The following is a 144,179-nucleotide window of genomic DNA, read 5'->3' on the forward strand; positions in this document are numbered from 1 at the left end:
GAGGAAAAGGGAGAAAGGAAAGTGGACTGATGGATGGAGTGAGGGAAAGAGAGTGAGGGAGTATGGGGAAATGGAGCAGGAGAAAGTGAATGGGAGTGATGCAGAGAGAGGAGAACATGAAGTAGGAGAAGAGGAGTAAGATTGAGTAAAGGGCAGTGATAGAGAGGGAAGGGATATGAGAGTAAGAAAAAAGCAGTAAGGAAAAAAGAAGCATATTAAAATAGAGGAAAAAGTAGTGAGTGAGAGAGAAGAATTTATAGAAAGACACTGGAAAAAAGGGTGATTTGTAGAGAGAGAGAGACACAAAGGGAGAGAGAGAAAGAGAGGGAGAGTGAGGGATTGTGAGGGAGTGAGGCACTTATAGTGACTGAGACACAGGAAGAGACTTAGAGACGAATGGAGGAAAGGGGAGTGAGGGAGGGTATAAAGGAAGGGGAGAGAGCAAAAGAGAGTGAAGGAGTGAGAGAAGGGGAGTGAGTCAAGGTGAATGAGAGATGATGTTATTCAAAGAGAGTAACCTGGTGAGTAAGAAGAGATTAAGCAATACAGCAACACAAGGGTAGTGATGAAGGAAGATAGGAAACAGAAATAAGAGACAGACAGGGGAAAGAGGAAGTTGAACAACGTGAGTGAGGGTGAAGAGAGAGTACTGATAGTGACAGAAAGAATATAAAAGTCAATGAAGGACAGTAATAACAATGAGAAAAGGAGACTAAGATGAGTAGAGCAAAAGGAGTGAGAGATTAAAGAATGGAAAAGAGAGAAAGACAAGAAATAGCATGAAGTAAAAGTATTTTCTTTTTGTCATACTTACCTTATAAATAATGACATAGATATAGTATCTGTGAAAGAAAAGAAAAGATTGAGTTATAATATATATTTCATAATACAAAAGTAAGTAGAACTGAAATAAACGGAAAGGGAAAGAAAAAAAGGATGAGGGACAAACACAGAGGGAGAGAGGGAGAGAGAAAATGAGACAGTAAGAGAGAAATGGATTGAAAGGAGTGAGACAATACGAAAAGGGATTGCAATCGATAGATGGAGTGAGCGAAAAAGTATGAGGGAGAGTGAGGGAATGGGTGCAGGAGAAATAGAATGAGAGTGATGCAGAGAGAGGAGAACATTAAATGGAGGAAGAGGACTCAAATTGAATGAAGGGCAGTGAAAGTGAGAAGAAGAGAGGGAGAGAAAAATGGAGTAAAGGGGAGTGGAAGAGTAAACGAATGTCAGTTAGCAAAAGTGAATGAGGAAAGTGAAGTAAGGGAAGAGTATTGATGGATGGAGTGAAGGAAAGAGAGTAAGGGGGAGTGAGAGAATAGAAACAGCTGAAAGAGAATAGGAGTGGTGTACAGAGATGAGAATATGAAGTAGGAGAAGATGAGTGAGAGTTAGTGAATGGCAGTGACAAGGAGGGAAAAAGAAGCATATTAAGAGAGAGTAAACAGTAGTGAGTGCAAGAGAAGGATTTATAGAGAGAGGAAATAAAAGAGTGATGAAGAGATAGGGAGACAGTAAGAGACACAAACAGAGGGAGAGTGAAGAAGTGTGAAGGAGTAAATAAGTTATACCGACTGAGACAGAGGAAGAGACTTAGAGACAGATGAAGGAAAGGAGAATGAGGGAGAAACTAAAGGAAGGGGAGTGAGCAAAGGGAGTGAAAGAGTGAGAGAAGTAGAGTGAGTGAAGGTCAGTGACGGATGATGTAATAAAAAGAGAGTAAGGGGGAGTGACAACAGATTGAGCAATATAGCAACACAAGGTAGTGATTGAAGAAGATAGGAAAGAGAAGTGAGAGACAGACAGTGGAAAGACAGAATTATACAACGTCAGTTATGGTGAGGGAAGAGTAGTTTTGGTGAGAAAAGGAATGTAGAGGTGAATGAAGGACAGTAATCACAATGAGAAAAGGTGAGTAAGATCAGTAAAGGAATGTTAATAAGAGAGAGATTAAAGAATGTGAAAGAGAGAAAGAAAAGTAAAAGAGTGTTGAAAAAGGATTTTTTTGTTTGTCAAACTTACCTTATAATTAATGACAACTTTATACTATATTTTTTTTCAAAAAATATACTATCTGTGGAAGAAAAGAAAAAATATAGTTATAATATATATTTCATGATACAAAAGAAAATAGGAGTGAAGGAAACAAAAAGAGAAAGAGAGGAAGGGTGAGGGAGTGAGAAAGAGAGAGAGAGAGAGAAACAGAAAGAGAGGGAGAACAACTGACTTACAGGAAATTAAGTGATTAGACTGAGTAAGACAAAGGGAGAGAGGGAGAGAGACATGAAGTGAAAAAAGTGAGAGACTAAAGGAATGGGAGTTAGCGAAAGTAAATGAGGAAAGAAAAGTAAGGGAAAGGGACTGATGGATGGAGTGAGGGAAAGAAAGTGAGACTGAGTGAGACAAAGGGAGTGAAGGAGAGAGAAATGGACTGAAAGGAGTGAGACACTAAAGGAATTACAGTAAACAAAAAGAGATTGAGGAAACTGAAATAAGAGAAATGGATTGACGAATGGAGTGAGCAAAAGAGATTGAGGGGGAGTGAGTGAATGGAAACAGGCCAAAAGGAATTAGAGTGATGCAGAGAAAGGACAACATGAAGTGGTGCAAAACAACTAAGATTACATGAAGCACACTGTCAGTGAGGGAAGGGATGTACGGGTGAGAGAAGAGATATGATGGAAAAAAAGCAAACTAAGAGAAAGTAAAAAGAAGTAAGTGATAGAGAAGCATTTATAGTAAGAGAGAAAAAAATAAAAGGAAGAATGGTAGAAAAAGAAGGAGACAGTAAAAGAGACAAGCAGATGGAGATTGAAGAACAGTGAGAGACTAAGACAGTTATAGTGACTTAGACAGAGGAATAGACGTAGAAATGGATGGAAGAAAGACAAATGAGGGAGGAAAAAAAGGAGAAAGGAAGTTAGCAAAAGGAAGTGAGGAAGTGAAAGGAGTGGAATAAGTGAAGGTGACTGAAGGATGATGTGAAAGAAAGAGAGTAAGATGACAATGCAGCAATACAAGGGTAGTGATAGACGAAGATAGAAAAGAGAAGTGAGGGACAGACAGAGAAAAGAGGGAATAAGGAGAATGAGAGAAGAGGAGTACATTGAGGAAAGGTAAAGGAGTAAAACCAAGAGTGAAAAAAAGAAAGAGAGAAAGAGAAGTAAGAGAGTGATGAAAAAGTATTTTTTCTTTCTCGGACTTACCTTATAAATATAATATCTGTAAAAGACAAGAAAGAATCGAGTTATAATCTATTTTTCATAATACAGAACAATTTGTACAATATGTTATATATTTTATTTTGCTGTTCTCAAAATATATTGAATTTCACTAAAAACAGTGAGTCCAATACTATTCATCATATGACAACCGGCCAAAAATAAAAACACAATCAAAAAGATTGTGTTTAAAAAACCCATACAACATTTCAATAAATAATGTAAATATTTGAAAAAAACATATCTTAAATGTTTTCTTTCAAGCAGCAATTTCTTTCATAAGTCCCCAATATCAACAACAACATTATTACTTCTTATTTATACTCTCTAAATAAAGTTATGTACAAATATATGCTAACAGCATTTACCCGAGATAGTCACTTTTGCTTTCAAATACCTTTCCACATGGCAAAATAGTATGTGTGACATCCTTAGTTTGGAAGTTACCTAATAGCACTCTTTTCTGTCCATTTTACAACCTTCGAAATCAAAAGCACCAACAACTTTTGTACCATCCAACAATGGCTAACAACATTTACCCGAAATAGTCACTTTTTCCTTCAAATACCTTTCCACATGGCCAAATAGTATGTGTGAAATACTTGGTTTGGAAGATACTTAATAGTACTCTTATCCATCTGTTTCCCAACTATCTAATAAAAAGCAACAACATCTTTTGTACAATCCAACAATGGTTATCCCTGTTTTTTTTTAAAACTTGATCACCCTTACTCACAAAGTTATTCTCAACAGCAGATTAATCTTTCTTAACAAGACTAAACTGCCTACATCAATTATTTCCTCTAAAATGTGGGTTTTAAAAACACTAGATAAGAATTTGGTAAGTCAAAAGGCAAACGTTGTTTAAAAGTCAATTGAGTATCATTACATTGTGTCCAGCCTTTTGGAGATTTTAAATAAACTGTGTAATGTCCTGATGTTGTAGAAGGCCCATCATGGAAAATAATAGCTACAGTTACAAAAGCTCTTCCTGAAATTGATAGTTGAGAAGCCACAATTTTTTTTTTAAAAGTTGTCAATTTTGTTCCATCAGGTCTACATCGTTGGAGCATTAAAATTACATACTGTCCATATCTTCGTATAAATAATGTTGATAACGTTTGTGAGTTACATTGGGTACAGACCATGTTTTGATTTGCTTCTCTAACTAGATTAATAAAAGACACTGATTTGCAGTCTGGTAACGTTAATTATATAAATCTTTCAGTGTCTATTTCTGTACTGCTTGAAAATGGACAATTGTCATAGTCATTTTGCCATTTATAAGAAAGACCAAAAAGATTTTCAATGTCTACACCTTCATCTTGCAATATAACAAGTATATACATTAAAAATTCCTGACAATCTTGCTGAATATTCTGTGAAAATTGATTTACACCAGAACATATGTCTAAAACATTTCGAATATCAGAATCACTTTCTATTTTACTTTTATCATTGCTACATTTCTCCAAGACAGAATTCAACAAACTACAAAATCTTTGGTCCCGATTTTCAACAATCTGTTCTTGTAAACTTTCAGGAAAAAAAACAACATTAACCATTACATTAGCATAGCAGTCGACACCAGAACTCTTTTCAAACTGAAATCCAACAACCTCTTCAATAGTATCCTTTTTCTTTTTGCTTACAATTACAGGTTCATCTAGTTTTCTTCTTTTCTCTACAAACTCACTACATATTTTCTCATATCTTCTTTTTCGATGTACCACAGGCTTTTCAAATAAAGGATATTGAGGTAAATTTGGAGCATATTCTCTTTTTAACTAATTATACTCTTTCACATAATTTTGATCTGCACTAATCTCTGTTTCATCAAAATCAATCAAGTATAATCCAGAAAATGTTCTGACTCGAGATAAAGCAACATATGCCATACCCTCTTTTAACACAGTGCTTCCAATATTCACCAAAGCACTATCTTCACTCAAACCTTGCGATTTATGAATAGTCACAGCATATGCCAAACAAACAGGAAACTGTTTTCGGTGGACATATAAATCTTTTGCTAGCAAAAATCGAGTCGAACAACGACTCAATTGTTCTACTTCTTCAATATCATCAAATTTGATTTTCAAAAATTCAATCTCATCTCTATTTGGGTAATTCACAAAATCAACAACATGTCCCATTGCTCCATTTACTAAACCTCTTTCCACATGTAAATTATGTCGTAAAATTATCCGACAATTTAAACATATATATAGATTTTTTTCTAAACCAGTTGTTTTAGATATTGATTTGCCTAAAGAATCCAATTTTGACTTTAACTTTTCTGACAAAATAATAGTAGCTCCTTCATGCTCTATTCTATCAATAGCTTCCAATTTTATAATTTCTTCATTTTCATACTTCAACATTTTTTCATTGAAGATTGCACATTCTTGCAGAGTTGGCATTAAGCATATCACTGATTTATTTTCAGCAATTTTTCTATATATATTCTCTGCACCAACATTTTCATTTGGAAACAAATTTGAAAGTAATCGTGCCTGTAAAGCTTCTTTTCCATGTTCACTCACTTTTCTAATTCTTATATCTTCAAGAATACTTTTATAATCAGCATCCTTTGCCTGTTGCATATTTTGAGTTAGTTCTGTATATTTGAAATATAACCATATATTAACATTTCCAGTGCTTCCCAGGCACTTTCTGGTATCTTCATGTGTAACGGTTTAAACACTGGTTGTCCTTTCACAGGAGTTAGCTGTAGTAGATCTCCAAAAAAGATGATGTGTTTCCCTCCAAATAACACATCATACTCTGTTTTAAGAATTTGTTGCATTCTTAAATGCACAGAGGCAAGCATTAAATTTGATACCATGCTTACCTCATCAATAATGAGAAGTTTCATTTTTTTCAGGACTCTGGAAACTTCACAACAAGCTTCTCCAGATAGATGGTGGTATTCTAATGTATTTTCGTGCTCTACTGGCAGCATCAATAAACAATGTAAAGTAATCCCTTTAATGTTATGTGCTGCCAACCCAGACTGATTTGCATATAGCCATGTCTGAACTGGGGTGGCAGAGTGGGCTAAAGAACGGTGATGGATTAAACCCAGATCTTTTGACTGGGTTTGAGTGTTTGATTGGTTCAGATGCTCATTCCAACACCCCCAACCCCCTTTTGTACCGCCAACCCAGTTGGAGCGGTAACAACACAAGAGAGTGATGATCCAGTTCTTTTCTGTAGATAAGTTGTAATTGCTTTAATTAGAAAACATTTTCCAGTTCCTGCTTCTCCACTCACGTACAGTCGGTCAGGTTTAAATGACGTACATGAGCACTCTTTTTTCTCATGACATAAACCATGCTCAATCTGCTCTGTCACTTCATCGTATGTTTGTTTTTGCTCAACATTTAACTGTTTTTTCCAATTCTTCTAAGTTTATTACATCCTCCTGAGATTGCTCCATTGCTCTTTCCACCTCATCCATGGCAGTGGCTGCTTCATTTTGGATAATTGGTCCTCCTAGTGGATCCTGACTCAACAAAGCAGAACTTTGACTGTCTTGAGAACTGTCTCTAGCAATCTCTGCTGCAATTGTAGCTTCTTGCTGTATTTCCTCGTTCAACATTTGGAGATAATTAGTAAAAACAGGACATTCTATAATATGTTTGATTGTGTTGAATGAATCTTCATAACTGAGAAAATCTCCAAGTAGTTCCTCTTCTGTACGCCATGGCTTAAAGAGTTGCAAAAGAGCTAAATAGTAAAATTCCCTTTTGTCAGGAGTTTCGCAACTCAATTGTCGATGATTAATCAAATGTCCTTTTCTTTGTTTCACCAGACATCCTTCAGATCCAATCACAGCATATACTCCTTTATTGATATCATCTGTAATGTTCTTCTTAAAAGTGTAGCTTTGCAGTACTTCATAGAGACAAACATTCTCAAGATGATTACTTCTATTTGGATAGTATGTATCCAACATATTTGTCTTAAAAATATCTGTACTCTTTGGTTCTCTCTCTCTTAAATACTCAATTTCTTGTACATATTTCAAAACTCAGTTTCGTGTTCTTGCAAGACCTAAACTCACCCAAATGATTGTTCTAGATTTGACATATAGACTTGCAGATGATAAGCGATCTGAACATTCATATGCTTCAATTTCTCGATGAGACATCTTCAAACTTTAGCTGTACAATTTCTTGCTTAGGCTCTTTTCATGAGAAATTTCTTCCCACATTTCCTTTAGTTCTGTCTTTTCAGATTTTGTAATGTAAGAAGTTACATATCGAGCCACAGACATGGAGTTGTCTGCAACATATTGAATATCCATGTTTGCATTCTACATGGACAAAATGACTGGGTTATAGTCATTTATATACTTTGACTCTTCATTTCTTATTAAGTTATAGGTATTTTTCGGTGATTTTCGTGTCACAGTATGTCGCAAAGATGATATAAAATTGTTCACTCTTCCTTTTGATGTTACTGGTCGTGAAAATCCAAAACGACATTTTGTGTAGAACTTGTCTTTTGATTTGTACTTTCGACGACAGTATTTTCCACAACGATGGGTTTGGAACCGCAACACTTGATGTTTTAAATTCTTTTCTTCTTTGTTTTTATTTACAGCACATGTAGAATACTGTTCAATAAAATTCATCACTATCTGCAGCATATGTATGTGAGGAGCACCTCTTGCTTGATACTCCTTTCTCCAAAAGAAATCCAGAACCTCTCCAAGAGGAGTATTTTTTTGGTTTGTGATAAAAGACATCATAGCTTCGAATCTATGATTGAAATACAGTAACAGTAACAGTAAAGTTTTATTTTTGTTACGGTACTCTTACGAGGACCACAAATAAAATATACATTTATACATTCCGTATTAATACATTTTCAATGAGATTTTCAAAAACTTAAAAATTCTGTAACAAACGAATTCATTAGGGGGGCTTTTACATAGTGATAAAAAGTCTTGTGAGCTAGTGATCCTGCAGGACCGGTAGATGGGCATAAGACATGTTGACCTTGCATTTACAATTTCTGCATTAGGGCATATAAAAAATAAGTGTTCCAAATTTTGGTTGCCTCCTTGACAAAGGGTACAAAGGGCAGAGCTGTCAGGCCTCCAAGAGGAAGTGAAGGTTTGTACAGGAAGTGTTCCAAGGCGCAACATCATGATTGCACGCCTTGCGCCATGTTGAAGAGTATACTCTAGGTAAGGCTGACGTTGTTTGTATTCCTGCGAGGCTACATAAAATTTATATGACGATAGACTATTACAATGAAAGTGATCAATCTCGTAGCTCAATTTGGGAGTGAAGTTTTTTAGAAAAAGTTTGAGTTGAGCTGGTGACCACGTAGACAAAATTTCCACATTGACTTTTGCAAGCTGTAGAGCCTCTCGCATATTTTTAATAAAGGTAGTATGAGTAGAGTTACTCTCGAATGTTTCTACTTTTAGCAATCTTCTTAAAGTACCTTCTTTTGAAAGAAGAAGATTATGGGCCCACCTTATGATGCTCGCTATAGCTGTAGCATATGCGCTCGTGATGGTGCATTCCAGTCTCAATGCCTGTACTGGGGTAGATGTTGAAATCTTCAGTAGTTTTTTCAATATTCTTCCTTCTGTTAAATCCATATATGACCATTGATTTAGAGGAATATATTCCGATGCATAGGACAGGACCGGTGTGATTTTAGCTCGATAGACTTGAATCAGTGCAGAGAAATGTCTATGTCCAGTGGCCGAATATAAGCGTGACAAGGCCCCAGCATGCAGATCACTTTTTCTTTTCAGGTGGTTGATTTGATTGATGTTACTCATGTTTTGTGAGAAAATTCTACCCAGATATGTATACTCCTTTACTTGTTCTAGTTTCTCACCTCCCAGCTTCCATTCGTACCGTACCCTTTTCTTCTGCTTTGAAAAGGCAACCACTTTTGTTTTGTTCGTATTTGGAATTAGGTAATTTTTCCTTGAGTACTTATATAAAATATCTAAAAGATTTTGTAATCCGAAAGGTGTTAGGTCAAACATGACTATGTCGTCTGCATACAGCAGGGAATGGATATATTCAGTGGCTATCTTAGGAGGAGTACATATCCCTTGCTGCAGTTGGGAAGGTAGGTCACTTAAATACAGTGAGAATAAAATTGGAGCCAAGAGGCACCCTTGTTTCAGGCCATTTGATGTTCGTATTACCTTCGATAGGCCCTTGTCACTTCCCATTTGGACGCGGCACCAGGTGTCACTGTGTAGATTCACTATCAGGTGTAATAGCTGCTCCGGGATCCCCATTATTCTCAATTTTAACCACAGGGTCGGTCTATCCACTCGATCGAAGGCTGTCGAGTAATCAATGAACGCTGCGTAAATAGTTTGTTTTTTCCCTGTTGCGTACTTATCTAAAATAGTTTGGAAGATTGCTACATTGTCAGTAACAGAATGGTGTGGGCGAAATCCGGACTGAAATTTAGGAATTAGACCTAATGAGAAAGCCCAATTTTTCAGCCTATCCAGGATTTCTGCTGCAAAAATCTTCCCAGCAGCGTCCATGAGGGCAATTTGCCTATAATTTCCCGGTGTGTTTCTTTTTCCTTTTTTGAAGATCGGGATTATGATACTTCCTTTCCAGGAATTTGGCATTTGACCACTGTCAAATACATAGTTAAATAGCGGCGAGAGCACCGTTCCCCACTCTTTATGGTCAATTTGGTAGACCTTGACAGGTATCTGATCGGGGCCAGATGCACCTGTGCTCCTTGCCTTCCTAATATTCATAGAGACTGACACTGCCGACGTTTTATTGATCTTAATATCTTTAGTTTCCACGTTTTCTCCTCCCACTTCTTCATTTTTAATATATTGATTCTGTTTGTATAGCTCGTGTAGGTATATGTCCCAGTTTTCTTCTGATACAGGTGTAGCCTCCAGCTTTTTTTTGGATCCTGTCATTGTTGCGATCAGTGACCAATATTTACGCTGGTTATTATGTTTAACTGCTAGCTGAATTTCAGTCCAATTAAAATCCTGCTTCAGTTTTTTTCCTTTAGTTTTTTCTCGTCGTATTTGATTCTTTAATCTATTGATTTCCTTTTTGTTTACTGACGAGAATTCCAGATACTGGGCACGTATCAGTCTATTGATTTGTTTTACGACTGGTTGATTCCAGTTTTTATTCTTGTTTTTCCATTTTCTTTTTGCTGGTCTGTGGTATTCTAGCTTACTTTGCAGAGCTTGTTTGAGATTATTCGTTAGATGTTCAAAGTTCTTTACAGGGTCATCTGAATATATGTTGGTCAATATATTGGTTTCAGTAATTAGTTGGCGCAGATATTCCAGATTTTCTGTCCCCCAGTAAATGCGACGCCTAGTTGTGTTTACTTCCGTTTTTTCTGTAAGAAATAATGGCAGGTTATAAAAAGAGGACGGTGCAATCCAGTGGGTTGAAAGGTTTAAAAAAGCATGATCACTTTCTGCAGTGAATATTATCGAAAGTTGACTCATTTGTTCTTTTCCTTCTGTTCCGCATATAAAGTAATCAATAGTTGAAGGAGATCCATTTCCTTGCCGTGTGTATGTTGCTGGTATATCACCATTGATGTTACCATTTAATATAATCCCATTAATGCCAGAGAGAAAAGCTAGTAGTGCGCGTCCCCTCTTATCCGATTTAGTTCCTTTTGGGAATTCAGGGAGTGATGGTTCCAGAGATTCCTCTTTGAGGAGACGAGCCCATTTCTTTATCTCGCAGTTAGAAATTTTAGCATTCAAGTCCCCCATTATGAGGTATGGCAAGTGAGATTGATCATCAATTATATGGGTGATAATTTCCATTAGGCGGTCAAACAGCAAATCATTATTATTACTGCTGGGAGGTGCGTAAATATTGAAGAGTAATATTTTTTCTAGTTTGGCTGAAGCATGGGTTCTAAGGGATACTTTTAAACATTGTAGATTGTCTGTGTTTGTGTTAATTATTTCCTGTGACCAAGAGTGATCTTCTTTTAATAATATTGCCAGACCACCCTTGGCGTGTCCCCTTCTTGATCTTTTTGCCAATGTTTCGTATACATAGTATCCTCTTTGAGTAAAGGTATTGATTAACCATGTTTCCTGGAGGGCGATGATATCAGGGGAATTTTTTATTGCATGTTTCATTTTTATATCAGTTTTCCCTGCCAGGTTCCAGGACAATAGCGTCAGACCTTTGCTAAACTTCGCGTTGTTGTGAATTTACCATTTTTTTGCTGTTTAAGGTTTCTGATAACCATGCCCATGATTTTATTAAGTTCTCATTGTTACTAAAGGTGGAATTCCGAGACCAGACTGACCTCTCTCCTTGAATTACTTGTATTTTAAGTAGATCTTTCCTCATAGTACTTGATGCTAGGTCTCCCCGATTAGAACTGTTGTTTTCTTTTCTTCTGTGGGTTTGTCCTAATATACCATTATTTGAGTTGTTGGTTTTAAAATCTTCCACCGAGATTACATCATAGCCATTTTTGTGAAGAATTTCCTTCTCTCTGATTATTATTCCAGGCAAAACCGGTGAATAAAAGGATACCTGTACTAGTTTGTTATTTTCTTTTATTGGAAACAGAACTAAGTCAATTTCATTGCTGGTCAGAGATTTCAAGGATGGAATTTCATGTAATAGATTAATGATTTTACCGCGATTAAACGGCTCCTTATCTGAAGGAAATAGCTCTTCAATAGTTATGTGTTTGGATGGATTTATTTCCCATGATTGGAAATTATTGTCATATGATTCTTTTATGACCATGTTATTTTGCGATGTAGGTCTATTTTCTATCGGAGGACAAAATTCATCTGCTTCAGGATTTAAGGGTTTTTCTACTGATGTTTTTTGAATTACTGGAGTGTTCACCAGATTTACAGGATGAAATTTTTGGAATTTGAGCCTATTCCCTTTTTTCCTCTGTATTCTCCTCATAGGTTGTCTCTTCTTCTTCCCCCTTACTTTTTCCCTAGTATTACTTTTTTCAGACTGTTCTCTTTGGTTGAAATCCTGTTCAGCAGTAACTCCTGTTAGCTCAGTTTTATTTTTTCCGATAATCTGATCGCGATTGTTATCGGATACTTTATTCGAAAAAATCGGATAGTGTTTGATATTGTTCTCAGCTTTGATTTCCAGTTCTTCTTTGAACAGTTTTTTAAGTGAATATGTGATAGGTGATTTTTCTTTGTTTTTTGATACGTTAGTTTTATTGTTGATTATTAGTACGTCGTTCGTTTGTGTGCTTGCTTCCTGTTGTTTTGGGGCGGCACTTCCATTTTTATGAAATTCATCTGTTTGTTGTGATTCGACTTCTCCAGTTTGTTTTGATGAGACTTTAGTTAGATCTTTTTTCTTTTTTTCTTCAACCAGGAATTTAAGTATTCCTATTTGTACGTCTAAAGTATCATCTGAGTTAGCTAAAATGTGTCCAAGATGTGTTAGTACTGAATCCAGAATTTCTTGCAGTGAGAAGAGTGCTTTTGATATGGGAGAGACAGTATTTCCAGAGTTTAGGTTTATAAAATTTGGGTTTATAAAATTTGGGTCTGATAGATTGGTCAGATTAGAAAAAAGGTTAGGTGATTTTTCTGGCGAACTGGTTTGGGGATGTCTTTGACTTAGCAATATTTCTTTATTTTCTTCTTCAGTCTTTGAGTTATGATTTGCGGATACGTCGAAAAATAAGTCATTGTCCTGATTTTTTATAGGTGTTATAGTTGTTATTTGAGACACAACCAGACGAGATTTTTGACATTCTTCCGAAGGAGAGTAATTTGCCAAATTACTCTCTATTGTTATTTGACCTTGTTTGTTGGATTTCTGGTCAGAAAAATGTAACGGATCAGGTTCAACCAACTTATTTTGATCATCATTAGAATTTGGGGAAAAAAACTTTTTCTTGGAGAGGGTAGAGAAGTATTCACTTATAGCAGGAGTGCTTGATATTTGTCCTGGTTTTAGTGACTTGTCTACAGAATTTCTTACAGCTGCGTCCGTCCCCATTCGCCTCATGTAAATTGTCCGTGAGCGTAGTTTTTTTAGCGCCCTCATACTTGGGGACAGAAATCTATTTTATAGATGTAATGTATAGTATTAATTGTATGCTGTGGCTTGTCTTAATCACACTATCTCAGTTGATCAGTTAAGGAATGAGGGTTTTTTACACGTATGAATCAAAAGTTTAGTTGAAGAGTTTCCTCTTATAGTGAGCGTTAGTGGGGTGGCCCGTCCCGTCCTCGGTCGTCCCCGGACGGCCACAGACGGCCCGCCCTTTTGCCCGGGCTTATCCCCGCGCTTAGTCCCGCGCGCGTCCCGCGTCGCGGGATGCGAGATGTTATCTATATACGTTTCGTTGGGGGCGTGTCCGTGGGCGGTTCGCCTGGGGGAAGAGGAACCAGGTGGTCTCCGCTAAGGATTCTGGTCCTCGCAGTCCCCCAGGCTAGGTGCTCTCGCTGTTTGCACCCTGGCCTCAACCCCTCTGACTCCAGCTGGGAGCGACAGGCAGAGCGTGCCGAGTGCAGCTCACGCTCACACCAGCGAGTCAGGGGGAGGCAGCGCCACGACACAGTGAGGAATCAGCGTCAGCTTCAGACAGCCAGCACAGGCTGCAGACGGTAGAACGAGTTCTCTTGCTCAGCTGAAGTAGAAACAGTAGATCAGCAACAGTGTTTAGCTCCTGTGAGTGGCGCCCGCGAAGCGGGTGTCACGAATCTTTAACCAGGTCGTTGGGGGCGTGTCCGTGGGCGGTTCGCCTGGGGGAAGAGGAACCAGGTGGTCTCCGCTAAGGATTCTGGTCCTCGCAGTCCCCCAGGCTAGGTGCTCTCGCTGTTTGCACCCTGGCCTCAACCCCTCTGACTCCAGCTGGGAGCGACAGGCAGAGCGTGCCGAGTGCAGCTCACGCTCACACCAGCGAGTCAGGGGGAGGCAGCGCCACGACACAGTGAGGAATCAGCGTCAGCTTCAGACAGCCAGCACAGGCTGCAGACGGTAGAACGAGTTCTCTTGCTCAGCTGAAGTAGAAACAGTAGATCAGCAACAGTGTTTAGCTCCTGTGAGTGGCGCCCGCGAAGCGGGTGTCACGAATCTTTAACCAGGTCGTTGGGGGCGTGTCCGTGGGCGGTTCGCCTGGGGGAAGAGGAACCAGGTGGTCTCGGCTAAGGATTCTGGTCCTCGCAGTCCCCCAGGCTAGGTGCTCTCGCTGTTTGCACCCTGGCCTCAACCCCTCTGACTCCAGCTGGGAGCGACAGGCAGAGCGTGCCGAGTGCAGCTCACGCTCACACCAGCGAGTCAGGGGGAGGCAGCGCCACGACACAGTGAGGAATCAGCGTCAGCTTCAGACAGCCAGCACAGGCTGCAGACGGTAGAACGAGTTCTCTTGCTCAGCTGAAGTAGAAACAGTAGATCAGCAACAGTGTTTAGCTCCTGTGAGTGGCGCCCGCGAAGCGGGTGTCACGAATCTTTAACCAGGTCGTTGGGGGCGTGTCCGTGGGCGGTTCGCCTGGGGGAAGAGGAACCAGGTGGTCTCCGCTAAGGATTCTGGTCCTCGCAGTCCCCCAGGCTAGGTGCTCTCGCTGTTTGCACCCTGGCCTCAACCCCTCTGACTCCAGCTGGGAGCGACAGGCAGAGCGTGCCGAGTGCAGCTCACGCTCACACCAGCGAGTCAGGGGGAGGCAGCGCCACGACACAGTGAGGAATCAGCGTCAGCTTCAGACAGCCAGCACAGGCTGCAGACGGTAGAACGAGTTCTCTTGCTCAGCTGAAGTAGAAACAGTAGATCAGCAACAGTGTTTAGCTCCTGTGAGTGGCGCCCGCGAAGCGGGTGTCACGAATCTTTAACCAGGTCGTTGGGGGCGTGTCCGTGGGCGGTTCGCCTGGGGGAAGAGGAACCAGGTGGTCTCCGCTAAGGATTCTGGTCCTCGCAGTCCCCCAGGCTAGGTGCTCTCGCTGTTTGCACCCTGGCCTCAACCCCTCTGACTCCAGCTGGGAGCGACAGGCAGAGCGTGCCGAGTGCAGCTCACGCTCACACCAGCGAGTCAGGGGGAGGCAGCGCCACGACACAGTGAGGAATCAGCGTCAGCTTCAGACAGCCAGCACAGGCTGCAGACGGTAGAACGAGTTCTCTTGCTCAGCTGAAGTAGAAACAGTAGATCAGCAACAGTGTTTAGCTCCTGTGAGTGGCCTGCATACATTAACTGGATCCAAAGAGCACAGTTCTCCAGGTGTCTTGAATTCTATATTTTCTATGTTTGCATTTGCCTCTCGAAGAAATTGAAGTAAGTCTTCCCAAGCATACTCTGCACAGCTTAGAGTAAGGAACCATGTAGGAGTTCCTAAGTTTCTTAGCATACATTTCAATTCCCCATGATGACGGTACCAATACTCGTTAGTACCACGCTGACATGTCATGAGATTAATTAGCTGAGATTCCAAAACAGTGTCTTTCTTTTGAACTTTATTCATAAAGTCCCTTGCCGAAACATTCTGCAGATGTACTCCACTTTTTAGTATGTGGTTCACAGCATAAGAAAGTCCAGACAAATCACTCTCAAACAGAAGATGAAACAAAATGGAATACATTGTCGAAATCTTGGATCTTCTGCATGCAATCTTGATGTCCGGTATTCAGATGCTGGTATCTTCACAGGTCGGTCATCATATCGTCCACCTCAACCTGTTGGAAATAACTGAGGAAAATAACAAGCTTCCAAGTTTTTTTCCCCATACAATAATAGGACTTCCTTTTGCTTCTTTCATTTGGAATAGCATTCCCCATTACTTCTTTTGAATGCAGTGGATGAAGACTGTAATGTTCATAAATTTGTTCACTTCTGGACACATCCACTTTTTCAATTTGTCCAGCTGACAAATCACTGTCTTCTTCAATAGTTGTTTCCTCTTCTCCTACATATACATTTTTGTAGTATTCATTGTTTTTTCATTTCATTTCATTTCACATGTTCCTCTTCCACATTTTCAACACCAATTGTTTCAATATTTTTCTTTAAATCTAGAAGCAAATATACAACTCTTCCTTTTAATCCTCTCTGTAAATCAGAAGGAGGCAATTTCCCTGTCTTTGGCTCCATACGAACAATAGCCTGAAATGGATGTACACATTGAATCAGAATAGACTCATAAATATTTAAATCCATCAGTTCACAAGGAATATTTACCAACTCAAGATTATTATGTACAGCTCTAGCTGGCATTTAATTTATTATAACAAAATTTACAAATACGTTGATCACAACTCAAATCAAAACAATCCTCTACCAACAAATACGTTGCAAATTCCTTCCACTCATTATTATTCTCCTTTTCACTTTTTAAATATAGATCAAGTAATCTGGTCTGAATTTTATAATGAGTTCTTCTACAACGAATACAAGATAAATTGGGCCTTTCTTCTGAAATGACCTTAAACCTAGTAATTTCTTGGTCAAAATGTTCTGCACTAAAATTTTGTACATTTTCTTCCACATTTCATTCTATTACTTTATCAGTTTCTGCACTATCCTCTTTTTCACAAAAGTAACTAACCTCAATTTCTTCACAAATATTCTTTACATCAAATACAGATGCATGTAAAAGAGCACAGTTTAACTGTTTTAGTTTAAGTGCTGGACTTTTTGCATAATACATCCTTCTCACTAATTTCCTCACTTCAGTATGATGCACTGCTAACATCCTAAAATGATGAAAAACACTCTGGCATACTTTTTTAGAAAGACAAGCCAAAGAATGACCTTACAAACCTGTTTTTTCTCTCACTTGGCAGGGATCTAATTCTTGCAACATCTTAATCGTCTGCTTAATACTTTTCTTAGTATACTTACGTAAGAAATTACGGAAAAAATCAATTGAATCCTGTCGTACACTACAAATACTACTACAATTTCAAGTGTACACTGGAGCCTTAGGACGTCTCTCTAAAACTTCATCAGCGAACACCTCTTCTGAATTCCTTGGGACAATTTTCTCTTTTTCAATTGGACAACCATCCTTCACCTCATATGCTCGACTACTGGTGTCAACTGCATGCAATAATTCATTAGTGTGAAAGTAAGCCTCTTCATTAAAAAATTGCCTAGAACTTGAACTATGCTTCCATTCTCCAGAAAAAAATTACAAAAATTTGTTCTATTAATTACTCTTTTCCACTTACTTTTTGCTTTCAAAAGATGATTTGCCTTGTCTAGTGTACGAAGTCTATTGATCACTAAAATGAACAATTTATGTTTTAATTCAAACACCTGATCAACAATAGTTTCTATTCTTTTTTTTTGCTTCTAAAACCTGTTTTCCTTTTAGAAGTCTTTCCACTTTTCAATAAATTTAATACTACTCTGTTATAAAACATTCTCTTACGAATTTCAACAAACTGATTTCTGCCTCTATTACTATAGCTATTTTCATCGCCAACACTTTTGAAACATTCTTTTTTAAGTCCTTCTTCTTTCCTCTTACAGTTCTATTGTTAATCTTTTCCACATTATCTAATTTTTTTTTTGCAGTTAATTTCCTTATAAAATCCTTTGTTGTCTTACCAGGAGCATTCTTCTTTTTCTCTGTACAATGTTGTTTATTTTAAAGTCTGTTTTTATTTCACCCCCCAAGAGGGAGTACGCATAAAAAAAAGGTGACATGTACACAGCGATAAGCCTACAACCCCCAAGGGGCCGGCCACGTCAGAAAAAATGCAATAACATACTGCGCCTGCATGGCCTGTGTTCTCATCAATCTTATACACAGCGTTCTGCCTACAACCCAATAGGGCCGGCCGCATCAAAGAATAGAGATAGCTTTCCACCATGCCTAGTAGTCACCGCCCATGGAGCCGAGCCCTTGTGGCCGGGCGTAAACCAGAGGCCAGAACCAAGAAAACTACCGGACCATAGCGGTCCAACTTACAACCAGGAGCCTAGAGGGAGGCATCAGAACAACAAGGATAGTGGAAGGAAAGAGTAGAGAAAGAGTCAGAGAAGAGAGAGTCGGGAAAGGGGGAGAGAAAGGACCCAGAGAGTAGCAACAGCAGGGGTAACCGTCACTAGGCACAGCGTGGGCTCTAGAGCTATCAAACTATGAGCCTGCGTGGAGTAAAGGGGAGCACAGCATCATCTACTAAACGCAGCGCCCTCAGCCTAGGGGGCATGTTTCTTACATGTTCGGTTTTGCACAGATAGGTCACCAGGGGCTGCCACACCTCCTTAAAGCGTGTATTGCGAGACTGCAGTCTCGCGGAGAGCAAATCCATAGTGATGACATGCCAGAGTCTCCCAAACCATGCAGCGATAGGGGGCGCCTCCGTCTCCTTCCAGTACAGGGCAATAAGTTGTCCGGCAGCGCCCAGCATTTGTAACGACATATTCCATTCACTTCGGGTCAGAGCTAGCAGATTCGCAGGTTTGATTTCCAGCAAAAATGTACTAGCGGCATCAGGCAAAGGAAACCCCAGGACTCCTCTTATGTGGCTCAGGACCTCCTTCCAGAAGACAGTGATCGAGGGGCAGGTCGACCAAATGTGTAGGAAATCCCCAGGCGCATCTTGGCACCTCCAGCAATTGGGAGAGGAGGTTGGAAACATTTTATGTAAGCGTTGAGGCGTGTAATACCATTGTGTCATCACTTTATACGCGTTTTCTTGTTGTGGTATACTGCGATACACTTTAGGGATATCTCTCTACAAACGAAGCCACTGCGCCGGTGTGATATCGGCCCCCAACGTCGCATGCCACCGTTGCTGATATGTCTGCGAAGGCTGCGCCTGAGGGTGTTGCAGTATCTGGTATATCTTGGAGATCAAGCCCTTCGTGTCGGCACAAGAACGGGCCAGGCGCTCGAGCGGAGTAAAGTCTCGGGTAGCCCCAGGGTATACCGCGTCCGTCAAGACCCAATGGCGCAGCTGGAGATATTGCAGCTCAGCCTCAGGCGGAAGCCGAAATTCCTCTCCACAGTGGGCAAAAGATTTAAGGGTGCCCCCATCGAAGAGATCCGTAAGGACTCTGCAGTCACCCTGAGGCCATCTACGAAACGCTCTAGTACGATAAGTCGGTGGAAACCACGGATTGCCCTCAATAGGGGTGTGCGGGGAGGGGAAAGTCGTGAGACCTCTACGTACTGCTATTCTGTCCCATATTTCCAATACTGTCTTTGTGGGCACCGCTAGATAGGCGCTCGGGGGCACCCCTGCTTTATGAGTCCACGCCAGGTCCCAGACGGTGTGACCAGTTACAGCCCTGTCCATGTGGAGCCACCCTTTTTCACTCTCTCTGGTGCCCCACTCAACCACGAACCGCAGATGAGCAGCCCAATCATAGTCCACCAAATTAGGACACGCTAGCCCTCCACGATCTCTCGGAGCCATAAGGAGTGTTTGGGAGAAGCGGGCCTCTTTCCCCCCCATATGAAGTTGGTGCAGTCCTTCTGCAAGGCTCGAATATTTTGTAAGGGTATAGGCGTAGGAAGACACTGAAACAGGTAAAGTAGTTTGGGCAGAATAGACATTTTTATTGCGTTGAGTCTTCCCAACCATGAACCAAGTGACTTCCATCGCCGTAGATCGTCAAGGATCGATCTGCGACAATCTTTCCAATTAAGTGACGACCAGCCATCTAGTGAGGGGGTCAGGTGTAGGCCAAGGTATCGAATGTGGCGATCGGTCCACTGGTATGGACATAACTGCTCCAGTGGGGGAACGTAAGGTGGAGGGATGGTAAGGTTGAGTACCCAGGACTTACTGTGGTTAATTTTCAGACCAGAGGCGCTTTCAAAGGTGCAGAGCGCGGTGTGGAGCGCTGGCAAAGACTGTCAGGGCTCACTGAGGGTGAGGATGAGATCGTCTGAGTAGAGCGCTACTTTATGGTCCTGCCCACCCATCGGGATGCCGTGAATGGCCGGATCACGATGAATCCTATCCGCCAGAGGCTCTATCGCTAGGGCAAACAGTAAGGGCGAGAGAGGGCAGCCCTGCCTAGTCCCTCTCCCTATGCTGATCGGGTCCGTTAACTGTCCATTCACGCGGATCCTAGCCCTTGGTGTAGCGTAAGGCGCCATGATCCTGGCGATCATCTTCGGACCAAGCCCCATCTTGCAAAGGACCGCCCGGAGGAATGACCAGTCAACCCGGTCAAACGCTTTTTCAGCGTCTAACGATAGGAGACAGGCCGGGATCTGCCAGTGATGTACCTTCCCCACCAGGTGTGCAATCTTTCGCACGTTATCAGCCCCTTGGCGGCCGCGGATGAAGCCCACCTGGTCCGAGTCGACCAGGTCAGCCATATGGGGGTCCAGTCGCTTAGCCAGAACCTTGGTGTAAATTTTAAAGTCGGCATTCAGTAGCGCTATGGGGCGGTACGACGAGCAAAGTGTGGGGTCTTTCCCAGGCTTCGGAATTAAGGCTATTTCCGCCATTCCCATATCCGGAGAGGGGCCTTGTTCGTCAGCAAAAGAATTAAAGAGCCGAAGAAGGTGGAGACCCAGCTGAGTCTGAAACAGGCGATAGAAGGAGAGAGGCAGTCCGTCGGGACCCGGCGTCTTCCCCAGACTGAGCTCACTAAAAACCGAGGCTATCTCTTCTTGCGTTATCGACTCCTCTAGGAGCCCAGCCGAGTGGGGGCTCAGCGTCAACCCACTGTACTGCTCCAGGACTTCCTCCAACAAGGCAGGAGTCGGCGGCTCCACAGTGTAGAGCGAAGCATAGTAATCCCGGAACGCCTGTAGTTTATCCTTAGCCGCCGCCGCCTTAGACCCATTAGGGAGCACCACAGTCGCTATATGGGACTTGGCTGCTTTGACCCTCAGTCTCCTTGCCAAGAGCTTCCCAACCTTTTCCCCTCCATCAAAATGTAACCGTTTCAGAGCCAAAAGGAAGCCTTCAGCCCTATTCGGACGCAGCAGTCGTAATTGGCCCCGAAGATTCGCCAGGCGGCGTCTCGTCTTTAAGGTAGAGCCGTCCTGATCCTGTGCCTCCGCTACCTTCAGGTCCCTCACCAAGCCGTCCTCCACAGCCCTCCCTTCTCGTGCCCTCGATATCACAAGAGACGTAATATGACCCCGTATTGTGGCCTTAAAGGCATCCCAGACCACTGGAAAAGGGTTCTCGGGCAGGTCGTTATGTTATGTTATGTTATGGGAATTTGTATAGCGCACGGCTGCCCCAGCCAAGGGGCGTCCCGGCGCTACGAACTGACCAGAATGCAGAATGAAGGTGCACAAAGAAAACAGATTATTGGAAAAGATGGGTTTTGATGGCCTTTCTAAAGGCTAAGAGATCATGCATCCCCCGTATGGTTACAGGCAAGCTGTTCCATAGCTTGGCAGCAAGGAGGCTGAAAGATCGGCCACCAACTCTGGCAAGTCTAGTGCGGGGAATGATCACTAGATGTTGTCCCTCTGAGCGGAGAGATCTGCTAGGTGTGTACTCAGACAAGAGGGGACTCAGCAGTGGGGGAGAGGCGGTTTTGAGGATCTTGAAGGCTAAACATAGAGCCTTGAACTGGATCCTTTTTCCCACCAGGAGCCAATGCAGTTTTCTTAAGGTTCCTGAGACTGAAGAATGGCGAGGGAGGCCGACCAGAGCCCTGGCAGCCGCATTCTGGACTCTCTGCAGTCTGGTGGTTTCGGCCAAGTTCGCTCCCAAAAGGAGAGAACTGGCATAGTCCAGTCTAGAAAGGATCGTCGCCTGGACGATGAGCTGGCGGGTGCGGCAATCAAAGAACTTCAGGATGGGCCTGATGTTGCGTAAGATGCCGAAGCACATGGCAGCCACTTTCTTGGTGTGGATGCTATATTTTAGAGCCGAGTCGACCCAGACACCTAGGTTTTTAACACAGTCTTTTGGCTTGGGGGGTGGGCCCAGAATGTCAGGCCACCAATTATCTCCCCAGGATGCGGTGTTTTTTCCCAAGAGGAGAATCTCGGTTTTACCGGCGTTTAATTGGAGAAAATTTGCCGTCATCCAGTTGGTGATGTCAATGAGTGTCTGTTGGTCTTAAAGTAGGAGGTAATGGCTGCACAAATGTCCTCAACATTCGCTGCATCTCGAAGGATGTGTGGCGGTAGATACCATTTCCGCTCCCGGGGGGGGCAGTCCCGCGGGTCCCAAATGGGCAGTTCCACATGTGCATGGTCCGAGATTGATATGTCAGACATCTCCACTTCCACTACATCCCGGAGAAGGTCATGAGACAGGAACATACAATCGATGCGAGAATAAGAGCGGTGGGCACTCGAATAAAAGGAGTACTCCCGTTTGTCTGGGGAAAAATACCGCCACGCATCGAACAATCCTAGGTCGCCGATCTGTTTGCGAAGCGCCAGGGACATTGCCCCAGCCCCACTAAAGGAGCCCTCGCTCCGGTCGATCTTTGGACACCATACCATATTCAAATCACCCCCCAGAATTAGCGAGGGGTTACCCTGAGGTATCTGATCTCGCAAGAGGTCACGGAGGAAGCGATCCTGCGTCTGACTGAGGGCATACACATTACACAGTGTTAGACGGTGAAGTCCCACCTCAACAGTCACCCTGAGAAAGCGGCCATCGCCACTTCGGAAGGGCCTACCTTCCCCCCGCCTGAAGCCAGCCTTGCACATAATCCCCACCCCTGCAGTTTTCGTATCTGCCGCCGCCCAGTACTGGAGAGGGTATCTAGGGTGAGCCATGCGCCCGGTGTCAGCCTGTAGAAGGTGGGTCTCCTGCATGAAAACGATGTCTGGATTATGTCGCAGAAGGTAGTGCCAGATCTGCCTGCGCTTATTGGGCGAGATAAGGCCCTTAACATTAAGGGACAGAATCTTTAGGGGGCCATTCACACTACTAGCCATGGCAGGGACCATCAGAAGTCGCTATCGGAACCATCCTCACTATTCTTCACACCATCCACATGCCCCAGACAAAAATCCAACCTCCCCCTCTCCTACCCGCCACCCTCCGCTCCCTCCCAGGTCCCACATAGAGGAAAAGAGAAACAAGAAGGAAGAAAGAAAGGAACAGAAAAAGAGCGAGGAACAGAAAACAAAAACCAGGCAGCCGGACAGGCTGGATGTATGAACCAGATAAACACGGCCAACAGGGCCAGAGTTCTCTGTCCCCAGGATAGAGCATCCTACACCCGCAGGTTTGAACGCTCTTCGGGATGTCACTCCCCAGGGGGCAGTTCAAGGGGGACATGGCTATCAGAACGCACCAGGAGGTACGGTAGACCCCCCCCCGCCACCCGACCTCAGGTCTGCAAAAGGAGACATGAGAACAGTACATCAGGAGGAATGCAGCATGATTAGATCCATCGTCAGGGCGTAGGAAGGCACGCCGTGGGAGAATGCCCTCCGGATTTAGTCTTGTTCTCCTCAAGAGCTCGAATGTGGGCAATAACGTCCTGTTTAGCCTGGCTGTGAGTGGGCTCCGCAGCAGGCGGAGTGCGCCGTCATCTCGGTACCGTGGTCCAATCAGGTCCAGTCGGCGTCCTCTTACGGGACGAAGGTCAAGAAGGGCTCTCTGGGGGAGAAGTCGAAATGCGGAGAAGCCACGCAGCCTCATTGTAGGATCTCAAAGCTCTGCGTTTACCCTCCCACTGGAAAATAAGCGTGAAGGGGTGACCCCAGTGGTAGGGAATGTTCATGCTACGCAGCTTTTCCGTCACCGGGCGGAATGCACGTCTGCGCTTCAACGTATTAGACGCCAAATCCTGGAAGATTTGAATTTTGAGGTCCTTGTATTGGAGGTCAGGCTTGTCTCGCGCACACTTCCAAATCTCCTCTTTCTCCACAAAAAAGTGCACCCTGGTTAGGATGTCCGGTAAAAGGCCTGACCTCCCCGCAGGGGCCGCCACTCGATGCACCCGATCAAGAGTGGGGGGCGACACGTCCTCATCTTCTCGGACCTCATGAAGGAGCTGCGCCACGTAATCCATCACGTCCTTCCCCTCTTCTCCGAGCGGCACGCCACGGATCTGGAGGTTGTTGCGCCGACCTCTGTTCTCCAAATCTTCCTGCTTGATCTGGAGCTCAATGTTCTGTTCCTCAAGGGCTATCAGGCACTGCCACAGATGTTCCTGGTCTTCCGTGCGTGTGTCCATGGTCCTCTCCAGGCCATCAACTCGGTCCCCCAACTCCGTAACCTCCCTCTTGAGCTCAGTAACGCAGGAATGCACCTCAGATCTCAGGGATCCTATCTCTGCCTTAAGGTCAGTCATAAAGGCAGCCATAAATGCCTGGGTAACCGGCGGGGAGTCCGCAGCCACTCGTGATGGGCCTTCCCCGGCCGCCGGCGCCCCCGTCTTGCCCCACATGGCTACTACAGTGTTGTCTTTAGGGGCCGCCGCTGGGTCGGCCCTGGCGCCTTTATTAGTGCGCGTCATCGTCTCTTTCGACCGGAGGGATCACCTGCAGGCCAAGATCCGCCGCTCCACTGTGTTCACACAGCACCAGCCGGCAAGCAAAAGTAATAACAAGGGGGGGGGCAGGCCCACTGGGACAGCGCACTAGCTAGGAGTATAGGGAGCAGGCCTACACCCCGGCCACCTGAGGGCCCAGAGTCCAGATCACCCGGCTCCTGCAGCAGCAGGACAACAGTGGGCCCCCACACACCCTCCAAAGCAGTCCAGGTAGCTCACCTTAGGTATGCAGTCTGGACCCACTGAGCAAGGGTACCTGGAGACGGTCTGTTCAGTTGCAGGGCACCCCCTCCTCACCGTTCTCGCGGACAACGCTCACTCCGAGGGCTGCCTCACCACATACCGCAGCTTCTCCGCATCAACAGAGCAGTGGACGCCTCGCACCACCGGGTCTCAGTGCTCCGCCGCCTCACTCTCGCCGTGTTCGTCGTCGGGAGACTCCCGTTAAGGCCAGGTCAGCGCCGATGCAGAGGGCCACAAAGGGGGAAAAGCACCAGGTCGCAGTCAGGACGATCTGCACTCAGCCACTCCGCCGCTGTGTCACTGCACACCCAGCGCTCATCAGGATGCCAAGATGGCGGGCGCCGTCCGCTCCCACTAGTGCCCCCAGGGCACCGCACACAGTAGGTTGCCGTCGGACCCCCAGCCACGGCGTGTCCCCCTCTCACCAGTGCACAGCAGAGCGGGGATGGGATCACCCGGCGTTCGGCCCACCGCTCGATCGGCAAGCAGCGAACCTCCGCCTCAGGGTTGCAAGATGGCGGGCTCCGGTCTCGCTGGGCACCCGGCCGGTCAGGAAAGAGCGGCCAAGACTCCTCTGCCTCGGGCTGACCCGCGGGCACACAATCCAGGTATTTCCACCTCTCTGCGGGGGTCAGGGGGGCAGGCAGATGTCCGTCGGCGCCCACCGCACCTCTCTCTCAGCGGGTAGCGAGCCGCCGCTGCAGGGCACCAAAATGGCGGGCTCTCTCCGCGCCGAGTTGTCTGTCCGCACTGAGTGTCTCTCAGGGCACCACCGCTCCAGCACAGCCTGTGGACATATGATTTCAGCCGTCCACCTCTCAGGGGCACGGAGGGGAGAGGTCAGGCACCCCAGGAACCGCAATAATAGCGTATGATTAGGCCAGCAGCAGCGGGAGCTCCACAAGAGCACGTCCGCTCACATCGCCGCTCAAGCCACGCCCTCCTGTACAATGTTGTTTAGATACATCTTAGATACATCTTGCAATTGTGTTGTATTGGAAAATTAAGCCTGTTTATATTTTCTTCTTTTTAAAACCTTGGTAGGCATCTTGGTTTTTAATCTATTATGAAGAAATAAAAACATATTATAGACCACTACTAACATACTACATAACAATTAGAACAACTATATGATGTAAACACTGATTCACTTCATAATTAATTTGAAGATACAGCAACAGTGTCTGAGCAGAGTAGAAAATCATGCAGCGAGTGCTGTTTTTCAGTTTATAGCAGTGCAGAGGTGTTTTAAAATTGTTGGGTAATTTGCTAAGAACGGTGTTTCAGGGTTCAGAACAGTGCAGTAGTGTTTAGACAGTGTAGAGAGTCAAGGTAGGATAGATATTTCTGACTTTAGAGCAATACAGCTGTGCTTTGGCAGTGTATGGTATCATGCAAGGGCTAGGATTATAAAGCACTGCATGTCCTAAAGTCTAACTCACTCCATGAGTACCTGTATTCACATCTCCTAAAACACATACACCGAGGAAGTGAAATGATTACTACATGCTACGGAGAGAGTTGCTATGGCATTTTTACAACACAGCCAGGATCTTTAGTACACAGCATGGAGACTATTTGCAAATTAAAAGGCCTGACACACATACTACATAGCAGTTTCCAGTACTACATACCCTAAACCCTAACAGACTACATCAGAACATGTATTCCCATATTTTTTAAACACATCAACCAACCAAAATATTACAATACTACAAAAAGACTCACTAGAATAATTTGTAATTATACATTTTTAATTTATTCATGAAACATTTCATATTCCAATACAACTTCCAACATCACTTTGTCCGGTATTTCATTTTGATTTTCCTCAAATTCAAATTTTCATCTTCAAATTCAAAATCTTCCACCTCTTCCAGTAATTAACTGTAAGTCTCATCAAAGAAATCTGCATTTTCTTTATTAATTTCCTCTGCAAAAGGTCCATCTATTAGGTCCTCTATTAGTTCGTCTGACATGTCAAAATTTAAAGCAAAGTTCTCCTGATGCTCTTCCATTGCACCAATATGATAATGTTCTTACACCTTACAAAAAATACAACACTTAATTATATCATTTTCTCTAATAGATAATAAAAAATTACCTTTATCAATTTTATAAGTACATATATTTCCATATTTTAAAACTGTCCCTCTGCCTGCAGTCCTCCACCATCTATCCTCTGTGTGTACTATGTCTGTGTCTGCTTTCACTATGTATATCTTTGCTTGAACCATCTCACCCTCTTTCTACACCATCTTTTTTCTGACTGCACCATCTGTCCCTCTGCCTGCAGCCCTACACCATCTATCCTCTGTATGTACCATGTCTGTGTCTGCGTGCACTATTTGTTCCTCTGCCTACAGCCCTCCACCATCTATCCTCTGTGTCTACCATATCTGTATCTGCTTCCACTGTCTGTGTCTCTGCTTGAACCATCTCACCCTCTCTCTCCACCATCTTTTCTGTGACTGCACCATCTGTCCCTTTGGCTGCAGCCCTACACCATCTATCCTCTGTGTCTACCATGTCTGTGTCTCTTGCACTATCTGTGTCTCTGCTTCAACCATCTCACCCTCTCTCTGCACCATCTTTTCCAATTTACACCACTAGTTTCTATCCCAGCATTTAATCAAAACACTGCAGTTGTGTTGCAAGAGTTTAGAATATTATTCTAGGAATGGAGTTTCAGGGTTTAGGACAATGAAGTGAACTTAAACCAGTGTAGTGAGTTAAGGTGGAACTGAGAATGCACAAATCAAATTCACTGAAATGATTACTACATGCTACAGACACAGTTGCTTTAGCATCTCAACAGCACACCCAGCATCTAAATTGCACAGCATAAACACAATTTAAAAATTAAGAGGCCTGAAACACATACTGCATACGACTTTCTACAACTACATCACCTAAACTATGACTCAGTTCATGATTTAGGTGATTTAGCACACAGAGAGCGACACAGTACAAACAGAGACAAAATAGAACACACAGAGGGTGAGAGACTACAGGCAGAAAAGGAAAAGATTTAACATGTAAGCGCTGTCTAACACACACCAGCAGCCATATCATAATAGGCCTCTGCAGATGCACATGCAGGTGCAGGCAGTGGGAGAGGGTTGGTGCAGACAGAAAATGAGATACTGCAGGCAGAGAGTAAACTGGTACAATCAGAGGATAGATGATGCAGGGCTACAGGCAGAGGAAGAGATGGTGCAGTCAGAGAAAAGGTGGTGCAGAGAAAGGGTGAGATGCTTCAAGCAGAAACACAGATAGTGCAAGCAGACACCGACATGATACACACAGAGAATAAAATGGTACAAGAGAGAAGAAATACTGGAAACAGTAACAGAAATGTTACAAGCAAAGACTAATTGAAGCACAGAGAGGGAGACATAGTGAACACAGAGATAAAACGATACACACAGAGAGTGCGAGACTATAGGCAGAGAAGGAAAAGATTTAACATGTAAGCGCTGTCTAACACACACCAGCAGCCATATCATAATAGGCCTCTACAGAAGCACATCAGAGGATGCAGGCAGTGGGAGAGGGTTGGTGCAGACAGAAAAGGAGATAAGAAGAGAGAGGTAGACTGTGAGAAGAAACAGGGTAGATTATAGAAAAAGGTGCAAATATAATTCTTTAATTTACACAGACACTCAGTGTGACTTTAATAAAAATGATCTTTTAAAATTCAGCTTTTGTGCCAACTTCTTATTATTGTGGGATCAACATGACTAAGTGTCAGTGAGACCCCTGAGGAGAAGTAAGAGGATTACCATGTCACCAATCGATGCCATTCAGCCAGATTCATATTAAATGAATCTTGACGCACAGTGTGATCTTAGTCACATGAGAATATGCCAGACAGAAGGAGAACTATAGTGCACACAGAAAAGAACATGATGCAAGCAAATACTATACTTCAGAGGTAGAACAGAGACCATGGGCCTCAATTATGAGGCCTTGCGTCAGTTTTGCGCTTCCGATGTGTCACTTTTTGTGACGCATCGGAGGCGTAAAACATGCCTCCTGTTGCGCACTATTTACAAAGTGACATATCTAAGCAGATGCGTCACTTTGTAAACCCCTGCGCTACATTATACCTGCGTCAGGTATAATGTATGCAGAGGGGGCGTTCCCCCGCAAAAAGCCTCGTAATAGTGACGCAGTGAAATCTATGAGATTTTACTGCGTCACTTTTAGGACACTGTTGCGTCAAAATCTTGCGCCCGCCTCACAGCAGGCGTAAGACTGACGCAAGCCCTTTCACATGGGGATTTCCCCATCTGAAAGGACGCATTGCTGGAGTTGCGTCACTTTTGTGACACACTCCAGCAATGCGTGACTTTTGCGCTTACAGATACGTCACAAATACTGACGTATCTGTAACTCCTTGCGCCATGATGCATCATGGTGTAAATATGACGCTTCATTGGTCTCGCAAGGAGGGCGCAGTGAAAAGTGACGCATCGCTGTTTTCACGCAGCGATGCGTCACTTTTCATAAATGAGGCCCTATATATATAATCAACACCTTACATTAATTTCTCTTTTCAACAGCACATCCTGTATCTTTATTGCACAGCATAGAGACTAATTGGGAAATTAAGAGGCCTGATACACATTCTGCATAGGTCTGTCTATCTCTGCATATCCTATAGCCTTACTCACTTCAAGAATACATCATTACCATATTTTTAAACACATCAACTAAGCAAATTATTCAACCAGATTCATCTTAAATGAATCATGACGCACAGTGTGCTCTTAGACACATAAGAATATGCCACACAGAGGGACAGCTATAGTGCACATAGAAAAGAACATGATGCCAGCAAAAACTATATTTTACAGGCAGAACACAGCCCATATATATAAGCAAGACATTACATGCATTCCTCAATTCAACAGCACACCCTGAATCTTTACTGACCAGCATAGAGACTAATTGGGAAATTAACAGGCCTGACACACATTCTGCATAGGTCTGTCTAGCTCTATATGTCCTATAGCCTTGCTCACTTCAAGAATACATCATTACCATATTTTTAAACATCACTTAGCAAATTATTCAACCAGATTAATCTAAAATGAATCTTGACGCACAGTGTGATTCTAGACACATGACAATATGCAAGACAGAGGGGCAGCTATAATGCAAACACAGAAAGTAAAAATGGTGCACAGAGCGGGGGACATGGTTCAAGGAGAAACACAAATGGTGCAAGCAAACACAAAAATGGTACACACACACAGTAAAATGGAGTAAGTGATAGAGTAGAATTTATGGAAAGAAGGAGGAAATTAAAGAAAGAGTTGTGGAAAGAGAGGAAGTCAGTCAGAGATAGAGAAAGAGAGGGAAAGTGAGTAACTGCAAGGGAGTGAGGCAGTTATAGTGACTAACACAGAGGAAAATGAAAAATGCAGTGAAAGCAAATGAGGGACAAAAAGAAAGGGAGTTAGCAAAAGGGAATGAGAAAAGGAAAATAAAAGAAGTGGATTGACAGATGCAGGGAACAAAAAAAAGTGAGGGGCAGTAAGGGAATGGGACCAGGAGAAAAAGAATGAGAGTGATGTACAGAGAACATAAAGTGCGGAAAGAGGGGAGAAATTCAATGAAAGACAGTGTCGGTAAGGGAAGATATATGAAGGTGATAAAAGAGAAAGGAGCGAAAAAGAACCATATTAAGAGAAAGGAAAAAGGAATAAATGAAACAGAAAGATTTATGGAAAAAGAAAGGAAAGAAAAAGAATGGTAGTGCAAAGAAAGAGAAACAGTGAGAGACACAAACACAGGGATAGTGAGAGACTTCCACATTAGAACACATTTATCTTATTAATTTAAACTGCACAAACATAGATCCCCTTAGAAATTAACAACTCAACTTTAAAAATGCTTTTGAAGATTTAGAACAGTGTCAATCACACACCAGATTTTCTTGAGCAGAATCTCTGAAATGTACCTCAGACACTGCAACCAGTAAATGGCACTGATTCCCTCTCATTTCAGACCCATATTCTTGTACATAACCAATCAAATTTCTTCCCACACAATTTCAAAACCAAACTAACATTTCAATTAGTTCTACCTTTCAACCTTTGAACAGTCACATACAATTCAACCTTCCCCCTCTGCCCTCTCTGTCTGTTACCATGGTAACACTCCATACAGCACCTGGGTGGACACACAGGTCAGAAGTTCATATCTCAATGTTGCAAATAAACCCAGCAAGGCTGTTTGACTTTGCAATACACCTGCTTATCCAGTGCTATGTTACTTTTGATGACTTGTTCCCAACAAATAACATTTTGCCTTCTTGAAAAACATTACCATGCACCCTAGTTTTCAATCTTAAATTGTAAGAAACAACCAATCATTTCTAGTTTTTCAATTGCACTGAATCTCATCCACATTTTTTTCTAAACTCTCAGCTTCAAACTGCCATTTGACTTCCAGAGCCCATCTGAGTACTACCGGATCTGCCTTAGAAATGCTAAAAGTTTGGATTATAGGACACAGCTATATTCACTGGAGTGAGAGGTATGCAGCAAATAAATGTTTTCTCAACCTTGATTTACCAAATGTGGATTGGCCAGATAGGATTGAGATGTCACCAATTGATGCCATTGGTAAAATCCTTTTTGCATCTCCCACACCCTGACCTCATAATTGTGCACTGTGGTGGCAATGACCTGGGCACTTTGACTGGGGTAGGTCTGGAAATGCTTTTAAAGGACACCTTTGGCCAATTGGTGTCACTTTTTCCACAAACTGCCTTGGTATATTCTAATATATGCCAAAGGAAAAATGGAACTGGTCCAAACAATATTGTCCACAGATTGAGAAAGCAATGAAGCATGTGAATAAGTCTGTTTCTGCTTTCCTCAGAGACTATGGCATGGGTTTTATATACCACAACAACCTGCGTTACAACATGCAAGGCATCTATAGGAGAGATGGTGTACATTTTACAGATCAGGGGAACAGCGTTTCCCTTTTAAACTTTAGACTCTGCATTGGTACTTACTTGTAGGTACAAAAACACTCAATAAACACAACGGCTCTTTTTAGAGCAACCCAACATCTAAACACACAAACTTGTTATTTAAATCTATTTTTTTTTTTATTCTGGAGTGCGCGCACCGTGCGCGCACCTCGTGAATATTTTTGTAAAAAAAACAAAGATTTGTGGGGCCTTCAAGGGTAATTCAGGGACCCTCTGAGAAGGCCTAGGGGGTCAGGGAGACTCTACCCTGCCCCCTTCTCAAGTTTTCCGCTTTTGTGTTGCACTATTCTCTTAAAATACACAACATGGCGTCTGGAGGGTGCGAGCACCGTGCGTGCACCTCGCGATTTTTTTTGTAAAAAAAAAAAGATTTTTGGGGCCTTCAGGAGTCCTTCAGGGACCCCCTGAGAAGGCCTAGGGGGTCAGAGAGACTCCACCCTGGGCACTTTTTATGTTTCCCATTTTTTTTAGGCTCCCTGCTGCCTCGAAGACAAGATGGCGGCCACACTTCCTGATTTCGACCGATTCGAATGTTGACAGACGTCCAATAGCAAATCAAAATTCCGCTCGCGCACGGTGCGCGCTTATAGATATATCATTTTTTTCAAATACAATTTTCTCAAAAACTACTGGAAGAATTTACACCATTAAAACAAAAGGGCGTACTGCATACCAGTCCCTACCATGTTGCCAAGTTTGGTGTAATTCCGTTCAGCGGTTCGGGCTGAAGCCATGTCTAATCGTCCTATGGAAAATAACATGGGGAAAACACGTTTTGGGACCCCCCTTTTTTCTCAGCCCCCACTTGACAAATCCCCCCAAAACTTTCAGGAAAGCAGCAGAGCGGAACAGGCCATCTTCTTTAAGAAATTCGCAAAGATTCATCAACCGGCACCAAAGTTATTCCCAATAGAATGTTGCGGATTTCCTATGGAAACTAGGTCCTAACTATATATACCTACTGGCGACCGCCAGTAGGTAATATATATATATATATATTCACTGAAAAAACATAGGTTTTACATACGTTATATTTAGGAAGTAGCATTTAAAAAACCTATGAAATTCACTGAAAAAAACATAGATTTTACACACGTTATAGTTAGGAAATAGCATTTACAAAACCTATGAAATTCACTGAAAAAACCATAGGTTTGACACCAGTTATAGCTAGCTGGAAATTTTACTCGCATAAAACTATTGAAATTCCCACGTTATAGTTAGTTGGACTCACTATAACTTGCGCGTGCAATGAACTGCTGATGACGTCACATATTACATCACTCATGACATGGTCAGCGACATCACTCATGACATCACTGATGACACCATCCAGTGAATGTGTGTCTTTAAAAAAAAAATATGTGTTATATATGTATATGTAAAAGTTGATGGAAGAATAAATATTTAAATAAGTGTTTACATGGATGTTTTATTTTAAAAAAATTGATTGGTTAACTGGTTTATTAAGTGTATCTTAGTGAATATATATATATATATTAGAGATTAATGTGTAAATGTTTAAATATATGTATTAGTGTTTCACTTTGTGTGTAAGTGGCTGCATGGGTTGGTGAGTAGCTACATGTGTATGTATATGGGTTATTAGATGTTTTTTTAGTATCAGTATGAGTGTTTGTATGGTTTGGTGGGGGCATTACTTAGCACATACATGCATGAATGACTGACTCTCTCTTTGTATGTGTTTTGAAGACAGCATATGTGCAGGACTGTATGGGTGGATGAGTGTGTATATGTGTGTGTTAATGAGTGAATGACTGTCTCACTAGTGTCTTTATCAGTAACTACATATGTTTTAATCTAGTATATATGAATATTGATGTATATAAGTGAGTATATGTGAGAGTGAGGGATTGTAAGAGTTCCTGTTTAAATTAGTATGTGTTTTTATAAGTGATTGTTTAAGAGAATAAGTATGTGTAAGTTTCCTTAGAAGTAAAGTGGTAGTGGGTGTATAGCTGTATAAGCAAATAAATGGATGTTTAATAGTTTATTTGCATGTGTGAGTATGTGTGAGAGTATCTTTTGGATGACTGTTGGTGTGTAACAGGATGTATAGGTGTATCACTACATATGATGAGTGAGTATATGTATGAGTGACTATATAGAACTGTTGGTGAATGAGTGGATGTGTATATAGATGGTGGAATTATTGAATTGGTTGTTGTAACTGGTATGGGTATCTCCATTTTTTGAAAATTGTAGTTTCTATTTTTGAATATGTGTTTCAAGGGTTACATTACAGTGAAAGGAGGTCTGTCACTCTGTCACAAGGATGGTGTCATCAGTGATGTCATGAGTGATGTCACTGACCATGTCATGAGTGATGTAATATGTGACGTCATCAGCAGTGCATTGCACGCGCAAGTTATAGTATGTCCAACTAACTATAACGTGGGAATTTCAATGGTTTTATGCGAGTAAAATTTCCAGCTAACTATAACTGGTGTCAAACCTAAGGTTTTTTCAGTGAATTTCATAGGTTTTGTAAATGCTATTTCCTAACAATAACGTGTGTAAAACGGATCACTGAAAGAATATCGACGGACAGAATATCGACCATCAAAAATATCGTTGAGAAAATATCGACAGTCAAAATATCGAGTTTCTATCTCCAAACAGGTAAGTACAAAAATATCGAGTTAAAAATATCGTTTACAAAAATATAGTTGTAAAAAATATCGTATTTACTAAAAACAGTGTTAAATTAAATTAATATTAATAATTAATTACTAAAATATACTTAAAATTACTTAAATTAACTTATAATAATTAAATAATTAATGAAAGTTAAATAAATATTTTTTTATTTCATATGTATTAAACATAAATATATAGTAATAAAATATAATAAAATAATACCCAAAAACTGAAAACTGACCCTGAACCCTAAAAATACCCCTTTACCCAAAAACTGAAAACTGACCCTGAACCCTAAAAATACCCCTTTACCCAAAAACTGAAAACTGACCCTGAACCCTAAAAATACCCCTTTGCCCAAAAACTGAAAACTGACCCTGAACCCTAAAAATACCCCTTTGCCCAAAAACTGAAAACTGACCCTGAACCCTAAAAATACCCCTTTACCCAAAAACCCAAAACTGACCCTGAACCCTAAAAATACCCCTTTACCCAAAAACCCAAAACTGACCCTGAACCCTAAAAATAAAAACGATATTACTTCACTTACCTTAAAAACGATATTACTTCACTTACCTTAAAAACGATATTTTGGCTGTCGATATTCTGTCCTGTCGATATTTTCTCCAAACGATATTTTGGAGTCGATATTATGTCCAAACGATATTTTGGAGTCAATATTATGTCTGTGTACCGTGTAAAACCTATGGTTTTTTCAGTGAATTTCATAGGATTTTTAAATGCTACTTCCTAACTATAAAGTAAGTAAAACCTATGGTGTTTTCAGTGAATTTCATAGGTTTTTTAAATGCTACTTCCTAACTATAACGTGTGTAAAACCTATGGTTTTTCAGTGAATTTCAAAGGTTTTTTAAATGCTAATTGTTAACTATATCTTGACTGTAACCTATATCAATGAATTTCGACAAATGTTTTTATCCGAAAAAAAAGTTTTCTTGACTCGCAGAGTTGTTTAGGGACTCCTTCTAAAGCTCTAGAGGATTAGGGAGTGTCTACCTTGCCTTCTTTTTAACGTTTTGAAACTTGTCAGTAAATGGACAAGAACGCCTTTTTAAACTTTTGTGCACGACCGGGTGCGCGCACCCCAGCATTTTTTTAAGAATAAAAAAGTATTATAGTTCATTAATATTCTTCTTGGGGCCCCCAGAGAAGGTGTACAAGATCAGGGAGTGTCTACCTTTCCTCCTTTTCATGTTTTGAAACTTCATTAAATTAGACCGATATTTCCAAATGACGTACGTGACCGGATACTGCCACCGCGTACACGTCCTAATGCGCGCATGTCAAGTCATGTGACTCGAAAAAACACTTCCTATTGGTTCATAGTAGTTTCTATTCTTGAATTTTCCAGAACCCCACCCACTTCCCTCACTATCTTTTTTACTCTCAAGGGAGAAGAACCTCTTACATCTTTCCGAGGAGTTTGGTGAAATGTCTGCCGCACAGAATTCATCTTCTGAATCTAAGGAAAATTATCGACTACCTTTTTGAAAAAGGAAGGAATCTTTCATCTGGCAATTTTTTACTTATCCTAAGGAGCTAAAAAAAGTGAATGCTCCGAAAGTTACTTGCACAATATGTGACGCAGTTCTTTCAAGAGGAAATCCTTCGAAAAAGTATTCCTTTTCGATACATACGATGTTGAGGCATGTCAGACAAGTGCATCCTGTGAAATTTGCACAGGCTTCTACAAGAGCTCTGGCAAAACAACTACCACCAGCTGTGGCCAGCACATCATCTGGAAGACGACCTGCATCTCCATCCACTGCACGGTTGGACTTGAGACCATATTTGTCAACAGTGCATATGAAATGCAACTTGTGTTCAGAAATGATTGTGTACGGAGAGCAGAGCCTCACTCTTATTGAAAAAAGAATTAATGAACATCAATGCTCCGACAAAAGATGATTTTTTACAATTTATTTTGTTCCTGTTTCACAGTTTTACAGTTCAAAATTTCGGCTCCAGTTTAAAAAATCAAAAACGATATAAAACTTGTTAAAAAAAAAAAAACACAAAACTACAAAACAAAAAAAAAAAAGTTATTTTCAGAACTAACTTATTGTCCTAAAAAGAGCTGTACTCACAAGCTGAAGTATCGCCGTTCGAATGCAATTCATAGAGCATATTATCAACGCCATTTTCGCCCCAATATCGGCAGTTTCCTGCCGATAAAAGTGGCGAAAATGTTTTGCGTATCCTTGTAAATATTCCCCAGCACCTTTTTGAAAACGTCATTACAACGCCTGCCGTAAGACCACTTTGCATGTCTGCCGCACAGAAAGTTAATGACATGCAAAGTGGGCGTACGTCAAACCACATGCAAAATGTGGTTGGAGGGGAAAAGACCCTATCACGAACACAGGCGTTCCGAGAAAAAGAGTTGGTATAAACTTGTTTATCGTACGACTGCCAAGGCCTGCTCTGATCAAGCATTCGGCAGCGTTAACATGGGGGTGTGGAAAATAAAACTGAATCCACCCCCTCCCCTAATTACAAGGCACACATTAGTGCGTGAAAACAAAACATGTTTTCACGCGGTAATGTTAACTGCCGTTGGCTGTAACAGGATTTACTATCACATATGTGTTCGCATTGATAATAACGCACTAACACCGCGGAAAATTCTGGCGGTAGCCGCCGAAAGTCAAATGTGCGATCTTCGGGGAATATTACCAACAACTAGCGATAATTATCACTATGTTGGTTTAGCGGCGATATTTTTATCGCCGAGCTGCGGCGAATTTTATCGCTTAGGAGTCTTGCTATTATGAAGGTTTATCTCCTAAGCCTGTGGCTCCCCCGTACGCCGTAATGAGGTACCAAGGGCGCCGCGCACACTAGAGTGACCAACCGTCCGTAAATTCCACGGACGTCCCTACCCTGTTATCTGTAATTGTGGCCATCACAGGGAGCAGCGCTGCTCCCCTGTGAGAGGCCTCACCCCCACTGCTGGAATGGCCTCACACTCCTCCAGGAGCACAGGAGCAGCCCCTCCCGCCCATTGAAGTTCTGTATGGGGCAGATTGCCACTAACTGAATGAGAATGGGGCAGTCAGGAGTGTTCAAGCATATGGCGCTCCTCCTGCCTCAACGTACAGAAGGGATTCTGTTAGATTAAAAAAAGTAAAACGCCCACGCTGCAATGTTAGAAAACACTTCATTTAAAGAAGACTATGAAATAAGTTTAAAAGAACAGGTTAACGTTCTTTCATTGTCTCATCATTTTTTAACAGAAGTATTTTCAATATTATATTCAACAATGCCATGGTTGCTGCTTTTGTATTTTAAAGGACTAGCAACCATTGACAAAGCCAATAGTCCTGGCTTGTTGTTGGTGTAAAGGTACTTGCTCTATTAAATATCTGCATGCAATGACATAAACAACATAACACCAGTCGGGCGCAACACTATGCTAAACGCACATTTTTAGCTTAGGTGTTTTAAACTGCCCTTGGAATTACATCCAACACCCCCTTTGAAGAGACCCCCCCATTTTTTAACCCTGCTTAAAGCCCTGGAAACAACACCATTTTACAGTAACCTCACATCCTGGCACTGTACATCATCTGTGACTCATAACTTCTACATTTTCAGTCTGCCTATGTACAGAGGCATTGTTAACTCTCCCCCACCGCACCCCACCCCTTGCTGTAGTCTGTTCTTGATCGGCCTCTTCTCCCTCCAACTCTGCAGACAAAGGCTCAGCTCATAATGTGGAAAGGTGGGTGAGTAAATAAGTATGGACTGTCTGAATGGCTGGATGGATTACTGAAAGGATGAATGGATGAATGAAAGGGGAATGGATATATAATCAATGAAAAGATGGATGGATAGCAAATGAGTGGAAGTATAGATGAGATAAAAGGTAAATAGATGCATGTATGGCTGCAAGGGTGGTTGAATGGGTAAAAGGATGGATGGGTGTGTTAAAGGATAGATAGATGAGTAAAAGGGCACCTGATGGATGAATGAATTGGTGGATGGGTGTGTGAAAGGATAGATGGATGAATGAATAAAAGGGTAGATGATGGGCAAGTGAATGCGTGGATAGATTAATTGATAAGTGAAATGGTGAATGGATGGATGAGTGAAAGGGTGAATCTAAGGATTGATAAGTTAGTAAAAGGGGGTAGATGGACAAAAGCATGGATACATCAGTGAAGTGAAAGGGTGCATGGATGAGAGAGCGGATGGCTGGACCAGTGAACGGATGGTTGGATGAGTGAATGAATGCGCCTCAATTACTTTAAGGAAAATAACAGGAGGTACATACCATCCACCCACCGGTAAAACAAATGGATGGGGAGCCACGGCCAACTGCCGAGTAGGTCAAGGGAACCACAGGTCAAAAAAGTTTGTGAACCACTGTCCTAAGCGATAATAATCGGTCAAAATGCATGAATATTGCTGTAAAGTCAGCGATATTCATGCATTACCGAGCCACTGCTCTTAGTCATGTTATCCACCTACCATTAGATAACATAGGTAAGAACTTCTCTGGGGCAGGTGTTAGCTTTTGGAGATATTCGCGCTTAGCGCAAATATCTCCAAAAGTGGGTAATAAGAGATAGCAATGATAGCAACTCTTTCCAGTCGTTAACATGTTGGCACGCTTACTTTGCATGTCATTAATGATAAATATCACTGACAAGCAAAGCAGGGCACAAGATGATCGCTATCTCCTACTAGATGTGGCTAACTGGTGTTAGCAACAGGCACGTACTAGAGAGATAATTTTATCTCTGCTTTCTTGGCTTTTAAAGCCAAAAAAGCAGAGATAAACCCCCTTGATAATATGCCCCAAAGGTCTTTAACACACATCATTTACCTGCAATGTTTCCACACATCAGCGTTGGTGAACTGACTCAATGAAATGTTGATGATTTCATAAAATCGCTTTTAAGAAGCTCCATGTGACAGTGTAGCCAATCCTGCGTGGAACTGCTCACATAAAACATGACACTGGTATGACCAGGATAGACAAAGAAATAACACAGTGATGGAAAAGTATTTTTATTTTTTATACTAACCTAAGAAATAGTAACAAAGTAAAACTAAAATTCTTTAACAAAAATACTATCTGTGGAAAAAAAGTAAAAATTAGGTTATAATGTACATTTCATAAAACAAAACAAAGTAGAAGTGAATGAAACAGAAGGTGAGAGAAAAAAAAGCTTGAGGGAGAGACAGACAGACAAAGACAGAATGTGTAGTATATAAATCAATGACTAAAAGAATTAATTAAAAGAGATAATAGCACTAAAAGACTGACTGACTGTCTAAAGGAAAGGAAAGTGAGACAGAAAATGAGAGTATAATCAGTGATAATACACGAAACAAACAGTCTCTAATAGAAACTGACTAAGAATACGGAAATGTCTTAAAGAGATAGATAAAATAACTGAAGAACACTAAGAGAAACTGAGTGAAAAAGGGTGAGTAACAGAAGATGAACGGGGTAGAAGCAGACAAGGACTGTGAGAGAGAGATAAAGAGAAATGAAGTAGGATAAGGGACCTAAACTATAGATTTAAGTTTTGGAATTGAGCATAATTAATGAAAGCAGAGTAAGGGAACAAATTTTAAGGTAAAGTAAGACAAAGAAATTAAGATTCAGGAAACAAAGGTGATACAGGGTCAATAAAGGTGAGTCACCATGAGACAACGTAAGTAACAAACTGAAGAGATAGATAGACTGAATGAAATAGTGACAGAAAAGATGTAAGAGAAACAGGAAAGAAAATGTAACAACCCAAATTGTGGATAAGTTAAAGGGAATAACCATGACTAAACAGCACTGACAAAGGAAGAGGATGAAAGGAATAAGGATAAGAGAGTGGCAGAGGAAAATCTCGGATGTTATTAGTTGTACTTACCTTAAAAATGTAATATCTGTGGAAGACAAATAAACAAATCTGTTATAATACATATTTCTAAATCCAATGTAACAAAATAACTTAGACAACATATTACATGGTTTATTTTTGCTGTCCTCAGAATATATATTGATTTTCACTATAAACAGTGATTCAATCGTAATCATCATGTAACAGCGGGGAAAAAAAACACCATCTAAATGATTGTGTTTAAAAAATCCATACAAGATCTCTAAACATAATATAAATACCTAAAAAAAAACATGTCTTAATTGTTTTTCTCTAATTCGCAATTTCTTGAGTAAGCACAGTACATACTCCTCAGTTACAAACTAATTATTATTATTATTATTATACAAAATGTATAGCGCGCTCAGTTACCCAAGAGCATCCCGGCGCGAAACAGAAGAAAGAGAAAAACCTCAGCTCAACGCTACACAGGAAACAAATGAGTCTTAAGAAGTTTCCTGAAGAGAAGGATCTTGGACTCTGAACGGATCTTAAGGGGCAGGGAGCTCCATAAAGCCGCCACTTGCACCGAGAAACGCCTGCCTCCAGAGCGAGCCTTCCTTACTCTAGCTGACTGCACAAGATGTCCTTGATCCGAACGTGAGGGCCGTGTGGGCTTGTAAGGGCATGCCATGGTGGAGAGAATGGGAGGGCCCTTACCATGTAGAATTTTGTGGGCCGTGCACAACGCTTTAAATTTCACCCGTTCCTTAACTGGGAGCCAGTGCAGCGTCTTCAGGGCCGGGGCAGCTGAATGTCTTCTGGGCACATCCAACAACAGTCTAGCGGCTGCATTTTGTACTTGTTGGAGAGTTTTAAAAGTCGCTTCGGGGGCACCGAGAAACAACGCGTTTCCATAATCGAGCCTTGACAAGATTAAACCGCGAATCATCAGCTTCCTTGCAGGATCAGGGAGCAAAGGCAACACCTTGCGAGCTGACCGCAGCAGCCCAAAACAGACCCCCGCGGTCTTCCTGGCATGGGTCCTAAAGGACAGATCTTCATCCAACCAAACTCCCATGGTCTTGATCTCCTTCTTGGGAGATGGTGGATCACCCAGAGACCGGGGCCAACAACTAGCAATAATGGAGGGACTAGATTTGCCTAGGAGCATCAGCTCAGTTTTTTCTCCATTGAGCTTTAGTGCAGAGTGAGACATCCAACGATGGACATTTACAAGGCAGTCATGCAGAACCTCGGGTTGTTCACCCAGCTGGGTGAGGCCTACCACCAGCTGAGTATCATCAGCATAGCTGATAATCTTTACTCCTGAGGGGGCGACCACTCTTTCAAGAGGAGTCATGTATATATTAAATAAGGTAGGGCTCAAAGATGAGCCCTGCGGGACTCCACATTGAAGAGAGAAGAGGGTCGACTGCTCTGCTCCTTCCCAAATTTGGTAAAAGCGGTCGGAAAGGAAGGATTCCAACCATTTTAGGGCCGTCTCTGACACCCCCACCTCTGACAGGCGTTGGAGGAGCACCTGATGACTTACGGTGTCAAAGGCAGCACTCAAGTCCAGGAGGATCACTGCCACTGACCCTCCTGTATCAAGAATGCTCCTTGCTTCCTCCACTACTGCCAGAAGGGCAGTGTCCGTCCCCTGACCGGGACGAAAGCCAGTCTGGGAGTCTCCCAACAAGTGATGTGACTCTAGATGACAGGAGAGCTGGCGGTTGACCAACTTCTCTGTAACTTTTGAGAAGCCGGGCACAAGTGAGATAGGCCTGAAGTTGGCCAAATTAGAGGAATCCAATCCTGGTTTTTTCAGTAGTGCTTTCACCACTGCCTTTTTCCATCTCTGGGGCACTATGCCCTGAGAGAGTGAAAGATTAATTAGGTCAGTAAGCGGAGTGGACAGAGTGTTAGCTACTAGTTTAAGATATTTCATGGGGACAGGGTCACTAGGAGATCCACTCTTCATCTCTTTCAAAACTTTAATGACCTCCTCCTCAGAAAAAGGACCGAAGGAGGAGAGCTCATCAGGGCAAATTGTTGGGCTAACATCTAAGTCCGGGGTCTGAGGGATTGCAGGCAGAGAGGACAGGATCTTCTCTATTTTAGAATGAAAGAAGAGAGCCAGTTCTTCACATTTTTCTTTAGGATTATCATACACAACTGGCGGGATTGGGGCCTTCAGAAGTTCCTTGAAGATTTTAAAGGATTCCCCTGGTAAGTTACTTGCCCTCTCGATCCTATCGCTGAAGAAGTTCCTTTTGGCATCCTTCAACGCGTTTTTATACTTCCTCATCTCTCTCTTATAATTTTCTCACCTTTCTTTTGTCAACTCTCTCCTCCATGCACGTTCTAATCTTTTGCATGAGGTTCTGAGACCCCTAAGTTTGAGGGTGTACCAAGGAGCTGAGCCAATTCTTCTTTCCCTGACAGGTCTCCGTTTTTTTGGAATCAACACGTCCAAAGCATTAGTCAGCCAAATTCCCATATATTGATCAGCAATAATGGGATCAGCAACATGGGGAGGACAGGTTCTTGCTAACTCTGCCGCCCAGCTGTCCGCTGGCAACTTCGACCAAAGTCGTTCTGATGAAGCAAAGCTTCGCATATTTTGCGGCTTGCCGAAATCAAGAACCTCATTTATGTGTAATAAGGTAACCCGTGTATGTTTTACTAACGTTTATATTAAGTTTGAGTAAAGTTTGAGACGCTTGCCTATGTGTATTTCTAATGAAATTAATCCATGTCCTCTAAAAATGGCCGCCGCTTGTATTTTAGTTACTGCGCATGCGTCAGCCACACTCACGTGTCCTGACGCGTCTGCAGAAGTGGAGGGAAAGTTATGCGCATGCGTAATTCATAGCTGTGCTTATCATGTGGTACTGCTCGTGCCACTGCTCTTGTATTTCGTCTAAATGTAGCTAACATTTAAATTGCATAAGTTTATTTCTTGATGATGAGTTAAAAGTACAAACCCTGCGATGTGTTTTCATAATGACATTATTATGTATTAATTTGTTTTCGCTTACTTTTCATGTACCGCGGGCAATGGGGGTCTGAGTGAGAGGAGAGCCATATTGGAGGTCCCTTCTGCGCCTGTGCGACATTCGGCAGCACGAGGGACCTTGGCTGATGGAACATAGCCAGCTGGCAGTGATGGGCGAGATGCTCCTGAGAAAGTCACCTCTGCCCTGCGAGAACAGCGAATGTGGCTTCTTATATGTTACATTGTATTGATGTGCTACTGTTAGCTCATGGGAACCCAAACATGCTAGGCGGTCCCAAAATATGTAAATGAAGGCTTCAAATCGTATATTGTGATTGGTGTGTTACCCAAATCCTACCTTAGGACCAATCGAAATTGAGGGATTCTGACACTTTGCAACATTGGGGGGTGGTACACTGTCCCAAAACTGTATATCTACCCTGGGTTCACCTAGTGAACCGTCCGACTTGTCTGGTTTAGCTGACCTGTCACTGACCCAACGCACTCAATAGGTGACTGAAGATACAGAGCGCTGCAGTGCACTCTGTCCGAATTTGACCATAGACTAAGGTTTTACTGAACCTTAAAGTGCAGGCAAGGCACTTAGCTGGGAGTTCGCTGACCCAATCGGGGTCTTGATCGATATCTGCAGAGCGGGTGGAGCGCAGGCGTTGCTTCCTAACTGTGGGTTCCGGTCCTGTCCTGAAGAGGGTCCTGTCCTGAGGGTTTGCTGTCCTGTCCTGAGGTCCTGTCCTGACTCTTATTCCGAGGGTATCCTGTCCTGTCCTGGGTGTCCATTCTGCACCTGCTGTCCTTTGAGGGGTATCCTTCCTTGAGGGTTTCCTGTCTTTAACTGACCCGTGGCCAGGGTTTGGTTTCCACACCTTTCTAGGTAAATACTGCTCCGAAATCTCTTGAAATTCTTGCACCTTCTGAATTTCTAACTTTTGCTTCAATAAAGTTCAACATTGCAAATGTGATATTTTCCATGCCTTTCCGCAACTATTGAAAGTCATTTAAAATTTCGCAAAGTTATTTCTATGTCTTCTCATTTGTTAGAAATTATATTTTGCATAGCAGTGTGTCATTTCCTGATATGGTCTAGAACTTCGTTGCCTAGGTTGTTCAAAGGCCCTTTCACCTTAAGTGAAGCGTGTTATTCATTATAAGTTCTTCTATAATCACACACACTTAGTCTATCACTGTTTTAGATAATACTGACTTGCATAAGTATCTTTTCTCGTTACATTTTATTAGTACTTTGATGATTACTCTGCCATTATTTCTTTATGCATATGTGATTTACATTATCTTGGTTATTGATTGCCTTATTTTACTGTATCTCATGCAAGAAAATACTGAACTTTAGATAAACATTTTAAAACTTCCAGTTGTCCGTGGTCATTTACACAGTATTTGAATATTATTGGTTGGGTTTGTATTTTGTTGCCTTTCCTTTACAGCTAGCTCCCTGATTCATTGTGGTCATTAGGCACCTGCATCGGTGGATGGTAAGTCGGGTGCACTGAGAATTGGTAGCAGGGAACACACACACACCAAATTGGTAGAGCTCGTGAAGTCACCTGATCGATGTATATGGTGATTTGAAAAGTATATGGGCCCTGAAGCCGGAAACGGCGAAAACTATTGGTCGGGTGGCCTCGCGCGCTCTATCAGTTTTTCTGGTAGATCAGAGGATGGTTAGGGACTAGTTGAGAGTAAGGCAGGGACTAGTTAGGCTAGTTAAGTCGGAAGCTGCTATTATATTAATGCTGCTACAAGAGCGGCTGTTCTGAGGGAACTGATCACTCTCTTGTGAATACGCTGCTGAAATTTATGAATTACTGTATTGTCATTATTCTTGTTCTTATATTGTTATATGTACTAATCAATGCATTTGTAAATCGACTTGTTAAGTGTTGTCCGAACTCCCCGGGGAATTGAAAGGGCAAGTGGTGAATAGAATCCATTGTCCTGAGGTCACAGGTTCGAGGAAAGTTAGGTGCAGGTTAGGATAACCGGGAAGCACTAACTAGGGTTTTCTGAATACATGTGTGAATAAATGACAGTAACGGGGTTCATTGGCAAAATTCCCATAGTGGCGTAACCTAGTAAGGGTCACATCGGAAGAGTAGCAGGTTCCTCGGAGCTAGCGTGAAAGCAGAGGGGTCCGCTGAGAAACCTTAAACTCGGAACATATCCCGGAAAGAAGTGGATGAGTTTAGGGGAATAACAGGTTCACCGATGCTAGAGTGAAGGGTAGGCGGAAGAGATCTGCCCGCAGCAAGTGAAAAGTAAATGGAAGTAGTTTACTTGCAGTAATAGAATTCTATCTCTGTCTAGACACTTGAGCACTGTGGCGAATGTGTATTTGTTGTAAAATAACCAAGCACTGAGCACTTTAAAAGTAAGAAAGTTTCCGTTACCTTGTGAAGGGAGGGAGTCAGTCGAGAAGCGCCTCTGACGTCACTCTGTGCCGCGCTGGGATTGGTAGAAACAGCGGGCGGGTAGCGGAGCTGAAATTGTAAAGGAGGGGTGAGCGCCGGAGCGTGGGAACTGTCTCACGAAGGGGCCGCGCACCCATTGGCAGAGCTTATTTTGTGTCGCGCACCCATTGGTTGCACGAATTTTCTGAAGCGCATTCTGATTGGAGGTAGTTTGTAAACAAAGTTAGCGCAGAAGTCGTATGTGGCACTCGCGGACTACAGAGACGCGACCTGATCCAAGGCATCTAGGGTTTGAAAGGGATCAGTGGAAGGCTAACAGATACGATATTATGTACGGAACCAAGAGAAAAATGTCCCTTGTAAATAAGGTGAAAAATTATTTTAAAACGGACAAACCCATTAAATCTAGGGAAGGTGTTCTTGTCCCAGCACCCAATACTCCTGCCTCATTCATGATGTTTGACCGAGGGTACAATACCTGTGTGTGGCTGGAGAATTGGGTGAAGTACACAAAAGATGACGGAGTATTGGCTTTTCCGTTAGATGGTACTTTCAATGGTAGGATCTTATTTAATTTAAGAACCCGAATGAATGAACTGCATCCCAGACCGAGACTAACGCAGTATGAAGCATTAGAGGAATGGGAGATTGAGGCTTTTGAAAGAGAAAGACCCCGAATGGACAAGGGTTTGACCAAGTGGTACCCCAGGCTGAAACAGGAGTCCAGGGATAAAAGGATGAAACAGTGGAGGCAGAGCATGATTGTTGAGGGTCTGTTTCCCATGATGCCGGCATGTCATAACCCTGCAGCGGGGGGGAAAAGTACTGAAAAATGTAAGCATTGGGGGGCCCTAGGGGATTCAGATGATGAACTAATAGATGACATCTGTACCAGAAGTCCGCCACCTTACAATGAGGGAACCCGACCTTCCAGTGTAGGAGATGTTCCCCGACGCCCCTTCCAAAAGGAAGAAGACAGGTCCCTGGGACTGGGAGGGGGTGGTCAAGTATTACCCTATCCTGAGAAACCCGAACTGGCGGAAACAAGGGATATATATCCCAAAGTGCCCGCAAGTCAGGAAGAAAAATATTCACGTACAAAAACTTTTTTCCCCAGACCCTTGTATGAAAGCGAAGAGAAACCATCGAATTCAGGACTGCCTTTTGTTCAACCTCCATATGGGGAAGAGCGCAGGTCCTTTAATACTGGAACTTTATTCCCGAAGCCAAATTATGGTGGAGGACCAAGTGAAACGCATCCTACTGCCCCGAGTTTTACTCCTCCGCCTACTGCCCCGAGTTTTACTCCTCCGCCTACTGCCCCGAGTTTTACTCCTCCATTGACCCCACAGATATTACATGACACAACTCTAAGAAGGGTACTAGTGGAAAAGGAGCAAGAGGCTCTAGCTAGACAAAGAACAGAAATAATTCAGAAAATTTTTCAGATAAATACCAGTCCTGAGGCATTGACTATTCCAGTAACTATTGGACCGGTGGTCCCGTTATACGGAAACGGTCAGGGAAATCCGATTACTCCAGTCATGACCCCAGTCATAGCAACCCCGAGACAGGAACCAATCATCATAGATGATCAGTCCAGTGAGTGCGAGTCTGAAGTTGCATTCTTGGAATTGCCAAACAAACAGACTGCAAAGGGAACACAGCTGAGGTATAACCCTTTTAATGCAAAGGAAATTAAATTAGAGACAGCAACAGGTACTAGGAATGTCTCTCTGGTAACTCCGGATGAAATTGAGAGTTGGAGTCGTGAATTAGAAAAGCAGACTCCGCAAACAAAGCCTTTAGACCTCTACAAGCTGAGGGTTGAAATAGAAGAATTAATGGCAGGAAATGTGGGGTTGAATCGATTGAATACCTACTCTGAGGAAGAATTGTCGTTCATATGTAAAAGCTTTGCAAGGAACACCAGAGTGCTCCATGAAAAACTGACCGAAACAGCAATTAGTATGGGGGTAGATATCTCAAAATCCAAGCCCTTACAGAAACCGTACAGAGCAGACTTCTCAGACAAGGATATAGAACACCTGAATGTGGCAGGAAAGAAGCTACAGATTAAAGAATTAATGGGGGTACTGCAGAAATGGGGAGATGTGGAAAAATGGAGAAGCAGGTGGGCGAAAAAGAGGGAAGAGGTTCGCTCCCGACAAGTGACTCCCGAGTTTGCTTTAAGAGAGGTAGAAAAACCTGAGCAGTTATGCCCCATGCGCGAAGTTCCAGGAGGGAAATATGTGCATGTCCCCTGGTCTAGACAGGATATTGTGTCCTTCACGAACGATTTTCCAAAATTAAGAGAGAAACCAGTTGACTGGTACCGGCAGGTGGAGAGGTTCGTGAAGGTACAGAAATGTCTGTGGAAAGACCTGGATGGGTTTTTCGACATTGTGGTTCCAGTAGATTTATGGACCCAGTGTAAAATAAACATAAATTGGCCCAGTGAAGAGTATCCCAGAGACAAGGACACAGGGGAGCCATCAAAGGAAGTCATGCGAAAATATGAGCAGGTAATTCAGCACTTGAAAGAAAAGGTGCCCGCCAAGGAAACTGATTGGACAAAAATAGATAGAACAACACAGGAAAGGGACGAGACAGTGCACTCCTTCTATGAAAGGTTATTGCAGGTATTTAAAACATACAGTGGTATTGACAACATCGACCTGAAGGATATGACACACTTTATTTACAGGTTTGTAAATGGTTTAAGACCTGAAATTTGTCAGTGGATAAAAGACAATAAAATCTGTTGGCATACTAAGAAAATGGATGAGGTCCTGCGGTACGCTAAGTACTGCGAGGACGAGATGGCAGAAAAGAAAAAGGCCCTTAAGGAGAAGGTTATGTGGGCTCAGGTGAAGCTCGCAGAACAGCAGGAAAAACAATTGAGTAACATGGTTAAAAATGCTGAGAACAAAAGTCCTGGGGGAGGGGGTGGAGGAAAGCCCCGGCCCAAATTTAGCAGGGAAGAGGCTATGAAAAAATTTCCCTGCCATCAGTGCGGCGAAATTGGACACTGGCGAAACGAGTGTCCCCAATTAGTCGATGTTAATGAGACAACTCCTGATTTAATTCCACAGACGCAGAAAGAAAGACCAAGAAAGACTCAACCCCAGGTAAAAACAGTTCAGGTGCCTCGAGCACCCAAACAGGTATACAGGGGAAAACAGGCAGAAAATGAGGAGATAGAGGTTTGGGAAAGCGGGGAGAACAGAAATACAGCAACTTCGCAGTATCTGCTAAATGATACCTTCCTTTGTAATGATCAGGACTGACGGGGCCTGAGAGGGGAGGACGAGGAGTGCGTACTTGGCGCTTCCTTGCCGGTAGACCAGTCTGGGCCATACATTGAAGGAAAGGTTGACGGAAATGATGTCACCTTTCTGTTGGACACTGGTGCTACCCGTTCTACTGTAAGAACAGTGGACGTTCCAAACCTACCCCTCTCGGGAGAAAATATCCAAGTAGTGGGTGTATCTAATCAATTGATTAGTACTCCTGTTACCGAACCAATGGAGATTTCAATTGGGAATTTTAAACAGATGCATAGATTTGTCGTCTGTGACACCAGTCCAGTGAATCTACTGGGACGTGATTTGCTGTGCAAAATGAACTGTACCATCTTTTGCACACCAAAAGGTGTTGAAATACAGACCCCAGATGAAGACGGCATTTATAAATTATTATTGCTTAGACCTGACTCAGAAATTAAAAGATTGACCCTGCAGGACTTGCCCCAAGAACTCCAGGAAGCCGTAAAGCCAGAAGTGTGGGATTTCACTGGAAAAGATGTGGGTTTGATGAAAGATGTGGACCCCATACAAATAGCCATCAAGGACAATGCAGTATATCCTAATACTAGGCCCTACCGAATGAATGCTGAAGTGAAAGCAGGTGTCACTCTGGAAATACAAAAACTATTGGAAGGAAACATCATACAGGAAGTGATGAGCAGCCCATGCAACTCCCCGATTATGGGCATTAAAAAGCCTAGTGGCAAGTATAGGGTAGTGCAGGACCTGAGAAAGGTTAACAAAATTGTAGTCCCTTGCTGCCCTATTGTCCCGAACCCTGCAGTAATTCTGTACCAGATTCCTTGGGATGCTGAGTGGTTCACTGTGATTGATTTGTGTCATGCATTCTTTTCGATACCCCTGCACCCCGACAGCAAATTTCTTTTCTCATTTGCCTTCGAGGGTCACGTGTATTGTTGGAACCGGGTCCCTCAAGGGTATACAGAGAGCCCCTCTATCTTTAATCAGATCTTGAAGAAATGTCTAGAGACTTTGACATTACCTGGGAACTCTGTATTAGTGCAGTACATAGACGACCTTCTATTGGCGTCTAAAAGTCACAGGGACTGTGTAGTTGACACCATTGCTCTCCTAAATCACCTGTGTGAGAAAGGGCATAAAGTGTCCCCTGACAAACTACAGTTCTGTGCAAAATCAGTGAAATATCTGGGACACCAGATAGAAAAGGGTGTCAGAAAAGTCACTTCAGAAAGAGTGAGAATAATTCAAAAGATGCAGTTGCCCCGTACTCAAAAGGAAGTCAGAATGTTCCTGGGTGTTTTAGGGTACTGCAGGCAGTGGATTCTGGGATTTGCAGCCTTAGCCAGGCCCTTGATAAAAATGACCACGAGAGGAATGCCAGATGTTGTACAGTGGGATGATGAAAGTCTAATGGCTTTCACAAGACTGAAAAACTGTCTGTGTACAGCCCCTGCATTGGGAATGCCAGATTATTCAAAAGAGTTTGCCCTTTTCTGTGACACTCGCGATAATTGCGCATTGTCAGTCCTGACTCAAGAACATGGCACAACCAGGAGGCCTGTGGCCTATTTCTCTGCCACACTGGACCCAGTAGCTGCTGGGTTACCAGGTTGTCTAAAAGCAGTAGCTGCTACCTGTGCAAGTTTAGAACAGAGTGAGTCCATTGTCATGGGACATCCTGTGACTGTTTATGTTTCACATGGAGTGGTAATTCTATTGACCAGAACTAAAACACAGTATCTCACCCCTAGTCGGCTGACTAAATACGAGAGGATTCTTGTGGGCGCAGCAAATGTAAACATTGTTAGGTGCGGTATTCTGAACCCTGCCACCTTACTTCCTGACCCCTCAGAAATGGAAGGTAGGGATGATGATGAACATGATTGTATTGATCTGACAGAGTTCAGTACCAAGCCACGCCCAGACATAAAAGAAGTACCATTGCCGGAGCATGATAAAGAACTATTTGTGGATGGTTCCTGCCTAAGACATGAATTAGGAGGCTTGAGTGCTGCTTATGCAGTAGTATCTTTTGAAAAAATTGAACAAGCAGGTTACCTATATCACATCAAGTCTGCACAAGTAGCCGAATTGATAGCCCTGATAATGGCTTGCAAAATTGGGAAGGACTTACGCATAACAGTGTATACTGACAGTCAGTACTGTTATGGCGTTGTGCATGACTTTGGCCAATTATGGATGCAGAGGGAATTCATGACTTCCTCAGGTACTCCCATTCGGAATGCAAAGGTTGTTCATGACCTTTTAGAGGCCATCCAGTTGCCCAAAGAACTGGCAGTGGTAAAATGTGCTGCTCATCAAAGGAGCATGGACAGAGTATCACTGGGAAACGATTATGCTGATCGAGTGGCTCAATGGTGTGCCAAAGATCGATATATTATAAATCCAAAACGAGGGGGGCCAGGAACCAGCTGCCAGCTTCAGGTGTTTGAGGAAGTGCCTACATGGGATGAAGTGAGAGAATGGCAGGAGTCGGCTCCTTGGCAAGAAAGAGAGAAATGGAAGGAGGATGGGTGTAGACCGAGGCGTGTGGATGGTGTGATTTTGGGCCCAACTGGTATGCCTGTGTTACCCCGACACTTGCTTGGCACAATGGCAAGATTAATACATGAAGGATCACACATTGGTAGGGATGCCATGATTCTGGTATTTCAACAGACTTGGTACAGCAAGAAATTCAGGAAGGTAGCAGAGTCCCTCTGCCAGAGGTGCCTGTCATGTCAACAGATGAACCCAGGCAAGAGGACCATGGTTGAACTGAGCAAGATTGGGAGGTCAGGGGGTCCCTTTATAAAAATACAGGTTGATTTCATCACCATGCCCCGTTGTGAAGGGAAACGATATGTCCTTGTCATTGTTTGTGTATTTTCAAAATGGGTAGAAGCTTACCCTACTCCCAAGAGTGACGCACTGACAGTAGCAAAGTGTTTACTAAAAGAGCTGATACCTAGGTTCGGAATACCATACATTATTGAATCAGACCAAGGTGGACATTTCCACAATGAAATAATGGCTGAACTGTGTAAGGCCTTTGGGATAAGGCAGAAACTTCATTGTGCATACCATCCAGAGGCTTCTGGAATAGTGGAACAAGTAAATGGAACTATCAAAAACAGACTAGCAAAGCTGACAGATGCTACTGGCATGAACTGGGTGAAGGCCCTGCCCCTGGTCCTGATGGGACTAAGAAGTGTTCCAGACCGCAAGACAGGCCTAAGTCCCCATGAAATCATTATGGGAAGAGTGATGAGACAAGCATGGGTGCCAGGAAGCAAACTGTTGAGTATTACTGATGATTTGGTGCTTGAATACTGCAGAAGATTGGGTGACCAAGTGCGTTCTATCTCTCGCCAGATTGGAGACGACGGCATCCTTAATCCAACGACTCCTCTCCACAACTTGGTTCCAGGAGACTGGGTCAAAATAAAGAAGCACACTCGATCAAGCTGTCTGGCACCCAGGTGGGGAAAGAAGCGCCAAGTAATCCTGGTGACAACCACTGCAGTGAAAGTCGCAGGTGTTCCCCAGTGGATCCACGCCGGACACACCCAGAAGGTATTGCCAGACAAAGGATTTGAAGAACCAGGGCAACCAGCAGAGGACCCTGAAGAAGCCAGACCAGTAGCAACTGACAACGAGCAGCCCAGCACCAGTCAGGTTGCAGGAACAGCAGACGTTGGCCCAGGAGTAGTTGACTGCGAACTGCCAAGAAACCAGCCTGCTGAAGAAGTCCAGGAAACTGAGCCAGGAGTAGCTGAAGACGAGCTGCCAAGCATATGGCCAGAAGAATGGATACCGATGATTGATCTGACCGAAGATCCTATCAGAACAAGAGAACGACTTAGTGAAGGTAGAGAGTGGACTAGTCAGGAAAAGCAAGGCACAGGCGAAGAACCTCAGCCACTTGAGATCCAAATCAAAACTGAGGAAGGAGAAGGTCAGACAGGGACAGAGCACGTGATTGATACAGATCCAGTGAATAAGACTGAACAAGTACCCGATACTGAACAGGTACCTGAGACTGAACAAGTACCTGATATTGAACAAGTGCAGGATACAGAGCAAGTGTTCGATACTCCTCCATTAACTCCTGATGTGGATAAGGGACAGACGAGACATAGAGTAATAGTTCGAGCAGAAGAAAATCAAGAGATCGAAGTGCTTGAACAGGATCAGATAGAGTTAGAAAAACGGGTTCAGGAAACAGAAACAGAAACAGAGACAATTGAAAGCCAAAAACAAAATATTCCTGAACAAGGCCAGATTAGCAACCAGGCAGAAGAATTTGATGCTAGCCCTGGAACTAGTCAGATAAGGGAAGTAGAAGAAGAAAGTGGAGAAGAATTACCACAAGATAAAGAGAACAAGAGAAGAAGAAAAGAAAGTGAAGTCCAAGTACCAACTAAGAGAATAAAGAAAAGAAACAACCTTGAGCCTAGGTTTGTAAAAAGACTAAGACTAAGAATAAAGACAGTGGAAGAAAAACGTGCAGAAGCAAGAAGAAGTGCTCGAATAGCAGAGCAGGAAGAAGACTCTTCCAAAAGAAGGAGTGAGCGAATAAAAAGACAAAACAAAAAGTACAAGTCTCCTGAATGGACACTGGTTTTGGAGGAGCTTGAAGATCTTGATATAACTGACGTGAGTGACGGAGAACCTGTCCCAGAGTACTCAGCTGAAGAGGAAGACGAGCCACCGTGAATTTGCACAAAGTAAGCTAATTGTGTAAAGCAACAAAGAGGGGTTCAAGAGACTCCTTCTGAGCTAAAATGTCTGATTCAACAGTGAATGGTAGACCTAGTTGCAGCCGTTTTAAGACGTGTTGCAAGGTGTGTATATGTAGTATAGTAGTACTGATAGTTATCTGGATAGGATTAACAATTTTCATTCCCTTTGCTGTAAGTAAAGATACTAACATTGTCCCTACTGAAGTTGTAAATACTGACAGTGAGGAGCTGACAACACAGAGTGTAGAAAGACATGAGAGAGCATTGAGACAAACTAAACGAGACTTAGAAGCATCAGATGAGAAAGGACTACATTATCATGGCATGAAGAACAGGACACATTTAAATGTTTTCGCAAACTTGTTAATACACTATGTAGAGACTATGGAAATTGAGGATTGCTATGTCTGCATGAAGCTACCTACTTCGGTGGCTGAAGGCGTGACATACCATCATCTGCCATTAACTTATGGAATTTCCTGTAGCATTTTAGCTAGTTTATTTTACAAAAGGGGACCGTTACAGTATTATTACTCTAACAATGACGTGATCTTTTCTGAACTACCTATACGTGGGAACTTGAATCCTGTACATACCAAAACTGACACCATAAGATATATGGGAGACTACTTTCTGACTATAGGGAACATTGACATAGCAGACGCACACAGAGATAACTTGACTTGTTCTTTGCGTGAGCAGGAAAAGATGTTCCTGAACATGGCAGAGAAAAGGAGAATTAAAATTCAGAAGAAGGCTAATGACGAAAGTCAGAAAAAGCCAAAATGGGCAGAAAACATGGAAGGCACCTCATCTGGTGGAGCGGGTCCTGCTCTGTTGCTGGATTTTGAAAAGAAAGGCAAGCTATGTCTTCACCGCGAGAAGACTAGCTATTATAATAATGTTTTCATTGGTTCCAGTGAATGCGAACATAATTACAAGGTAATTGGAGGTTGGGGTTTCAAAAATGGGTCAGAGCCTGTGTTTCCTGGAATTTATTATATTTGTGGGGACAAGGCTTATTTCAAATTGCCGGATCACTGGTATGGAAGCTGCTACTTTGGCATTGTTTTCCCGAAAATATACCATGTGAATGGAAAAACTGGAAGCAATGAAGATACTAATGGCTTAGTGCGTAGTAAAAGAGAAAGTATAGGTGAAATTATGGGTAGTATTTTCAGTGCACTGATACCTGGAGTGGGAGTGGTTCTGAACACTCATAGAATTTGCAAATTGTCTACTATAGTAGATGTGCTGTCTACTGAAACAGCTCATGGATTCCTGCTGGTCAATACTGAAATGGTTGCGATCAGATCAATGGTTTTACAAAATCGACTTGCTCTTGACACCTTATTAGCGAAAGAGGGCGGAGTCTGCCGGATGTTGAAGGCGCAACATTGTTGCACTTATATTCCGGACAAAAGTGTACAGATCAAAAGATATGTGAGAAACATTACTAATTTGGCAAAGGAACTTCGAGGTTGATAGTGCCTGGAAGAGACTGGTAGATGGTCTCTCAAATGTAGGTCATTGGCTTGCTGGCATAGGTAAAAGCTTATTATTCAAAATTCTGATGCCAATTGGTATTATAGGTCTTATTATACTTTTCATCTTCTTATGCTGTAAATACCGCAAGCGCACCAGAAAGCACGAGGTTAATGCAAGAGGGGTGAAACGAAGTGTGGATGAGATTGAATTAGAGGAAGTGAATGATCAGATATACAAAAAGGTGAAGACTTCTCACCCTGCTAAAACTGAAAGAGAAAAGCTAGAACGGTTGCTGGAAGAAATAGAACTTTATAAAGTGTGAAAGAAAGTTGGCATCTGGTTCCATTATAATTTGTGATGATAGTAGATATCATCAAAGAGGGGATTGATGAAGCAAAGCTTCGCATATTTTGCGGCTTGCCGAAATCAAGAACCTCATTTATGTGTAATAAGGTAACCCGTGTATGTTTTACTAACGTTTATATTAAGTTTGAGTAAAGTTTGAGACGCTTGCCTATGTGTATTTCTAATGAAATTAATCCATGTCCTCTAAAAATGGCCGCCGCTTGTATTTTAGTTACTGCGCATGCGTCAGCCACACTCACGTGTCCTGACGCGTCTGCAGAAGTGGAGGGAAAGTTATGCGCATGCGTAATTCATAGCTGTGCTTATCATGTGGTACTGCTCGTGCCACTGCTCTTGTATTTCGTCTAAATGTAGCTAACATTTAAATTGCATAAGTTTATTTCTTGATGATGAGTTAAAAGTACAAACCCTGCGATGTGTTTTCATAATGACATTATTATGTATTAATTTGTTTTCGCTTACTTTTCATGTACCGCGGGCAATGGGGGTCTGAGTGAGAGGAGAGCCATATTGGAGGTCCCTTCTGCGCCTGTGCGACATTCGGCAGCACGAGGGACCTTGGCTGATGGAACATAGCCAGCTGGCAGTGATGGGCGAGATGCTCCTGAGAAAGTCACCTCTGCCCTGCGAGAACAGCGAATGTGGCTTCTTATATGTTACATTGTATTGATGTGCTACTGTTAGCTCATGGGAACCCAAACATGCTAGGCGGTCCCAAAATATGTAAATGAAGGCTTCAAATCGTATATTGTGATTGGTGTGTTACCCAAATCCTACCTTAGGACCAATCGAAATTGAGGGATTCTGACACTTTGCAACATTGGGGGGTGGTACACTGTCCCAAAACTGTATATCTACCCTGGGTTCACCTAGTGAACCGTCCGACTTGTCTGGTTTAGCTGACCTGTCACTGACCCAACGCACTCAATAGGTGACTGAAGATACAGAGCGCTGCAGTGCACTCTGTCCGAATTTGACCATAGACTAAGGTTTTACTGAACCTTAAAGTGCAGGCAAGGCACTTAGCTGGGAGTTCGCTGACCCAATCGGGGTCTTGATCGATATCTGCAGAGCGGGTGGAGCGCAGGCGTTGCTTCCTAACTGTGGGTTCCGGTCCTGTCCTGAAGAGGGTCCTGTCCTGAGGGTTTGCTGTCCTGTCCTGAGGTCCTGTCCTGACTCTTATTCCGAGGGTATCCTGTCCTGTCCTGGGTGTCCATTCTGCACCTGCTGTCCTTTGAGGGGTATCCTTCCTTGAGGGTTTCCTGTCTTTAACTGACCCGTGGCCAGGGTTTGGTTTCCACACCTTTCTAGGTAAATACTGCTCCGAAATCTCTTGAAATTCTTGCACCTTCTGAATTTCTAACTTTTGCTTCAATAAAGTTCAACATTGCAAATGTGATATTTTCCATGCCTTTCCGCAACTATTGAAAGTCATTTAAAATTTCGCAAAGTTATTTCTATGTCTTCTCATTTGTTAGAAATTATATTTTGCATAGCAGTGTGTCATTTCCTGATATGGTCTAGAACTTCGTTGCCTAGGTTGTTCAAAGGCCCTTTCACCTTAAGTGAAGCGTGTTATTCATTATAAGTTCTTCTATAATCACACACACTTAGTCTATCACTGTTTTAGATAATACTGACTTGCATAAGTATCTTTTCTCGTTACATTTTATTAGTACTTTGATGATTACTCTGCCATTATTTCTTTATGCATATGTGATTTACATTATCTTGGTTATTGATTGCCTTATTTTACTGTATCTCATGCAAGAAAATACTGAACTTTAGATAAACATTTTAAAACTTCCAGTTGTCCGTGGTCATTTACACAGTATTTGAATATTATTGGTTGGGTTTGTATTTTGTTGCCTTTCCTTTACAGCTAGCTCCCTGATTCATTGTGGTCATTAGGCACCTGCATCGGTGGATGGTAAGTCGGGTGCACTGAGAATTGGTAGCAGGGAACACACACACACCAAATTGGTAGAGCTCGTGAAGTCACCTGATCGATGTATATGGTGATTTGAAAAGTATATGGGCCCTGAAGCCGGAAACGGCGAAAACTATTGGTCGGGTGGCCTCGCGCGCTCTATCAGTTCTACTGTGTACTGTCTTGGTATAGGGTCTCTCTCCTTCTCCAGCTGCCATCTAAGCGGCACTAGATAATGGTCCGTCCAGGGGAGAGCCAACGGCTGGGATGCTTGCAGGTTCTTTGAATTGGCAAAAGCCACATCAAGCTGATGACCCCTGTTGTGGGTGACCCCAACATTAGCAAGATGTAAATCAAGTGCACCCAATGTGGCTTGAAGGTCTCTCGCTACTATATCGTCGGGGTCATCAAAATGTAAATTGAGATCCCCGAGAATTAAAAAGTTGGAGGAAGCGGCAGCCAATGGAATCACTGCCTCGATGAAGGAGTCTACAAAATTACCCAGCATAGCAGGAGGCCGATATACAAGGAGACCAGTAATGGAAACAGTAGAAGATATGCATAGGGAGAATTGACAGCCTTCAGAGTGGTTAATGCCACAGTCTACCGCTTTGCATACGTATTTATCTCTGTATACAATAGCCAGTCCTCCCCCCTCCCGTCCAGCCTATCCAAATGGAACATAAAATATCCCAAGGGGAGGGCTTTAACGATATCCGGACCAGAACAAGAGGTCAGCCAAGTTTCCGTGAGGAACAAGACGTCCAAACTGTGGTCTAAGAGGAGGGAGTTAATTTCCGTGGCATGACACGGTAGTGACCTGCAATTAAGCAGGGCCATAGAGAGCAGAGTCCGGTCCTTATCGGTACTAGCAGAACAGCACACATGACAGTGTGCAAACGGGGTACCTTCCACCCAGCAGTACCTACAGCTGGAATGTTTGGGCACACGTAACGACAGCAAAGACTCCCTAGGATAACTCAAAAAAGGGTTCATTTGCGTCACAGACCATACCACTTACTTTTAAATACCTCTCAACAAAGGTCCGGGCAAGTATGTTCTAAAAACATTTATCTCAGGTACACATTTTGTTGTCTCATACTTTTCCGCGTGGCCAAATAGTATGAGTTTACTCGTTATTTTTTAAATACCTCTCAACAAACTTCCGTGCAAGTATATTCTAAAAACATTTATCATAAGTACACATTTTGTTGTCTCATATTTTTCCGCGTGGCCAAATAGTATGAGTTAACTCGTTATTTTCCCAAATTACTTAATAGAAGTCTTATCCATTCTTTTCTCAACCTTTCAAGTAAAAATTCCAACGTGTTCTGTACCATTAAACATTAAGGAAACCTATACCTGATACTATCACTATGCCAAATACACGGTTCATTTCTAAATTTGCACACCCTCAGTCACATGATATTTCTAAACAACAGAGTTTCATATCTTTACAGTATTATTCTTCCTACCCCAAGTAATTTTACTGAAATTTAGGTTCCAAAAATAGCAGATAAGAATTAGTTAAGTCAAAAGGCAAACGTTTCTTAAAAGTCAATTGACTATCAGTGCACAGCGTCCAGCCTGTTGGAGACTTCAAATAAGCTATGTAATGTCCTGATGATATTGAAGGCCCTTCATGAAAAATAATTGCAACAGTTACAAATGTTCTTCTACAAATAGATATTTGAGAAGCCACAACATTTTTAATTAAAGTTGACAATTTACTCCCATCAGCTCTGCATCGTTGAAACATTAAAATTACATACTGTCCATATCTTTGGATAAACAATGTTGATAACATTTCTGAGTTACATTGAGAGCAGACCATGTTCTGATACACATCTTTAACTAGTTTAATAAACGACACTGTTTTACAATCTGGTAATGTTAAATATATAAATCTTTCTGTGTGTATTTCAGTACTACTTGAAAATGAACAATTATCGCAATTATGTTCCCATTTATAAGAAAAGCCAAAAAGACTATCAATATCTACACCTTCATCTTCCAAAACTGTAAGCATATACATAATAAATTCCTGACAATCTTGCTGAATATTCTGAGAAAATTGATTTAGTCCTGCACATATGTCTAAAACATTCCTTAGTTCTGAAACACTTGCTACTTCACTATTACCACTGCTACATTTTTCAAAGACAGAATTTAACGAACAACAAAATGTTTGCTCCCGATGTTGTACAATCTGTTGCTGTAAATGTTTTAGAAAAAAAACAACATTAACCACTACATTTGCATACGGCTTCCCCCTCGAATATTACCAGACATTCTTGGCTCACCTTGCCCCACGTCTAACGACTATGTTCGAAGACGCACTCCAGGCGGGAGTCCTCCCACGCTCCCTCAGAAAATCAATAATAGTGTTGTTCCTAAAACCACACAGGGACCTCCAGCTCTCATCATCCTACAGGCCGATCACATTACTTAACTCAGACTGTAAAATCCTAGGTAAACTGTTAGCAACAAGGTATGCCCAGGTCGTGCCTCAATTGGTCCACCCCGACCAAAACGGATTCGTACCAAACCGTAACATATCCCAAAATCTCCGTAGACTCTTCCATGTCCAAGACATAACTCGAGCCCAGTTCCCGAATGCAGCTTGCCTCATAATAGACCTCAAGAAGGCATTTGACACCCTCCTATGGCCATATTTGTTCGAGGTCATCGCCAAGAACAACTTTGGCTCCCGCCTAATCGCTTACACCAAGCTCCTGTACACGCAACTCAGGTCCAGGGTCCGGATCGGCACCTATATCTCCTCGGAATTCACCGTAGACAGAGGGACTAGACAAGGATGCCCGTTGTCACCCCTCTTGTTCGCCTTGGCGGTCGAACCGCTGGCGATACCCCTAAGACGAGAGGGTGAATACTGGGGTATCCCCCTAGCGCACTCATGGCACTGCGTATCTCTGTACGCAGATGACCTCCTGATTTATGTTAGAGATGCCACGAGCGACCTGACGTGCATATGGAGGACGCTGGAGGAGTTTGCGAAAGTGTCGGGCCTAAGGGTTAACTGGGGGAAATCCTCCATATACCCGTTGAGCCCTCATATGGCCCCCTTCAAAATTTGAATGGGTACCCAATCACTAGCCTGGAATGCCGATGCCCCCGATACCTGGGACTACGGTTGTACCATACCCCAGAGGACTTATACACAGGGAATCATCGTAGGACGCTGGCGGGTCTTCGATCAGCGGTCAACTTCTGGAAGACGCTCCCACTGGCGCCAATAGGCCGAGTGGCCCTGGCAAAAATGGTTATGGTCCCCCGCATGTTGTATAGCTTCGCGAATCTCCCAGTGATCCCACCTCGATCATTCTTCGAGAGAACTGAACACTCTCCTGATAGACCTGATATGGGGAGGGGGTCGAAGACGGGTGGCGCTTTCCACACTCTACCTGCCTACCACGGAGGGGGGACTGGGAGCGCCGGCCTTTGAGGCATACTTTCTAGCGGCCCAGCTCCAGTGGCTGTCCTATTGGACGGCGGGACGCCACACAGGGGAAACCATCACAGCCACTGGTCCTCCTTCGCAAGCCGCGATAGTCAGACTTTTGTTGCCGGGCACTAAACCCCTGTGGACTCGACCCCTACAAGTGTTCGTTGCCCGAACGTGCATGATGCGTATACACCGCATGTCCAAAACACAGCCACCGTATTCACCTTTGTTGCCACTGGTGGGTTTCCCTCACAGGGATTCGTATTATTCCCCGGGCACGCTTCGGTTCTGGACAGAGCTGGCATGTACGGAGGTCGGGTCTCTGTTCGAAGACGGACAGTTACAGACGTTTGCGCAGATGATGGACCGATACGACCTGCCTCCGGGACAGTTTTTGCTCCATAGCCAATTATTAGATAGCAGCAGTACGCACTGGAACCCAGAGGCCGGTGAACCCGCGACACATCCAGTGATTCACGCGATCATGCACATGGGGGTGGGGAGACACCTAGTAACATGCCTCTACAGGGCGGTGCGCTCTTTACTCCTCCCATTCCTCCTGTCGCTACGCCAGAAGTGGGAGACAGACTTCGGCAGAGTGGTCCATGACGGGGAATGGAGGTCAGCCCTGGAATTTCCCAAAAAAGTCTCCAGAAATGCAAGGTTCCGCAACATACAATTCAACGTCCTCCATAGGGCCTATCTCACACCGGGCCGCCTCCAACGATTCTTCCCGGACACCCACTTCGAATGTCCCCGATGTCGAACCCCGGGGGCAGACTTCAAGCACATGTTCTGGGATTGTCCCACTCTCCGCCGGTACTGGGACACGATCCACCGAATCCTAGAAGAGGTCACGACCATTACCACCATGAACACATGGGAGGCATGCGCCCTCGGAATCTTCCGCAACCGGAAAACCGAGAAAACGCAATGCTGATTCATATCACTAGCAATCCTCCTGGCGAAACGCGGTATCACCATGCACTGGAGGGCCCCCACGGGACCACCGGAGGCAGCATGGATCGGAGCGGTAAATAAATGGGGTAAGGCGGAGGAGGAGATACTCCGGGAGGAGGAGGCACGGGGACACCGCAAACATCCCATATCCTTGGAGTGGGCCCAACTACTATATAACTTCACACAGGCGACACGCCCTCAGGAGTCACCTACAACCTCACATTCCCAGGTACGACCGACAACACCGACCCCCACGCATACCTAAACATATCACGGATTCTACATACCTGTCGTGAGCGACCACACTCAGCGACCCTCCGACACCCAGACACAACTCACCGACGCTCGCTATAGGCCTATACCTAACGACTTGAGAATATGCACTCTGTGCTTGGACACGATGACCTAGAAACCCCCCCCTCCCGTCTTTCCCTTACTTCCACCCCTCTCCCAAGTTAATCGGTTCACCCCCATAGTTCCTGGGTAAGAAGGCAAGCTCAAGTTAGACGGAGTGCTACTCGTACATATTATTCACTGATTGACTTCACGCATAGCGACACCACGGTGTCACATGTTATTGCGAATCACGCCCACATAGTCGATGCCCCTAACGCCGCCCCCACAGGGCCTGACACAACACTAGATCACCACCCCCACGGGTGCAGTTGACAGACTAACATGTTCGAGGCGGTCCCGTCCATGGGGGGTGCATACGCTATGATGGGATGCCACGCGATACATGCTACCAATGCACACAGATAGGGGCGATCGACAGACAATGACCCCGAACTGAGGAACGCCAAACAGAATCCACGTCTCCAAGTGTATCTCTATGACCTTAATTTTTGTAATGCTCGTTTACCTTGAATGATTAATGTCGTATTGTTCATGTAAATGCAACCTTAAAACCCAATAAACAAATTCAAACAAAAAAAACCACTACATTTGCATAGCAGTTGACACCAGACCTGTTTTCAAATTTAAATCCAACAATCTCTTCAATACTAACCTTTTTCTTATGGCTACCAATGACAGCTTCATCTTTTTTTTCTTCGTTTCTCTACTACTTCACTACATTTTCCCTCAATTCTCCTTTTTTGACCAACCATACACTTTTGAATTAAAGGATATTCAGGTAAACTTGGAGCATATTCTCTTCTTAACCTATTATACTGCTTCACACAATTTAAATCTGCACTAATCTTTGTCTCATCAAAATCAATTAGATAAAGTCCAGATAAAGTTCTAACTCGAGATAAAGCAACATACGCCATACCCTCTTTGAATACAGTGCTTCCAATATTTACCAAAGCACAATCTACACTTAAACCTTGAGATTTGTGAATAGTCACTGCATATGCCAAACAAATTGGAAATTGCTTCCGACGAACATATAAGTCTCTCACAAGCAAAAAACGAGTTGAACAGCGACTGAATTGTTGAACTTCCTCAATTCCATCAAATTTGATTCTTAAAAATTCAATCTCATCTCTATTTGGGTAATTCGCAAAACCAACAATATTACCCATTGCTCCATTCACCAAACCTCTTTCAACATGTAAATTTCTCCGTAAAATAATCCGACAATTTAAACATACATACAGATTCTTTTCTAAGCCAGCAGTTTTAGATATAGATTTCTGAAGAGAATCCAATTTTAACTTCAACTTTTCAGACAAAACAATAGTACTTCCTTCATGCTCTATTCTATCTTTAGCTTGCAGTTTTTTAATTTCTTGATTTTCTAACTTCAACATTTTTTCATTGAAAACCGAACATTCTTTTAGAGTTGGCATCAAGCATATGACTGACTTATCTTCTACCTCTTTACTATATATTTTCTTAGGTACATTATCTTCATTGGGAAACAACTTGGAAAGTAATCGTGTTTGTAGAGTTTCTTTCGGATCTTCAGTTAGTTTTCCAATCCTTATAGCTTGAAGAATATTTCCATATTTAGTATCCTTTGCCTGTCGCATATTTTGAATCAGTTCAGTATATTTGAAATGTGACCATATATTAACATTTCCAATACTGCCCAGGCACTTTCTGGTGTCTTCATGTGTAACAGTTTCAAATAAAGGTTGTCCTTTCACAGGAGTTAGTTGCAGTAGATCTCCAAAAACTATGACATGTTTGCCTCCAAATAACACATCATAGTCTGTTTTAAGTATCTGTTGCATTCTTAAATGCACAAAACAAGCATTAAATTGGATACCATGCTTACTTCATCAATAATGAGAAGTTTCATTTCTTTAAGGACTCTAGAAACTTCATAACAAGCTTCTCCAGATAGCTTGTGATATTGTAATTTATTTTCATGTTCAACTGGCAGCATCAGTAAACGATGTAAAGTAATACCTTTAATATTATATGCTGCCAATCCAGTTGGAGGAGTAACAACACAAGACAGTGTTGACTGAGTTATTTGCCGTAGATATGTAGTAATTCCTTTAATTAGAAAACTTTTACCAGTACCAGCTTCTCCACTTACATATAGTCGAATAGGTTCAAATGACATACATGAGCATTCTTTTTTCTCATGACGAAAACCATGCTCAATGTGCTCTGTCACTTCATCATATATCTGTCTTTGCTCAAGATTAAGTTGCTTCTCCAATTCTTCTACGTTTATTATATCCTCTTGAGCTTGCTGCATTGCTCTTTCCACCTCATCCATGGCAGTGGTTGCTTCATTTTGGATAATTGGTTGTCCCAGTGGATCTTGACTCAACGAAGCAGAACTTGATTATCTTGAGAACTGTCTCTAGCAATCTCCGCTGCAATTCTTGCTTCTTGCTCTATTTCGTTGTTCAACATTTGGAGATAATTACTAAAAACAGGACATTCTATACTACTTTTAGATGCGTTAAATGAATCTTCATAACTATGAAAGTCACCAAGTAGTTCCTCTTCTGTACGCCATGATTTAAAGAGTTGCAAAAGAGCTAAATACTAAAATTCTCTTTTGTCAGGACTTTCGCAACTCCTTTTCTTTGTTTCACCAGGCATCCTTCATGTCCAATTACAGCATACACACCTTTATCAATATTCTCTGTAATATTCCTTTTAAAACTGTATTTTTCAAGTATTTCATACAGACAAATGTTTTCAAGCAGAGTACTTCTATTTGGATAGTATGTATCCAACATATTTGTTTTCAGAATGTCTGTACTGTTTGGTTCTTTCTGTGCTAAATATTCAATTTCTTGCACAGGCTTCAAAACACGGTTTCGTTTTCTGCAAGACCTAAACTCACCCACAGGATAGTTTTAGATTTCGCATAAAGACTTGCTGATGATAATCGATCACAACATTCATATGCTCCAATTTCTCGATGAGATAACATCTTCAAACTGTACGTATACAATTTCTTGCTTAGGCTCTTTTCATGAGAATTGTCTTCCCACATCTCCTTTAGTTCCGTCTTTTCAGATTTCGTGATGTAAGACGTTAAATATCGAGCCAAAGCAATAGAGTTGTCCGCAACATATTGTATATCCGTGTTAGCATTCCACATGGACAAAATGACTAGGTTATAGTCATTTATATATTTGGACTCTTCACCTCTTCTTAAATTGTACGTATTTTTGGGTGATCTTCTTGTGATAATATGTCGCAAAGATGACATAAAATTGTTGACTCTTCCTTTTGAAAGCACCGGTCGTGCAAAACCAAAACGACATTTGGTATAGAATATATTCTTTGATTTGAATTTTCGCCGACAATATTTTCCACAACGATGTCTTTGAAAGCGTAACACTTTTTCTCTTAAGTCCTTATCAGTTGTACTATTAGGTATCTCACAAGTGGCATATTGTTCAATAAAAGACAGTACAGTGTCATCCGAGTCTGTTCCAAATTTGGGAGCATCCTTGATCCATAATAGCATATGAATATGAGGAGCACCTCTCGCTTGATACTCTTTTCTCCAAAAGAAATCCAGAACTTCACCAAGAGGTGGATTTTTCTTGTTTGTAATAAAAGACAGCATAGCTTCAAATCTATGATTAAAATATTTGCAAACATTAACCAGATCCAACGAACACAGTTCTCCAGGTGTCTTGTAGTTTATATTTTCTATATTTGCATTCGCCTCCCAAAGAAATTCAAGTAGATCTTCCCAAGCATACTCTGCACAGCTTAGAGTTAAAAACCATGTAGGTGCTCCTAAGTTTCTTAGCATGCATTTCAAATCTCCATGACGACGGTACCAATACTCATTAGTACCACGCTGACATGCCATTAAATTAATAAGGTGAGAATCCAAAACACTGTCTTTCTGTAGCACTTTACCCATAAATTCCTTTGCTGAAACATTTTGCAGATGCACTCCACTTTTTAAGATATGGTTTACTGCATAAGAAAGACCAGATAAGTCACTCTCAAACAGAAGATGAAACAAATATGGAATACATTGACGAAATCTCGAATCTTCTGCATATAATCTTGTTGTCCGGTACTCAGAGGCAGGAATCTGTATAGGTCGATCATCATATCGTGGACCTTCTCCTGTTGGGAATAACTGTGGGAAACAATAACCTTCCAAACTTTCTTCCCATACACTAGTAGGACGTCCTTTTGCTTTTTTCATCTGAAATAATTCAATAGCATTCCCCATTGCTTCTTTGGAATGCAGTGGATGAACACTGTAATGTTCATAAATTTCTTCACTTCTGGACAAGTCGACTTTTTCAATTTGTCCAATAGACAAATCATTATCCTCTTCTTCACTTACTTCCTCTTCTTCTTCGTATACATTTTTATAGTATTTATTGTTTTTCACTAAATACAACGTTGCCTTTTTGACTTTCCTAACATCCACTAAATCTTGCCAGATTTTCTTACTCTTTGTAGGTACACCATTAACTGGAATAACTAGAGGTTCCTCTTCTACATTTTCAACACCAATAGTCTCCATATTTTTTTTAAATCAAGTGGCAAATATACAACTCTACCCTTTAATCCTCTTTGTAAATCTGAAGGATTTAATTTCCCAGTCTTAGGCTCCATACGAACAATAGCCTGAAAAGGATGTACACATTGAATCAGAATAGTCTCATAAGTATTTAAATCCTTCAGTTCCGATGGAATATTTATCAACTCAAGATTATTATATACAGCTCTTGCAGGCATTCTATTTTCATTTAATTTATTATAACAATATTTACAAATATGTTGCTCAAAACCCAAATCAAAATAGTTTTCTACCAACAAATAAGTCGCAAAATCTTTCCAATGACTATTATTTTCATCTTCACTTTTTAAATATAAATCAACTAACCTAGTTTGACTTTTGTAATGAATGCGTCGACAACACACACATGGAAAATTTGGTTTTTCACCTGCAATGACCTTAAACTTTGTTATTTCCTGTTCAAAATCTTCAGTATTAAAATTTCCGACATTTTCTAACACATTTCCTTCTATAACTATATCAGTTTCTGCATTGTCTTCATCTCGACCAAAATAACTTACCTCAATTTCTGCACAAATCCTCTTAACATCTAATTGACATCCATGCAAAAGAGCACTATTTAACTCTTTAAGTTTAAGTGCTGGACTTTTTGCATAATACATCTTTCTCACTAATTTTCTCATTTTGTTATGATGCACTGCTAACATCCTGAAGTGATGAAAAACACTCTGGCATATTTCTTTAGAAAGACAAGCCAGAGAATGGCCTTGCAGACCTATTTTTTCTCTCTCGTTGCAACGGTCTAATTCTTGCTACATTACAATCTTTTTTTTTAGACTTTCCTTAGTGTACTTACGTAAGAATTTGCAAAAGAAATGAATTGAATCCTGTCGTACACTGCAAATACTACTACAATTCCAAGTGTAAACACGAACATTAAGACGTCCCTGTAAAACTTCTCCAGCTATCACCTCGGCATTTCTAACCACAATTTTCTCTTTCTCAATAGGACAACCATCCTTCTCCTCATATGCTCACCCACTGGTGTCAACTGCATGCAACAAATCGTTACTTTGAAAGTAACTCTCTTCATTAAAAAATGGCTCAGAATTTGAAGTATGCATTCATTTCCCAGAAAAAACTTTACAAAAATTACTTCTATTTATGTGGCTCTTCCATTTACTCTTAGCTTTAAAAACTCTGATTGCCTTATTCAGTGTATTTATTCTATTAATTAGTAAAATAAATTTTAAAAAAATTGTCTCAAACGCGCGCTCAACAACATCCTCTATATATTTTTTCTTCTTATAAAAAGCAGATTTCCTTTTAGAAACGTTTTCCTTTTTTAATAAATTCGAAACCACTCTGTTATAAAACATACGCTTCCTGATTTCCGCAAACTGATTAGTACGTCTTTTACTGTACATATTTTCCTCACCGCTGATTTCAGAAACATTTTTCTTTTTTCTCGCATTTCTCCTTGTACATACTGACAACTGTTTTTCCTTTTGAACATTATCCAATTTACTTTTCGTTTGAGACAACTTTTTATGAAATCCTTGCTGCTCTTACCATGAGCACTCTTGCTTTTATCCGTCCGTTGTTGATTAGGTAATTCTTCTAATTCTTTCCTCTTCAAATGGTATGTCAGTTTATACAGCTTTCTTTTTTCACTTCTGGTCGGCATACTGATTGATGTTTGTGATAAAAATTACAATCTGTTAAGAAAAAAGTAAAAAAATATTATAGACCTCTACTAGCATATAACATAGAAATTATAACCACTGGTTTATTTTATAAGTAGAATAAAGACAAAGAAACAGTCTCTGAACAGAATAGGAAATCCTGTAGTGAATGTTGGTTCTAAATTTATGACAGTCCATAGTTGTGTACGCATGATAGACGTATTTTCTGATTCTAATTTTTCAGAGATATGAACACTACACTAATTTTCAAGCACTGTAGGTGATCCTAGTGCTTTTAATTTTTTTGACTATAATCTCTTATACACTTCATGAAAACATTTATTCTCTTTCTCAGAAAGCAGATCAACGACGAATAGTACAAGAAAACTGCCTTCAAGAAAAATTTTCTATCAAAAATAATTTTATTCATTTAAAAGTTCATATTCTAAAATGACTTGTAGCATAATCTCATCAGGTACTTCTTCATAATCAAAATTTTCATCATCCAAATTCTGTTCTTCCCCTTCCACCAATTCTAAGTAAGCACTGTCGAAAGTATTGTCCATAAAGTTCTCATTTTCTGACTCAATTTCCTCTTCAAATACTCCATCTAGTAATTGCTCTATCACTTCATTAGCAATTTCAAAATGTAAATAAATGTGGTCGGAGTAATTTTCCATTTTAGGAATCTTTTTGTTTCTTCTGTAGCCTTTTAAAAAAAATATAAAGACTAAATTATATCTTTTTCATGAATAGATAACAAAAAATTACGTTTACTAATTTTTAAAGTACATACATTTTCATACTTTGTAACACATTAACTACATAGATTAAGATAGCACATTCCTCTTGTTTGAAAACAAACTGACACTATGATCCTAGACATTAACACTATCCCTTTTAATTTTTTTAAATAAATTCTGCTGTAAAAAGACATCTTACTGTGAAATTTGTTTTTAGGTTTTCTGGACAGTAGAACTGTTGATAGACTTTATAATTTATTTTTACGGATCTATTTTCTGAGTTCACCACTACAAACTGCTATTCAAACTGTATACAGACTGAAGGGGGGGCTCACAATGTACAAATGAAAACATTCACTAAACAGATTACTACTTCCCACAGAGACAGTTGCTTTTACCTTTCAACAGCATACTCAGCATGTGAATTTCATCATATGTACAACATTTCATGCTAAGCATGAGGAACCACATCTTAATAGACCTCTGCAAATACATATAAAAGGGTGCTAACAGATAGTACAGTCACAGACATGCAGAAAAAATGCCCATCACACCAACAGCCATATCATAATACACCTCTGTAAATGAAGAAAAATGACTGCACACAAATGATACAGCATAAGTTAGAGAGATAATGAAGACTTAGCAAGAATTAATCCACGCAAACAGCAAACTCTTACAGTCAAAGGATAGATGACCCAGAACTGCATAGAAAATAACACATGGACCAGCCCATAAAAAGATACTGCCAACAGACAGTAGAAACCTATCTTAAAATACATATCTAGTGCAAGCAGGTACAGACATGGTAAATATAGAAGATAAAATCCGCCAGCAAAAGAGAAGCAGTGCAAATATTCTTAAAAATCTTGCTTATTATTTTAATCTGCACAAAAATAATTTGCCTTAAAAAAAAAACCTCACCTGTAAAAAAGAATGTTATCGTTCAAAAGTCTATCAGGTAGAATACAGGTTGTTGCTTTTCAGCACCAAACACTATAAAAAAGAAAAATACTGAAATTTAATTAACATATTACAGACATATTTATTACACAACATACACCCATTGTGCCAAATAACAAGCCTAACAGATATATTCCCTAATATTCTCTACCATTAGATATCCTAAAGCCTAACTAAGTTCAATAATTGTTTTTTAAACACATCAAATAACCAAATGTTTCACCCAGATTCATTTAAAATCAAACTTCATTTACAGTGTAATCTCCCACACATTTCCAGTATACTACATGCATTCTTTATGATTTGCACTGCTAGACAATCTTACTTAGCATAGCTGTTACCCATCTTACTTGCCCAAATAAATCACCATGAAACACCAACATCACACTGTGATTAAAGCTTCTTTTTACATAATTTTGGGTGAATAATTTGCTTTCGAGTTTTATATTTAGATTCTGTTAATTATAGTGATTTGTTTTCTATCCTACATTTTCACAATCACTAGTTGCACAAAACTAATGACAGAGATGGAGAGAGATGTAGAGTAAGAAAAAGACACAGGGCAGGAGGGACACAGACCACAGGAGAGAGAGAGACAGTAGCAGGGACACGAACATGCAGAGAGAGACCAGCATTGAGAGCACAAATGGAGAGAAAGAAAAATAACAGGAGGCAGAGAAAAGTCAAGAAAAAGAGGGAACATACAAAAAAGAAAAAGATGAACATGGACTGGGTATCACAGAGTAGAAACAACAGACAGGGCACAAAAAAAACAAATGGTAGGAAGCACAGAGAGAGAAATGACAGCAGGCAAACATCACAATAGGGAGAGAGAGAGCACAAGGTACGCAAAGATGGACAAGCAGAGCAGAAGCGAGAAAAGGATGGAGAGAAGGAGGCTGAATAAGACGGAGAGAGAGGTACACCACCATAGGGATAATGCAGGAGAAAGACTGAGAGCAGGAGACAGAGAGAGATACAAAACGAGCAAGGAAAGGAGAGAGAGATCACAAGGGAGAGGGAAGGCAAGAGCGTGATTCCCGGCCACAAAGTAAAAGAAGGACAGAAGGGAAAAAGAATTGTAAAAAGGACAACAAAGAGAGGGAGAGCAACAGATAAAGAAAGAATAGAACAAAGAGTGAGGGAGAACAAAAACAGGATAGAGAGAAAATACATGAGAGACAGGAAGGGTAGAAATCAGCGGGTAGACAACATGGAGCGAAACTGCACAATAAACAGAGATACATAGAACAAGCCGGACACACCGAAATATATGAAGGAACCAGCACAAAGATAGAGATGTTGAGAAAAGGGAAAGAGGAACACAGATATATGTACGAAGGCATCTGCTGCAGGAACTTCTGTATAACGTCATAGTCACAACTCTTTGTTTCCCATTAGCCCCACCCCTTTCCCCTCTGACCTCTCACCCACCAGTACAGTCCTCGGCCACAAACCACACTGTAAATGTTGCCCTCCATATTATAGCATGAGGGTATGGTACAACAGGTAACATCATATGTACAGAAACTGTGGACTATTGCCTTTGACACAGATTCATAACTGCACAAGTTAAATAAACATACATTTTGACCTCTCAATAATTTTCAGAAAACTTCAACTTACAGTCCGGGTGACACCACAACAATATTCTTATACCTAAGTTTCAGAAAAAAAGGGAAATCTACACTAAAAATGACTCTCTTTAAAGAATTTCCGTTCCTTTACTACACTCACCTACCATGATCTCCTTGCGTCACTTCTCCACTAGTCACAACTAGGCAGTGTGAAAATAATCAATACCACACATAATCTACCTGCAGTTTCTGAACGTGTCTCTATCGGGCTCTGTTTTTTGCTCTGCCACTTTTTCTTAAACTACTGCAACAGCAGGCTGTCACTACAGGCCGGCTAAAAAAACAGTCTGCCTATACCAGGGCTCAAAAGTGCAGCCCGATAGACACCGAGCCTAGCTTTAAGAAACTGCCTCTGCTCAGACCCGAAAAGACCCGGCCAACTTAAAGCCCTGAAACTATCTTAATGTCTCCTCTCTCTTTGCACCTTTAAATTTGACTTTAAAACCATGTTTGCTTTCCATGACACACGCTTCTTTTTCGGTGTTCCACTTTCAACGCCTAGACACTTTACCCTTTTTAGTATCAGAAGCCGCAGCTGCAACATGGCTAATCCACAAATTAATTAGTCTATCTTTTATGCTTTTTCAGTGTTCAAATTCCCATATATTATTTTCACATAAATAGATACAAGCGGCTCAGTACCTCCTACTGGCATGAAACCAAGTCACTCCCTTTCACTTACAAATTCCTTAGAGACGGCAAAAAAAGTTATATCTGTATAGAGATGAGTGTACTCAAACATGGGATTAGTCGTTCACATCCAGGCACTTCCAATTGCATGACTTATTTAACTGGAACTGCTGTAATGTTGCATGTGTTTTCAAAGGTACAACGGTGCCTGCTATAATGCCGACTTTTACCTTATTGCTCAACAGTGGTTATTTATTTTCAAGCAACGAGAATTGCTATGAGTTATTAAACGCCAAACCTTACGCTGTAATAGTCACTCTGCATATGCTTCTCTGTAAGAATGTAGTTTAAACACCCCCGCATGAGAACCTTGATGTTTTCATCTGCCCGCGAATTCCGGCCTTAAATTCAAAGTTCAATCACAAGACATGAACAAGAGCCTTATTGTCACAAAAACAAGTTACCCTAGCATCTGTTCACAAACATACTTCACTTAGCTAACACTCGCAGAGAAGTGCATATCTTATTAAATAGTGACCTTCCTTTACAATTTGCTGAGGTGACTCCCGTATTCTTTAACGCATCCTCCACTTCACGGCTGGCCTATTTTTTTTATGAGTACTAAGCAATGGTTTAGTGACTTCTTTGCCCGAAATGATTTGAAGTCATTCTGCTACTCTTCACTCCATATTCTCCGACCTACGTTTGTGGACTTCCTGTTCTACTACCAGTGGCTCCTACTTTTGTGTTCCTATTTTGTTTTTTACAAAATGGATGTCCGTCCTGTCTTCGCAAACGAACCGGAGCACTTAGAACTGTTTCGCCACAGGATGCTTGAGTACTATGGCATCCTGCCACTCACGACTTTGAGTGCATCATATGGATTATCATTTCGATTTTCCTATTTCACCTGTGTGCAGCCTGTATTTCATTGCCTGAGCTGTGATTTCATGTGGGCCCTGGACTTATGTCTCTGCAACTTGGATTCTCCTGAAGTGAATTACAATCATCTCATGAATCCGTTAATTGATCATAAACAACTTTGTTCCGACGCAGGGATTATGGCCTTTGCAGCGATACATGGAGTTCTGGGTCATTGGAATATATTCGCAGCGGCGCAAGATTTCTTGGCACACGGCTACATAGAAAAGTCACAGAGTTGTCCTCTGATGGTACTAAATGCTCCGGTAATTGAAGAGCATGTATGTTCTTTCCCTCTTTTCAATTGGATGGCTGACTTGTTTTCGCATGATAACAGTGACTTCCTTTTAGAAGCGGTTGCTGCTTATTTCGCCTACTCAATTGTAGGATGACTCTTATGCAAGCCATTGACGTCTTAATTTTTTTTCCCCTCCCTATCTTTCTCACGTTTTTGGGACTTCTTTTTTTATATAAACAGACCTATTGGTTTTACTAACAGTGGACATTACAATTCCGTGCTGGTCAGATTTTCGTGTTTTATGTGGACTAAATTTTTTTTCCTCACCTGCTAGATTTCGAACTGAACATTTCATTGAACTCTAATTTCAACAATTCACCTGCTTATCTTATCTTATCTTATTTGAACGAACTCGAAGCCAGGCAGGATAATATATGGTTAAATGTGCCCTGATAAATGTGTAAAGTTAGCATAAGTTTTTTATAAGTTTAAACGCCATTTTCCCTTTCTGCTCCTTATTTGCGCCTCACACACATCTGCTGCTTTACTTTTCTGCCTAGTGAAATTGTATGGATTCATACGAGAAAAACATGTTGTTACACTGATATTACCCTTGCTTATCGAGCTCTATCTGACATCGAGTACTGAAACCTTCAAAAGATATCTCAATACAGTAGTTGTTCTGAACACTGATTTTCGAACGTCCCTACAGATAACATACATGCAGCTCCAGCCAAGTTATCGCTTTTTGCGCGTTTTTTATTTCCTTACACAATACCATAACACAAACTTGATAGTGCTTCGCATGCAGAGAACTGATTGTTAATGAGGTGATGTCTAACCACTAGCATTTTCATATATGGTTGCTGAACTTAAAGTCAAAACACACCTTCTTAGATTTAATATAATTTAATATACTTGCTCAGGAGGGTGTAGAATATGTTTTGTTAAACCCTATTCATTTTGCATCATACTATGCTTGCACCGTTTGTGTTCTATGGAATAGTAACTATGCTGATTACTTTGTATCTTATAATATCTTTACGCGTATTAGATAATAAACTTTGCTTCAAAGCACTGCATTAGTGAATAAACATTTCAAATATACACGTTCCCTCTTTTAATGCATATTGTGAACTGAAATTCTTGCATACTAGTGTATTCATGTGTTCGACGTAACCTCTGCTGTACTAAGTTCATGTTTTCTTTTTTCGACCTGAGTTACTCATACTGCAACCCGTTGGCCTGTGAGGGCCCGTCAAGCCTTTCTTAGCGGGTCGTGGACCATGCAAACAATCGTACCTCTGGTAAAAAAATAATTTATTACTGTTACCAAGCACCGCCGCAGTTGCGCTTCACTCACACTGATAATCACTGCTCCCCCGCTTCTACAGAGCAGACGCTATGTCGTATTTCACTACTTATCACCCTTTCATCTCCACTATAACAAACACTTCTCCGCCAGCCGCTAGAGAACAGAGTGGAAAAACAAACAAACTAACTAGTGAAATACGACAAAACCCTCTGCTCTGTGGAGCCGAGCGAGCGGTAATTGTGAAAGTAGACATTCACTAGCGCTTCAAAAAAGCATCTCAATTATATAAATAGTGTTTTGAAAACCTGCCAAATACTTTGATACGAATATCTGTGTGTGCCTGCATAGCAAACTTCCTCAGCCCAGACTGAACGCAGACACAGACAGACACACACACACTAAGATAACACAGAGCAACGGATACAGAAAGCAGCAGGGAGATGAAGATGGAGTCACACGGCAGGAGGGAGAGAGATCTATATATACTCGGTCTGCTACCTCAATGTATGAAGGCATGTACTCCGCGAACCTATGTACAACCTCATGGTCACAAGTTTTCATTTTATTTCACTCGGCCCCCTCCCCTTCTCACCCCACCTCCACCAATGCAGCCCTCGGCCACAAACCACACTGTAATTTTATCCTCCGACATAAAGTTTATAAATACCTTAAGCATTACACTTTTTGACGATGGTTCACATATAATCTACCATTTTTCTCTCTACCTGCATTTTCTGTGTCTCTACTAATACCATTTTTTGATCTCCAAACCAACTTTACAGATTATACAGAAACGCTCCCAAATCACTCAAATAATTACTGTCTATTTTAAACATATTTTATATACCATTTATTCAGTATACCAAAAATATATGCAAAACTATAATTCACACTTGAAAGAAAGTGAAGAAAGGGCGCACAACCCCCATTACATTCACAGGACTTCAGCCCCCCCTCCCGTCTGCTGTGGTAGCCCAAGATAACATACATCACAGATACACACAGAGCCGCACCTGAACGTTTCACATCTCTATAAAGAACCATTTGAATGTTAATTAGGCCTTGCAGTTGTTTTACCCATTCTAAAAGCCCCTGCAGCTTTACTCTGCCTACTGATTAAACGTTCATGTCCCCGTAACAAAAAAAATGTGTTTCCCCCCCCGAAATTTTGTTCCAATTCCGTCTCTGACTGACAGTGAATAAATAGAACTTACAGTATGGGATAACATAAGAACATGACTGAAGACCACTGAGCTTAATCAATTTTATTAATCGAAATTTAAAACTAATAATTTCAAACAAATAATGTAAATAAAGAGTAATGAAACGAAATGGAAGAGTAGTTGAAAAAATAGAAAACAGTGCCAAAGTAAAAAATGAGGTTACTCAGAGACTGTGAGGGAAATATACAATTATACTGACCGAACCACATTTTACGGTACATCGCAAAAGAAACAGTTAGAGACTCACCTTTACCAATGCTTTATAAGATGTAGAACAATGACTGTCACAAAACAGATATTCGTTTGACGGAACTCTCAGTAATGCTTCTATCACTGCAACCAAAGATTAATGGCACAGATTTCCTCTCAATACACACTCATATATGCCTCTTCAACCAATCATATTTGTTCCCGCACAATTTTAAAATCAAATTAACATTTCAGTTGGTTATCCCTTTCAATATTTTCAAAGTCACATAAAGGTCACCCTTCACCCTCTGCCTTCTCTTGCTGTTACCATGGTAACAGCTCATTCTTCACCTGGCTGAAGGCACAGGTCAAAAGTTCATATCTCAACGTTCTAAATCAAAGCAACAAGGCTCATTTCCCTCCAAACACACCTGCCTATCCACTGTTTTTTTACATTTCATTTTTTTTCACGACCAATAGTATTTTTCGTTTTAAAAAAAAATAACATGCAACGTAGTCTTCAATCTTGAGGTATAAGAATCAACCAATCATTTTTTGTTTTTCAACAACACCAAACTTCATCCACTTTTTTATCCTGACTTTCAGCTTCTAACTGCCATTCCACTTCCAGAACCCATTTCAGTACTACTGCATCTGCCTTGAAAATGAAGGTTTGGCTTGTAGGATACAGCTATATTCACTGGAGTGAAAAATATGTAGCAAACAGACGAATTTCCAACCTTGACTTACCAAATGTGCACATTACGTGGATTGGACAAAGAGGATTGAGATGTCACCAATTGATACCATTGTTGAAAACTTTTATGCATCTCCCTGAACCTAACCTTATCATTGTGCACTGTGGTGGGAATGATCTAGGCACATTGACTGGGGTAGGTCTGGAAATGCTTCTAAAGGACACCTTTCGTCAATTGATGACACTTTTTCCTCGAACTGTCTTGGTGTATTACAAAATATGCCAAAGACAGAAATGGAATTGGTCCAATCAACATTGTCCACAGATTGAGAAAGCAAGGAAACATGTAAATAAATCAGTTTCTGCTTTCCTCAGAGAATATAGCATGGGTTCTATATACAACAACAACTTGCGTTACAATATGCAAGGCATCTATAGGAGAGATGGTGTTCATTTCACGGATGAGGGAAATAGAATCTTCCTCTGTAACACGAGACTCTGCATCGGTACTTACTTATAAGTGCAGAAAAAACTCAATTAACACAAGGGCTCTTTTAAGAGCCACCTTACATCTAAACACTCAAACTTGTAATTTATCTCCATCTTTATTTATTTTTTTGTTCGCCGTGCACGAACTTTTACACTTTTGGCGTCCTTCATAAACCCCTGAGGAAACCTACGAGATCAAACAGTCTTCTTTCCATGCTCTCCACTATAGTTTTTCACAGTCTTGTGAATAGGGGTGCACTACCGAGTGCGCACACCCCGCAACTTTTAAAAAAAAATATATATATATTTTCGCGTTCAGGGTCCTTACTGCACCCCCTGAGAAAAGCTACCCGGCCAGACAATCTCTACCTTCTCCCCTTTCCTTGTTCTAACCCTTTGTTCTGTACAATATATTCACTCGCACTAACAAAATGGCGGTCAACACTTCCTGATTTCCTCCGAATCGAATGTTGACAGACGTTAAACAGCAAATCAAAATTCCGCTCGCGCAAAGCCGCATTAGTGCACGCACCCGTGCGCGCTTACAGATATATAATTGAATTCAACTTTAATTTTCTCAGCAACTAACTGAACAGATTTACACCATTCAAAGAAAAGCGTAATCTGCGAGCCGGACTCTACCTTTCTACCAAATTTCTTATAAATCCATTCAGCCGTTCGAGCTGTAGCCGTGTCTAAACGTCCTATGGAAAATAACATGGGGAAAACACGTTTTGGGACCCCCCTTTTATCTCAGCCCCCACTTGACGAATACCCCCCGAACTTTCAGGGAAGGAGCGGAGCGGAGCAGGCCATCGTCTTTGAAAAATTCGCAAAGATTCGTCCACCGGCTCCAAAGTTATTCTCAGTAGAATGTTGCGATTTCCTATGGAAACTAGGTCCTAACTATAACTACCTACTGGCGACCGCCAGTAGGTAATATATATATATATATATCTCCAACCTGTAGGAGAGGAGAGAAAAAATTAGGTAAGAACAGAGCCACCGGAAATAATGCGCAAAGGCTACAAAGTGTGGGCATGTTACGCAAATCACAGAGTCTATGCACTATGTCTGAGTGTTATTCCCCTCAATGCTTGCTTTTGTAAATATCACAACACTCAAAATATAGATATGAATATGAATTGTATTAAATATTCTGGTCTCTTCATCCATGACATTCACATTCTATCTCTTAGTATTGTGAACAGTAAAGATGCATTTTCCAAACCCTTTTTAATCACTCTCTTTCTCTCATGACCTCTCCCCTTCTCTCTAATTCTCTCTCTCCCTTTCTGTCTTTTTCTTTCCCTCTTTCTCTCTCTTCTTTGCTCCACTTGTTTATTGCTCTCCCTCGCTCTCTATTTCTCTCACTATCTCTCTTCTCTCTATCTCCCTCAATTTTTCTATTTCACCCTCACTCTTCTCTCACGCTCTCAATCAATCAAGCATAGCATTTGTATAGCGCGCTACTCACCCGGAGGGGTCTCAAGGCGCTGGGGGGGAGGGGTCTGCTACTGCTTTAAGAGCCAGGTCTTGAGTTGCTTACTGAAGGATAGATGGTCCTGGGTCAGCCGAAGGTGGATGGGGAGGGAGTTCCATGTCTTGGCTGCCAGTTAGGAGAAGGATCTTCCTCCGGTGGTGGCTCTGGGGATGCGTGGAACGGCGGTGAGGGCGAGGCTGGTGGATCATAGTTGGCGGGTGGGAGTGTAGAAGGTCAGGCGGTTGTTGAGGTACCTGGGGTCCAGGTCATGGAGAGCCTTGTGTGCGTGGATGAGGAGTCTGAACGTGATCGTCTTGCTGATGGGGAGCCAGTGCAGGTCTCTCAGGTGTCCGGAGATGTGGCTGTGTCGGGGGATGTCCAGGATGAGTCGTGCGGAGGCATTCTGGATGCGTTGGAGTCTTTTCTGAAGTTTGGCTGTGGTTCCGGCGTAGAGGGTGTTTCCGTAGTCCAGTCGGCTGGTGACGAGTGCCTGGGTGACCGTCTTCCTGGTTTCGGTGGGGATCTACCGGAAGATCTTTCGGAGCATACACAGGGTGTTGAAGCACGACGACGAGACGGCGTTGACTTGTTAGGTCATCGAGAGGGAGGAGTCCAGGATGAAGCCCAGGTTAAGTGTGTGGTCCGTTGGCTTGGGAGCGGTGCCCAGGGCAGGGGGCCACAAGGAGTCATCCCAGGCGGAGGGCGTTGATCCAAGGATGAGGACTTCCGTTTTGTCTGAGTTCAGTTTCAGGCGGCTGTTCTTCATCCACTCGGCGACGTCCCTTCGTGTAGGCTGGTTCTGGCGGAGGCGGGGTCGTTTGTGAGGGAGAGGATCAGATGGGTGTCATCGGCGTAGGAGATGATGTTGAGGTTGTGTTGGCGTGCGATGGCTGCGAGGGGACTCATGTAGACATTGAAGAGGGTGGGACTGAGTGATGATCTTTGGGGTACGCCGCAGATGACTTCGGTGGCCTGGGATCTGAACGGGGGGAAGCAGACTCTCTGGGTTCTTCCGGCGAGGAACGAGATGATCCACTCCAGTGCCTTCTCTTGGATTCCGATGTTGTTGAGGCGCTGCACTAGGGTGCGGTGGCAGACCGTGTCAAACGCTGCAGAGAGGTCCAGGAGGATGAGGGTCGCTGTTTCCCCGTTGTCGAGCAGGGATCTGATGTCGTCTGTGGCTGCGATGAGGGCGGTCTCGGTGCTGTGGTTGGCTCGGAAGCCGGACTGTGAGTGGTTGATGGATCCGTTCGTCTCGAGGAAGGCGGCCGGAAAAGGGTGGAGTGAGATGGGACGCTAGTTCTTGAGGTCAGTGGGGTCCGCTGTTGGTTTCTTCAGGAGGGCGCTGAGCTCGGCATGCTTCCAGCTCTCCGGGAAGGTGGCGGTGTTGAAGGAGGTATTGATGATGTCCCGGAGTTGGGGTGCGATGATGGAGTCGGCTTTGTTGAAGACGTGGTGGGGGCAGGGGTCGGTTGGGGATCCGGAGTGGATGGTGTTCATCAAGCGGGTGGTGTCTTTGGTGCTGATCGGGGTCCAGGCGCAGAGGGTGGTGGTGGGGGGCGTTAGCTCAGTGGTTGGGTGCGAGGTCTGTGCGCCGAAGGTGTTGTGTATGTCAGCGATATTGCTGTGAAAGAACGAGGCGAGTGAGTCGCAGAGGTCTTGAGGGGGAGTGATGTCATTGTTTCCGGTGCTAGGGTTGGAGAGCTCTTTGACGATGCTGATGAGTTTCTTGTTGTTGTGGGTGATGTTGTCCAGTCGTTCCTTGAATGCTGTCTTCTTGGTGATGCGGATCAGCTGGTGGTGTTTGCGGGTGGCGTGCTTGAGGGCAGTCATGTTGTCTGTGGTCTGGTGGGAGGTGTCTTCAGTGGTGCGAGGTTGTCTGCGCAGTTGGTGATCCACTGTGTAAGGTTGCTGGCTGCTTCGTTGGGGTCCGTTGTGCTGGCGGGAGGGTTCTGGCTGAGGGAGGGGGTGAGCTCGTCGGCAGGGATCTTGTTCCAGCTCCTGCGAGGAACCTGTTGCGGGTGGTGGTGGGTCATGGTTCTTCTGAAGCTGAAGTGGACGCAGCTGCGGTCTGTCCAATGAAGTCCGGTGGAGTGGCTGAAGGAGATGTGCTTGCTGGAGGAGAAGACGGGGTCAAGCGTGTGGCCGGCGTAGTGGGTGAGGGTGTTCACCAGTTGCTTGAGTCTGAGGTTGGCGAGGTTGTCCAGCAGAGAAGTGGTGTTGCTGTCGTTGTTGTTCTCCAGGTGGAAGTTGAGGTCCCCTAGGAAGATGTAGTCAGAGGAGGCGAGGGCGTGCGGGCTGAGGAAGTCTGCGATGTCTTTGCTGAATTTTGTGCATGGACCCGGGGGTCTGTAGATGAGGGAGCCTCTGAGGGTCGTCTTGGGGTCGGTGTGTATCTGGAAGTGGAGGTGTTCAGCGGCGGTGAGGGTGACGTCGGAGTTGGTTGTGATGTGTTCTTGTGTACGATGGTGATGCCTCCTCCGGTCTGGTTGACGCGGTCCCTCCTGGAGATCTTGTACCCATCCGGGATGGCTATGGCGATGTCGGGGGCTGAGGAGGCGTTCATCCAGGTTTCCGTGAGGAAGGCGACGTCTGGTGATGTTGTGTCGAGGAGGTTCCAGAGTTCCACGGCGTGTCTGTGGACGGAGCGGGTGTTGAGCAGGATGCACTTGAGGTGGGTGTTGCTGGTGCTTGGCTTGGCGGGTGCGGTGCAGGTCCGGAGGTAGGTGAATCGGCAGGCTTTGCAGGTGAATGGTCCATGGGTGTGTTTCGAGGTGGCTCGGTAGCAGGCGGGTTTCCAGCCGGCATTGAGTGTGTTGAGGGCGGCGGTGTCTTAGGTCCATCGGGTGGCCTGGCATCGGTGGGGGCCAGGGGTCCTGGTGCTGGGCACAGTCCAGGTGCGGATGGGCGCAGACGGGCTTGCCTTTGGCGCGCCTTCGGTGCCCAATCGGCGCGCCCGCTGCGCGCGTCTGCTGCATGGTCGCTCAGAGGGCATCATAAGTAAGGAGCCGGGAAGGAGGAGCAGCTGTGTGGCGGGAGCGGGGCGGCGAATGGGCTGGAGGGGGCAGGGCCGCAGGGAGGCAGCAGCGGGAAAAGTAGTCGGAGGGCGGCTCAGCGGCGGTTGGGTCGTCCGGCGTCTGGAAGCGGCAAAAGCGAGGCAGGAAGCAGCGGTGCGTGGGGGCGACCTCGCCTGGTTACAGGCTCAGCGGTCACTTCGCATTCTGTTCTCTCCCTGTTTTACACTTCTGTTTTTTCTCTCTTGATCTGTCACTAATTCTCTTTCTTTTTCTCCCACTTTCTTTCTCTCTCTCCCTACACATGTTTTATCTTTCACTCTCTATTTGCTTCTATTGTTCTCTATCATATCTCTTTCTGTCTCTTGGTCTTTTTCTCACCCTACATTTCTCTTGTTCTCACTCCCTCTCTTGTGTTCTTGATTCCCTTTATTCCTTCCTCTCTTGGTCCCTGTTTTCCTCTATCTCCCTCTTACTCCATATCCATTTCTTTGTCTTACTTGTTCTCTCACGTCTCTATCTTTTTCTCACCCCAGCTTCTCCTATCCTCTCTCTTCCTCTCTTTCTTTGTTCTCAACCCACTTTCTCTCATTCTTTCTCTTTATTTCTTGCTCTCTCCCTCTTTTTTCTCCTGCTTACTCTTGTTCTCTCTTTCTCCCTCTCTTGCTCTATCTTTATCTTTCTCTGTCCCTTCCATTTTTTCTCTCTCACCCTCCTCCCTGCATCCCTGTGATTGGGTGAGATTGATATGATCGCACTGTGCTGGAATTTGCACTTAATATATACATTTATGGTTTGAAATATAGTAAACGTTTCATTTCTCTCTGTTTCCTTGCAGTTGACACAGATGTTGTTCGCCTCTCTAATGCTGTGGATCCTTGTGCCGGGGTTGTGCTGGTTACGATAACTGGCACTGAAGGAACAATTTGTGACTTGTCTTGGGATATGAACGATGCTGCAGTGGTCTGCAGACAGCTCGGGTGTGGAGTGCCAATCTCCGCACCTGGAGGGTCTGTCTTTGGAACCCTCCGAAACATGATTCCTAGAATATCCAATGTGGGCTGCAGAGGAGATGAGTCCAGCGTGTTAAAGTGTTCCTATAGCTCTAAACCACCAGTATCTTGTGATAAAAAAAGGGATGCGTCCGTACACTGCACAGGTAAGAATCGCGTCAGATCCCACAAAGTAATTCTGACAAATCAGACATTTAGTCAAAATGTGAGTGAAAACTATTGAAGTAAATTGTACACTTTTGGTTTGTGACATTTGTGTTTCTTGGGTTTGTTCTACACAAAATCTTCATTCTCTCCCACTTCCTGAATTCTAACCTCGAGGAAAGTTATTCAGTTGGCAATAAAGATCTGGCTCGCCCAGTTATTGTTCTTCCATATTGTGCCCTCTTGAAACATGTTTTTTTCCTTCTAAAAACTGGTTTGTAACAATTTTGCCAATAGTGGGCATACACTATAGATTCAAAAAGTGAAGTTTATATTCAAAGTTTTTGCATGTTTGACCCCAGACTCAGTTTCTGCAAAAATTGGCCATCTCAATGGGGTTGATGAAGGAGTTATATCAACCCTAAGGGATCTAGGTCTGAATGTTGAAATAATTCCACCTCCTTTTCCTCTTCCTCCCTTCGTGTCCAGTCATATTTTTATGATACATGGGGCCATATGTAAGTGGCCCAGATACCGGTCGAAATCGGTGAAATTCAGTAAATTTCACCGTTACAGACCGGTAAATAGGCATGCGCGATGTAGGGAAGGATTTGGTAACTAGGAAACAGTAAATACTGATTCCTTATTAACGATTTCTAAATGACCGAATATGAATAACTGATTTGTTTATTTACCGAATCGGTAAATAAGAAACAGTAAAAACAATAAAAGAGATGTAGGTAAATTCGGTAATGCAGAATTTCATGAAATTTGGTATTTAGGAGTCGGTAATTAACACTGACTGAAAGCAGGTGGTAATCAGCTGCAGTGTATATAAGCAGTCCCAAAATGACCAGTGTGATCAAATTGGTGGCCCTCTATGTGATTGCAAGGCAACTATGGCTACAGGCAGCAGGAGTGAGGATCTGGAGATGGGAGGAGCGCGTTTACAGACAGCGCATCACACTCTTCCAACTGACTGAGGCTGAGATCTAGCCAACTATGCGGCCGCACTGAGTGAGATTATCCAACTAGACTCAGGGAATAAGATCAAGTGGATTGGCAAACTTAAGCAGTTGGCAATAGAGATCGGGTTCGGAGAGGCGTGGGCAACCCAGAACGTGCCAGCCAAACAAACCATCAAGAAGGCATACTGGGAATGGGTGAAAGGGGTGGAGACACGTAAATCTAATTGGGGTACTCTCACTGAACAGTTCCTTGAGCACAAGCCGGCCGCTAAATTTGAGCACTACTTTGACTTTATCCAATCTCCTCGGGATTGATTGCCCTACATGAAATTCTGGCTAGGAACGCTCCCACTTAATGAATTGGTAGTGGGTTGGAGGAATCACAGCTTGGCTTCTGTGAGCTGCCCGGGGTGCTATGCGCCTTCAGAGTCGCTTCCCCATTTCCTCTTTGCATGTCCCGCCTATAGAGCTGCCAGGAGGAAATGGTTGAAACCTATATGTAAAAACTTGGGGTTTACTGACCACAGGGTAGCATTACGTGTGTTTAAAGCAGATACCTCCACCCCCAGCATGATCTGTGCGGTAGCAAAATATTTGGGCAGTGCTTGGCTGATTCGTATAAAGCTCAGTAAAAGCTAGAGTCCTTAGGGAGCAAATGCTGCCTTTTTTTATGTCAACTGTAAATATCTTCTGTTTTATTGTATATAGTGCATAATTTGCTCTTTTTAAAACGTTTTTATAGCATTCTTTTTAAATTGTTAATTGTTGAATGAATTGTTCAAATTTGCTATATTAAAAAATATCTGTCTATGCTTTTATGATATTTTATATCAAATAAAGTACATACAACAACTATATAAGCAGTTCCAAAATGAAACAGTGTGATCACATTGGCGGCCCGCTATGTGATTGCAAGGCAGCTATGGCTACAGGCAGCAGGAGTGAGGATCTGGAGACGGGAGGAGCGCGTTTACAGACAGCGCATCACACTCTTCCAACTGACTGAGGCTGAGATCCATGAAAGGTACAGGCTATACCCCCACACCATCCTGGAATTGATAAGGGACCTGCACCCACTCCTGGAGCACCCAACACCAAGGGCGCACGCCATACCACCACATGTGCAGGTGCTCTGTAGCCTACACTTACTTGCATCTGGTAGTTACCAGGGGGTGAAAGCTGCAGGAGGCGGGGTGTCACAGAGTTGCCTGTCCCGTTTCTTTAAGAAGTTGCCTGGATGCCATGATGCAGAGAATGCATCACTACATTAGCTTCCCAAACACACAGGCGGAACTGCTGAAAACCAAGACAGACTTTTAATAAATGGCACAGTTCCCGCATGTCATAGGGTGTATTGATGGCACACACATTCCAATCTGCCCACCTACAGCCACTGAGTATATCTACAGGAACAGAAAGTCCACCCACTCCATAAATGTGCAGGTAATCTGCGATGCTGCCAACATAATCACCGACATCGTGGCCAAATTTCCTGGGAGCACCCATTACTCATACATCTTCCAGAACAGTGGGATCTACTCACGCCTGGCTGCGGGAGTATTCGGAGAAGAATACCTGCTAGGTAAATCACAGTGACACACCCTGATAGATACTGCAGATTAATGTGTTTTGGGGTATGTAATTAATGGCACTCTCTTTCTCACCTAGGCGATAGCGCATATTCTGTGCGGTCATTTATCCTTACTCCCTACCTAAACCCACCAACCCAGAGTTAGAGACGATACAATGTGGCACACAAACCAACACGCAACATTGTGGAGCACATGTTTGGACTATTGAAAAGCAGGTTCCGCTGCCTCCACAAAAGCGGAGGCGCACCTCAGTACACACCCATCATCTGCTGCAAAATCATTGCTATGCTGCACAACCTTGCCACTAAGAAAGGTACAGAAGTTGAATTAACTGACTCTGAGGACAATGATGATGAATTCGCACTGCCAGAGCCCAACGCAGCAGGAGTGGCGCCAGCCCCAGATGGGAGACAAAGACGGGTAGAGATCACACGCAACTATTTTTAAGTAAGTAAGGAGAGACAGCCAGTTGTTATATGTAAATGACGTAGTTTTAATAATAGGGCACTATGCCACTACACAAAGGGATCAATCAGTCAGTTCAATTTGTGACAACCCCAAGATGATGTCATGGGTTACTTCACCCAATTTAGTGCACAAAGTGTGGGCTGCATCAGCATCTGCGGCCACGCACAACACTGCTGGATGCCATCAGCTGACTGTCTTCACTGGCTGTGGAGCCAGTGCCAGCCCCATTCCGTCTGCTGCTCCTCCGGGTGTCAGCTGCAGGGGGGTAATGCTGTTGCGACTGGTCGTCTCTTCCCTGTCCCCCACATCCACAGGACCAGTATTGGCAGAATGAGTTGTCAGCAGCACTTCAAGTGCAGTTGTTACCTTGACCAGCCCCTAGAGACTTCACGGCTGCAGTGTGCCAGTCCCTCCTGCATGGCCACGGAGCACCTGCAGAGCAGAGAAGTGGCAGTTGCTAGGCGGTTCACGGTCTTGGTATGGTGTTCTATCCTCTGCCTCTCCATGAACTCATCCAGTTTGCTGCACAGCATCACTGACTGGTACATGTCCCGCATGCTCTCAGCCATCTCCTTCATGCCGTCAGCCAGCATGGAGGTCATAGTGCTGATGCCCTTCTCAATGTTCCTCCTGGTGTTGTTGAGGTGCTTCATTTGCCGCTGTACAGTTTGAATTGCCTTGCCAGCGCTGCACCTACACCACGTTTGCTTCCAGCCCTGCTTAGACACCCTGATCCTTACCCTGTAAAGGTGGACTGCTTTCCCGGGCCCTGCGGCGTCTGACACCTGTGTGTGCTCTCTCAGAGGTGGACTGCAAACCAGCATTACTGCCATCCACTGGCACAGTTGATGTTCCCCCCCTTGTGTCTTCTGAGGACGACTTCATCTCCTAGAGCGTGGCAACAGCATGCCTCCTGGGTCTTACCACTGCAGGTGGTGTTGCTGCTGGTGAGGCTAGCAGTGGTGGTGAAGCTGGCAGTGGTGGTGAAGCTGGCAGTGGTGGTGACGCTGGCAGTGGTGGTGATGCTGGCAGTGGTGGCAAGGCTGGCAGTGGTGGTGATGCCGGTGATGGTGGTGTGGTGTGCCCTGCACTTGCACTGGCCTCCTCTGCTCTTTCCTTCCGGGGTGCCCTTCCTGTCTTGCTTTGATCAGACCTGCCGGATGCCTCGCCTGTGGACAGAAATTGTACATTAGCTCAGTAGTCCGGCAGCCCTGCATAGCTATAATACATTTACATTTCTGGCACACTATCTCAATGTCCTCTGCTTGCTTATCACTTATGTGTGTTACATTCCTTGTTGTTCAGTGTGATTACTGTCATGATAGGTGTTTCACTGACTACATCTCCCATAATGCATTGCTGGTCTTTACAAAAACCTCTACTGAATTGGGATTCACACAGCCTAATTGGGTATTTGGTATTGGGAAGGGGAGTGCACAATGCTGTGCATGCTTCTTACCTTGTTTGGTAACAGCTCTGGCTGAGTTGTCTGCATCCCCGATTCCACAGACACTTTCTGGTTCTATAGTGGACTCCACAAGCTGCTCAAGTGCAGACAGGGCAGGGGCCCTGTTCCTTCCTCCTCCTGTCTGTCTGGCTTGTTTTTTGTTTTCCGCCATCTTCTTTTTGGTGATGCTCCTGATATCATACCACCTTTTCTTAAGCACTTCAATGGGGTCATTCCAATGGCATTCACCTGTGCCTGAATTCCCAGCCTTATCTTCCTTTTTTTGGATTCAGCCACTTGCAAGGACTGCTTTCCAAACAACTTGGTATGTTGTTTTACCACCTCCTCAACCAGCACCTGCAGCTCCCTTGCGCTGAATTTCAGCTTCCTCTTCCTTTCACCTCCTTCTCTTTCTGTGTCCTGGCTAGCCATTGTGCAAGTTTTGCAGGGAACGTTCACCCAGTGGCTCAGTTGTTCTCCTCTGCACTCCCAGCCTCTCCAAAAGGTTCTGATTGAGTGCACCTGCATGGGTGTGGCCACTTCCTGGTTGGGAGGGGTGGTGGATGCACAGGATTGGCTGATTCCTCAATTGCTGGTGTTTTGAATTTCAGATTCGGTATTTACCGATTCAGTATTTACCGATTCAGAAATATTTACCAATTCGGTATTTACCAATTTGGATATACCGATCGGTATTGAGGATTTGGGATAATTTTCCGATTATTACTGAATCGGTAAATATTACCTAATTTTTATGTACATCGGAAATACCGATTTCTTAATACCGAATCAGTAAAATTTGGTATTTAGGAATCGGTATTTCCAAATTACCTACATATGGCCCATAGTCTTTTATTAATGCTTGATCATCTTTTCAAAATGATACCTCTCTTAAAATAATTATTCTGGATTTTGACTTAGATATTTCATCTAACACTGAAATCTGGATTATCAACACTACATCAGCCCTTTGCAAAGGTCTTACACTGGAGGTCTACCCAATAGGAAAGATTTTCAAGGAGTCATCGCCGAGTTAAAGGCATTTTATCGCAGCCAAAGTTGCAATTCAAAAGCAGGTGCTAACAGCCCATAGCACCAGTTTACCGGCAATAGCAGCCGCAAAAAATATCGCCACAGACGACCCTGGTAACTATCGCTAATGAGATGCAGAGTAGCCGTTCCCATGCAAAAAGCTGCGACAACACCACTCTGCAACATTCTCAACGACAAGCCTGATTGGCGATATGACCACAAAACATGCAATAAGGCACGTTAGCAGCAGGAAACTAACACCTGCTCTGACCTGGTGCAAAGTCGTACCACAGCCTGCACCACAAAAGGGAGCCCAGCCCACAGCCAGACCTGAAGAACCGCAGACGCCATGGAGCCACTGAACATGCAGGCCGGACAACCAAGAGGGCAACAACATTCACTGCCACCAACCCCAGGACCATACCCCGGACACCCACTATCCCACCCCGACCAACACTGAGGCAGTGCAGACAAACACAGTGACCCCAGAAAATGCACCAATCTCACAGACCCAACACCAAAGAATGTCATTTCCCAGTACAGGCTCAAAGGGACAACCCACGTCTGTATTCTGGCCACCATTGGCCACTGGCTGACGGCACCAACACAGCAGACAACCAACATCCCATGTCAGACAAAGCTGCTGGCCATGATGCACCTGTTGGCCTCTGGTTCCCTCCAACCAACAACCGCCCGAGTCGGCAGAGTCACACAGCCAGGTCAATCCAAGTCTCTCACAACGGTCATGGATGACACCATCAGCTTGGTACCCCAGTACCAATACTTTCCCCATACTACGCAGGAACAGCCAGAGACCAAGCAAAGTGTGTACGCAACTGCTGGATTCTCGCACTGTTCAGGGGGCAATTGACTGCACACATGTTCCACTTGTGCCCTCGGCAACACGGCACACAATAAGCGCAACAGAAAGTGCACGTATCCCACCAATGTGCAGGCACTAGTGGACCAACAGAGAATTTCCGCCAACGTCACAGCCAACCACCCAGGCAGTATGCATGATGCATACACCTCGGACAGTCAATCATCAACCTGCGCTACCAGGAAGGCACCCACAGAAATGCACTGCTTGTTGGCCAAATACCAAATACACACACAACACACCTCAACTCCACAATCATGCAACTCACAACACAGGAAATGCACACGTTACAAGCTCACATACAACATGCACACCCACCAGCCACGACAGCACAACTCACTGTGGGAACGTGGCCCAGCCATGTACATTAGCCATCAACGGCATGGCACCTCTGCCATACAATAGCAGAATGTCGGAACAGGTGGGGACCAGGCATGTGCGAAGGAGGCAAGTAACAGATTAATGAGAATGTACACAATGCCAAGTGTGGCGTGGATGTGAGGGCCAGACTGCGGTATGCAGACCACACACACATACCCATAGAAACATAGACAGAGCACAGCACAAGGTAAGTAAACAGCTGATTGATCCCAATCAGCAAAGTTATTTTAATACAAAATTCATGTAGTAAATTCTGCTCAGCAAACGATCTTCATAACAGTTGTTCGGTAGTTACAACATTGAAACAGCTACAGCAGACACGTGTTTCGTTGCCAAATTGCGACTTTTTCAAGGCTGTTGACAAGATCATACAGAATATTACTTAGTTTTAACAATCTGATGGAGAGATATGAAGAATTTATCATACAATATTACGTTTTAGGTTTTAGAAATCCCTAATGTGCTTACACAAGAAAGGTCCTTCTCCCTTTTTGTAATTGTGACCATGCCGGTGCAAGGAGGGACCAACAAAAAAAGTCTTGTGACATTTGGTGGGCATATCCCCTCAATTTATAAAAATAAAGTGAATATGAATAGTGTGCAACGCTCAAGATCAATATAAAAAGGAAAAGAAGAGAAGTAATCAGAATACCCAAGGAAAACACCCGTGTTGGTGATTTTTGTATTCCAAAAAAATAGATATATATACCTTCAACGGAAAGATAAGGTCAAAATTCGAAAAACGCATCTAATTTGGCAGGTCGGAGACGCGAGGTTTGGAATAAAGTTTGTCCAGATCAAGAAAAAGTATTTGCAATTATATCTTGGTACTGAAATCACGTCTGCACATCGGTGTTCCTTTAAAAGTATAAGAAAACAATAAATCGAAAAATTAGATCTAATATCTGGTATTGGCCAAAAGACACATAGAGTCACAGGTTAATACTGAGCACTTCAAAGTTGTAAAAGAAGACAACTTTAAACCTCATAAGCAAGTTTTTCTCTCAGGTCATCTTCAGAGCCAACCAACCTAATGAAATCAATTCTGAAAATACGCCTGGTCATGAGCGACAGAGTAAAGCACCCAGATTATAACTCACTACGTTTAAAAAAAATCATTAATGCCAATCGTCACCAGTGAGTACTGTAATCATCCCCAGAACTTTCTTTTATGCACTTACTTCGTATTATAAATCCAATACTGTTGAAAAGTCAATAATTGGAAATTTTCTGCCACACTGGCCTCAAAGTCAACTCTCAAAGCACGTGATGGCACGCAAAGACCCTGTTGAAAACAAAAAGACGAAGAAACAAGCTATCACAGGGGCCCGATGTCGACTCTTGAACCCCTGCCCTCTAAGGCTTTGGGGTGAAATAATACCCTCGTTTACCAGGTTTCAGAAAAGGTAAAACATTATGAAGCTCACCTCTATCGAGCAGCTTTCAATCGTAAAAGGGCATCTTTCAGGTTACAGCAGGGCACAAATGTCATCCAAATCCAGTTTGTAAATGGTATATCTAACTGCAATAAGAACAAACAGTAAGCAGTTCGGTAATTCAAACGCTGCGTCCTGCTATACCAGGGGCCTTATTTATGAAAGCCTTGCGCCACCGGTGCGTCACTTTTTCCCATGTTAAAAGTGACGCACCGGCGGCGCAAGTCCTTCATAAATAAGGCCCCAGATGTCTAGCTTAATTTGCATGTCAGCCGGATAACCGGCAAATAAGTATTCTGGGTAAATACAGCTTACCTGAAAGTGCGGTAAAGTATGGTCCCCACCAGCAGGTAACGTCTTTGTGCTCTCCCCCCGTACTAACTCTCCACAGCAGGGGGCCTTATTTATGAAGGCCTTGCGCGCCGGTGCGTCACTTTTTCCCATGTTAAAAATGACGCACCAGTGGCGCAAGGCCTTCATAAATAAGGCCCCAGGGGCCTCATTTATGAGGCCGTGCGTCACTTTTACGCTGCCGGTGCGTCACTTTTTGTGACGCACCAGCAGCGTAAATAATGTGCCTTGTTGCACCATATTTACAAAGTGACGCATCTAGGTAGATGCGTCACTTTGTAAACCCCTGCGCCACATTATACCTGCGCCAGGTATAATGTATGCAAGGGGGCGTATTGACACAAGGAAGGGTCGTAGAAATGACGCAGTGAAATATATGAGATTTCACTGCGTCACTTTTAGGACGCCGTTGCGTCAAAATCTTGCGCCTGCCTCACAGCAGGCGTAAGACTGACGCAGGCCCTTTCACATGGGGCTTGCCCCATGTGAAAGGGCGCATTGCTGGAGTTGCGTCACTTTTGTGACACACTCCAGCAATGCGTCACTTTTGCGCTTACAGATCCGTCAGGAATACTGACGTATCTGTAACTCCTTGCGACATGATGCGTCATACATTAAATATGACGCATCATTGGTGTCGCAAGGAGGGCACCGTGAAAAGTGACGCATCGCTGTTTTCACGCAACGATGCGTCACTTTTCATAAATGAGGCCCCAGGTTTTTAAAGCCCCGAGAGACACCGCCGCAGCGTTCGCGCGATCGCGTCTACCCCTGACAACACGTCCTTCACTCCCGCAATTGCCACATTGGCGGGGCCATTTTAGTAGTCTTCATTCTTTTAGAATTGTAGTACTTTTGAGAAATATCCCTCATTTTGATTCTGATAATATTGAGGAACCGCAGTATGAAAGTGAAGTATCCCATTCTATTTGTAACCATAACACAATGTTTGAGGCCGTGAAAAATGTATGTTATAAAATTGCCTCGTATGTATAGCGAGAAAAATAGTAAATCAATCCAACCCAACGTCTGCAAATGTGCATCCGGCAGCGTCATTTTTGTAGTTTATAAGGTAAAATGTATAGTTTTAATTTAACCTATTCTTGTTTTACCGTTTCCTTATAATGAGATGAGAATATTCCAAAGCTAATCTGTACCAAGTTTATAAAGTGATCCTATGACCATGGCGAATTGTCAGAACAGAAGTGTTATCGAGTGGACAAATTACAATGAAAAAAAAAGAGTGAGAAAGAATGTGACCTCCTTATATATCACCACGTTTGTGACATTGTGATGACTCATATTAATATAATCCTCAGGACATGCTAAAACAGTATCGAGCCAATGCGTAGCATTATGAATTGCAATTCACTATACAGTATAAACATTGCATTTCCTATTTCCATTTGTTGGTTAAATGTACAAAGTGTCAATCACACATATACGTTAATCTGAATAGTGACACAAGTTGTGTCTAGGGATTGGGTTTCACATCAAACAATCACACAGTTATAAGTCAAAAGAAAAGAAAAAAAATTCATCCTAATTTATACAGAAATCTTCATATTAAAAATATAGACCCAATTGACTTCCCATATTTTAGCAATGAGAGCAGTGAGAAAGAAGAACTTAAGCTACAGTGGAAATAAAAAAAAGGGGTTTGTTAAAAATAATAGTCACCATTATATTACAGTTGTCTACAGCTTATATGATGACATACTAAGATTAACACTTTTTTGCATGTTATTTCATCAAGTAAACCCCATTCAATGTCAGGCATGTAATGTAATATGAAATAACTTTTGCACGTGATCCCAGATGTTAAAACCCTATTTTCTGAAAGATCATTTTCCACTGATACTAAATATTTCAGTCTTTAAGGAATACAAACATCTCTTTGAGCGAAATTAAGCCCGTGCCCGACCGCTCTTAATTTACATATCCATAGTGCTTCTAGTTTGCACAGACTCAGGACTTTATCACCCCCTCTGGTATTTTCTGGCAAAGATTCAGAACCATGAAACTTAAGATGTAACAGGTCTGCTGCACCGTGGTTCTCATTGAAATGGACTGCCAGGGGGTAGCTGGCATTACCGTTTCGAATGGCCTATGTATGCACTTGTATACGTTCCTTGACTGGCCCAATCATGCTTCCTACGTAGATTTTTTGACAGACACATATTATGCAGTATATTAAGAACTTGCTATTGCAATTCATGAAAGATTTGATGTTGTGCTCAGTAAGTGTGTTATCCATAGAATGTGAGCACACTGAACAGTGGCCGCATTTGTAAAATCCATTTATTGGCCCTCCCAACCAGGTAAGACTTCTCTCTGTTTTTCTGGTTTTTTTGGGGTTAAAAAAACTGGGACTCAGTCTATTGCCTAGAGTTAAACCCCTTCTGTAAACAATCGTGGGTTTTGCACCTATCACCTCCTAGATAGTTGTATCTACTCTCAATACATGCCAGTGTTTCTTAGTTATGTTATATAGTTTATGGCTGTATGTGTTGTAAGTTGTTACCAACACTACGTCACTCCTGTAAACACCTTTTTTGTTCTTCTTTCCATTTGGTGTATGCACAAGCAGTTTTTTGTGTTATAAATGTTGTACCTTTCTTCCTGCTTTCTTGAGGACCGTGCTTTCATACCCTCTAGACGCAAACCTTTCTATGGTATTGCTCATTTCCTGATCAAAAATGCTGTCCTCACTGCAGTTCCGTCTTACCCTAGTGAGCTCCCCGAAGGGGATGGAATTAACCTGTGACCTTGGATGTGCTGTCCCTGCATGTAAGACTGCATTGCATGCTGTCTCTTTCCTGTATAGTGCTGACATTATGCAGTTTTCCTTAGTATACAGTCTGAGATCTAGAAAATGTGCTTCACTTTTGCCATATGCATGCGTAAATTGGATGTTGTGTGTGTTTGAATAAAAAAAGGAGCAAAACTTTTCCAACTGTATCACATCTCCTGTCCAAATTAGCAGGACATCATCTAAATATCGTCCCCAACATATAGCATGGTTGATAAGATGTTCAGGGCAGTCTGTCCATATGTAAAATTTCTCCAACCATCCAACAAAAGGTTGGAATACGTTGGTGAAAATTTTGACCCCATGGCCACCCCTTGGTGTTGTTTGAACCAACACCCATTGTGTATGAATACATTGTTTTCTAGAACTAGAGTGCCCATTTCTAGGAGCATATTTGTATGCTCCCAAAGAGTTGCGTCCCTTTTTGAAAGATAGTATTTTACTGTCTCTAGGTCCTCTTGTGTTGGAATAGATGTGTACAATGAGCTGATGTCAAGGGTGACAAAGCTGCAGTCATCAGTCCAGGTGAAATCTTGTAGCTGGTTAAGTAGGTTTTTAGTGTCTAAAATAAATGATGGTAAATTCTTTAAAAAAGGTTGGAGAAACTGATCTATGTATTCTGAAATGCGTTCGGTTGGAGAGCCTATACCTGAGATGATAGGTCTACCAGGGGAATTTTTGGGAGAGTGTAAATGCATGGTGATACCGGGTTGGGAACAAAGAGATACCGGTATTCTTGATCATCTATGAGCCCCTGTTCCCTCTGTGGTAGCAAGCCCCAGCCAGGCCTACTCGCCCTTATCTGCTTAGAGTCCTTAGACCAATAATAAGAAGTTGGCACAGAAACTGGAATAGAAAAGACAGAGTTTATTAAACCTCGTGAGGTGGAACTACATTCACACAACACCCTTCGGTATAGTATGAGGTAGCACACTGACTAGAAGGAGCTTGGTGCTTTTATACCCACACAGGGGATGAAATGAAGGTGGTACAAGGCACAGAGTGTTGGTTTCAAATAAATATAAGGTCATACAGAGAGTGTGCTAGCAACAAGTGGGAAGGGCTGTCAGTTAGCTAATTCTGGTGGACACATCTTGACAGTTACAAATGGGAGACAGCTGCATGCTCAACTGAGCATGTGCAAAGCAGAAGAGGATAAATATATCTTGTCTCTAGGCAGATTTCAAGAGCAGTTAACAGGGAGATAGGACTGAGCACATGGCAAACAAAATGGCCGACAGAAATACAAAATGGATTCCGTAAACGGACAAGATAGTCTCTAAATACAAGATGTCTTCTGCTAATGCTTAACCTAATCATTGCTAAATTACGACAGACGACCCTTTCAGCATTTGCTGAAGACATTCATCTGTCTAGGGTAATCTGGATGTGTATCTTGTGCATTGATGTTCATCATCTCAGTAACTTCACTATTTCGCATTTGTTTTTTTTTGTAATATTTCCTTTGGCAAGTGTACAAGCAGTGATGCACATGGAGCAAATCATGGGACCACATTGTATACAAGTGCAGCATGTAAATAGTATCACCAGTAGTATACATAGAATAGTCAGTTGCTTCCAGCCCCTAGTAACAAAAAGTGTCCATATCCAGTTTGAAAATGTCCATGTACCAGTCTCTGGGTGAATATCTGCAGCAATCTTATGCAGCTTAGAGATTGTGTCATAAACTGAAGGTGAGTGGTCAGGTATAAAGACGCAGCAACTGCTACCGATGATGCGGCATGCACCACCTCGATCAGCCAAAATCACGTCGAGCACCATCCTATTTTGGAGTGCTACAATTCTTGCAATTTGCAGTTCTTCTGTAATGTTCCCAAGTGCCATAGCAGTCTGAATGGTGACAGCTTCCACTACACGAGTCAATCGTCTGATCATTCTGCTATTCAATGCAGCACCCACAAAGAAAAACAAACCCAAATTGAAATCGACATATTGTTGCAGAGCGGTATCTGTCTGGTTAATCTTGTCAGTACATGTTGTCCGTTTATTTCTATTCTTAGAAATATCATTGTACAGTTTCAGGTCAAGATGATATGATGCAGGTGCTAAAAACACAGGTGGTAACAAAAATGAAATGTAGCATACCCCTGACAATCCAACAGGTAATTGATACTATCCTTTAATACCACACACAAAGTAGGTGTTGTGCGACGATATGAAACTACTATTATTAACACCCTCAATGTTCAGCGCATTTATACATTCACTTCATCCTACGGGAATTCTCCCAATACTGCCATTACATAAATCTGCTTTTGCTCTGGTTACAGAAAGCACAAAGGGTCCACTGTTCTTCATATTCCTCACATTTGTGAAGGCATATGGTGTCGAAATATTGTCCGGTTGGTATTCATCCCATTCCCATTTAGTCCCTTTAGCTTGAGGATAACCATTTTCATATTGGTAACATTCTTTATTTAATTGAAAAATGATTCCACCTACTGAAGGCTTTCCATAAGCAAACGAAAGGGCATACCAAGCTTGACATGAACCATTATGGGAAAACGGTAGAGGAATAAACGGTGTTACTCCTTTCTTCTGGTGTGCAGGTATCATCCCACACACCCAGCAATTGGTAGTATTCGTAGCATTGTGGATATGATGCAACATCTGAATGAATGTGTTATTAAGATAGGACTGTCGATGTTTCTGCTCATGATAAGGAAGAGTGTAATAGTAGTGTTCCAGTGGAGCTGGAGTAGTTGCAACAAAAAGCTGACGAGCAGGAACTGCTTTCTCAATGAACCAAGTGGTTATTGCTAAAACCACCAGGGCAACAACAAACCCTACAGCACAAATCATTTTCCTATTATTCATTTCAATGACAGCGATGATCGATCTTTCTAAGAACCTGTCGAAAACAATCGTTGGAGCTCTTCTCCCTTGGGTAGCCGTTGATTTCTTCACCACGGGCCAAGACGGGTGTCACTACACTAATGCAGGGCCGATCCCCCCCATGCCTCATTGGCTCTCCGTTTCACAAACCCAGGGCGGTAACTCAACCAGTCTCATTCAAAACTGCAGATTCTTTCCTCGGTCTCAAATTGTATGTCGATGATCCAGGACTCGTGTGGTCTGGGAAGACTTCCGTAGACTCATCAGATGAGATAGCCTGACCCTTCTCTGTCTCTAGAATCTCTCGATGGTCAGTCAGCACAGCAGGTTCCACCAAGGCGGGTGATACGCACCTGCAGTGCGTGGTATGGAGCCAGTTCTTTCTGTTCATCACTCGAACCGCTGTCCTTATAGCCAACAGCACCTGCTCCGGACCTCGCCGCCTCGCCTCCAAGCTGTTCGATCTGTCGAATACTTTTGTCATCACGTGATCACCGGGACGGAGGTCATGGGTCTCACCTGTAGATCTGTCAGGAAGAGCTTCTCGAACCTGTTGATGAATAGAGGTCAAACTGTCAGATAATTGTGCCAAATAATCATTCAACAGAACACAAGGTACATCATGTATGGGGCGTGGCTTAGGAACTCCCCAAATGTTCATCGGTCTTCCAAATACTACCTCATACGGTGTAAGACCTGATCGTGAGTGTGGTACTGATCTTATGGATAACAGTGTCAAAGGCAATGCTTCCGGCCACTTTAGGGACGTGGAAGCCAGTATTTTCGCCAGCTTTAATTTTATGGTAGCATTATACCTTCCCACCAATCCTGCTGATTGTGGGTGTAAGACTGTATGGAATTTCTGTTTGATCCCTAATCCTTTCATGACATAATCAACAACTTACCCAATAAAAAGAGGTCTGTTGTCACTCCACAAAATTTTACAAACACCATACCTAGGAAAATATTCCTTCAGAAGCACCTTTGCTGTGGTAAGAGCAGTATTATCCTTTGTAGGGTACACCTCTATCCAGTTACTGAAGGTACATACCACCACTAGGACATATTTTAAATTATTGCAGCGTTCAAGTTGGATGAAATCCATCTGCAAAACTTCAAAAGGGGCAGTTGGTGTAGCAAACCCTCCTGTAGGAGTTCGTGTTCCTTTTCCAGGATTGTACTACCAACAGATCAAACAGGACTGTACCACTCTTTTAGCTGTGCTGGCAATTTCAGGATGCTCCCAGACTTGTGTAAGCAATTTAGTTATTACTAGAACTCCAACATGTGCCAGCCCAAGTGCCATTTGAACCATAGGTTGTAAATAGGCTGCAGGCAATTTCCATTTATTCATTTCTTTGTTACGCCAACAACCCTCATCGTCTAACATTCCTTCTTAGGAACACTGCTCACGTTCTTCCACAGAGGCAGATCTCTGTATATCCAATACTTCCTCTCTAGCATCATGCCAACGCTCAGCTTGTGATTTTACTACTTACATAGGTGTAGTGCTTCGCTGTATTGCAGTTTCACGAGCTACACGATCTGCAGAGGCATTTCCTTGTCCTATTTTGTCAGTGATCTTCTTGTGAGCGTTACACTTCATAATGGCAACTTTCTTCGGATATGTAAGTGCAGTCAAGAGATTATGTACTAATTTTCCATGCATTATCTGCATCCCGTGGGATGTAAGAAAGCCTCTTTCCTTCCAGAGTAGGCCAAAATCATGAACCACTCCAAAAGAATAGCGGCAATCCGTGTAAATGTTCACACATAAGTCAGTACTAAGCTCACATGCTCGTGTCAAGGCTATTAGTTCAGCTGCTTGAGCCGACTTCTGTGGTATGCGAGCTGTTTCCACTCATGTTTCAAGTGTGGTGATTGCATATGCAGCTGAGGTTGTGCCATCCGGTAACTTTAAACAGGACCCATCAACCCACAGCTCCCCATCAACATCTGGAAGGGTCGTATCTTGCAAATCAATGCGACCCTTCATCTGTTCCTCAGTAAGGAATATACAATCATGAGGCTCCTTTGATTGAGACTGAGTCACAGGATATGGCAACAAAGTGGCTGGGTTCAGTGTAGCACACCTCTTCAATGTAATATGAGGTGCTAACAGTGTCAATTCGTATCCTGTCAAGCGAGCACTAGTTAAATTCTGAGTTTTAGTCTGATTCAAAGGACATCTACTGCATGGGGTACTAGCACCAACAGTTTGTGTGATAAAACTATCACTTCATTCTGACGTATGGACACAGCTGTTGTTTTTTCCCGCTGCCTCCCCTGCGGCCCCACCCCCCATGCCTGATTCGCTGCCCGACCCCCCCTGCTGATCTTCCCTCCCTCCCCCCTTCTTAATGGAGGCCGCTGTGCGGCCCCGCCGCTGGCAAGCCCGTCTGCGTCCGTCCGCGCCTGGACCGCTCCCAGCGCCAGTACCCCTGGCCCCCGACGCAGCCAGGCAACCCGCCTCAGATACGACGCCGCCACCCTCCATGCACTCAACACCGGCCGATCACCTGCCTGCTACCGTGCCACCCCAAAACGCTCCCACGGACCCTTCACCTGCCAAGCCTGCAAATTCACCTTCCTCCGGACCGGCACCGCGCCCGCCAGACCAAGCACCAACAACATCCACCTCAAGTGCATCCTGCTAAACACCCGTTCCGTCCACAAACACGCCGTCGAACTCTGGGACCTCCTAGACACAACAGCGCCGGACATCGCTTTCCTCACAGAAACCTGGATGAACGCCTCCTCAGACCCCGACATCGCCATTGCCATCCCGGACGGCTACAAGATCACCCGGAGGTACCGCATCAACCAAACCGGAGGAGGCACCGCCATCGTCTACAGGAACACCATCCGCATCACGACTAACTCTGACAACGCCCTCACCACCGCCGAACACCTTCACTTCCAGATACACTCCGACCCCAGACCACCCTCAGAGGGACTCTCATCTACAGACCCCCTGGACCGCGCACACAATTGAGCGAAGCCATCGCAGACTTCATCAGCCCGCATGCCCTCGCTTCCGCGGACTACATCCTCCTTGGGGACCTGAACTTCCACCTGAAGAACAACAATGACAACAACACCACCACCCTGCTGGACAACCTAGCCGACTTCGGACTCAAGCAACTGGTGAACACCCCCACCCACTATGCCGGCCACACGCTTGACCCAGTCTTCTTCAGCTATTCCACTGGACTTCACTGGACCGATCACAGCTGCTTCCACTTCAACTTCAGGAAAACCATGACTCACCACAACCCGCAACAGGTTCCCCAAAGACGCTGGAGCAAGATCACCACCGAGCAGCTCACCACGTCCCTGAGCCAAAACCCACCTACTAACACAACGGACACCAACGACGCCACCCACAACCTCACACAGTGGATCACCGACTGCGCCAATAACCTTGCTCCACTGAAGACCCCGCCAAGCAATCCCGGCATCAAGAAAGCCTCATGGTTCACCGACGACCTCAAACACTCTAAGAAAGCCTGCCATACCCTCGAGAAAGCCTGGCGCCACAAACAGTCGACAGAAAACTTGGCAGCCCTCAAGAACGCCACCCGCAAACACCTCCAGCTTATCCGCACCACCAAAAGAACATCCTTCAGAGAACGACTGAACATCCACACCCACAACAGCAAGGAACTCTTCAGCATCGTCAAAGAGCTCTCCAACCCCAGCGCCAGCAACAACGACATCACGCCTTCGCAAGACCTCTGCGAGTCACTCGCCACGTACTTCCACCGCAAGATCGCCGACATACACGACAGCTTCGGCGCCCAGACCACGCACCCAAACATCGAATCAACGCCCCCACCACCATCCTCCGCACCTGGACCCCCGTCAGCACCGAAGACACCAGCCACGTGATGAACACCATCCACTCCGACTCCCCAGCCGACCCCTGCCCACACCACATCTTCAACAAGGCCGACTCCATCATCGCACCCCACCTCCGGGACATCATTAACAACTCCCTCGCGTCCGCCACCTTTCCAGAGAGCTGGAAGCACGCAGAGATCAGCGCCCTCCTGAAGAAACCCACCGCCGACCCCACAGACCTCAAGAACTTCCGCCCCATCTCACTCCTCCCCTTCCCCGCAAAAGTCATCAAGAAGACCATCAACGTACAGCTGACCACTTTCCTCGAAACGAACGGCTCCCTCGACTCATCGCAGTCCGGCTTCTGAGCGAACGACAGCACCGAAACCGCCCTCATCGCAGCAACCGATGACATCAGGACCATGCTTGACAACGGGGAAACTGCCACCCTCATCCTCCTCGACCTATCGGCCGCATTCGATACAGTCTGCCACCGCACCCTAACGACCCGCCTCCACCACGCCGGGATCCAAGAAAAGGCCCTGGACTGGATCACCTCCTTCCTCTCCGACAGAACTTAGAGAGTCCGCCTCCCGCCCTTCTGCGCCACGGCCACCAAGATCATCTGCGGCATACCCCAAGGCTCCTCACTCAGCCCTACCCTCTTCAATGTCTACATGAGTCCCCTCACGGCCATCGCACGCAAACACAGCCTCAACATCATCTCCTACGCAGACGACACCCTGAACCTCTTCAGAAGCGGTCACTCCCCTAGCTGCTCCCAAGCTGGTATCGTATCGCCATACTGCCAGACTGAAATTTGCATTTTAAAAGTACTGCCCTTTGCTCGCATTGACCCCTGCATTTGTACCAGGTTGTAACTGCATCGTAGCGCGATATTAGACGCTGAGCGGCGCACTCACTAATTGCCATTGATTTTGTCTGTGCATTGCTGCCTTTGACTGTGTTAATTATTTTGCTGCTTATCGCGATCTGTACCGGTGACGCTTCCCTCTCTGTCCAAATATTGTTATCCCAGCCTCGTCCTGTTTGGCTTTAGGGTCGCTGCCATTTTGTTGATTGTTGTTGCCTCCCAGCACCGCCTCTCCACCCCGCTCCCGCCTCCCAGCTGACCACCCCCTCCCACAGTAAGGATAGCCTCTTGCCTCCGGAACTAGCGCTGTGACCGTCCTGAACCTCTTCAGAAGCGGTCGCTCCCCTAGCTGCTCCCAAGCTGGTATCGTATCGCCATACTGCCAGACTGAAATTTGCATTTTAAAAGTACTGCCCTTTGCTCGCATTGACCCCTGCATTTGTACCGGGTTGTAACTGCATCGTAGCGCGATATTAGACGCTGAGCGGCGCACTCACTAATTGCCATTGATTTTGTCTGTGCATTGCTGCCTTTGACTGTGTTAATTATTTTGCTGCTTATTGCGATCTGTACCGGTGACGCTTCCCTCTCTGTCCAAATATTGTTATCCCAGCCTCGTCCTGTTTGGCTTTAGGGTCGCTGCCATTTTGTTGATTGTTGTTGCCTCCCAGCACCGCCTCTCCACCCCGCTCCCGCCTCCCAGCTGACCACCCCCTCGCCCCACCCCCCTCCACTCTCCATTTATGACAGATGGACCTACGCACGGCGTCCACGCGCTGCGGCCGCGCCGAAGGTGCGCCAAAGGTAAGCCCGTCTAAGCCCGTCCGTGCCTGGACCGCGCCCAGCGCCAGACCCCCTGGTCCCCGCTTCACCCATCCCCCCCGCATTACATACGACGCCTCCTCCCTCTTTCCACTCAACCCCGGCCGACTCCCTAACTGCACCCAAGCAGCACCAGGACACACCCATGGACCCATCAGCTGCCTCTCCTGCAAATTCACCTACATCAAGACCCACACCAAACCAACAAACACCAAACAGAAATCCAACACCAACCAACTCAAATGCATACTTCTCAACACCCGCTCGGTTCACAAACACGCCATCGACCTTTGGAATCTACTCGACACCATTTCTCCGGACATCGCCTTCCTAACAGAAACCTGGATGAACGCCTCTTCAGCTCCAGACATCACCATAGCCATCCCGGACGGCTACAAGATCATCCGTAAGGACCGCACCATTCAAACAGGAAGAGGCATCGCCATCGTCCACAAGAACACCATCCGCGTCTCAACCAGCTCAGAAGACAATCTCGCTGTCGCCGAACACCTTCACTTCCAGATCCACACCGACCCCAAGACCACACTCAGAGGCACCCTCCTCTACAGACCACCAGGACCCCGTACAAAATTCAGCGAAGACATCACTGACTTCATCACCCCACACGCCCTACACTCGGAAGAATACATTCTACTGGGAGACCTCAATTTCCATCTGGAAAAGAGCAACGACAGGAACACTACCACCCTTCTGGACAATCTCGCCAATCTCGGACTCAAACAACTTGTTAACACCCCCACACACTATGCAGGACACACACTCGACCATATCTTCACTTCCAGCAAGCATATCTCCTTCACTCACACCACACCCCTCCACTGGACAGACCACAGTTGCATCCACTTCATCTACAATAAGACCACGATCCACAACCACCCTCAACCAACTCTGCGACGAAATTGGAACAAAATCACCATAGACTAGAACTCCACATCACTTCTTCAAAAACCCCCTGCCTATTCAACGAACCCTAACCAAGCCGCCATCAACCTCACACAATGGTTAACCCAAACCGCTGACAAACTAGCACCCCTGAAAAAACATCAAATCAAGCAAGGAAGCAAGAACGCCCCCTGGTTCAACGATAACCTTAAGAAATCAAAGAAGCTCTGTCGTTCACTTGAGAAAACCTGGAAAAAAGACCCAAACACCATCACCCAAGCCGCCTTCAAAAACGCCACCCGCAAACACCACCAACTAATCCGGACAGCCAAGAAATCAACACTCAAAGACCGACTAGACAACAACGCCCAAAACAGCAAGGAACTTTTCAACGTCATCAAAGAATTCACCAACCCCACCGCCAGCTCTAACGACATCACCCCCTCTCAAGTCCTCTGCGACTCCCTCGCCTCATTCTTCCATGACAAAATCGCCGACATTCATAACAGCTTTAACAACCAACCCGAAAACCAATCCACCCCACTCACCTCCGAACCTGCACCTCCTCCGAACAACCTTTTCGACTGGAACCCAATCACCACAGAGGACACCATCCACCTGATGAACTCCATCCACTCAGGATCCCCTACAGACCCATGCCCCCATCACATCTTCAACAAAGCAGACTCCATTATCGCACCCCATCTCCGAGACGTCATCAACTGCTCCCTCAACTCCGCCACATTCCCAGAAAGCTGGAAACACGCCGAGCTCAGCGCCCTTCTGAAGAAACCCACAGCTGACCCCACCGAACTCAAAAACTACCGCCCCATCTCGCTCCTCCCATTCCCTGCCAAAGTCATTGAGAAAGCCATCAACAATCAGCTCGCCGCCTTCCTCGAAACCAACAAATCACTCGACTCTTCACAGTCTGGTTTCCGAGCCAAACACAGCACCGAGACAGCCCTCATCGCAGCAACAGACGACATTCGAACACTACTGGACAACGGAGACACAGTCGCCCTCATCCTCCTTGACCTCTCCGCAGCTTTCGATACAGTCTGCCACAGCACCCTGATACAACGCCTCAGAAACATCGGAATTCAAGGAAAAGCATTGGACTGGATCATCTCGTTCCTCGCTGGAAGAACTCAAAGAGTCCGCCTCCCCCCTTTCAAGTCAGAGGCCACCGAAGTCATCTGCGGCGTCCCGCAAGGATCATCACTCAGCCACACCCTCTTCAACGTCTACATGAGCCCCCTCGCAACCATCGCACGTCAACACAACCTCAACATCATCTCCTACGCTGATGACACTCAGCTGATCCTATCACTCACAAAAGACCCAACCACCGCCAAAACAAACCTACATGAAGGGATGAAAGAAGTAGCCGAGTGGATGAAGCACAGCCGTCTGAAGCTGAACTCGGACAAAACGGAAGTCCTCATCTTAGGTTCATCCCCTTCCGCCTGGGATGACTCTTGGTGGCCAACGGCCTTAGGAAAAGCCCCCATACCGACGGACCACGCACGGAACCTGGGCATCATCCTGTACTCCTCACTCTCGATGACCAGACAAGTCAACGCCGTCTCATCATCATGCTTCAACATCCTACACATGCTCAAAAAAACATTTCGCTGGATCCCCACCGAAACAAGAAAAACAGTCACCCACGCACTGGTTACAAGCCGTCTGGACTACGGAAACACCCTGTACGCCGGTACCACCGCAAAACTGCAGAAAAAACTCCAACGCATCCAAAATGCTGCAGCCAGACTCATACTTGACATCCCTCACACAGACCACATCTCCGTTCACCTGAAAGACCTTCACTGGCTCCCCGTCAACAAAAGAATAACGTTCCGTCTCCTCACCCACGCACACAAAGCCCTATACGAACTCGGACCTGATTGTCTCAACACGCGCCTTTCCTTCTACGCCCCCACCCGCCAGCTGCATTCGTCCAACCAAGCCCTCGCCGCTGTTCCGCGCATCCACAAAGCCACCATTGGGGAAAGATCCTTCTCCTACTTAGCGGCCAAAACCTGGAATTCCCTTCCCATCCACCTCCGCCTCACTCAAAACCACCTAGCCTTCAGAAAACAGCTTAAAACCTGGATATTCGATAAGTAATCCTCCCCCTTCCCCAAGCGCCTTGAGACCCTCTGGGTATGTAGTGCGCTATATAAATTCTGACTTGACTTGACTTGACACCCAGCTTATCCTCTCCCTCACCAACGACCCCGCCACCGCCAAAGCCATGCTCCGGGAAGGAATGAAGGACGTTGCGGAATGGATGAAGCTCAGCCGTCTGAAACTGAACTCAGACAAGACGGAGGTCCTCATCCTCGGACAATCCCCCTCTGCCTGGAACGACTCCTGGTGGCCCCCCGGCCTGGGCACCGCCCCCATTCCCACATACCACGCACACAACCTGGGATTCATCCTTGACTCCTCCGTCACGATGACCAAGCAAGTCAATGCCGTTACTTCTTCCTGCTTCAACACCCTCCGCATGCTCCGCAAAATCGTCCGCTGGATCCCCACCAGAACCAGGAAGGCGGTCACCCAGGCCCTCGTCACCAGCCGTCTGGACTACGGGAACGCCCTCTACGCTGGTACCACAGCCAAACTACAGAAAAGACTTCAGCGCATACAGAACGCATCTGCACGACTCATCATGGACATCCCTCGTCATAGCCACATCCCACCCACCTGACAGACCTACACTGGCTCCCCATCAACAAGAGGATCAAGTTCAGGCTCCTGACCCACGCACACAAAGCTCTCCACGACATGGGCCCCGAATACCTCAACAACCGCCTCAAGTTCTACACACCCACCCGCCAGCTCCACTCCACCAGCCTCGCCCTCGCCACCGTCCCGCAGATCCGCAGAACCACCACCGGAGGAAGATCCTTCTCCTACCTGGCTGCCAAGACGTGGAACTCCCTCCCCACCCACCTACGTCTGACCCAGGACCATCTCTCCTTCAGGAAACAACTCAAGACCTGACTATTCGAGCAGTAGGAGCGCCGCCCCCCCCCAGCGCCTTGAGACCCTCACGGGTGAGTAGCGCGCTCTATAAAAGTTTTTGATTGATTGATTGATTGCTACAACTGAACGAAAACATCCAAGCAACGCACGAGCAACAGGATCAAGAACGGCATAAAAATATGCACAGGGACGCTGCTTGTCACCGTGTGTCTGTACTAAAACTGACAATGCACATCCATCTTTCTCGTGTACATAGAGTGTAAAGGCCTTCGTATAATCTGGTGTGCCTAACACTGGTGCAGAGCAAAGAGCTTGTTTCAACTGCCGAATGGCATTTTGACATTCATCTGTCCAAGGAAGAGGAATAGGAGTGTTCATAGTTAAAAGTCCTAGCAATGGTTTAACAATGTGTGAAAAACCCAATATCCATTACCTACAAAATGAAGTTAAACCAATAAATGCACGGACATCCTTCTGTGTGGAAGGTACTGGAGAGTCTAGAATTGCTTGAATGCGATCTGATGTCAGTGCACGGCCCTCCTTAGACAGAAGGTGTCCTAAATAGGTCACCTTCGGTCTACAATATTGCAATTTCTTCGGTGATACTTTATGGTGATGTGTCGCAAGAAAAGAAAGTAAGGACAAAGTAAATTTTTCACACTGGTCAGGTGTATCAGCTGCCAACAAGATGTCATCGACATATTGTATGAGAGTCACTCCTTCAGGCAAAATAAAGGAATCGAGTTGTCTTTTTAAAGCTTGACTATAGATACTCGGACTCTCAGTGTACCCTTGAGGAACCTTACAAAATCTGTATGATCTGCTATTTAAAGGGAAACCGAACAAATATCGGCTATCAGGATGAATAGGAATCAAGAAGAAAGTGTTCTTCAAATACACTACTGAAAATGTAGTTGCTGTTGGAGGGACCAGGGTAGGCAATGTCGTTGTGTCAGACACTACAGGGTACTGTGGTACTACAATCTTGTTGACTTCTCTCAAATCAATGATAAATCTATAAATCTTAGTGTCAGTATCTTTTTTCAAAATGGGAAGAATCGGACTATTGCATACATTATAAGGAACTTCTTCTACCACTCCCACCTTAATCAAATCTTGTACAATACGTGTAAGAGCTTCTTCTCGAGACATTTTATACTGAGGCAATCTCTGCAGTATAGCACCCTCCTTGACACTAATATGTACTGGTGGAATAATCATTTGTCCTACATCAATGTCTGAAGTAGCCCACAAAGCACTAGGGAGTGAAGCTAGTGCAATATCCTCTTTAACAATACAGGAACTCTCAATCATGGGGTGGTTGTCATTTAAAATACCCGTACTCCTTCCGGAGAACATCGTATCATGGTCCTGAAATATTTGAGCATGACAAGACCCACAATATTGGCTAGACCCTTTTGATCTACTGGAACTTCAACTGATTCCTTACCCCATCCTAGGCAATCCTATGCATAGGCAGAATCTTGCAAATTAGATGGCTCATAGTCGGACATTTGATATTGATTCCATCTGTCAAAAGTATTAGCCCCCTCTTGTCCACGTGTATTAGCATCAAACTTAGCACAATATTTTGTATTTCCTCTAGGCCCTGAATATCCTGAACGATTTCTCATTTGTCCCCGACCACGTGACCCCTTTTGAGCACGTAGCACTAGACAATTAAAAATCCAATGTCCGAATTGTCTGCAATACGCACACTTATCAACAGACAAATCTACACGAGGATAGGGAGGAAAAGACAAACCATAAGATCCACGTCCACCTCTATTATTACCTCTAGTAGGTGGGCCATAAGCTTGAGCCATCATAACCTTTGTTTTTAACTTTTTAGATTTTTTATCCTCCTTACTTTTCGCTTCTAATTCTTGTCGTTCATAATACTGAGCCATAGTTAGGAGAGAAACCGGAAGGGAGGTAGTCCATGAACTTTCACCCGCCTTTAGGAGACTAGCTATTCCTGGCAAAAGTTTTGTGACATATTTATTGACAAACAGATGCCCACCCGTGCCATCGGTCAATGACTGACCAATAAAATCGTGGAATGCTTTTTCAAAGCGTGTGAAGAAGTCTGAAACTGATTCATCTATCTTTTGCTTACAAGACGCTAACATAGTCCAATCTATCTTTTTAGGGGGAATATTGTCTTTAATTTAACCAAGATAGCTAATGCAAGATCTAAAATTAGCTGACACGGTTTTTGTGCAGGTTCTCTATCTTTATCTAATTGTTCTTTAGCTGGCCACAATGCCCCAAATACCACACAATCATCAACTTTACGCACAGTTCTCCACATATCAGGTGGTAATATTAATCCAAAAAACAAATCAATGTCAGACAAAGTCATAGTACAAGAGCTAATGGCCCCCTCAATTTCTTCATAAAAAGCTGTCAGAACTTTCGCGGATCAGGCAATGCATTTTTAAGAGCCATGACATCTGCTCTATTGCAAGGAGTGTAAACCCAATTATAAATAAAATACCCTTTTACGTCAATAAAAGTCTTATCATCACTTGTACCTGTTTTTTAGGAGGAACATATAAAGGTGCAGCTTCCCGCATAGGTTTCACATTTACAACATTCTTATCTGTTTCGAGCGTCGGAGCTCGTGCCATGTTGATTCGAGATGTTTGCGCAGCTGCGTCTGCTGCCTTTTTCTACTTCCGCAAACGGACTGCTTCATCATGTAGTTTAACCAAGCGCCTGATCGTGTCAGGCACCTGGGAGAAGACAAAAGAACATTCACGTAATTGCTTACAATCAGCTGCTATATCATCTGGCTCTACTTCCACCGAATATTTTCTAAATCGCTCAAGAACCTCTCCAGCAAATATCTCGTGAAATATTTTTGCTCCCTTTCCGACCAATTCTGAATAGTATCTAAGATTTCAGAAGCAGTATTAGTACTATGATCGGCTTTACGCGCCGCAGATCTAATCGGAGAGGAACATTCGGTATTTAACATTGAGCGAGTGTCTAGGGTTTTTTCCTGCTCCATAGGAGAGTCCTCATCTGACTCATCAGGAGCAGAGGGAAGAGTATACGGAGGTGGACAACGATCTAATAGGAGAGAATCATCTTGGGTTTATTAAGAATAGGATAAAGAGGCCTACGAATAGCGTATTGGTCATTTACCTGCAACTAACGCTCCCTATCTTCCCTTTCTTTAATTTCTTTAATCTCTTTATTTTTCATTTCTGATGCTTTCACATGCACACTTTTACGCTGTTCTTTTTCAATCAAGGCCTGTTCACGCTTCATTCGCTCACGCACTTCTTTCTCCCACTTTCGCACACAGTCAAACATGTCTTGCCTAGCCTTTCCCTTGAACATCCGTTGCTCCACATACTGAATCTTTCGCAAATCAAATGACCCATGCATAGGCCAACGCAACTCAGGATCCTTGCGGGTGTATTTATTCCGCAATGTGCTGTACATTATGGACAAAATACCATATTTAAAATACATGTCCCTATTAGGCGTCCCCTCCTGGGGGGCCGGTTGTGCTTCATCGATTCTCAAATTGGTACAACTACAAAAGCAACACATCTTACGAAGTGTGCTGGAAACAGGCATGCCAAAAATAGTGCAAAATATGCAGTATTATAATCAAAAGTAGTGCTTAAAGTACTCTTCGTACGTTGCGCCGTTCAAATATTCTTAGAAGTAGAGAAAAATCTCCTCATTACCTGCCTATATGTATTGTAACACATATATATACATGATCATTGGACTAGTTCAATATTTGGCCAATTCCATATACAAATGCCACAGTAAGTGTTTCTAAACTACCTTACCAATCCAAGGCATCAAACTTACAGCAAGTGCCGCAAAACGGCTCTTACCAATCAAATGGTGTCCAGGTTCCTACTGCCAAGTTCTCAAATCGACCAAACTGTCTCTGCACGGTGAATCAACAGAAGAGATCTCAGTCGAGGACCGGCGCCACCTGGATGGGCAGATCAGAAAGAAAGGGAAAACGCCGTGGATGCCAAGACTCGGGTCTCCTCCGGCAGTGATCAAGTCCAAAGCGGGATTCCAATCCTTCGTCTAGACCAGTCCTTCGGGCACCCGAGTCACCGATGAGCCCCACGTTGGAAGCGCCAATTTGTGGTAGCAAGCCCCAGCCAGGCCTACAAGTGCAAGGGATTCGCCCTTCTCTGCTTAGAGTCCTTGGACCAATAATAAGAAGTTGGTACAGAAACTGGAATAGAAAAGACAGAGTTTATTAAACCACATGAGGTGGAACTACTTTCACACAACACCCTTCGGTATAGTATGAGGTAGCACACTGACTAGAAGGAGCTTGGTCCTTTTATACCCACACAGGGGCTAAAATGAAGGCAGTACAAGGCACAGAGTGTTGGTTTCAAATACATATAAGGTCATACAGAGAGTGTGCTAGCAACAAGTGGGAAGGGCTGACAGCTAATTCTGGTGGACACCTCTTGACCGTTACAAATTGGAGACAGCTGCATGCTCAACTGAGCATGTGCAAAGCAGAAGAGGATAAATATATCTTGTCTCTAAGCAGATTTCAAGAATAGTTAACAGGAAGGTAGGACAGAGCACATGGCAAACAAAATGGCCGACAGAAATACAAAATGGATTCCGTAAACGGACAAGATAGTCTCTAAATACAAGCTGTCTTCTGCTTAACCTAATCATTGCTAAATTACGACACCTCCATCCCTTCAATTTGAGCTCCAAACTAGTTGTAATCGATTTCAAGTGGTTGCCTGATAGTGTGGCATAAGAATTAGCATCCCCCAGTTGTCTATCAATCTCATTAAGATAGTCCTCTGTACTCATCAATACTAAGTTTCCGCCTTTGTCCGCCATATCCATGTTGACACACACCAGTGACACACACCAATGGTGTTTGGAGTGTTGTGGACAGTGGACGCAACCATGTAACCTCAGCCAGTGGGGAATATGGCGGGAATGTAGCTTGTTACATAAGCGTGGGCAGAGTGGGCTGCCCCGGAGTACGCCTGCCTTGAGTCGGGTGTGACTAAAAGGCTTGTAACTCTGGGTGTGGTCCTCTTCCGGAATGCCCAACATCTCTGCCAGGGCGGTGCCTCTCACCCCGCTACAAGGTTCATGCCGTCGCTGTGAGCGGGGTTGCATGTGATCCTGTGTGCCTGCTGCACCTGGACTCTGGTCCCCGAACCTGTCTTACCCACCCCTGCACACCCAGGACACAATGCCCACCTGCCGATACCTGCGTGTGTCAAAGAGGGCCCACCAAGTGCTGGGGCATGATCCAAGCCCGATGCCCGCGACCCTGGCAACTTCATACGACTGTCACGTCCTCCACGAGCAAGGCGTGCAGTACTCCTTTCTCGTTTACATACTCTACCGGCTGACACAGCCGACTAGTAGGTCACACATTTGGAACTGAGTCTTGAATACACCATGGCAGAGGACAATGTTTATGGCTGACTTGAAATCACTATACTCCCTTCGATGTGGTAACACTAAGTCTGTGCATAGCATCACAACCACACAGGCATGTGGGCCCATGCAGACTACGGCATGCGGCCTACGCTGCGCTTCAGTAGGTAAAAGAAATAGAACTGGACATCTGTTATTCAAAGGCAGAGTACATATCATTGCATGCAAGGATAGGCGAGGGAGGATGGTGTTTTGCAGTCAGGAGGGAAAAAGGATCATCGTTACGGAGGTGATCGAACACTACCAACACTGCACTGGTGTCCCTAACTCTGCGCATCGGGAGCCAATGACCAAAAAAAAAAAAAAAACAGTTTCCATCATTGCAGACTGCATCCCCTCTCAGCCCCGGTGCCACTAAGTCTGTTCCCCGAAATTCATGGACACCCTCTGGTCGAACATTGTGAGTCTATGGACTAGGAGGTAGTTTTCATCCTCATGCAACTGACACCAAATTGGTGGTGGCAACAAGGCTGTCACTTTCCTTTCCCCCATTTGCTGTTTCCGGATAAGATCAGACCTCTGCATCATGCCCTGGAGGACACATTCCACTGTCCGTAGGAACCCTCCTCCACATTTCCCTTAGAACCCGACGAGGACCTGCCCAGTCCACGTGGCCCCACCTAAGTGGACCGCAGGTCACTGTCCCGTGGTGGGGTGCCTGTGCCAGCCGCTGTGCTTTTGGGGCCACTAACTCTGTGCTTGTCTGGTCCGGGACCCCTTCATCTGAGATATTGAATGGCCTCCAAGGCGATGGTATTGGGGTCATCAATGCCATGTGTCTGTGGCCCTGCGCTGTCCGCTGCCTCCGCCCACAAATGTGGCCCACCAGGGCTCACACATCAAATCGAGTCCAGAATGACCCAGACGTGACATCACCACAGGAGGCACACACCACCATCTGCCAGAGTCGAAATGGTGGTACTGGCAGACTGACGGAGTTGTTCACACCTGTCGTGGATGCCATCATCTGCCTGATTCCCTGCTCTGCACTCCAGGTGCCACTGACTCAGAGCACCGCAACCCACAGACCATTGCTGATTGAGTTTTGGGCTGTGGAGAGGTTGTTCAGCAATGTCACCTCTGGCAGTATGGGAGAGCTGGGACATTGATGAGGAAGATGATGCTGGTCAAACACACTCCACTGCATCAGCATCAGGGATCTCCCGAATGGACACAATCCTACTCATTTTTATCACATGTGCGCGCTCAGCCCTAGTGCCCCAACCTCAGTGCACTGCAACTCACGGACATTTCTGTTTGCACGTTGGGTGCCTTCTGTACTTGCTCCGGCTGCCTCCATGTTGCTCAGCAGTTGACCCTGTTAAGCTGGGGTTTCCAGTTTCCAATTTAATGGTGTTCACTGTTCAAGTTGTTGCCAGCACCAAGCACTCCATGAGGGCTGGCTTACACTCACCCCACACACATCCAGCACAGGCGTCACTGTACATGTGGCCCTGCCAATAAAGGGGCCAGGCGCAAGTGCCCGTAGCCAGTTCAACATAATATCTGCATGTGTCCCTGTCGTCTTGTTGTATGCATGAAGGCCCTGGGCCCTATGACATTCCATTATGTTGTGTACAGCGGGTGCAGACATATCATGCCGTCGTACACAGAGCCGACGTGGGTGTGTGACTGATATTTGCGTGCCCCTGGGCGTGGTTCTGTACTGGGAATGTGCATATGCATGTCACTATGGCAATGTGGGTCTCCTTTGAGGGGTTTAGGTGGTCCCTGAAGGATATTTGACACCCACGTATGTGATCTAGTTCGCCTTCCATGGGTTCGGACCCCATTCGCACCCGTTCAGCCACCCCCTTTTGACTTTCTGACACCTGGCCTTGGGCTGCCATGTGTGGGTTTGTGAAGTATTGTGAGCCAGCCGTGCTTGCGGGTGCTTCCTGCTGTGTGGTCTGTTGCAGGATCTGTGTTCTCCTCTAAGTGGCTTGGTTGCCCTGATCCTGGTGGTGAGATGCGTGGGATGTCCATGAGCTGTTGTAGTGGGTTGGTGTCGAAGGTTTGGTGGTCCTCTACGGCATCACTGATGTGTGGTCTTCTGAGCTCTGCTGGGGGAGTTGTGTGTCCCTCTGCAATGTGAAGGCGAGATGCATGTTGATATTGTGTTGACATGTATGTTGGGGCATTGTTCTTGTTTACATGCAGACTGTAGGACAATGTACAATGTGACTGTTTAGGAGGTGCAGGATTTGGATGCGGGACCGTGTACATTTGGACTTCATGTTGATGTGAGGTTGTACGCGTACATTTCCATTTCACAGTTTCCAGATCTGACAGATGTAGTGGGCCTGTTTCTGTGCATGTGTGGAGCCTGTTGTGTCCTCTGTTCTGCAGTGTCGAGTTTGCGCACTGTACCACATTTTCGTCAATGTGGGTGTGCTGTTCCTGCTATGTGTGTGTGCTGCAGTGTGCCATGAGGATCAGAGACATGATCCAGGGTCATTGTGGGTGTGCAGTGTGCTACACATCGCTGTGCATGTGTGCCATTGTGCAAATCTCCCCCGTTGATGTTGTGTCAGGTCCTCTCAAGCTGTGTCCGTACTTCCAACTCCTTGCACCGTCTCCACACTGTTGACTGTGGCCACCATTTCCTCCACCTCCTCCTGTGGCGCAGGACTCCCACCTGCTATCGCGGTTGCTGCCTTACTGTTGGCAGCAGGTTTGTGCCTGATTTAGTTTTTCACTTCATGTAAGCGCCTCTTGGCCTCTTCAATTGGCCTCGTCGACACTCTGACTGCATTCCCAGTGGTCTACTTGTGGGTCAGATGCTGCTAGTGTTCTGTCACCTCTGTGACGCTGATCTGGTTTTGCTGCGGACTACACTTCGTCTTCCTCTCCCTCTTCTCCTTGGCTGTCCCCGTTGTTCCTTGCTGGTGGTCTGTGGGGGTTGTGGGGTTCACGTTTGCCTCTGCGCTCTGTCAGGGTGCATCCATGTTGCTACACGCTTTGGTTTGTTTCTGTTGTTTTTATAGTGCATTTTCCCGCCAGACGCGTGGGATTTGCAGTCCTGTCACTGGTTTGTGTTGCATTTTGTACCTTTATTGGCCTCATCGCAGGATTTTTTACATTCACGTTTCGCATTTTTGCGGCGTGGCTGTTGGTTTTAACTTGGTCAGTTGACACATTATCTGGGGATTATGGCATGGGGCTGCTGTGTTAAGAATGTTTTGTTACCACGGCGTAATTTTCCCGCGATAGACTGCGATGTTGGGAGTTGCGTTAAGTTACTTTTGCGATTATTATCACACGTTCTTGAGAATTTGCTCCATTGTGTCAAGATCACAGACTAGACAAGAAAGGAGGCAGTCTTGCTTTTATAATTAAAAACTTTGAATAATGTGTATGTATTTCCACCTGCAGCTTCACACTGCAAGTAAGTAACAAAGGTGATTCATATTTTGGGTGGGCAGTCACCCACCTCAAGCAATAATAAAACTAACTTCTCATGGTAAAATCCAAAGCAAATAAACTAACCTGATCTCAACCCCATTGTAGCTATAGCACCGAGCAGACAGTTTCAAGTTAGAGCAATGTATAAAGTATTTATGCCGTATCAAAAGGGTAATAACGTCAAAACAACAAAGTATAAAAAGTCCAAACTGAATGTGAATAATAGAGTAGATTTTAGTAAAAGAAGAATCTCTTCATAATATCAATAATCTAATACGGAGACAATAGGTATAACTTGTTAAAGTTTTAAGTGAAAATAGCTCCAAAAAGCACTAAGTCTATGGCCAAAGGTAGACCAGGGCGTATAAAACAAAAGGGACAACCTGGTTAAGAGTTATATATTCGGATTTAGGGCCTATGTTATCCCATCTGCTTAATCACAAGTACTATAGGAAATAATGCTGTTTAAATTAGGCACGTGGAATATCGGTCACGTTTGTGATGAAGTAACTTATCTACTAAGATCTAAATCAGGCTCTTAGTTTCCAAAATGGAATTAGAATCTTGTTGCAGGCTGTTTCCGGAAAGATCAAGTTCAACAGCTTAGATTTTTCCTTCTGGATAAGGCAGTATGCTGTGGCTGATGAGGGCCATAGGACTCAAAAACCTTTGCTGCTGCTGAAGAGCTCAAAGTGGGAGGAATTTGTATCTTTAGGCCAGCGAGATCGCACCTTTGCTGGATCGAATCTGATGGTTGGTGACAGTCCTCCAGCAGCTTGAAGTCAGAATTTTTTCTAAACATCCAAATTTTGCAGGCTTAAGTCTCTTTTCTTCAACTCGTTACCAAAGGGTACCATGCTTCACGGGAGCGTCTTTGGGCATTTAGGACATTTCAGTAAAGGCGATAAACTAGGTCCAGTGCTGACTAAGTTGAGAATGGCCACCTGCTGACCCAGTTGAGAATGGCTAACTGGACAGTCAGGATAATGTGGTCCTTCAGCTTGTTGTGTTCATATAGGATACCTGCTATTAGAAACAGGATTACCGGTAGTCCTCCAAAGATGCTTCCGAATACGGAGTGTATGAAGTTTGGTATGACTCCAAGTTCAGTCTGAAAGGTGCTTAGAAGTCCATAACCTTTGGTCTTAAATCGGTGGACAATGCCAGTCGTATCATACATGTGTTGGTGGAAACAATACTAGCACACAACAAGTAACCCTGGAGCTCACGGTTACCAGATATGCGATGCCCAGGAGCATTCCGCAGCAGCCTTGCTTGAAGCAATAACAGCCACCATAATCTCATCATCTATTCTCCTTTTACAATGAGTGATTACAGCTACGGAAGCCTTAAGTACAGCCCCTTTCACGGCTTCATCAGCCAATGAATTCCCTTCAATGTGAACGCCATCACACTGATGACTCAGCGTATGTATCATGTGAGTCCTTGGTAGTTCGGATTTCAACTCCACTAACTGTTCTCATAGCATTTTATACTTAATTGTGCCACATTTTGCATCTTTGAACCTAGTAATGCAAGTATTCATTATATGACTGTACACAGTAAAAGGATTTGCACATAATTAGTGTGGGGAATTCTCGATCCGTATTTACAAGTGCAAGTATCGGTGCTTTGAACTCTGCAAACTGTGCTATGCAGTCTCCTAGAGATTGCCTTTTAGTGCAACTCGGATGTAAATTTCCATCCCGCATGCGACCCTTAACAATAGTACATGCCGCGCTGTATTTTTGCTTACTCCCTATAGCTGGTTGAGCAGATCAGTCAGTGTAAATAATATATTCATACTGATCCAGTGGCATTATTTCATTAGGTAGAGGATAATCTTGTGTATATTGCAATAATGCTTGTGTCTTTAAATTTGGGTTGCACCAGTATTCTACATCTGTTGCAGTGAGAGAATTAGCCCATTGTATCCATCTCGGTTGTAATGTTTTAGCGTTAGGAACGCTTGCCTTTGTCGCAGCCTCTAAGGCTAGAACCTGGAGTCACTACTGTTATTTGTTTTACCTGAGCCAGTGCTCTTTCTATCACTACAGCAGTCTGTACTGCTGTTGTAATGTTTTCATTGGATGCAAAGCTCATCTCAGCATTTGTGTACAAATGTGATTTGTATGTAATTGGTACTGTTTCACCTTCATTATATGTTAGATAGGTGTAACCTGATTGACCTGCAATTATACAGTTCCCCGGGTTGCGTACATTTACGTGTGTCTGTAAGTGTTTTGAAGCTATCATATCAGCTTGTAAGGAACAAAGTGTATCTGTGTGTTCCTGTGTCCAGTTTCTTGCTGAGAAATCAGGTTTTATTCAGTCGTAGAAAGGTTTTACTCTTTCTGCATAATCCAAATTATATGTTCTAAATTTAGGATTCCCAGTATTAATTGTAGATTTTTTAATGATTTTGAGGTTGGAGCAGTGCGTATTTTTCTAAAAAATTGGTTGCCAGGCTTTTTCCTTTACTTGAAAGCTCATATCCTAAAAACAGGACACTGAGGTGGGCTATTTCTGATTTTTTCAAGTTAAATTATAAGCCCTCAAATGCAGATCTCAATATCACCCTGTTCAAGTTTTCATCCAGGTCATCGTCTGTTAGATAAATATCATCCACATAGGACAATGCCTCTTCATCCAATTTTTGAAGTAACTTGGTTACTCTGGCTGAAAACAACCCGGGCTGTTCTTATACCCTTAGAGGAGTCGCTGAAATTGCCACTTGATATATCAAGTGTTCGTTTGGTACTTTTTCCGCACAATGTTATTCATTAATGTGGAACTGTGTGCATTTTGGACTGTAAATGTCTTAGTGCAAGTGTTTAAATGTCTGTAATCTAAAACTAGAGGATATGTATTGTCCGGTTTCATGACAGAAAATAAAGGATTGTTAAGTTGAGAGGTGCAAGTTTCAATCACCCCTTGGTATTCATGATTATCTAAGATCTCCCATACCTGTTGTTTAGCTTCTTGCTTTATTATATACAGCCTCTGTGCAGTTGGAGTATTTTTTAAAGGAATTATCTGATGAGTTGAATCTTCATCCCATCCAACATGATTTTTGTATAATACCAGAGCTTGGGCTACCGCCCACTCCTGCACGGATGTGTGTTGTAAGTGCCTGGGGATATGGTCTGAGAATGCTGGTAAAATTACTGTTTCTCCTTTAGGGCAATCCATGACAAATGCTGGCGTCCAATCTTTTTCAGCTAATAAAAGGTCATAGCCAAACATAAGGATCTCCCAAAAGAGACCTCTCACTTTTCTACACTTGTCCCTCTCCATTTGGAGCGTTATTTCATATAATTTATGTGGGACACTTACTCTAGTATCAGGTGTTTCCACCGTGATATAATAATTCAAGTCTGCTGTCACCTGAAATTCCATCAGGTTCTGGCGAGCTATTGTTATTTCTGCCTGCACTGTTTAGCATAGTCAGAGCCCATTCCCCGTTCATTAGGCGAGTCCTCCGAATTCTGTGCATGTCTGATCTTTAGACCTGCAACTTTCTTCTTTTTGAACTGTGGCTTTTGCTTTGACTTTTTTTCTTTCTTAGAAGTGTAATCTTAAGCATGCTGCTTGTCTCAGGACTTGGTACGCTCTGCTTGTATTTCTGACCGTCCTTCCCTCTCTGAGGGCCTCATTGATGAGCCCCTGCGTCACTTTTACGCCGCCGGTGCGTCACTTTTTGTGACGCACCAGCAGCGTAAAAAATGTGCCTTGTTGCACCATATTTACAAAGTGACGCATCTAGGTAGATGCGTCACTTTGTAAACCCCTGCGCTACATTATACCTACGCCAGGTATAATGTATGCAGGGGGGGCGTTCTGACGCAAGAAAGGGTCATAGAAGTGACGCAGTGAAATCTATAAGATTTCACTGCGCCACTTCTAGGACACAAATTCGTCAATTTCTTACGCCTGCCTCACAGCAGGCGTAAGACTGACGCAGGCCCTTTCACATGGGGCTTGCCCCATGTGAAAGGACACATTGCTGGAGTTGCGTCACTTTTGTGACACATTCCAGCAATGCGTCACTTTTGCGCCATACAGATACGTCAGAAATACTGACGTATCTGTAACTCCTTGCGCCGTGATGCGTCATACTGTAAATATGATGCATCATTGGTGTCGCAAGGAGGGCGCAGTGAAAAGTTATGCATCGCTGTTTTCACGCAGCGATGCGTCACTTTTCATAAATGAGGCCCTGAGTTTTCTGATGAACCCTGAAAGGAACAAGAGGAACGTGTAGCAGTATACTGATACCTGTCAGGTTTCCTAATATTATCCCATTCCTTAGGTCATACCTCTTTTCAGAGGTCTCCTCTGCAGGAGATCTACCTCGGGATTCAGATCTGTTTCCTTTAAAGTTTTTTTTTTTTATTATCTCACTTCTTTTTAGAAGAAGCAGGTGTCTGCTTTGAATTGTCCTTTTCAGGACTGCCCATTAGTTGTGGTTATAAAGCTTTCCCACTCAAACTGTCTCTGCCTTTTCCGCATATGCAGTTTCAATTATTTTTGGTAGTTCATGCTCCTGTTCTAAAAGACTGAACTCGCCTAAGCATTGGCGGACAGCCACTGATGCTGCTTCCCTTTTAAAATTAGCTAACATTATGGCTGATATCTGGGTATAGTTACCTAGTAACTTTATCCCTGAGTTCAGAGCTGGCTCTGCTCCGTACTCCTTTTGTATTTGTCTCAATACATCTGGTATCACCACTAATGAAGGAATACCATGAGTCCCGTTTTATATGGCAGCAAAGACTGTACCCCAACTGGTACAATCTTCTAATTGTGGTGTTATCCCCATGGGCAAGCAGATTGTTAGCATTCTGTGTTTTTCATACGGAGTAGTATTCGGGAATACTGTCTCTAACTGTGTTTTTTTCTGAGCTACCCAGAATGGCATTAGTTTACCTTTTGTAGGCATTTTGCCCATCACTGCATGTAATGTTTGCAGTTTTATTTTAGTTGCAGTACCCTGAGATTGAGTTCCATTTGTTGCGTTTGTCACTGGTTGCAACGGTAAACAGCGTTTACAACGCAACTTTTACCAAGCACTACCTTTACCACGCAACTTTTACAACGCAAGTCGTTACAACGACTTGCACTGGGGAGCGCCGTAGGATAGGGAATAGGTTAATTTACTATCCAAAACCTTCCCTACTATCCACGGGGACTGGATTTGGAATAGTAAAATAAACCATTCACTATCCAGCGCCCCCCAACGCAAGTCGTTGTAACGACTTGCGTTGTAAAAGTTGCGTGGTAAAGGCATGCGTTATAAAAGCATGCGTAGTAACGACATACATCCGTTGCAACTGTCGCTGGTTGGACTGTGACAGTCCTCATGATGAATTGTGTCAGAATCAGAATTGTTTCATGTTTCTATAGATTTTAATTAACTCTTTGTGTTATATGAGTAGGTCTCCCAGTTGCATTGTGTCAATATCAGGATGTGGTGTGTAGGCAGCTAATATCGGCCATGTTGCCCCTTCTCCTCCGAGTGGGCCTAATCTTACTCTTCTCCTTATGTGGGGTTGAGCGCCTTTAAACCAGTAGAGTTTTCCTGGTACGTGAGTGGAATCTCTATGTCCTCAAATGGACAATATTCCACTGATGCATCTCCTTCTGTGTAAGAGTGAAATGTCTGTGTTCTTGCAACTGCTGGTGGGAATGTAACCCACAAACAAAATACCTCTGTTTTGTTTGACTTGTGTGCCTTAACCACGAAAACTACTAAGCCACCCCTGGCTGATAAACCATTTTCTAACCATTTCAGGGTGACTGTATGTCTGAATTTTTTCAGCAATTGGATTTCCGTCTGTATCTTCTTCCCCAGAGAGGTGCAGATTTACTCTTATGTCACCTCCTGTCTAAGTAATTTTGAAAAGAAGAATTTTTCCAAGGGAACTAAGATAAGGTGCGTATGCACAATTTAGGAACACTGTGTCCTTCAAGCTTGATTAACCTACAGCTAATAAATAGAATTTTTCGCATACTCAGCTGTGGCGGAGTTCGTGCCTACCCACTCTAGACGTCTCTGGTGTTTGTGAGTAGCGGTCTCTGAGAATAGCACGACTGAACTACTCAGATTCTACTGTTAAATAAGTACCCGACCAAAGTTGGCGGTGCCATGTCGTGTAGTTCCTTTATATCCTGTACAGGATCTGCGTGTTCGGATAACATAAACTGTGGGTTTGGTGGCAGACTGGTTCCAAGCACCCCCACCAGATACATTAACCTGTTTTGCATAAGCTAGCTCACAGTGCCACTAGAATTTCCTCTTATCAGGGAGAGAATAGTTTCTGGCAATGACATCCCTGATCCACCAGGATCGTGGAAACAATATACTACTTTTCGCTCAGTCACTCATTCTCACTTAGTTAATCTCAGTAATACACAGAATAAACAGTCTGTTTGTTTCAATAAGAATTTATTGAACAGTTGTTATTCTCATGTAAAATAGATGTGCTGTAACAACCATCAGACAGTAGCAGAGATATATGGTTAGCAGTACTACCAAAGTAAAGGGATTGTACAGTTCTACCATTTTGCAGTAATCATGGATATATACAAGTACATAAAACACATGATAAGAAGGTCCGTACTCCTACGATGTCTCCCTAACTAGATGGTCCTAAATGTACCTAGCATCGGTGTAGGTGTTATGCCAAGAATCCTACCAAGGTCTAGTCTACTCATAACTTGAGAATGGAGAGAATATTGGACCCCCATCTGGTCTCTAGTTGGACACCCCACAAGGGATGTTAGACCACTGTGAGCTGGAGTATCTGCATGCAGGAACCTCAGCGTCTCTGGTCAGTGTGTCAGCCGGGAAGTCATGGTCTCCTCTGTCTGTCTAAGCAAGACACGATGTATATATACCCACAGGTGTCCCCAGGGGTCCTACGTTGCTGTATTACTGTGTCCGCCTAAAGGATGACGTTGGGCCTGAACTTTAACATAGATATTATACAGGAGATGTTTGTCCTGCTGTGCTTTCAAGAAGCCTCATGCAAAATGTATGAGTATCGAACCATGGAAAAACCTGCGTTCTGAATGCAGTGCTGTATCTAGGTAAAAGGTCAGTCCCTATGAACCGTTACGTATGTAATGAAGGGAAGGATATGGTGAAAAGTTGCAGTGTTACCTGTGCCTATGTAGGGTACCTAAATGGAATATAACACTTGAGCCTGGAGAAGACACTTGTGCCTGCCTGCCAAGACCACTGGATCCTGTGAAGAGAAGAAAAGCACCTGGGTGAGCAAGACCGAACAGAAATCTTTGAAAGTGAATAGGGGTGAGCAATGTTTGAGACATACAATCTGATTGAGACCATTGCTGGTGTGTATTCCACATGCCATAGTTGGCAGCCCCATATGTAAGGGAGGGGTCCACCATAAAGTGCAGTCCATTGTCTGTGTGGGCACCAAAGTCAACGACTGCTGTACATCAGAAAGGGGGCTACTGTGAAGCGTGGGGCACTGCCTGTGTCTGTGTCAACATCAGTGAACGCAGAAAGAGGGGCACTGAGAAGTATGGGCTATTGAATATGTGTGCTTCAATGTCATCAGCCTCTTTGTGTCTAGAAGGGACCATTTGGTTAATTGTTTATATCGAAGCCACAAATCCGAAAATGACCCACAGTGTTTTGAACATGACCAGCAATTCCTTTAAAGAGGGAGGTTAGGTGGCCAAGATGGCGGCCTGACAAGACGTGTCTCGATCGGCTCCCCGGCCCTGAACCCTGTTTTGCCCCCTTTTATATGCCCGCAGATCCCTACAACCGCAAGCACCACACCCTGCTGAGCAGCGCTCCATGGGGTGGCCCGCCAGACCAAGATTCAGCTACCGAGGCGGCTTCCTGAGCCCTATTCAGCCCAGTGCGAGTGGCCCGGCAGTGAGACACGGCGAAATGGCGGCCGAGCGCCGATAGAAGTAGACGCTGTTCACGGGTGGCGGGTGAACTGCTGGGTGCCTGCGATGGGACACCGACCGACTGCCAGAAAGACCAGGACCCAGTGTGAGACGGTGGGTCCCGGCACTGTGACAGCAGCAGCAGGAGGCCTCGCTCCTCCACCCGTCACAGGCGCCGGCTTCGGGCCTGTGACGGGCGGAGGAGCGAGGTCTTGCCGCAGCCCTGACATCGGCGGGGGCTTTGCACAACGGGCCCCACAGCACAAATTCAACTTGAGGCGGAAAGGTGGACCCAGCTGCCCTCTGCCTGCAGGGAGTCCGATCACGGTGAAGTGAAGCCGGTGTGAGTGACGCGGGCGGCTGCTGAAATCGAGGCCCAGGCTTTGGGCCTGAGTGGGCCCAGCTACCTGCGAGGGAGAGACGGCCTGCCGAGCGTTCCGAAGAGACTTCACCAAGAAGCACTGGGGGCACAGACTGTCACACAGCCCATACTGACTGGAGGAAGAGCTGAAGTCCGCCAGGTGAGGAGGGGCACGGTGGGAGAGGAGGTGCCCAGCTACAGGCCACACATCGGGCCAGTCAGGCGCAGTGGGGGAAGCCACGAGAGCAAGCGGGGAGGCAGTCCCCCTTAAGGAGTTGCCCTTCAGAACACACAAGCCTTGTGAGAACGGCCTGGTCGCCACGGAACTGGCCAGCCACCTTGGGAGTGCCTACTCATCATAACACATCTGGTTTGGGAAGCCAACCCGCCCTATCCCCCAGAGACAGTGCAAACACGGCGAAATGGCTAATACAGGGCGTAGGGGAGGCCGCACAATAACAGACATGTTAATCAAAAACACCCCAAAAGGGGAGAAAAACCAGATGCCCCCTTTCCCGACATCACCGGTCAGCACTCCAGGGCGGGAGGATGGAGAGGCCCCCATCACTAAGGCCTTCCTGGAGACGCTCTTCAATTCCCTGCGGGGAGATTTCCTGACCCTGAAGCAGGAGCTGGCGGGGGAACAACGCAAACTTCGTCTGGATGTGGACAGCTTGGGGGAGAGGGTAGCGACACTTGTGGAGGCGGACCAGTCCCGAAGCAAAGAAGTGGAACTGAGGTACCGGGTTTTTAAGAACCGGTATAGAACCGGCAACCCAGCGGTGCCAGGGTACACCCAGAGACCTCGGGTTCTTCCCTGATTCAGACCACAGAAACTCAGAGTCTTCTAGGTGAAGTCAAGGATCGATTTTATTGGCTGCAACCAAGGTAACAAGTGTCCTAGAAGTACAACACACGGGAAGTATATTCTCAGGAGACTGCTCGAATTCACAAAACCAGGCTTCTCTTTTTATACAAAATATTCAGCTTCAGGCAAACATTCTTGAATTTACAGTACACTATTAACATACTTTAGTTTACAAAGAGAAAGCAGAGTCATGGTGACAAGCCCATATTTCACTTCATCCAGCCCAAAATAAATTACCCGGCAAGGTCCGGTAGTTCCATCAGATATCAGTGGACCCCTAATAAAAACGGGCACCTCCCCATCATAAAGCAAGTGAGAGAAAAGATGTGAGCAAGATTCAGCAGGGTGTGTGTGCGATAAGAAGGTTTTATGGCTTGTGGAGCCTTGGTGTTATCTTGTTCGGCCACTGGGAGAGGAACTGACCTAACAGGTTCGGCCTGGGGCAATGGTTCCAACTTGCACAGGTCATAGGAAAGTCGATTAAGGTGTACGTGTCCTTCTGGGATCAAATCTAGCTGGATTAAGGCCTATGTAAAGGGCAACTCACAAAATGGCTGCCATACATAAAATGGAAGCCAAGGGTTCAGAACGAAAATGACGATTTCGAGGTGAAATCGTCACTCGAATATGCTGAAAATGCTTGTACATAGTGTACTCGTCATTCTCGGTCTTTTAATACTAAATTCGTCATGTTACGACGAAGTTTTATTCTCGAGTCCAGAATTATTATACGAGTCCAGAATTTTCAGAACCACAAACCCTCCTTTTGCCCTTACATAGGCAATTAATCTATCCTCATGCTAATCTGAGTCCAGATCTATATTCCTAAAGTCATTGAGATGTTGCTGTAACATCATTCTGGTACTTAGTTCGTCTCTTGATACAGGCTTCCTTATACATGATGTAACACAGAGGCCACATATTGCAGGAGCACACTGTACGCACAGACAGAACAGGAAAAGAATGGCTAAGACCATCCCAATGACCATCAGAATTTTCCATCCCCAGGCGGATATCAGTTCCCAGAACCATCCCATTAATGACCAATCTCCTTTCTCCACATGAATAGATTCAGAAATCTTATGCAGTTTAGAGATGGCCTGGTACACTGTTGGAGCGTTATCTGGGATGAAAACACAGCAACTCGATTGGATCAATCTACATACCCCACCTCGGTCTGCAAATATGACATCTAAAGCGACCCTGTTCTGAAGGGTCATAAGCCGATCCGACTGGAGCTCAGCAGTCAAGTTACTAAGGGGACCAGCAGTTTCAATCACGGTGGATTCAACCACCCTTGTCAATTGCCTTATGTTCCTGCTGTTAGCCATAGGTCCCCAGAATGGCAGAAAACCCTTTACTAAGTCCCCAAATTCTTGTCCTGCAGTGTATTCTTGACTCAAGGCACCTCTAACTATCCTCATCTTGTGGTAATCTGCCGCTGCTGTGTAGGTGGGAGGCAACAGGAACAAAACGAAACATGAGCCCGAAAAGTCAGGGGGCAACCATGTATAGGCTCTATCATGGCAGATGAAATAGGTACCCTTAGCTGCTAAAAACGGAGGGGAAGTCTGGGCTGCAAAAACATATGTTTTAGTGCAGATACTCTTCCCTAACTGAGCTCTGGGATTCTTGCCATTACCTTGCAGACACAGATGACCCTGATGGGGTAAAATCCAGATCGGGGAAGATCTCTTAGCTTGCTGTTTCTCACTCAGAGTAGCTCCATATCCGGTCATGTTCCATCCTATGTATACCAGTGTCTCATCTCTTGGGATAGTCTCATAAGAAATACCTTCCCTAATCATGTCTACTATACCCTTAACTAGAGCACTATTTTTAGGATTGTCTGTTACAGAACGTAGGGGGTAGACTTCATGCGCATATATGAACATTGTTCTGTATGCCCACACAGAACCATTGTGGCTGAAAGGCAGGACCAGATAAGGGATACCTTTATCCGTTGTGTGAGGCATAAGATCACACACCCAACAGTTAGTTGTGTTCATTACAAGTTGGTGTTGGTGCAGGAGCTGAACAAAGGAGTTATTAATAAACTCTAATCTCCTAGCTGATTCGTGTTCAGGAAGGGGTTGAAAAGAATGTGGGGAAACAGTAGAAGGGGGAGGTATAGGCGATGAAGTGGGTGCAAATGTTACTCGAAAAGAGAACAAAACATAACTTATTAAAAATATCATTATACTGAATAGCATGAAAATGCACAATATCAAAAAACGTTTCTTTGTCATTATATTGCAGATCCTTGTTTTAAAGTTCATTTCCTTGGCAGGTCTCTCCATCTTGGAAAACTCCATCCTCTCTAAAGTGCTGCCCGCGACGGGAGTTTGATTCTGCTAAGGAATGCTTCTGTCAGTCCAGGGCAACTCCCTTAGACCAACCAGAACTGCCGACCTAACGTCGTCAGCTGCACTCCAAAGACTTTAAGCAATCGCGGCCCTAACAGCGGAACCCGGATGGCGGTTCAAAAAACAAAAATAAGCAAGTTTCTCAGATGGTAGAGCTGCACTTTTCAAAAATAGTACTGGGAAGGAAAAAAGAATTGCTTTATTAGTCCATAGGTCTCGGCCTCAAATTGTACCGTTGTTTTCCTGGTATAGTGTTGTCTTGGAACAAGAGTTCAGGTTCTGTAGTGTCCAATGGAATTGACGGTGATACAGCTGGTTGCAAAAGTTTATCGCTCTCTTGTTCAGTCAGTGTTCCTTTTACACGTGCATCACTGAAAGGTAGGAAACGTGGCACGGTTTCCGTTTCTGAGTCAGCGACACCCTTCTGGACCCACTGGTCATATGGCAGAGGCAATGGGATCCGTTTGCAGTGGATCCAGTGGATCCAGTTGGCCTTCCCCTCCACTCGAACCGCGGATCTTGTGGAAAGAAGGATGAGGTGCGGTCCGGTCCACCTGGGCTGGTCGTTTTTCGTTCTCTGGAAGTTCTTAACAAGGACCCAGGAACCAGGGTCAATGGCGTGACCTGGAGTCTCAGAGACCGGAGGCAGGGTGTCGTGAACCTGTTGATCCAAAACACGCAATTTAGCCGTCAATTCATACAGATAATCAAGCAAAACAGGGTGTTCCAGTTCGCTGAATTTAGTGGGCCTAGGCACTCCCCATATGTTGGCGTGGCGGCCAAAAACGATTTCATAGGGGCTAAGTTTCACTTGTGAATGCACAGTCATTCTCGTGGACAGGAGTGCTAAGGGTAGAGCATCAGGCCATTTAAGACCTGTGCTTGCTTGAATTTTGGCCAGTTTTAACTTAAGCGTGCCATTGTAACAACTAGCTTTCAGAAAGGACCTTAAAACCTGGTTGTTCACTCAGTAGGCCTCCTTTGTTTGTTGTTTTTTCTCCCTGTGATACTTTCCTTTTTAATGTGTTATGTTAGTTTTCTGCAGCCTTCTTCAATTAAAGGCGCCGGGACACTCTTTTTGAGTAGCCGTGCGCTCTACAAAAACCATTTTAACATAACATAACATAACATAACATAACATAACATTCTACTAATCCAGCTGATTGGGGGTGATTTGCAGCGTGGAACCTCTGTTGAATGCCTAGCCCTTCACACACTCTTTTCATCACTCGACCCACAAATTCACTCCCATTATCACTCCAGACCATTCTAGGCATTCCGAACCTGGGGAAGAACTCTTTCACAAGGGCTATCGCTGTGGATAAGGCAGTGTTGTCTTTTAGGGGATAGGCTTCCACCCATCTTGAGAAGGCACAAACAACAACGAGTACGTATTTTAAATTGTTGCACCTCTCCATGTGAACGAAATCTAGCTGCAAAACCTCGAACGGATACGTAGGAGGTGCAAAATGACCAGCTGGAGTTGGGGTTCCCCTACCAGGTTTGTGTTTCAGACACACCATGCAATTCTTGACAACATTCTCTGCACACTTGGGAATCCCTGAATTCTGCCATACTGGAGGCAACAACTTGCAAATCCCTTTCACGCTGATGTGAGCCATTCCATGAGCAATTGTAACCACTGCAAGCACATATGCATCGGGTAACAACCATCTCTGATGCTCTGACAATTCAATCCAACAACCATTTGCATCCATTCTACCCGTACTTTCTCTCCACGTGCTCAACTCTTTCTCTGTGGCCTCAGCTTGAATGGACTTCACACTCTCTATCGTGTCTTCACACATTCCAACATCACCAACCCATCTTGCAAGACCTGCAACATACATTCGGCTCATTACATTCCTTGCCGTTTCTTTCGAAATCTCATCAGCAAATGCATTTCCACGACCAACATCATCAGTCACCTTCTTGTGAGCACTACATTTCACAATCGCCATTTGCAAAGGCAAGGTCAGTGATTCAATGAGCTCATTCACCAACTGACCATGCTGAATCTTAGCTCCATGCGAAGTCAGGAACCCACGTTCTCTCCACAATCGTCCAAAACTATGAGCCACTCCAAATGCATACTGACTATCAGTGTAGATGGTCACTTTCATCCCTTTCGACAACACACATGCTCTCGTGAGTGCAATCAATTCTGCTGCTTGAGCTGAATTATGTGGGACACGTGCAGTCTCAACAATTGTATGCAAAGTCATGACAGCATATGCTGCAGTCGTGTCACCATTCGGGAGCTTGAAGCATGAACCATCCACCCACAATGTACCATCACATTCAGCAAGAGGAGTATCGTAGAGATCTACTCTCCCTTTCGTCTCTTCCTCTGTTCTAAGAAAACAATCATGCTGTTGCACCTTTTTATGTGCACAAGACTCGCTAACAGTGTTAATTCGTAACCTGACAATCGAGCACTAGTTAAGTGCTGTGTCTTGGTTCTGTTTAACAACGTGTCTACCGCATGTGGGACCATCACGACTAGTGTATTATTCATTACTAGACCAGCAGACTGTCGTATAGAAACAGCTGCTGCCGCTGTGGCTCTTAAACAACTTGGCAATGCTCTAGCTACCGGATCCAAAGTTGACGAAAAATATGCACATGGACGCTGCCTGCCTCCAAACAACTGAGTCAACACTGACAATGCACAACCCTCTTTCTCGTGGACATACAATGTGAAAGGCTTACTGTAGTTGGGGGTAGCTAACACAGGAGCCGAACATAATGCTGTGCGCAATTCAGAAAAACTTTTCTGACACTCTTCAGACCAAGGAATGGTATTGGGTGTATTTTTTACACGTTAATGCCACCAAAGGTTTGGCTAATAATGAAAAATTCGGAATCCACTGTCTACAGTACGATGTAATGCCCAAGAAAGCACGCACTTCTCTTTGTGTTCTTGGCACATTCAATTTCGCTATAGCCTGAATTCTTTCTGGGGTCAGTTTCCCTCCCATCCTTCGATAAGAGGTGACCTAGGTAGGTCACTTCTTGTCGACAATATTGCAGTTTGGAAAGTGACACCTTGTGATGCAAATCACACAGAGGATGCAACAATGACAACGTGGCCTCTTTACAGATTTCCTCAGTGTCCGCAGCAATAAGCAAATCATCCACATACTGAATAAGGGCAGCACCTTCAGGTAAAACAATTGTATCAGGAAGCAGCTGATAGGGTTTGTAGTGGTTACAGATAGACAGGCGCTCTACCTGGAATTAACGTTACACTTCGTAGGGAAATGATGTCTGTGGCGTGGTGCGTAAAGAGCGAACGGAGTAACCCTAAACCGTTCCAAGAAAATCTGGACGACCTTCGCTATTGAACAGAAGCAATGCTCTCGCAACCACAAAGCAGTGTAAAACACAAAAAAACAGTAATAACAATAAGGTAGAAAACAACAGCAGATCTTATGTTCTTAGACTTTTCCAAAAGACGTTTATTGGATCCACATTCAGCCGACACGTGTTTCGTCGTGTTCAAAAAGTGGAGTCGACACGACTCTTCAGGGCTGGTAAATAGACCCAGGCATCTATGGGTCTATGCGAAACGTAGGTGTGGTTGAGCGAAGAATCCTGTTTGTAAATTGACAGGTAATCAATATCTTTAAGATCCAAAGAACCCTGGTTCCGGGTTAAAAGTTATATGTACGACTATTCTTCTGACGTAGGCGCTCAGTGAGGCGCATTAGTACCAAAAAGAGACTAGACACGTGTGAGTGTCTGACTATACCGGGAGGGGATCCAAAATAAAAATTAAGGGCTGGATTTATGTTCCGTTATCCTTGTACGAGTAGTGCACTATGGTTCGGAATCCCTCCTCTGTGTGTTCCCGGTCGCCGTGTTCCAAAGACTTTGGAACTCACACGTGTCTAGTCTCTTTTTGGTGCTAATGCGCCTCACTGAGCGCCTACGTCAGAAGAATATTTACCAGCCCTGAAGAGTCGTGTCGACTCCACTTTTTGAACACGACGAAACACGTGTCGGCTGAATGTGGATCCAATAAACGTCTTTTGGAAAAGTCTAAGAACATAAGATCTGCTGTTGTTTTTTACCTTATTGTTATTACTGTTTTTTTTGTGTTTTACACTGCTTTGTGGTTGCGAGAGCATTGCTTCTGTAAAACAATTGTATCAAGCTGTGTTTTTAGAGCTTGACCATATATTGATGGACTTTCACAGTAGCCCTGAGGAGCACGCTTAAAGCGGAAGCTGCGTCCTCCTAAACTGAAGGAAAAAATATCCCTGCTCTCCTCAGCTATCGGGATGCTGAAGAAAGCATTCTTCAAATCGATCACCGAAAACCAGGTGGCAGAAGCTGGAATCATAGTCAATAAAGCAGTAATGTCGGGGACAACTGGAAATTGTGGCACAACTATTTTATTTACCTCTCTGAGATCAATCACAAAGGGGTACACAGGTGGCTGAGAGGGATCAATTCGCTTTAAAACAGGCAGAACAGGACTATTGCAAACGTTGCCTCTTGTTTCTTCAATCACATCTTTTTCATCTAGATCGTAAACGATCGCTAGCAAAGCCTTTTCACCTTCACTCGATATTTTGTATTGGGGAATTCGTGGCATTTTAACATTGGCTTTCAATGTTACAACATATGGTGGTATTTCTAAAAGACCCACATCATTAAGACCAGTAGCCCAAAGAATATCTGGAAGAAGCGACAATTCTGTTGGAAGTTTGTCCCTTGACAAATACATTGGAGAAACCACTTTCTTACCCAGTGTAAGTTGTACTCCAGAAGGAGAACAGTACAAAGTCGCATACAACCTTTTTAACAGATCTAATCCCAACAAGTTTTCACCACAACCTGTTGTCAGAATAAGGGGTGCTTCGAATTCACATGGACCAACAGAAAGAGACAAAGGGTCAGAAATCGGGTTCCTAACCGGGGCGCCAGAAAAACCTACAGAAACATTCATTTCGCCAGACAAAGGTGCGCCAGGGAGTTTGGAGTGCATAATAGAACTCTTTGTAGCACAAGTATCCAACAGAAAAGGTTCTGACACACCTGATGTAATCACCTCAACGTATGGTCCATTCTGATCTACTGGAACTGAAACAACTCCCTCTCTTTGTCTATGGCTGTCCTAGCAATCATTACCTTCCCAATGCTCATCTTCTGTATAGTAATCATCCGCATAGTACTGAGCTGTCCTACCAGATGCGTTATTCTGCTGATCGAACCTATTCATAGAATTTTGAGGTGGAAGGGGACGTGCGTTTTGGGGGACGTTTCCACATCCTCTACCTCTAGGCGCTTGCTGAACACCACGACCTCTTACACCAGAAGCACCATTTGCACGCTGTAACAAAATAGGACAACTATACTTGAAATGAGCCTCTTCCTTGCAATACGAACACTGATTGGGGCCTACAGGGACACGTGGCTGAGCATACTCGACTCTTTGCGATTTCCTCTGATACTGTTGAGGCTGCTGATAATTATTCTGATAGTTATTCTGACCACCATTATTCTGACCACCACCACCACGTGGCGGATATGCTTGCTGTAACAAAACCTTAGTTTTCAGCTCCTTAGTTTTCTTTTCTGCTCTATCTTTTTCGTCTTTGTCTCTATTTTCGTAATATTGTGCAGTAGCCAATATCTGTGTTGAAGACGAAACTGCCCAAGAACTCTCTGAATCTTTTAACTTTTTACACAACTCTGGAAGCAGATTTTGCACGAATTTATCGACGAACAAACGCTGACCACCTTCTGTGCTCATATCCTGACCACTGTGGTCGACAAATGTTTCTTCAAACCTGGTGAAGAAATCTGATACTGTTTCCTCTTTCTTCTGCTTACATGCAGACAAATTATCCCAATTTACACGTATTGCAGGCATTATCAATTTCATGTAATCAATTATTTTACCAGGAAGTTCAGCTACTAGAGGCTCGGGTTTAGCACCACCAACTTGTCTGGCATCTGCAGCAGCAATATTAGCCCATGAGTCACCTAACTCCTGATCATGATCTGCATGACGAATCTTACCCCATAAAGGCTATGGAACAACATTCCCAAATAACATATCGATATTGGCTAAATTCATGATACATGACCCAGCAGTCTGTGACAACTTTTTGTAATACCCTGCAGGATTTTTACGGGGATCAGGTAATGTCTGTTTAAGGGCTAAAACTTCAGCTCGCCTCCCTGGGACATGTACCCACACACGCTGAAAGTGTGGCAGAATAGGTGGGTCAACAGTTGTGTCACCCTCGCTCCGTTGTGGGGGAACCACTCTCATGGGGTATTGTCGCGCCTTTTTCCTACCTTGCTCAAATAGCGACTGAGAAGGGCCCCCCTTACTCCGATATGACAACAATATCTCAACTGCTCTCTCAACATCGCGACCTACAATCATGCCCTCTGCAAAATTGAACCGCACACGACACAACTCTTGCGGGTTGTATTCCAGATCATTGTCTTCCAAATGCTCACAGAGAAAAACACACATTTGTTCAAAAACATATCTCTGCGTCGGTGCTTCCATTGACGGAAGACTTCCATGACAGACTCTACATCATACTTTACAGTGTCCATAACCCATTTATGCGCTAAGCAATTCAGGGAATCTCTCTCTTGATAGTCAGGCAGTTGACTTCGCAACTGTCTTCGTCCCATGTTAGGGGTCGTAGTAGGCGACCCGAAAAGAGGTGAGAAAAGATTAGTAACAGTGTTGGCCATTCTCTGTCGAACGGAAGGAGAAACTGACGGAAGAACGGGTGCAAAAACAGGGTGAGATAAGGTAGAAGCAGAGACAATAGCAGAGGAAGCATCAGGAGAAATAGAAGGCGCACTAGGCAAAGTCGTAGAAAGCACAGGTGAAGCAGATGTGGTCGGTGGGCCTGGAGGAGGCTGCACCGAAGGAGCAGGAGCCAGCTGAAGAACAGCTGGTGGGTGCTGTGGAGGAACAGGCGGCACTGCAACCACAGGTTGCGGGGGTGCCGTGGCATTTTGAGCATAGGGAGGTGGCGAATTTAATAAATGCGACATAAAGGGATCTTTTTCAAGCCCTTTTGCTGCATCTTGCTGAGTAGGTGGCAAAACTGGATAGCATTTATCTATTACCATTTTACGTTGCCTGTGCAACTGCTCACTCATCTGTTCGTCTTCATTGTCTTTAAACTGCATAGCAGCTTGCATTATCGAAATTCCCCCTTCTCTCTTATTTTTCTTTGCTAATTTAATTTCCTTCTGTTTGGCCTCCTTACGCCATAGGCGGAGAGAGTCAAACATCGCCGGCTGGGCTTTCTTTTTGAAAAGTTTAACTTCGAGGTTATCTAGGATTTCGGTATCAAAGCTACCATATTGGGGCCATTTTAAAACACCATTTTTTCTGGTGTATTTGATCCATACTTCATTGTATGTGATGGGGCCTACCCCATGTTTCACATGTAGCTCGTAAGTTGGAGTTCCAACCGGAGGAACCGGACATGAGTCCTCCAATCGGGAGTCCCTATTATTACAACCAAGACAAAACAAATTTCCAAGTCTAAGACCAGGCATCTTCGCTCTCTAGTCTAGCTCCAAACTTCAAAGGATTATCGATTACGATATTTCTCGTGAATACACGAGTCCTTTGGCATTGGCACTTGCAAGTTCCAAAAATGATCCCAAAGGATACCCAAGACTAAGAACCAACTAAGGACTGGGAGACGCTCCACTTATACTTAACCGAGATATCGCTGACGTCACCAGAAGACTCGTCTTAGTGTTTCACTCTACCAAACTTCAAGGGTCCAAATCAGGGCGATAGCCAGAGCAGCAGACCTTCGTAGCCGTTGGGAAGCGGGGAACCTCGCAGCAAAGACCTTCGGACCACGTCGACATGCAGGGGTCGATGAAGTGGTTGGCCGTCCTCCGGAATTTTCACACGAAGCTCCTCACGAACCTCTGGCTGGGCTGGTACCACTGGAATCGCCCCAAATGTTGGGCGCCAACTGAGGTACCGGGTTTTTAAGAACCGGTATAGAACCGGCAAACCAGCGGTGCCAGGGTACACCCAGAGACCTCGGGTTCTTCCCTGATTCAGACCACAGAAACTCAGAGTCTTCTAGGTGAAGTCAAGGATCGATTTTATTGGCTGCAACCAAGGTAACAAGTGTCCTAGAAGTACAACACACGGGAAATTTATTCTCAGGAGACTGCTCGAATTCACAAAACCAGGCTTCTCTTTTTATACAAAATATTCAGCTTCAGGCAAACATTCTTGAATTTACAGTACACTATTAACATACTTTAGTTTACAAAGAGAAAGCAGAGTCATGGTGACAAGCCCATATTTCACTTCATCCAGCCCAAAATAAATTACCCGGCAAGGTCCGGTAGTTCCATCAGATATCAGTGGACCCCTAATAAAAACGGGCACCTCCCCATCATAAAGCAAGTGAGAGAAAAGATGTGAGCAAGATTCGGCAGAGTGTGTGTGCGATAAGAAGGTTTTATGGGTTGTGGAGCCTTGATGTTATCTTGTTCGGCCACTGGGAGAGGAACTGACCTAACAGGTTCGGCCTGGGGCAATGGTTCCAACTTGCACAGGTCATAGGAAAGTCGTTTAAGGTGTACGTGTCCTTCTGGGATCGAATCTAGCTGGATTAAGGCCTATGTAAAGGGCAACTCGCAAAATTGCTGCCATACATAAAATGGAAGCCAAGGGTTCAGAACGAAAATGAAGATTTCGAGGTGAAATCGTCACTCGAATATGCTGAAAATGCTTGTACATAGTGTACTCGTCATTCTTGGTCTTTTGATACTAAATTCATCATCTTACGACGAAGTTTTATTCTCGAGTCCAGAATTAATATACGAGTCCAGAATTTTCAGAACCACAAAACTTTTGCAACAAGAGGTCCTCCGCCTCCAGGAACAACAGAGGACCTCGAGAACCGCTCACGGAGGAATAACATTCGGGACCGGGGCATGCCATCGAAAGTGGAGGGGAACAGCATCACTTGCTATCTGCAGGAATTGTTCAGGGAGATCCTTAGCGAACCCACCGACTTTGACACTGAGGCAACGTTAACAAGGGATTTGCTTTCTTCGCATTGTATCCACATGGGACGGGGGGACGGGCGGGGGGCCACCGGGGTTGCCACTGCCACACACTCCTCCACATTAAGACTCTACGGGCCTGGACCGAGTTCTGACAGGCCTGGGACTATGGTTTACATTTGGGGTTTTTCTAGTTGGGGTTGGGGAGGGGGGAGGAGGGTTGGTGGAGTTCAGGGGGGATGGAGGGGAGGGGGGAGTTGGGGTGCTGGGGGAGTACTTCTGGGAGATTGGGGGGAGGGGAAGGAGGGAGGGGGACATCCAGTTCTCTGTACCTGATTGCAATGCTCAGTTTAGCCTCTCAAGCCCGCCGATATGGCCGGCCTATCATTACCCACCCACACACATATCTCGCACCCCACCAGGCTTGGTGACTAGAGTGTCTGACTCCTATGTAACACATGCCGCCTACAACCCTTAAGATCCTGACCCTTAACGTACGGGGTCTAAATAATCCCGTTAAGCGATGGGCGATTTTGTCCCACTAAGAAAATGCACAGGCAGATATCTGCTTACTACAGGAGACCCACTTGCTGGCCCGCGACTGCCATAGGCTTCGCTCACGCAAATTCCCAACTCAATTCTTCTCATCTGGCCCCACTAAGTGCGCAGGGGTGGCGATCCTGGTGGCACAACATTTTAAGTCCTACATAAGAGTGCAGAGCAGAGAGGGAGATTGCTATCATACCGCTTTGCTCTGAGGGGCCTCACGTTTACGTTTGGATCCCTCTACGGTCCTAACGAGGGCCAGGAACAATTTTTCCACTCAGCCCTTACAGACATCACAGACACACCGGACAGGCATATTATACTGGGGGGGGATTTCAACATGGTCTTTGACACGGTTCTGGATAGGTCTGCCCAACGCACTCACCAGACCGGAGCGCTTTCTTCCGGTTGTACTGACCGGATGACAGAGTTGGACCTTCATGATCTTTGGCGTCGAACACATCCACACGATAGGGAATACTCTTATTATTCCAATGCACACAAAACCTACGCCAGGCTGGACCACCTCTTCGACTCCAGCCCAGTTTGCACTTTGTCCACCTCGACAGAGATAGGGGTAATCTCTCTTTCAGACCATGCACCAGTCACTACCACACTCACCCTACCACCGACATCATATCCTCCCAGGGTGTGGCGTCTTAGAGACGCATTACTACATAGGAAAGATGCGGTGAAACACATTCAGGACACTATCCAAGACTACCTGTCCCACAACGCTAACTCTGACATGACCCTGGCGACACAATGAGTGGCCATGAAGGCGGTCATCCGGGGGGAATTTTTGGCTCTTTCCTCTGCTGAGAATAGAGATATCTATATAACAAGGGAAAATGCCTAAACTGATCCAGTTAGTCACACATAAATTCAACTCACAAAGGAAGAAATCTCATTTCCGCCCGAGATTTTGCTAATTAATAGCGATTTATTCAATCAATTTTTAGAAAATATTTTTCAATTTTTTTTACAAGTTATATACAATTAGACACTGCACCATTAAACTAAACACCATTATAACAATATAGATATTCATTCATACTCATCAGACATATCACAGTAGTTCAAAAGAACATACATCCATTCATACAAGAACTGACAATTCCCTCAATGACGGGAATGTCAGCGGAAAAAATAAGTTTAGAAAGGAAAAACAAAGGTTGCTCAATAAGTCAATACATAAGGTATAATACATAAATGCTTATTAACCTAGAACACAGTACACTTGAAATTAAATACCAAATAGATTATTTGATGAAACACTTGTATGGCAATGTGTACAAAACTCGAGTGCAGTATTTTTCAACACTTGGGTTTTAAAAGTAGAGCAACACTTGATACAAGGGCCTACGCGTTTCGAATCCCAAGCGGAGTTAAAGAGGGATTCTCCTCAGCGCCAATGGAATATCTGAAAAACATAAAATGATCTCTATGTAATAGGATTCTTAAGGTGCCTATGTTAGACTAAAGAGTGAACCACCACCACTTCAAGCAGCCTACCCAACTGGTCTGCAAGGCAACTTGGAAGGCGTAGTGAGGCAGAGAACTCTGCAGGGAAGAGGATTGATGTGTAAAAGGGATGAAAATCATCATGCTAGCAATAGAACGTATCATGGAAATAGGGAAATCGCTATACCTGTCTAATGAACCAGGAAATCAACGACAGTAGACTGAATCTTTAGGCAAGCGCAGGGGGTGTCTTGGGGTGGCGCGAGAGGATGATCTCACAAAAAAAGTAAAAAAGTACCAATTTACTAATGACCATCCAGGTATGGCAAGTGGAGGCCTAACGTCACAAAAGTTTAATACCAAGTGTCTTACCGTGCTGAATAATCAGCCTAGGAGTCCGATAAAAGTATGCGGGTCCGAAGGGATCAAGGGCAGAGGGTTCCTCGTGAGGTTAGATGGATGGGCCCTATAAACCAAAGAGAATAGAGATAGGCAACACAAGTGGGACGAGCTCACGCAGCTTGTCCATTAACTTGAGCAAATGCACCAACGAACTGGGGCACCCAGAATTTGGAAGCAACTCAAAGTCGCACGACAACTCCTAGCAGCTCTGGATATGGACCGTGCGGAGTTTGCAGCCCTGAGGCTGAGACATGCCAATTACACTGGAGGGGATAGATGTGGCCGCCTACTGGCGAATAGACTCCGAGTTGCACGCCAACAACAGAAGGTCAAAGAGCTCTCCCACCTTGATGGGTCCACAGTCACGGACGACGCCCAGATCGCGGACACTTTCCGCAACTTTAACGCTACTCTTTATACAAGCAGCCCGCTGACCGACTTGGCGGCGTCCGATTATTTGGACTCAGTCACACTCCCCTCTCTAGCACTTTCCCAATCTGAATATCTTGAAAGGGATATCCGCATTGAAGAAGTGATTTCCGCCATTGCTAAACTTAAGCTGGGGAAAGGTCCGGGGCTGGATGGCTTTACAGCCATCTTTTATAAAACGTTTTGCACTACGCTGGCACCGATTCTCACCCGCCTTTTCAACACCTTTTCTGAACCCGGTGCCATCCCGCCTGACCTTCTGCGTGCGTCCCTTACAGTCATTCCCAAGCCGGGGAAAGACAAAACTAAATGCGGCTCCTACAGGCCAATATCGTTACTCAACCTGGACCTTAAATTATACACGGGAATCCTGGCGGCCCGGTTGGCCCCCCACTTACCAGGCCTTATAGACCCAGACCAAGTGGGCTTCATCCCAGAACGAATTCCAGGGGAAAGAATGATGCTAGCAGTGGACGCCAAAAAAAGGCGTTCGACCGGGTTCACTGGCCATAGCTAGAGCGAGTCATGGCGAAGGTCGGAATTGGGGAAAAGTTCCGCACTCTCATTTTTAATTGCTACAAATTCCCCACGGCAGTAGTGCGAGTGAATCGTTATAGCTCTGAGAGTTTTGATATCGAGAGGGGCACGAGGCAGGGGTGCCCGCTACCACCCCTAATATTTGCCCTATATATGTAGACATTCGCTCAAAGAATTCACCAAAACCGAGCAGCTACAGGGATAGTGTTTGGCAGCTTCACACACACCATCAGTCTCTATGCGGACGATGTCCTGATCTCGCTAGACAATCCACGTGCGGCCCTGCCGGCCTGCATAGCGGAGTTAGATACCTTTGCTGGGGTGGCCGGGTTCAAAATGAACGCGGACAAGTCAATAGCTCTAGACTTGTCTTTGTCCCCCTTCACAAAAGCCTATCTACAGAATCTGTTGTCCATCCGATGGACATCCGGCACAGTGCCGTATCTGGGGATCCAACTGGCCCCCACACTCACAACGATGACGGCAGCCAACTATACGGCACTTCAAGGGAGGATTCGTGAGGAGTTAGGCCACTGGAAACATTTCCCCCTTTCTTGGTTGGGCAGGATCGCAGCGGTCAAAATGACCATATTGCCCCAAATCCTTCAGGGCATTACCGCTGCATCCGCCTGCAGGATGGATCCGGCAAGCACAAGTGGACCTCGCCCACTTTATTTAGCAAGGCCGGAAGCCGAGAATGAAAAAGGCACTGACCATGTTGGCCCCAGAATCGGGGGGCTTGGGATACCGGATTTGCGCAAATACTACCAGGCGGCGCAATTGCGCTACTTGGTGGAATGGAGTAGGTGGGAGTCGGAGAAGCACTGGCTCTTTCAGGACCAGGCAGTAGCAGGGCGCCCGCTAGAGGAAATCCCCTTTCTTTGAAAGATCCACCTGCCCGCTAACCTTTACGCCTCGTTTGTCACACGGGTCTCCCTGAAGATCTGGGACGCCACCAACGTTATTCATGAACTTACCACTTTCCCCTTTCCACTTACGCCGCTGGTCGATAATCCCGACTTCACACCGGGCTTAGATAAAGGAGCCTTCAGACACTGGCGACCAGTGGGGTGCCGTTTCCTATACCACATCTACGGCCCGACGGAGTAATTCCCTTCACACTCTTTAAACAGGAATATAATTTTCCTGAGACGGAACGGATGCGCTACATGCAGGTCCGACACTGGGCACTCCAGCCACAAGTAAGGGAGACGGCGGATAGGAAACTCCAGCTGTATGAAAGGTGGCTTCTATCCCGCACCTCTGACACCAAATTAATATCCGATCTCTACAAATTATTACAAACCCCACCAACACATCTATATACCCAGGCTGGGAAGGTTGGGAACGTGAACTAGGCAGGGTCCTCAGCCATAAGGAATGGGACTAGATATCTTATAGAGCGCGCCACTCTGCGTACCACACTGGGCTTACGGAGACACTAACTAAAATATCCACATATTGGTATTACACCCCTGAACGGATACATGAGATGGATCGCAGTAAAGACAAAAATTGTTGGCGGGGTTGTGGTCTCAAGGGCACCATGCTACACCTCTTATGGGACTGTCCTCTTCTTCATTCATACTGGACGCAGATAATAGACAAAATAAACACCCATTTTCAAACAGAACTACCCCGATTCCCTGCCTATATCTTGCTGGGGCTCCCTAATCCATTGACATACCCCTTACGCTCGCGCAGGGGGCGCCAGATGACCATTGCCCTAGGTTCCGCAGTACAGAACATACTCACTCACTGGCGCACTACTACGGTTCCCTCCACTACAGGCTGTTTACATAGAATGAGGTATGTACTAGGGATGGAAAAGCTGATGTAGATCAATATGAAGACCTCTGGCAGCCATTTCGCTCATTGTTGGTCACCGAATTTAGGGAACTCACCTGTCCGAGATACCTCCGGCTGTTGCGGCTCACGGGGCCCAAGATGCGGACTCCTAAGGAGGTTGGGAATGGAGAGTCCCTTACGGGCTAGAGGGGGCGGGCAATGGAGGGTGGATCTGAGCACTGGATGGGGGGTGAGGGGGTGGAAGGGAAACGGGGGTTTGGGGGCTATGGGACGGGGTTTCCTTTTGGAGGGTTTTTTGCAGCACTTCCTGTATATTTCTGCCTTCTTTGGCCGGGTTGGTTCTTGAATGCTATGCCCGCCCTTTTTTGGGCTTTCCTTGCCTCTCGAACGTCCCATACCAATGTCGGTTCGCATAGCATATGTAACGTATGTTTGTTTTCTATGTGCTGCTTCCAATAAAAAGATTTAAACCTAAAGAGGGAGGTTAAAAAACATTTCAGGCATATTTTTTACCGGAGTAATTTTTTAGCACAAAAATATACATCCGATTGCAAGTGGCATAGTTGAGTCAATTCAAATGGAGTTTTTAGCTGAATGATCCGTTCGGGTAATTTCTTAAGTGTGTGATGCATTTTGCTCAATTATGCATTGTTTTGCATATTTTTTATGTAATTTTGCGTAGTTATGATACATGAAATTACATGAGTTCCCATCTGTACAGTAAACTGCAGGCCACCGTCTATGTGTGTGTCCAAGTCAGTGGCCACTTGCGTGCCAACAGGGGCGCGTGCTATGATTGGAAGGCTGTCAGATTTGTGCAGTCTGAAGTCAGCGCCCCACATGGGAAAACACCACCATGAAGTCAGAGCTGTTGTACTGGATCATCGTGAGCTTTGGAGCTATGCAATGAAAATTGACCCCAAATTGGGTCATTTGAAGGGGGAGAAGGGTGATGCATCATTTAAGAATGACTGGGAGAGATTGCGGACCCATAACATTGAGAAACTGAAGTCAGCACAGGTGCCACCCAGTCCTCCTGGGATTGATGGTTGCCATACAGGTGATTCAGACTGTTCTAGGCCGTCCCACCTGCTGCAAACTTGGACGAATGTAGCACATGAGTGCTGCTAACACGGACTTTAAGGCAAAAGTAAATTTTTTTCATGTGCGAATTATTGTGACCGCATCTCAGAGTCATCTCTATTGTTGAACGAGGAATAACCAACCCCACTAAAACAGAAGGAGGGACTCTTACCTCCTACTGGGTTTTGGGCTAGCTTGGATAATGTGGGTCTTTACTAAGTTCTAACGATACGTTTACTTGTGAAGTGGCCCATCTCACAGAGGTCTTTTACAAGATAATAATGTTCCTGAGCCCACTCTAATTGACCTTCCTGTAAGGGGAAGAAAACACCACACAACACAAAGGCTATGTCATTTGAGGTGTCATGTATGATGTCATCAGTGATGTCACTGACCATGTTATAAGTGATGTAATGTGTAAGGTCATAAGCAGTACATTGTGGGGTCATAAGTTATAGTTGATACAGCTAAAAATAACTGCTGAATTTCTCTGGGTTTGTACGAGAGAAATCTGAGCGGAACTATAATGTCCCTGTAGCCTTTTTTTTTTCAGTGAATTACTATTTATTTACTAACTATAAATCCCTGTAACCTTTGTTTTTTGAGCGCATTACTAAGTTTTTATTTTATTTGATATTATAGATTAGAAGTATTTAATGGACTACTGTTTAATGCTTGTGTGTGTGTGTGTAAATCCTTCTCATTTATTTTTACTTTATTAATAATTTGAAAGTTTAAAAAAAAAAGTAGTTGCAATGTCTCTGCGTATTCTGCAGAGATGCTCCGAAAACTGCACTTTTTAAAACAGGGTAAAAGATTTCAAAAAACATCTTTGCAGTGTTTTTTAATTTTTGAGGCAAAGCCAAGTGTTGCAATGTTGTCCGTAATTGCAATGACAGTGTCTTTTAAAAAAAGTGTAAAACGTACAAACATTCTACAGTATGGTCGACAATTGGGGATAACTAATATAATGTTTAAACTTGTGTTTTTGTACTTATTGTATTTAAAAATCATCTTTGCAGTGTATTTTCTATTTTCAATGTAATTGTGACAACCGCGTCTTTTTAAAAATGATAAACTACATACATAAACACATTCTACAGTGTGTTCAACAATAGGGGTTTACTAATATAACATTTAAACTAGTATTTTTCTACTTATTTTATAGAAAACTACTTTTGCATTCTAGTTTCCAGTTTTATGGTAAAGCCAGTCGTCGCTATAATATTGGTAATTGTGACCACGGCATCTTTTTCAAAAAGTGTAAAAACATATATACAGATACTCTATAGTATGTTTGACAGTAGGTGCTCATTGACATGAACGTCAAACATATATTTGTGAATTTACTTTTGAAAAAGTTCACAAACCGCTACGTGATAGAGTTTTGCTCATGCCCTGCTCTACAACAATAAGTGGGTTG

The sequence above is a fragment of the Lissotriton helveticus genome, chromosome 4_1 (assembly GCF_964261635.1).
Source record: "Lissotriton helveticus chromosome 4_1, aLisHel1.1, whole genome shotgun sequence".
Classification (NCBI taxonomy): domain Eukaryota; kingdom Metazoa; phylum Chordata; class Amphibia; order Caudata; family Salamandridae; genus Lissotriton; species Lissotriton helveticus.